The 133,990-nt window shown below is 50.4% G+C and overlaps 3 protein-coding genes across 9 annotated transcripts; 1 reads left to right on the top strand and 2 right to left on the bottom strand.

Annotated features, from left to right (window-relative positions):
* The first annotated feature begins 53,519 nt into the window (after window positions 1-53,519).
* Window positions 53,520-100,993, top strand: ACAN (aggrecan). Of its 3 annotated transcripts, none has more exons than XM_038147505.1 (18): window positions 53,520-53,994; window positions 74,880-74,956; window positions 75,484-75,855; window positions 76,502-76,676; window positions 77,219-77,346; window positions 77,921-78,214; window positions 80,306-80,845; window positions 81,353-81,527; window positions 81,944-82,071; window positions 82,192-82,485; window positions 82,647-82,838; window positions 82,959-86,144; window positions 94,138-94,251; window positions 96,959-97,117; window positions 97,466-97,548; window positions 97,860-98,004; window positions 98,560-98,742; window positions 100,159-100,993. In XM_038147505.1, the coding sequence occupies exons 2-18, from the start codon at window positions 74,887-74,889 to the stop codon at window positions 100,245-100,247; spliced, it is 6,327 nt and encodes a 2,108-aa protein (XP_038003433.1). In that variant the 5' UTR covers window positions 53,520-53,994; window positions 74,880-74,886; the 3' UTR covers window positions 100,248-100,993. The 3 variants fall into 3 exon arrangements, with proteins under 3 accessions (XP_038003433.1, XP_038003432.1, XP_038003431.1); XM_038147504.1 differs by lacking the exon at window positions 94,138-94,251 and having other exon boundaries at window positions 53,543-53,627; window positions 53,729-53,994; window positions 100,159-100,991; XM_038147503.1 differs by lacking the exon at window positions 94,138-94,251 and having other exon boundaries at window positions 53,550-53,994; window positions 100,159-100,991.
* A 487-nt stretch (window positions 100,994-101,480) lies between these two features.
* HAPLN3 (hyaluronan and proteoglycan link protein 3) lies at window positions 101,481-109,880 on the bottom strand. 3 transcript variants are annotated; one of them, XM_038147278.1, is made up of 5 exons: window positions 107,181-109,880; window positions 104,611-104,757; window positions 103,997-104,377; window positions 102,568-102,870; window positions 101,481-102,407 (listed from the first exon to the last, which is right to left on the bottom strand). In XM_038147278.1, the coding sequence occupies exons 2-5, from the start codon at window positions 104,735-104,737 to the stop codon at window positions 102,127-102,129; spliced, it is 1,092 nt and encodes a 363-aa protein (XP_038003206.1). In that variant the 5' UTR covers window positions 104,738-104,757; window positions 107,181-109,880; the 3' UTR covers window positions 101,481-102,126. The 3 variants fall into 3 exon arrangements, with proteins under 3 accessions (XP_038003206.1, XP_038003205.1, XP_038003207.1); XM_038147277.1 differs by lacking the exon at window positions 107,181-109,880 and adding an exon at window positions 106,293-107,168; XM_038147279.1 differs by lacking the exon at window positions 107,181-109,880 and adding an exon at window positions 105,723-106,286.
* Window positions 109,881-110,002: 122 nt separating this feature from the next.
* On the bottom strand, window positions 110,003-121,104 carry MFGE8 (milk fat globule EGF and factor V/VIII domain containing). Of its 3 annotated transcripts, none has more exons than XM_038147273.1 (10): window positions 120,881-121,093; window positions 117,267-117,392; window positions 116,912-117,037; window positions 116,291-116,404; window positions 115,693-115,874; window positions 115,116-115,271; window positions 114,094-114,238; window positions 113,054-113,256; window positions 111,660-111,815; window positions 110,003-111,382 (listed from the first exon to the last, which is right to left on the bottom strand). In XM_038147273.1, the coding sequence occupies exons 1-10, from the start codon at window positions 120,951-120,953 to the stop codon at window positions 111,239-111,241; spliced, it is 1,425 nt and encodes a 474-aa protein (XP_038003201.1). In that variant the 5' UTR covers window positions 120,954-121,093; the 3' UTR covers window positions 110,003-111,238. The 3 variants fall into 3 exon arrangements, with proteins under 3 accessions (XP_038003201.1, XP_038003202.1, XP_038003203.1); XM_038147274.1 differs by having other exon boundaries at window positions 113,054-113,238; window positions 120,881-121,086; XM_038147275.1 differs by lacking the exon at window positions 117,267-117,392 and having other exon boundaries at window positions 120,881-121,104.
* Window positions 121,105-133,990: the final 12,886 nt, after the last annotated feature.

The raw sequence follows: 133,990 nt of genomic DNA, 5'->3' as shown, positions 1-133,990 counted from the left end.
GGCTCATCTCACGAGCAGAGCAGCCTGCTGGAGCTCGTGTTGGGAGGCTGAGCATCTTTAGGCGGGAGAAGGAGAGCTGGGCTGGCTCACCATTTACGCTCAAATTTGAGATAATTGAAGAATCTGCAGAAAACTCAGCCGTTATCTCAACAACTCCTGAACAATGATTAACCCAAACCCATGAATCCAGCACTGGGCTTTTTTATCAGAGGGAAAACATTGTCAAATGAGTTTTTTTCCAGCCAGCTGCGAGTGCAGGTAACCGATAAGGCCGTCATTGGAGTGGGGCTGAGCCAATGGGAGCCGATGGCGACAGCTTTTACTTCTGTCTAGCAACAGCTTCTCCTTGAGCAGCGGGCACAATTCAATGCTTTCTCTGGCTTTTATTGAGCTTTCCTCCTGCTACATGTGGGTTTTCCTGGGGGGCATTCAAAAACTGAGGCTTGAGTGGATTGTCCACTTTTTCCTGCATGTTTTGGTGTCTCTTCCTTCCCTGCCACGGTGAGAGATTTGCAGCTGTGAAAGGCTCCACCCTGCTCACATCCCGGGCTCGGCTGGCTCCCTCCCTTGTCCATGCACCCTGGATTCTGCTGGGTGGGCGTTGGACACCCATAGGATGCTCGGAGCTGCCCCACGGCACAGCAGCAGCTGTACAGGAGCCCTGTGGCAGGGATGTGTCTGACCTCCTGCCCTGCATCCGCAGTGCCTGACCACGGTCCAGCTCCTCTCCCAGCTGCCAGGGGCTGTTCGCATGGGGAGCACGGCTGGGAGCAGCATCCCCTGATCAATCACCCGGCTCGCTTTGCTGCTGGCTCTGCTTGTCACGGTACACGCGGTTGAAAAAGCCCAAATCACAGGGTTAGAAGGAGCTCACCAACACCTGGTGTTGGACAGGACATCCCTGAAAATCACAACGGGAATGTGTTGGGGTGGAGCAATGCTGGTACCTGATAACACCCCGGAGCAAGCCCCTGAGCTGAGGCAGCCTGTCCCCTCGCTGTGGAGACACAGAGGGACGATTCACCCTGTTTGCAGAGAGCAGAGGCTTCACTCGGGCATTGCCCCAGAAACCAAAGGAGAGAGAGGACCCATGTTCCCTGCACCCCCACCCACCCCTCTCCTCCACTCCCCGAGGGTAAATTAGAGGGCAGAAAAGTCGCAGCCAACTCTAAATTAAAATCTCAGGAGCCTTAATAAGCGGCTTGGCCGGAAGAAGCGGATAGGTGTGATGTGGAAATGAATAGGCACATCTGGCAGCCGCTTAGCACCTGGGCTGCAGGAGGGCTGTGCGTGATGTGTGCGTGTGCAAACCCCAGCACAGCCTCCCGGATTGGCTGCAAAACCCCTTCCCGACCAACGCCGGGGAGCAGGGTGGCCTAGCAACAGCCTTTTCCTAATGAAAAACAAGCCACTTAACTAACCATCGTGACTGTGTGCATATGAGAGGGAAAGGCACGATTCCCAGCAGCTCCATCCTCCCCAGGGAGCTGGCCCCAGGTGGGGTGGCCTGACCTGAGTACCCCTGTACCCCTCAGCTGCTGCTCCACAAATCCTTTGGGTGCTTGGCAAGGATTGCTGCAGCAAAGCACAAAGAAGCCCCCAAGGATAACCCCCTCCATTCTCTGTGCAGGCAGCCCCCCAGAATGGCTCGCCCCACCACAGGCACCCCACAGCCCTGCCCTCGCGGGGTCACCTGGGGGCTGGATGCCAACAGCTCATGGAGCCATGAGCCGCTCAAGGTGCCACCTTTGGATCAGGAGGGATTTGTGGGGCGCAGCACTAGGGGAATGGGGGATGTTCCCCAGCACTGAAAGGAAAAGGAGGAGCTGAGGGTTTGGTCGCTGCTGTGGTCTTGCTTGGGGATGTCACCTTTCCTTGTTCCTGCCCTGGGATTCCCTCCTCCAGCAGCTCCAAGGACAGTGAAGCTGAATGCACGAGCATAAACCCACAGCCTCTCTGAAAGCCAGATCACAAAATGACCTCTGATCTTATGGATGGGGGGACTGGGGCTGGCCTGGAATCAGTGGGAGCAGGGACACGAGCAGGAGTCCGGCTGGCAGCAATGGCAATAGATATCAAAGAAGAGGATTGCTTTTGGGCTGCAGAAACCCATCTTCCTTGGGGAAGAGCAGGTTACAGGACAGCTTTCTCCTGGCAAGGTGTGCAATTCCCAGTAAGGCAATGTGGGGAGAGGACCAGCTCAGCCTCCTGGCACTGGGGACAGCAGGAGAATGGTGTGGTGTTTCCTTCATCCCTGTTTGCTGCATCGTTTCAGAGGCCTTGAAGGTGTGCACCAAATCTGTGGTCTTTCAACATCTCCTTTTGCTCTCTCAGCTCACGCTGGGGATGATGGAGGGGATGTTGGAGCTCTGTTAAATTTTCCTCCTAGAGGGTGGCTTCACCTCAGCAGAAAGAACAGCCCGTGCCTCCAGCTCAGACCTGCCCCACAACAGAGCTGCCTCCCTCTCTCCACTCCTGCACACCTGCATCCCCTCACAAACCATTAGAAATAACCCTTTTTTTTTTTTCCCCTACCAAACAAAAAAACATAATGCCATCATCTTTCCAGCACCACTGGCCGGGGCAGAGCAGCAGGTGTGGTGTGCTCCGGGCCAATATCCCTGCCAAAAAGTAGTGAAGGCTCTTCTCTGGGGGAGCCTGATGGAAAAAAAAATAAAAATAACAGGAGTAGAGGGAAAGCACAAAGCGTGACTCCCCAGTCCCCTGAACTGACCCCCAGGGAGCCCCCAGCTCCAATTTTCACTCAATTTCTGCCCATTTCAGGTTTTTGCAGTCCCGGCTGTTCACTAGATGGTGCCCTCGGGCTGCTGGTTCCTGAATTATCCCCTCACAGGCTGGGATGGGATGGTGTGGGATAGGATGGGAGGGGGCTCTGCCCTGGGTTCCCGGGATGTATTTAAACAGCTCACAAGCAGCATCAAGGCCACTTATGTCACTCAGTTAAATCCCTGTGTGTTTTGGGGTCTTTGAGGTCTGATAGCACTCTGCAAGCTCTATCCTCTCTCCCTTACCCCAGGTCTTCCTGAATCCATTAGTATTTTAAAATTCTGCTGCTATTATGGTGACAGCCCCAAAACAGGAGGAGAAAATGGACAAAGAGGCAATTCCATTGTGAATGCATTTGAGTAAAACAGCGACTAACCATCCATTAACTGTCACCAAAAAACATGTACAGCTGCAGTTCCTGAGCACCAGACAGGAGGAAGACAAGCTAACACCCATTAGTGTTACTCAGAGAGTAGGAATTCATTTAGGAATGTAAAAGCAGGGGCATAAAATAACATTGGCTGTGTCTGTCAGGAAAAAGCCCTGCCATGGGCAGGAGGATGTGGTGGGACAGGGATGCAGGGCATCCTGGGGGTACAGAACCACCCATGGACCAGGGCAGGGACAGCCAGAGGTGCTCCAGGGCAGCGCTGGGGTCTGGTTGCATTTGGCCTTCACCTGGCCAGGATGGAGACCCCTTTTTTTCCCTTTTATTGAAAACCACCCATGCCTTTATAAGATGGGGATCCCAGCTGTGAGCGGCAACTTGCAGGGGCCAAGTCACACAAGGCCACTCTGTGGTGGCACTGTGGGGCATGCTGGAGTCCCCGTTAATCTTCTGGTCTCTTAAAACAGCAGAGTGATGGAAACCATCAAAGCCAAAGCTACACAGAGCAGCAGTTGTCATTTTAGGATGGCATTAAGCTGCAGTTTAGGGTGAAAGATTTTCTCCAGAAATGGTTTCTCGTCTCTGCTCATCTCTGCCCTGCCCCAGGCAAACCCTGAGTGCTGTCCATTCCTAGGGACTCACACTGCTCCATGTCCTGCAGAGCCATCCAGACATCAGGGTTGGAGCAACAAAGGCCAGGAGCTGTGCCAAGTTTTTATCGTTTTTTTTATATTGTTGTTTTTTAGGGTTAGGGTTTTTTTTGGTAGTGGGCAGATCAAGCTGGAAATAATGGAGAAGAAATTATGTTTGCCTTCAGCATCAACAGCCTAAATGTCCTGGAGGGAGACACCTTGCCAATGAGTCTTGAAGGGCTAATGTCAGCAGGAGGCAGGAATGGTCCTCTTGGCCTCTGGCATCACTGACTGCTATAAAAACAGGGCAAAACAGAGACCTTCTTAGCATCTCTCAGTTTGGGGATGAATGTAGAGAACGAGCACATGAACAAAACAACTCCCTTCAGAGCCTCCTTTTCATCTTTTAGGGTCCCTTCAGTGGAGGAAATCTTGTCTGAACCAACCCATTAAATTGGGAATTCAGTCCCAGGCACCTCCACGGGGGCTGCCCCTATCAAATGATGCTCCTGCCTTGGACAGATGAAGGTTCATGTCACATCTGGGAATGGCATCTTCCTCCCTGGCAAATCCCACCCTCAGAAACCTCCACTCTTTCTGCCTGGGGACCTGACAACCCACTGCCTCCAACCCAGCAAATAAAACCCCACATTTTGCACTTATGTCCAGTGTCAGGAAAAACACCTCAGTCTAGCTTCACAGCCCTGTCACATCCATAATTTACCTTTGTGTAAGCTCAGGATCCCCCCTGGTGAGGGAAGGGCTTTGAATCCCATGCCACATTGAACATAGATGCATTTTCCACATTTACTCCTCGCTCATGAGAGAAAATTTCCTGCAGAGAACCAAGCCTCAGGCGGGCTCTGTCTCCTCTCAAACCTCCTTTGTTGGCACCAGGCAAACACTGAGCTTTGAGGGGACCACCAGGAGGGGACAGGGCCGGTGGGGAGAGAGAAGGATGGAGCAGCTGATGGGAATTTAAATTTAAGGGGAGGGAGTTTTCCCCTCGGACTTGCCTCTCAGACCACTGTTACCTCCCCCAGAGGGTTCATTTCACTTCCCAGAAGCTCTGTGCATGGGAATTGCTGCACTGGGAGCCTGTGGGGCTCAGCCAGCCTCCAGCAAGGATTCTGGGCACTTCCAGTTCCCTCACCAGGAGCAGGCACAAGGCGTGAGGGCAGAGAGAGCTGGGGGCACCTCCAGCCCCCCAACAGGATCAACCCTGGCTGCCTGGAGCCCCGAAAGCAGGAGAGCAGCCCTGCCAAAGCTGAGGCACTGTGCGCCTTGGGCTGTGCCCGTGTCCCCAGAGCGGGGCTCGGCAGGTCCCCATAAGGGGACATTTGAGAGGAGCCTTATGAAACTGCCTTTCACGGGCAGCACAGAGCGCAGTTGTTCCCAGGGCCAAACCTCCTTCTCCCCTGCCCCTGCCGCGGGATGCTCGGCTGCCCAAAACCCGCAGAGCCCGTGGCAGAGGAGGAGAGGTGGGAAAGGGGATTTACGGCTTGCTGCGAGGCAAGAGGGGCAGCGGGAGGAGCCGGGCAAAGCTCTGGGGAGAGGAGGCATCAAGGCAGGGCTGAGCCGGCTGACGCCAGCCCTGCTCTGCGGCTGAGACCCTTCCAAGGCGCCAGCCGAGGTACAGATGTTCCCATTGTGCATCTTGGGAGCCTTCTCGGAAAACTCCAGCAGCTCCGTTCCTCAAGCTGCCTTTTTAGCTCCAGCTTTTGGGGTTTTTTCCTCCTTTCTATTTTTTTTTTTTAATATATATAAGTTTGGAAGGGAGCCTTCTCCCTGCTGTATTCCTTTGCCTCGTGCCAAGCCCTGCAGCGTTTTAAAAGCTCCCTCTCCACTTCATGGCCCCCCTCAACCTGAACCATCGTCACCATCCCAGGGTCGGCACTGTTGGACTCCAGCACAAAGGAACCACTGCCAGCCACTGTCAGCCTGTTTTATACTGCAGGGGTGTCATTATGACATTTTATGAAAATCCTTTGTTAGGACTTTTATTCTCCTGAGAAGCTGAGAAGCCTCAGGAAAGAAATGTAAACAATAACTATTTGTTGCTGTGGAATGCAACAGGTGCATCTTTGATTGGTCCACGTTTGGTGTTTCTTCTTAATAACCAATCAAAGATCCAGCTGCATCAGACTCTCTGAGAGTCACGAGCTTTTGTTATCATTCTTTTTTATTTTTGTCAAGCCTTTTGATGATTTTTTTCTTTCTGTTCTTTTAGTATAGTTCTAACATAACATTTTTAATAGAATATGTATCGTAATATAATAAATCAGCCTTCTAAAAAATAAAGTCCAGATTCTCATCTCTTCCCCCATCCTAGGACCCCTCGAACACAGTCACACAGAGGCTGAGCAGAGCAGTGGCAAGAGTGGGCTGTGCACCGGGGATCCTACAAACTGCTTCTGCTCTGGTGCTCCCTGAAATACACATGACCCCATCCCTGGCTCAGTTTTCCCACACCTGGACAAGCAGCATTGCAGTAGGGACAGGAGAGCTTCGCAAACCACTCTGAGGTTCTCAATTACAGGGTTTTTCTCCCCTACCCCTGCTTCCCATGGGCAGAAGCAGCTAAGCTGGGACAAGAAGTGACACGTGCAAGGAGGATGTTAGATGAGCCTTCATGAGCAGTGGGAGAGGCAGTTTTGAAAACTCAAGCTGAGAATGGAGCTGGAAGTTTGTGGAAGCATTTGGAGAAGAATCAGCCTTTTAGGGCAGGATGAGGGGAAGGAATCGGAGCTGCAAGATGCCTGCCCCTGCCTCAAGCTCCATCTTTGTGGTGTGCTTGGCTCTTGCAGGGAGACGGACTGACCAGCTCCTCGGATTCAGTCTAGATGTGAGGAGGGAGAGTTATAAAACCCTGCTTTGCTCCTCCCTCTCACCCTGCCCTTGCTTAGAAATCATTTGGGCCAAGCCACAGACCACTGTGGATTCCCCACAGCTGAAATTCCTGATAGCCTCCAGGTACAAACACAACAAGAGGGCAAGGAGAAAGCCCTGCAGCTCTCTCAAACCCTCATCCTGGCCTGAATCCTCTCTCAAGTACAGCATCCTTAACGTTAGTGGTAGATCCAGGTGTAATTTAGTTAGGAAGGGGAGCTTAGAAGAGGGGAAATTACCCCATCTCTGCTTGCCCGCCTTAGCAGCTTATGGATGAGAGGGTAATAAATGAGAATCAGCTTACAGAGAGAAAAACAGCACTGCTCAGAGACAGAGAGCAACTGAAAGGGCAGTTTGTAGCAGGAAAGATGTTTACAGCCCTCTAGAAGCAAGAAAAGCCATGCCTTTTAACAGGAGCGGGAGCAGAGGGCATCTGTCTTTCAAAACAATCAGGAAAGGGAATCTGAAAAGCAAACACAGTTCTCTGAGACATTAAAGAAAAAGGCAGCAGCTGGTGGAAGTCACCCTCAGATCAGAAGGACACCCATGGCAGGGATCACGCCAGGAGGCACAGCAGTGGCAGGGTGACAGTCAGGGCTGGCGACAGGAGGGGAGGCAGGGCTCCCTGGAGCCCCTTGCTGGAGTCAGTCTGCCTTGGGAAACTCCATGCTGAGGGTTTAACTTCCTGCTCCTGCAGATAGGCTGTCCCATATCAGCTTCCTCCTCCAGGCACGAGGCCCCTGGGGCTTGCGAGCCAGCCGGGCCCCTCACTCTGTTGGTGGCAGGGGCAGCTGGGGGTGGCACCAGCATGGTGCTGATCTCACAGTGATTTGTCTCCTAAGCTCCTAAAAACAGAGCAAAACCGTGGGTAACTCCCAGCCAGGCCCTGCAGCCAAGCCTGACCCCAAAGCCACGAGCACAACCCAGACCAGTGTCTGCTACCCCCAACACAAAAGCTTGGGTTTTACAGAGACTCTTCCATGGCCTCCAAATTGCATTTAAATCACCCCAAGTGTGACCTCCACCTTCCACTTCCATCCTCGAGGTGCCTGTGCCTGCCAGGAGCTCATCCCCACTGTCTGTGCACCCCAGACAGAGCACAGGCACCGTGAGGTGCCAGCAGCTTCAAAAGCTGCCTTGCTGAACAGGGAGTGGCTTAAGCAAGGCAGGGAGAGCCCCACACCTTTGAGTTATCAGATCTAAGCAACTGAGAAGCACCTGTAGGATTAAGGAGCAGAGCAGAAGCTTTGAGAACACCTCCAGCCCTGAAAAGATGAATAGGAGCCATCTCCCTTCCTCTGACACCTACACCCCTTTTGAAATCCTGGCTCATATGCTAAAAAGCTAATAGTTACAAAGAAAAACAGAGAGAGAGAGAGAGAGGAAAGGATCTTCCAGCAAAGAGAGTGTACACGCACATCCTACTGCTGTTCATTAAAAGTAGCTAATAATCTCATTTTTTTCCCGCCCAGATAAAGCACTGTGTGTAAGTAGATAAGAGGCTTACATACCCAGGAGGCTCAATTAATGTTCTTAGTTCACACGGCCTCAGGTAGGCAGCATTGCTGACCCCCAGCTGCAGCTACTAAGTGTTTAAAAAATATCTTTCTTTTAAGTTCTTAGAATCCAAAGGTTTTTATTTTTAGTTATTCCTATTACCCTGCTCATCTCCTTCAGGACAATGTCCCCCGTTCTACAGGTACTGCTGGCTGTACACCAGCAGCTTGACAAAAATTCTCTTCCCTCCCCTGCCACCTAAACCCTCACACAAAAGGAAGGGGCACCTGATGAGCCTGTTCCTACAGAACCCTGGTGCTGGGATGGGCAGGCTCAGGTGAGGGCTGCTCTGCCCACCTGTCTCCTCTGTCCTGTAGGAAGCTGGAGCTGCCTCTAGTGCTGTTGTAAGTGATCATGGAACAGAACATCTCCCTGTTTTTCCCAGTTGTACCCTGACCCGCTTTCCAGACGTTGGCTCCCTTCTGGCACCATTGGTGACCACGTGTGAGGGTGACTTTCAGGTGCTTTCAATTCACAGCTTCATGCTCTCCCCAGCACCCCACCTTGTAGCTAATGTCTCCCACAGGAAGGTGAAGCTGAAATAAACTCTGTGTTTCATCCCAAGGTGAGGTACATGCTGTCCCAGTGCTCCTGGTTTCATCCTGCATGGATGAACTGGTGCCTGTTTCTCCAGCCAGCACACACCCTTCCCCTCCTGCCCTGCTCCTCTCTGCCAGCTCAGCCCTCCCCTGGCACTGTCAAAAGACAATATGGGTGAGCTCTGCTGGCTATCATGGCTGGGAGGCTTCAACAGCATCTGCACTCAATGGGCTAGAGAAGATTTAAGTGCTCTCTTTGCTCTGAAAGGCCCATTTAATTCACTTTCACCCTCTCTTCCCCCTCCCCCAGACCTCCCTGGCATCCAGGACACAGGGACTTTTATTACACCACTGAAAATCCCAAAGAGGACTGATCTAAATTCTTTTTGCCTGTTCCACCCCTTAGAGAAATATCTCCCGTGATGGGCCACCAAGCTTTCGTGCCTGCTTTCACACACAGGTGGCTCCAGCCCCAGGACAGTCTGCCAGGGGGTCTCAGCCAGCAGCTGCCTTGGGCTCAGAGGGCCCCAAGTGCAACATTTAAAGCTTGGCTATGGGGAGGTTTCTGGGAAATGCTGTGGTATCAGCCAGGGACAAAGATTGTCTCTTCCTACCTGGTCCCCTCCAGTGTTTCAGAGGGACCTGGCAGAAGCCCTGGGTGCTGGCAGGGTGGCAGTAAGATGGGCAGGAGGCTGCAGCTGGCACTGGGATGGGACCAGCCTGCCCTTGGCCTCTGTTCTCCCTGTGCTATCAGCCTCCTTCCTGCCAGCCCTCAGCACTGAGCACCTGTGGCAGGGCACAGCTGCTTGATGAAGCAGCTGGAATTCCAGAAACGTCTGAAATTCATTCCATTTCCTCAGCTTGTGCTGGGGCTGCTGAAACCCACTCCACTCCAGATTTGCCCTGCTGGATATGGGCTTTCCTCAGCGTTGCACAGGCAGGAAGCTGGGCTGGGTTTATGCTTCGTGGGGGACAGCAGGCTTCAGGAACGAGAGCAATCACAGGCCTGTGCTTACCTGTGGCTCAGCTCAGCAAGCTTGCTGTGTCCTTGGGGCCAAGCCCTGCCTGGTGTAACAGCAGGAACACGGGTGGGAGGGTGGGAAGGCTTTTGCTGACAAAGCAGCAGCTGTAGCTCAGCATCCCTTGAGCTGCCAGGTGTGGGTGTCTGAGTTTACCTGGCAGGAGGCTGGATCCCCACTGGGGCAGACAGCTGCAAAATGTGCTGGCTGTTAGGTGCATAATGCGGGCCTCTCTGGACCCACGTCGTTAAAACAAACTGGGAATCCAAAGATTTCTGTCAGGAGACACATGAGCAGGGAAAGGCACATCTGCCTGTGTGGTGAGCTCCCCATCCCAAAGTGGCTTCTCTCTCTCCACTGCCCCTTACCAGGAGGGTTTTTGGGTTAATCCTGCATCTGTGCCTGCCTTTAAAGGCCTCTCATGACAGATGCCAATGCCTGATGTGAGTGTGACAGTGACTCTGCCCTGCTCTAATCACAGCTGCTGCAGTGGAGGAGATCACCTGCAGAGAGAGATGCTGCTGCCCCCAGCCCTGTTCTCAGCCCTCTAGGTTACACCAAGATTGAGTCCTTGTAGAAGACCATGGCAAAACTACAGCTGAGCTTGCATGTCTCCAGTTTCTGCTTAGGAAAACTTGCTGGAAGAATAGTAGTAAAAACAGTGTTTCTGAAAGAAAATCAAATGCCAAGCAAGAAGAGTATTTTCTCCTAAAGATGAGCCAATAATGAGAAAATCCAGAGTCAATAAACTGCAAGAGAAAGGCTAAGCTGCTAGAAATCAGGTGGGGTTGTCTCCAGTTAACCTGTAACCATGCAAATGCAGCACATCTGGATTTTCTTTTGTTGCTCTGACATTTTTTTTTCCAAAAGCCATAAATGCCCAACATGGCTTTTATTTTTTTTCCCTCCAAGACAGTCCAGCCTTTCCCAGTGCTCAGTCCTCTGGCAGTTGTGCTTTCCTACTGTAAGCAGGTGTGGTGCCAGCTTGCGCCACTGCTGGGCTCTGGAGAGATTGTCGTTTGTCCCACGGATGGTGTGGCAGGTGAATCTGAGCTGTATTAGAAAATCTGAACCTGGCACAGCAGTGCCAACATGCCCTGAGGCAAGTCTTGCAGCTCTGATGGGGAGGGGGGTCAATATGGCACATCTTCTGACCTCTGCTGTGTGGGAAAGGCAAAGATGTGAGTAATGCAGGGTGGAATGAGGCTTTCTGTCTCGAACTGCAGGCTTTGAAGGTCAAGGATTCTTCCATGAAGTCCCTGCCAGGGCTTGCCCAAAGGCTCCCGTCCCTCAGCTCTGCCGTGGAGGCTGCAGACAGGGCACTTTCCACCCAACAGGCTCTTGCAGGATGAGTCAGGCTATGAATGTGGGCAGAACTTCAGAATATCCTGGCACAGCCACAGTTTCTATAGTGCTGGCCAATATCTTCCTTTCACTCAGTTGAAATGGGCAGAAACCTGTCAGCCTGTGGGTTGCTGAAGTCTTTTGCCTTTTTGCTTGCCCATTGCTTGAGAAGAAAGCACAGATTTCTGCACAGTGTGTGTTTATTCAAAATGAGTCCCTGAACTCCTTCCCTCCCCAGGTTTGGGACTGCAGGACCTGTGTGGTGACAAAGCTGCATTGCTTGCTCTGATGGGACACAGGTCAAATTTCTTTCTCAATCCCTCATTCCGAACACCCTCTCCAATATCTGCTTTAGAAAAATCACCCTTTCCATGTCCATTCTGCCAGTAATTGCTCTTACTGGAATCTCTCATAGTTCAAGAGCTGTCAAAAGAAGAAAAATTGCCCAAATAATCTTATTCCCTTAGTGTTACCACAGTCTGACTGCTCCATCCAGAATGTGTCTGCAGTAAGGTAGAGATGGAGTCACCAGAATAATTTCTATAATGGCACAGCTGAAGGTCTTTAAGGGCACGGTGGTTATGGGCAGGAAAACATGCAGCTAGCAACCAGGTCCAGTTTATGCAAACACAACCTGACTCACAAAAGCTGTAGTCAGAGGAAGAGCTGAGAACTCCTTCTGTCATCCCAGGGCTCTTTCCAGCTTTCACTGGGCTGGCCAGGCTTTGGGATGAGCCATAGCCTGGGCTGTAGTCTGTCCCAAGGCATGCTGTGTGTGTCCCAGCAATGCAAGCCCCTCTGTCCCTTCCCCAGGCCAGCCTGAGCTTGTCTGCACAGCACAGACTCCTCTCTCCACCCAGCAACCTGCAAGGCAACCCACAGGGCTGAAAGCTGGGCACTGAAAGCTGTCACTACTGCTAAGAGAACAGCAAGAGAGCCCTGAAGGGTTGCTCTTCAAGTAGCATAAGCTTTTTCCAAGCCTCAGTACAAATGGAGAGGGTGTTTCTGTTTCCAGGCCTGTCCCATCATGTCAGGCTGGGGAAAGCTGGGGTACTCTTGACCTTCCCTGGGCACAGTTCCTCAAGCCCATACCTCACCTGTTCACACTGTCTGCAGCAGCAACTATCTCAGTGCCATTCAGAAACAGCTGTCTGATCAGCTTTTTTAAGACATAAACTCCAGAAGGTGCTGGAAAGAGGACCCTGAGCTGCCTTTACAGTGCTGATGTTCTCTGAGCAGCCCCCCTGCCTTGAGACACCGGGCACCACTCCCAGCACTCGTTAGGTGATGGGTGATTAGTGCAGGATACCTGCTTGTCTCCTGGCCAGCCTGTTCTTCTTGCCCAAGATCAACTACAATCTCCTCCTGGTCCTCTCTTTTGTTAGGTTTTTTGGGTTGTTCTGTTGGGTTTTTTGGGGGGAGGATGGTCCCAGGGAGAAGCAGAGGAAAAGCCAGTCATGGCAGACATGTGACTACCACGTGCCTGCAGCTGTAGCCTCGTGTCTGCAGAAGGGGTGATCCTGCTAGGCTCCCTTCCTCCAGAGATCCCTGTTGCTTTGATTATCATCCTTGCAGCCAGGCATATTGACCTGACAGGACCTTGTTCCTGCCTCTTATGCACATCTCTCTTCCCTTCCTCTGGGGACAGAGCTCTTGGCTGGAGGGTTGGGCTAGGTTCTGCCCCATGGAAATCTGAGGCTGGGATATTTAGATGAGAATTTAATGTACATTGTCTAAGAGGAGAGGAGGAGGGGTTTGATATCAAAATCACCTACTGCTTTTGTCCTGCTGCTGCACTGCCCAGGCCAGGCAGCCAGGAGAGGAATGAGGCGCTGCCCTGTGCGTGTGTGCAGCTGTCAGAAGCTGCTGGCTGGTCACAGGGGTGTTTCTGCTGGTGAACTCTGTGAGCAGGGGTAAAAGGTGATGCTGAAGGCAGCGTTGCACCCAGGGCTGAACCACCCATGACTCGGGGGCAGACAGTCTTGGCAGGGTCTCTGGTGTTTCCCTGTGTGCTGCATCATTCCAGAGACTCCCTGTTCACGAGCGAGGGGACAGCTACCAGGACTCTAAAACCCATCACTGCCATCTTTCTCCCTAGACATCCTGGCTCCAACCTCCTCAGGTTACCATGGAAGCCACAAAGCACTGCCAAAGTTCGCACCTTATAAGAACTTCAGAGTGGAAACTCCAAATCTGTGCAATTTCCACACTTCCAGTGGCAACCTCTCCATCCTTCTCCACACCCCCACCCTCCCTCCCAGTACTTTGTTATCCTGCAGATCCACAGGCTGGGCAAGGCCTCTCATTTCAGCATCCATGCCCTGCAGCTGTGTGCTCTGCCTGCCCCAGCCCTCGATGGAGTCATTGATAGCAAACCCTGGTTTGCTTTGGCCTCTGGTTCAGCTCCTCAGGAACCCTGAAGCAGAGACACCAGCATTTCCCAGATGAATATTTAGGAATTAAGCATTTCAGGAGGGACACACAGCCCCAGGCTTAGAAGTGCAGCAGGACCCAGAGGATTTCACTTCATCTCCTCCTTGTTCCTCCTCAGAGCTCCTCAGGGATGAAGAGCCATTGCTTGCCCAAAGCAGGCATCATTTTCTCAATACTGGGAGTGCAGAGACCTCACAGCTACTGGTCTCCAGCCCAGGCTCTCCACCACTTGTTGGCCAGCTCAGGAGCTGGTCGAATTTAGGGACTATCTGCATGTGTTGTGGGACACCCCCACATCCCCTCCTTCTTGCCCCTGAAGTGCCCTGGTGTAAAGGCCAGTCCAGCTGCTTCTCTGGCTGGTGCTTTTGGCTTTATGCTAATGGAAAGTTTTCCTTCCCAAGGAATTTTTTTTTTCCTCCAAGTCACAACTGAAGTCCAGTCCTCAACTTAGCAAGGACAGAGCAAAGGTCTCTGTATATGACTTGTGGGTTCTGGCTGGCAAATATTAACATCATATATGGTTGTTGACTTTCCAGCTTTACAAATGTACAAGTCACACACTTTGTAGACCAGCTGGTGGGATATATTTTCTTTAAGCTCTTTGAGAGCACCAGTGAAGAACAGTGAACATTTCTTATCCCCAGGCTATGTACTTATTTTATCCTTAAAAGATCTTAGTAACTATACACAAATTAACTCTTTAAGAGGAGGAAAGGCCAATGGATTATTGATAGCAAGGGCTATCAGCAGAGATCAGGCAGCACAGGTGAGAGCCTTTTTTATTGCTACAAGGTGATGCAGAGAATTTAACAAACTGCATGTTGCAAGGTGAAAATTACACAGACCAACATTTTGATGAGTTAGGTAAAGATTTATATATCCATATTATATATGTATAAAAGCGCACGCACATGCAGAAAATTAGTTTAGCTAATGGTGAGCCTGGCATTTACACTGCCTTTGTCATACAAGGAGCCAAGTGTGTTTTATCATGCTGCACGAGAGCAGTTTTCCCTCACCACTGAAAAATGGGGGGAGTTGTTGCAGATTTTCATGGCAATTCAAAAGGGAAAGCACAGTGTCCAAGCAGAGCTGCTGCCTGGGTTGGTGAAGCAGCTTTATTGGAGGCTGCTAGTGCAGAGTTAGTGCCCTTCTTCCATCAGGTACCAGGGGAAACTTGAAAGGAGTTCATCCCATGAATCAACAGTGTGTTAGAGTCCAGCCATCCCAATCCTGGCAATGCCCCACTGTGCTTTGTTCTTACACAATCAGCAAAAAGCCCCTGGATTTTACTCCACATTGAGCCATTCCTGATGAAGGATGTTGATTGATGGAGTTTTGGTGCTGGATGTTCAGCATCAGCTGTTGTTACCTTGGCACACCATCGTGCACCAGCACACATGGACCAGGGTTCTCCTCACCCTGGGGGTTACTACTCCGTCCCAGGGAGCAACTTTCCATCAGCTGGAGAACCTGTGGTGCCACAGAATGAGAACATACCATTGGTTCTGCCTTCACCCTTACTGCAGCCCTCTTCTCAGCTCTAGCAGTTGCTCTTTTTCTCTCCCCTTGGTTCTCCTTTCCCTTCCCTCCCTGTCTCTTCTCCCCATGCCTGCTCCAATCCATCTCTTCTTACTTGCCTGCCTGTATTTTTTAAAATGAAAGGCCTATACAAACAGAGCCAGGCTAAATTCCTAAAACAAGCTTTCTCTTCCGGGAGGAGACCCAAACACATTCACTCATTGATTGGGCCGCTAGCTGATACTCAGCCTACCCCCCTCCTCCTGTAGTTTAGATAGGTTTTCTTTTTTTATTAGATGTCTCTAAAAAGACCAACAGATTGCCCGTGAATGACCACACAGTAGAATCCTACAAAGCTCCCATTCATGGCCAAGAGACTTGTACAATCCCAGTGGTGCAACAGAAAGACAGCTCTTTATAAACCTACCTGAGTTAAAAGGTCAATGGCCATAAACTCCCCCTCCCTGCTTTCCTGCAGGGTTTGGGTTTTTAATAGTAATCAGTGCTTTTTTACTATCACAAGGAATAGGTCTTTTGAAAGGTGGGGGAAAGGTTGGAGCTGTATCATGCTGAGAGATGTGCCCCAGGACCCCTCCACTGCTGTCCCCTTTATCCAGGAAGGGATGGATGGATTAAACCTGGCTTGACTTGATTTTTGCTGCTGGGTTTGGAAAGCAGGAAAGTGCTTTAGCTTGAAAATTATCTGAAGTAGAAAGAACATCCTGTAGATGATGACCATGGACACGGTCTCTGAGAGAAGAGAGGAAATGCAGTTATGTGATCAAGAGCCCTAAAATCAGGCCAAATATTTGACCAAGAACAGGCAACTTTTGCCAGTGTCAAAAGTACTTCCAGCAGCATCCTTTCCTCTCAATCATCCGACTATGGAAAAGCTGTTCTGGGTGCCTGAGATCCCTTTTAGCCTTCTGTTGCTTTGTTGTAATGTACAGACAACACATAGGTCTCTGCACTTCCATGTGCACTAACAAGAGGCCATAAAAGAATGCCTGCAAAAGAAAAAAAACAGGAAAAAAACAGGTCATCATGGACAGAACATCCAGGTGTGTGGCCAGATAACACTGATATGTCTCTCCACAATGGCAAAGTTGTGACAGAATTAGGTGCTTCCAAAAGATATTCATGGAGAGGCAGACAGAGCAGGTTATCTTTGCTACGTCTCTGTGAAGGCAAACTCTGCCTTCTCTGAGCAGATTCCTCAGTCAGCAGGTTAAGAAGAGCCTGTGAACACTGCTCATTAAAACCTGGGGTGCATTGCCAAGGAAGAAAGCCTGTGAGTCCTCTCTGCTCTGCTAAGTCAGAACCAGTGAGACCCATTAGCAAACCACACTCGAAGGTTTGTCCAAGAAGGAACATTTGCCACCCTCTTGGACTTACAGGAACTGACCTGGTTACTTTTATATCTCTGATAGTGTAAAAAAATTTAAGTGATTCTGAAAATGTTACGTAATTTTTATAGAAATTATAAAATCCCTTTCCTAAACATCTCTGAGGAGAAAGAGTCCTCCCCTGCAATAAACAACTCATGGGACCATAAATAAGAGGACTTGCAGGTGAAGTGTTTATGATTGTAGCATGTATTTCCTGTCTGAGAAACACATTTTTATTCAGGAATTATTGGGAAAGGACTACAGTTCCCTCTGGCAGTAGGGATAAAAGAATGGGTGGGTGTGGATGAAGGCAGGTGCATGTTTGTTCAAGGCAACTTCAAAGGCATCAGCACACAAACATACACACTCGTTGAGGTGGGAATAAAAGCTTATTTAAGTTCTTCCATTCAAAAATATCATTCTTCAATTGTTTTAGCATGTTTAAGATGTTTAAGCCCTTATTAATATCCTTTAAATCTCCCTTTCACACACACTGTAAAGCCTTTCAACGAAGGACTCATTTTAATGGACTTAAAGGTAATCTTGTTGTTTAGCAAATAAAATAAAGGTTTCACTAATTAAAAATGTTACAACATTTAGGCTGGTCTTTTCTTTCTGCTGCTTTAATTAAAAGGCATCTTGGGGGAAGTTTTCAAGAGCTGTATCCAAGTTTGATTTATTAATTCTAATACCAAGGCCAAAAAGGAACCAGCTGTTCTCAAAAGAATTTCATCCAGGAGATGTAGAGGGTGGAAAATAGGAAATGTAGAGGATGGAAAATAGGAAATGTAGAGGGTGGGAAAGGCTTGGCTCAGCTATGAGCCACTGGTTCAGGTGATCAGCTCTGAGCAAACCCTTCACAAGAACAGCAAGGGGGTACATGAGGCAGAGATGGCATTGCTTAGTCTGTGTTGCCATGGAGAGCAGGGTTAAAATAGACACACTTTGGAGTTCAAGGACAAGGATTGTGCTCTTTGGGTCCTTGAAGAGCAGCCATAGCGACAGCAGCCCCAGCCCAATGTCACTGGCTACACATCCCACCAGCTATCCATGGGCTCTGCAAGGCATCATTGGGCACGAGAGCTGCATCCCTCCAGCTGGCAGTGGAAGGACACCAGCACTCGCTTTGCAGGCTCCTTTGACCACTCACCCCACCCTGGCAGGCAGTTCAGGCACGGGGTACGGGAGCAGGGCTGAGATTTGGTGAGCCCTGTGTGTTTGCTGAGAAAAGGTGGGTCACCTGTTAGTGGGATTAGCTTCCTGCTAATCCTAGGCAGCATGAAGTCTCCCTCCAGAGCCCCTGCTGACTGGGTTTGAATCCATATTTTGGTGGAAAACTAGCCAAGAGAGGTCTTACTCCCTCTGCTTTTTCCTTCCCTCACTCAAACTCCTGTTGGTAAGCACCTGCTCTGTGCTCACGAGCAGTGAAATTTCCAACGTTCATAAGAAAGCTTGTGTTTGTTCTCAAAAGCTATTTTTAGACACAGATCCCTGACCCAGTTAGACACGAGCTGGCCCAATGGAGCAGGGTGGCCAGCTGCCTCACTTCAGAGAGGAAGGAGTAGCTGGAGGATGTGAACTTCCACTGGCTTTGCCTCTAAGAAAATTGCAGTGGTACCACACCCTGCACCTCCTCTCCCTTCCCCTCCTCCTAGCAGTGCTTGAAAAAAGACCAAATTCCAGCCTGGTTTGCCATGGACACCCCATTGCACAGTGCCACTCCATGCTTGGCTCCAAATCCCACTACCTTGGCCTTGAGATGATGTGAGGTGTTGGGTCAGTGTTAAAGGGCAGGGAGGCAGAGAGGTCCTGGAGTCCCTGTAGTGCACAAGCTTATGAGCTATGATATCCTAAGGGCTGCAGCTGTGGTTCCTTTCAGAGAATGGCAAAGGGATAGGGGCTTGCTTTTCCCTATGGAAGGAATTTAGGCTAGATGATCATTTTAGGTCCTTTTCAACTGAAGTATTCTATTCTATTCTATTCTATTCTATTCTATTCTATTCTATTCCATTCCATTCCATTCCATTCCAATCACCTAAACCTGTTTCCTTTGATAAGTGCAGAGACAGTTGCAGTCGTGGCTCCTGCCTTATTCTGAGGAGCAGGAATGGGTGAAGCCAGGTGATGAAGGTGAAGCTTCTCCAGCACTGTCCTAAGCAGACACCGACAGCTCTGCCCATGGCAAAGGGATGGCTCTTCCACCTCTCATCACTGAATGTCTCTTCCATCCCTGGGTGGGGAAGCCCTGAAGAACTCCTTCAATCTTCTTCTTCTACAACCTTCACCTCGCTCAGCACCTGAGCTGTGAAAACAGGCAGGATGAGATGGTGGGAGCCTGAGCCTCAGATTCAGCATGGCACCTTGCCACTAACTAACACAGAACATCTCTAGGTTCACTCCCTCAGCCTTCCTAGACTATAAAAGCTGTTTTCAAAGCTTGGCCTCATGTGTCTTTACTGCTGTTGAGCAATGTCACCGCTTTCCAGCTCAGTCACTTGCATCTCTCCCACACATCTGTTAAAGGACCAGCAACAACTGTTAAAGGGAGCATGAGACATCATCCACTTCTGGAAAATGTTAATGTTTTCCTGCCTGATATGCTCAGCTAGGCTGGAATTATTAAAAAAAAAAAAAAAAAAAAAAAAAAAAAGACTTTTCCACAAGATTTCTGGGAGGGGTCTGCAAAGAGGAACTTGTTGTCAGCCACAGTTCATGACTAATTTAATATAAAAAGCAACTGTTTGGCAGGACTATTGGCAAGGGACTGTTTCAGAAATGAAGGTATTATTTTATGCTCAAGGTTATATTTAGAATTTGTAGACTGCAGAGTTGCAAGAAAGTAATTGCATCAAGGAAATCTGGTGGAATCACAAACCATGAGAATGCAAAGCCTGAATCACCCTAGCCCTCAGGAGCCTGGGATTGATTCCACCAGTGCTCACAGCAGCTCATCCAGTTGTTGGAATTTCCTTGACTTTAAAGCAGTTTGTGCTTCCCCGTTGATATATTTACTAAGGCAATAACTGCAGCATGTGAGAATGACGGAAGCTGTAAAATGGTTTCTAGACCCTTAGAGAACAGACTTCAAACTGTCTTGTTTTGAATTATACTTCTTCCTCCTGGAACGAGTGCATGTGAGAGGTCTGAAGATAGGAATCCTCAGGAATTTGATTATTGTTCAGATGTGGCTTTCCACACGATGATTCACACGCTCCTCGTTTGGGCATCCTGATGTCACTTCTTCCTAAGAATGTGTCTAGAATACAAAATACCCCAAGATGAGAATGCAGAGCATTGGGCTGTGACACCGTCGCCCTCTGCACCCCACAAGATCCTCTCATGGCAGCTAAACCCCCCCCATGCAGCTGTGTGCAGTATGGATAGTAGAGGCCCCAGGGAAAGCTGAGAGATATTTCCTTCCAAATTCTTATGCTGGATGACAAAAGTGGTCTGATCTGATGTGCAGTCTTTAAGACACCTCAACAGCTTGCAGCTGGCTAAATGGATGCCTGATTTTGATTTTAAATGAAATAGATATTTTGTTGAGGTTTCGCTCTGGTTGTACAGTGATGGGTCAGGTATGATCCTGACAGTCACCGATCTCTCCTTTTCTACTAAAAGCATGTGTTTATCTCAGAGAAGGGACACGTGAGTAGTGCCAAGGGTTGGCTCAGGTTAACTGGCCTTGCAAAAAACCCATAATGCCTCCTCTTCACTCCTGAATCTGAAGGGCATAATGGCTTTCAGTTATTTTTATTTGGTCAGGGAAGACAAGACCCTTGTCACAGCATCCCAAGGGGCAGATGAATACAAACTGTCCATGGCTCCCCACCTCCCTCCTGCTGAAGGGCACTATGGGACCTAAAGAAGAGTCTCTTTCTTCACAAGTCAATACACAGCCATAGTGTCCTCAGTGAGCAGGAAGGAGGGATGGGGCAAAAGAGCGCTTCAGAGAAAGATATGAGAGTGGTGGTGACATTTATTTCAAGACCTTCATGATGAAAGTTTCCCCATGCTGTGAGGACTCATTCATGCTGTTTCAGAGCTGGCATTCAACCAGGGCTTAATCCAGTGCAGAGTGAAATCAGGCATTATGAAGAGATGGATGGTTCTAATTGAAATAATAACATAAATATAATTGAAATATAAATATATATATATATGGACAGACACATGCACACTGTGTGAAACCCCTGTGGAAACAACAATAACCTTTTAGCTCAGCAGGCCGACCAACCTATTCCTGTAACCACCTCTAATCTGTATGTTTGCACCTGGGGTTCTTTAAGGAAATGCAGAGTTGTAATTAGCTGGGGGTGTGGAGAAGTCAGATGAGTGGGATATTCACACTCTGAGACCAGAGTGTGAATGTGCACTAGGTCACAGGCAGAAAGAGCCAGCGTGCCAGCCTCGTCCCAAGAGGACATTTTACGTGCTCTCCATCATCAAACAGCCACACACTGCAACTCACAAATTTCCTCCAGTGACCATAAAGCTTTTCAAAAAACTTTCCTTCTGAGCTAGTCATTCAAAAAGTTGCTCTGTGACATTAAAAAAAAAGACCCTTGGATTTTGCCGGGCTGCTGCACAGCTTTAGCAGCCGTGAAGCTGGTACCAAGCTGCCATGAGGCCTCACAGTGCCTACATTGTTGGTGGGAACCTTAGGGAAAGAGGTTTCTGGACATGCCCTAGCGTCCACTTTCAGGTGATAACTTCTTGGCTAATAAACACATTTAAAACACAAAATATGAATTTCCCCTATTTCTCATGACGGAGTGGCTGCCAGGCGTTGGCAATTAGGATTATGTCTGCAGAGGGAAGGGGCTTAGCCAGCACCTTTGGATGTTCAGCACAGGAGACTTGGCTCACAGCTGAGACTGCTCCCACATCTGGCTGAAAGGGCTGGCTGGCTGTGACACTTAGGTGAAGTTTCAAACTGGGCCTAGGTCTGGCAAGATAAGGCACAGCTTGCCCCAGGCTCCTACAGGCCAGTTCCTGGGCAAGCAGTTCCTTCTTTTCCCTGTTCACTGTTTCTTTGGTGGTTTTATCTTGGGGATTAAAATTGCCTGCAGAGTCTCCAGATCCACACCAGCAGTGTCAAAAGGGATCAGGATGTTCCATGAACAAAAGTGAGTTTAGAAATCCAAATCTCCAATCGGTATAGCACAGCCCACAAATGGGCTCTTGTCTGTTCCTCTCCTGGACACTGCAGGCCACAAAGAGACTTTTAGGAGGAGAAGATGTTTGTATTGTTTGTGAGAAGGATGCTCTGTAAACAACTGAGACCTGAGGGTACCCCAAGGTAACATTGTGGTGTGACTAGTGGGGCAAACAGAGAATTTGACAGAGTGAATGGTGGAGCTGAGAGTAATGTGGAGACTTCATTTTGTCGAGGCAGATGTTGCCATTGGGTGGAGTGTCTGGTGTGTGTTCTTGTCAGTGAAAAGTCTGAAAAATGCCAAAAAATTGTCATCAGTGATTAAGCTCCTTCACGCAGGGCGGCTTTGGGAATAGCAGTCAATGGCTTTATAATTAGCAAAAATTACTGAGAAAAGTGTCATTTGGATGCTTCTTTTCTCTCATCAAAGACTTTCTGTCTCTAAGTCCCCTTCTGAGCTGGTCTGTTTCCCAGCCCATCTTTCCTGTGATGACAAGGGACAGCAGACTGCCTCAGATCACACAAGGCAGGACGGATTCTCAGTTGCCAACGTGTGAATCATGCAATGACTAAAGAATCTCTGCTGGAGCCTGCTCCTCTGAGTGCCAGTCAGCATTTGCATTGCACCTGATCCTGGCTGGGTGGTCAGTCCCAGGCACGGTGCTCCCTGCTGGGGCTCACGCCTGCCGGCTAAAGCAGTGGATCACTCACTAGACTTGGAGCTGACTAACACAGCCAGAAGCCTGTGCTCTTGAAACTCTTTTTGATCCTTCCTGCCTGCAGCCCAAAGATCCAGACCAGAACTAGGACCACATCAGGGCCTCCATCTCTGAGCTGGTCCAGCTGGATGGATCACTGCATCTGCTCTCAGTACCATTAAAACCTCTTCTCTAGCTGGATCACATATGTGTGGCTGGAGGAACAGGACTCTGGCAATGTTTAGAAGCTAGCTCGCTGACTTTTTAGGCACTAAATACACTCGGGAAATATATCTGGTGAGGTTTGCATGCTTAGCTCCCCACCATACGTGTATGAAGCTTGGCCAGCACAGCCCAGCTGATGCGCAAAGCATGCAGAAGGCTGAACTTTTCCTTCTGGAGATGATGAGCTCAGATGAGCCCCAAGGAACTGGGACAGATTCACATCCATGCTGGATGAGGCCCCAAGAGGATGCACAACACCCCTTCCACAGGCAGATTGCATACATTAGTGTAGGAATTTCCCAGGAAAACCCATTCTTAGAGAGAGCTGGCTTCTATTTAGCAAATGCCACATGAAATGAGCTGTCATGAGACTGCTGTCTTTTATAGTATGATGAAGCCCTTTATTTCGTGACCTCTTTTTTTCTTGCAGGAGTCCTCTTGAATATACAGATTTTATCTCCTCAGAAAGAAATTCACCATCTTTGTATCTGAGGCCATATTCTCCTTCCCAGAGGGCTGGACAAGCCTGCCTGTGAACCTGCTCCTACTCGTATGAACCCAGGGAGTGTCAACAAAAAATGTGATTAAAGTTCAAGGGAGCTGGTGGCGCTGTGCTTGTGGGCTGGCCCCAGGTGATACAGTGGCAGCCAGAAGTGACACGCTGAAGTCACATGTCAGTGTGTAAAGCATGTATTCAAACACCCACAGGTGCGTTGGCTCCTTAGATGTGACTCCATTGATTGCAGGGGAACTGCACTGGATGAGGGGGACAAGACCACGTGGAAGTGGCAGATACTGCTTCTGCTGCATTCAACAGCTGATCCTGCAGAACACACCACTGTAAACACCAAATATCTGGACAACAGAAATCCCTGCTCACTTCTCAGAGAGACAATTGGGGGAGGTCTCCAGAGGCATCAGTGGAGTCTGGGGCTCCCACTGGAGCCAGCGCTCAGCCTCCCCAGGTCCCACGGCCTCCGGCACGCCCTGAGCAGCATCCTGCCAACAGACTGGAGCTTCTTAAGGCTGGAAGACTGGAAGTGTTGTTCCAGGCACAAGGCAGCAGTGTTTAAGCTGCCAGTCCCCGGGGCTTTCTCTCTGGAGCTCTGTGATTGCGTCATGTCTCCAGTGAGGTCAGCGCTCAGGTATCACAGGAGTTTCTGCCACTCCTGGCTCACAAGCACGCTCTCCCTGAGCAGGATGTGGCCAAGCCATCACCAGGAGGGTGCAATGGGATTGTCCCTCCTCAGTAGTCCTTTCTTTGGGGGCTGGCTTCCCCCAGCACACCCATGTGAGTCCTGTGGTGGGAAGAATGGGGCACTTGTTTCTTGCCTACCGTTAATAGAAAGGGCTGGAAGTGTAACCAGAAATGACAACCTGAGTGAAATGTGATGCCTCTGGAGGGGCCCAGAAGGCAGCAAAGTGGTGCCTTCCAGCCACACCAGAGACCCTTTTCTGCCCTTCTCCAAAGAAGCAGTCAGCTTGGGAAATCTTGTGCTCACAAACGTATATTTTTCCCTCTAGAAACAATAAATGGTGTTATAGATGCGCAAAGCTGAGGTCCAATGTGGCCACACACTGTGAGGCTTGGCAAGCTTCCTGTGCTGTCAGTAGGCTCTTCGTTTCCCAAGAAGACTTTAGATACTTCCCTCTGCTGCAAGGGCCACACATAGAGATGGAACAATCTCTTGGAGGATGCTTTAAACCCCGTCCCATCCAGGATCTGGGCAGAGGATAAGACACCAGAGCCTGACTGGAATTTGTGCCTCCAACTCCATCTGCCACTGCTGACCTGCAAAAGCAGAGCCTGCCTCATGTGTAAAGGTCCAGTCCAAGCTGCCCAACCCATTTCTCAATGCTAAATTTCAGTGAACAAGGCTGAAAATTCATGCCTACACAGAAATGACCATCATGTGGAGAAGCAGCTCTAAGCTTTAGCTGCTCTTTCAGTCTCACAGACTGCATGGGCTGGACTGACTTGGAGTCATCCTTATCTCTCAGGGACAAGTTTTTTAGGAGCTTTTTTAGGTTCAGGTGTTCAGGCAAAGGTCCAATTTAATCTGAATAAGGTGTAAGCAAGAAGGAAACATTGTTCAGTGTCTTTCTTGGACAATGTGTAATTCTCAAGAACTGTCTTCACAATTTTCCCCCAACACTGTCTTTGACCAGTAGTTGCCAAAATTTAAAAAAAAAAAAAAAGGTCAGACCATAGACAGATGTTAGAAAAGTTAGAGCAAATATTTTGGCTCCATATCAGGAATCCAAACTATGAACAAAACTCAACGTCCGGTTGCCATTTAAGCAAACATAGGACAAGAAAGCAGAAACTGACCAAGACCTTGATCACTTCCTCGTGTCTCCACCACAAACCTGCTTCCCTGATTCACATCCCCTCCTAACCCACCCAGCTCCAGGCACCCAATCCCCTGGTTAATTCAAAAGAAGCAATCACAGACACTAATGAGAAAAAAAATTTACTCTGCAGATCAGCGCAGGCTGACCTCAGAGCAAGCACCGGCGCACTCACACACATCAGACACACTCAGACACACTCTCACACACTCATACTCCTTTCCCCCTTGCCACCCGGCCCGCAGGCTCGTTCGGGGCAGTGCCCTGGCTGCGGTGGCAGGGATGCTGCTGATTCACGCGTCGTCACCGGCGCTCCGCGTCCCTTGGCTGGGCTGCGCGCACGTCGCTGGCCCGCGGCGGGGCCGGGAGCCTCCTGTGGTGTGAAGTAGGGTACTGGGGCAAATGCCCGCTGCATAGCAATGAGGAGAGAGCCGCCCGTGAGCAGACACGGAGCAAAGGTTCCCCATTCTCTTTTCTTGGCTGCCGGCACATGCGGGGCAGCGGGGATGTGGGAGAGCGGGGAAGGAGCCAGAGACAGCAGTGGGAGCTCTGTCGCTCTTCGGGATGAATGCTAAGCAGACCCCACCGGGCGGGAGCGCCCAGATGAATGGGATCCTTTCACATCAGCCTGACAGAGAAGGGATTTCATAGTTCTCCGAGCAGCACAGAGCTGCCTTAATCCAGCAGATACAATGCCCTGCTCATACGGCTCAGGAAACAAAATAAATATGTTCTTGCAAAGACATCACAATGAAGCTTTTGAGGACTCAACACAAGAAGGGTCTACCTGGTTCTCTGGTCTCCTCACATGTGTGGGAGCTAAGAGCTAGGCTTTTTATTTTCTCCCTCTCTTTGCCTTTCTCAACATTTTCCCCCGTCACTGAACTTGGCCCTGGGGTGGAGGAGGAAAAGAACATTTCCATATAGGCTGTCCTCTAAAAACAAACTGAAGCAGTCACCCCCAGGTTAATTCAAAATAAAGCAATCACAGATGCCACTGAGAAAAAATTTACTCAGCAGATCAAGTGAAAATAAGCAAAAAAGACAGGAGCTGAAGGGAGTACAAAGAAGGTGTTTGCTCCCCGTGTCTACCATCTTTGCCATCCCTAACAAACAGCCGTCACGGCACCAGCAGGATGCAGTAGTTGTGACTACAGGTTAACCATGGAGTGAAGCTCGCTGTCAAGGACCTGTGGCTGTTCCTTCCACTTTCCCATTAATCCCACATGCAGGGATTCTGCCAGACAGTCCAACAGGGCGCAGTGTAGCGATAGCAAAGCCAGTTTATTTCAAAAACAGCTGTGGAGATGAATCCTTTCCACCATGGCTCAGTCCTTCAGCACGTACCCTGGCCTGCAGGACTGCAGGCTGCTGCTGCTCAGCAGAGTCTGGTACCCAGCAAGCTCCAAATGGCTTTGAAACTCCTTCTGCATTTGCATCCAGCCATGGGTAGAGAGAAGTCTTTAGACTGGTGGCCAGCTCAGCTGTCCTATTCTGGCCACACACTTGGCTTTTGATATTCTGGCTTTTAGTTGTGTGATGCTGCTGCAGCAAAGAACATTTACTCCACTTTATGAGTGATACTGTACAGGGGATCTGTGGCACCCTCGCTGTGCTCATGGGGCTGTTCATGGTGCTGCCATCAGTGATGCTTGGGTCCACCCTTCTCTTCTAAGACTTTTCTTCTCCAGCCTTGAGAAGGGGCTGGGTGACTTCAGCACACTTAAGGTATATGTGGTTAATTTCTTATTTCTGTGCTGGTTTGGGTTCCCAGTTCAAGGTGACTCTTGTTGTTCTGGGAGAGGATATATTAATATCTCTGCTAAGAGGTCATGAAGGCTCTTTGAAACACTGCAGCTGAAACCTCTCTGAGGAGATGGGCTTGTAATACCCAGAGGTTGCAACAGAATTATAACATGTAGAGGGACACGTGACTGCCTTCACTGGCCACCTGTGCTGTCCCTGGTGCAGAGGACCAGGTACACTGGGTTATTGGAGCAGCCTTTGGCACCTATCCAGAACAAATTTCAGCCTGCAGGACTCTGCTGTCACACATCAGCTCAGGAAGCTTCCTGACTGTTCTGCACATGGCAGGTACCCCACAGCAGCCTAAAACTGCCAAATCCACTCCTGACATAAAGAGCTTGTGTCAAACTAATTGAAGCATAAAGACACTAAAAAGCAAAGAGGCGAAGGTTTTATGACCAGAACTGGTGGTTTCCCCACCAGACCTCCCTGAATAGACCCAACCCATAAAATGTCAAGTGACAAGGGCAGAAATTGTTCTATCAATGAGCAGAGGCGTACCTTTTGGAGACAAAGCTCTGCTTTCCACAACCCTAGCAGCCTGTTAGCCCACTGCAAGGCTTCTGGCCACATTTTGCTTTACCAAAGCGTTAAGCCCTGTTGAGAACCAGTACTGATGCCCATTGCTGAAACGGAAACATGCTCTTTCCAAAATCAGCCTAACTGTGGCTCTTGCTGTTGGAAGTGTGTCTGCTCCCATGCTCTGCAGCCTGTCTGGATGCAGAATAAAATGCCCATTTTTCTGCCAGCTTCCCGTGCCCCTCGGTGTGCGAGCGCCGCCGTTCCCGTGCCAGAGCTGCCGAGATGAGGCGGTGGGCTTGGCTGGGATAGCAGCAGCTCCACAATTCCCCAGGCCCACGAGGTACCAGCAGTGCCAGACTCTGTCAAGCGACGTGTGAGTCACCAATCAGCTTCTGCTCAGCAGCGGGGCAGAAATCCACAATTCTGGCAAAATTTAGGCCCTTTTATTATTCTCTCTAGCAGCCTTACCAAGCTGGCTTTTTTAGCGTCCCAAACCAGAGTTGAATAGAGCTGCCAAGGGCTGTCATCCCAGGTTTCTGTTTCTAATTTCCTTGCAGTGGAGATGCTGAGATGGCTGAGAATATTTCATTTTACCACCTGGCCGCCAAAAGGCTGGGTCTGCATTTTGGGTGATGTCACATTTCCTGAGCTTTGGAGAATGGTTGTCTCTCCTTTCTCTTTTGGCGCAAAATGAGCTCAATCATTCAAAAAAAGAAATCCCTCATGAGCTGCCAAGGAAATACCAATGAGAGAGACAGGAACAAAAGCACAACTGTAAAATCAGAGGAGACAAAAGGATTTAATAAATCTGATTTTTTTTTCCCACACAGATTGTAGCATCCATGTCAACTGATGACAAGAATTATTTGGTGACATCGGAAGGAGCTGGAACAAATCTGTTGTTCCTTAACAGCCTTGTGTCTAAATCACCCATCCCAGTGGGTTTGTGGTTAATCTGGCTAAGGTCTATGCCCTCTTGGACACAAGCTGTAGCTCCCATACAGCCCTTCCTAGCAGGATTCATCTCAGAGATGTCAGGGAGATGACTAATAACCAAATGTGCTCTCAAGCCCGGGGACTGAATTCATTCGTGTGGCCAAAAGCCCCATTAATAGTCTGTACACACAATATATATAGTTACCTTTTAAATATAGAGGCTTTGTCCAGAGGTATTTCCATTAGCCCTGTTTACTCCCAAACCACTTGGGCTCAGACATCTCGACGTCCTGAACCTAAATGTGGATAAAGTGTGAGGCAGCTGTCCAAAGGGTGAGACAGAAGGGAAATCACTGTGCCAAGCGGTTTTAATGGAAAAAAACATTTGGAGCTGCCACAGTTCAGTATTTCTTTCTTCTTTTTTTTTTTTTTAAAACCTTGGTAGCCCGAAAAGTGCAATGACTGGGTTACATCAGAGGTAGGGATTACCACATCAGGTGTTCATGGAAAAAGAGGGTATATCAGTCACAAAGGGAAAGCTAGATTTGGTTGTTTGAATATCTCACAACTGGAAAAGTTTGGAGTCTGATTTGCTGGGAATTCCCACAGCAGCAACAATCTCCTCTTTATGCTGTCATTTGCTGGAGCACGGCGTTTTTATCAATTTGCTAGTGAAGTGACCCAAACTTCTTTAAGAACACTTGCAACTCCAAATCACCTATAATAGCACCTCACTTCAATGATTTTGGGTTAAGAAGTATCCAATGGCTCCTTCCTGTTTGCTCTTTATGCTGTGCCACTCAAGAGCTGAATAGCAGCACCAAGTTTTGATTTTGGTTTGGGTTTGGTTTTGTTCTTGAGGGTGTTGACTTTGGTTTTTTTCCCCTTTCTGAATTAAGAACAGGAAATCAGTTTAAAAGAGCAACAGGAAAAAAATAGCACCTCTCTGGTGAGGACATGTGATCAGAGGACGGGTAATGCTTAATGAATACAGGGGTTTGCAAATATTTTCACCCAGAAACAACGTTCCACCACCTGTAAATAGCAGCAATTCAAACAGAGAGCTCAAGCTCAGAAATAAATACATGAATCACTGTTTTTATTCCTTAGTCACATTAGTTACTGAATCCTCAGGAACTCCAGTTCTTCCACTCCTGGTTGGGCTGGGAAAAGCAGAGGTGTAAGGCCAAATGCTGACTCAGAGTGGCAAAGTAAAGCATGCATGTGACAGAAGGGCTTTCAAGAGCCATTCTCCATGCAGTCTGCTTTGTTCCTGCTAGAGCTCTTCTGAGGCTCTTGTTGAGGACTCACAGCTTTAGAAATGAGGTTTGGTTTGATCAAAATCAAAGTGAAGCTTTCCAGCTAAAGGAAAGCCTGAGAGTCAATGGCTCTGGGGTGGTTCTGCTGGCTGGTGTGGAAAAGGATGCAGTAGGGGTCTGATCCCAGCCATGGATGGCTGTGGGCTGCACTCTTCTGTGTTGCCATCACTGCCTTGGACAGTCCTTTTGTCTGGCTGCAGGAGACCAGTGCAGGTCCCAGCTCACCAGGGAGGCTTCTGGAGCATCTCCCAACATGCCAGGAATGGCAACCACAGCACAAGCTTTTATTCCCACATTTAGCCCCACAGAGAAGCACTGTTGGTGTTTTTGGCAACAATGAAAACTCATGAAAGAAAAAGGGTTCTTGGGAAAGGAAATGGGGAGAAATGAAAAGGAAGATCCTGAGACTTTGTCACCTCAGGGACAAAGAGAAATAGGCATTGCTAATTAATGGGTGTTTTTCAACATTTTGTAAAATGTTCTATAAAGTCTCCTTTGAGCACGAGCTGCCCCAATGTGCTGGGGAATGTTTGAGCCTTTTCAGGTCTCAGCTGGCTCACCCACAGAAGTGGGGCATTCATGCTGTGGAGTGTTAATGATTTCACCCGCTGTAAACCCGGCCACTCGGCCGCGCTCCGTGGACACACACCAAGATGAAATGCTCCCTTTGGAGGCCATGAGGATAGGACATAGGACTGGAGTTCCTTCCTGGGAGAGTTTCATCTCCATCCCCAGGGTGGTGCCCATGGGAAGCATTGTTTCATTCCTACCAGCCAGGGAAAAATCTATCCCACTTAGCCTCACTGGTATTGGTATATTTTAACATGCTTTGACAGCCCTGGGCTCAGGAGGCTGTTAATGCCTGACCTAGAGCATTTTCTTGGCTGCTGCACTGAGAAAGGGGCATGGGGACTCTGTACAGCAGCAATGCCAGCACTGAGGGGCAGAAGACCTTCTCATTGCTTCTCCCAGACACACACAGTTAATTTCTTCCTCATGCACTCTGTTGGCAAATTTTACAGGAGGCTGGGAAAGTAATGAAAATAGTCTGCACTGCATGTTTATTTGAAAAATGCTATAAAACCCCCTGAATAATTTTTACACTGAGGTGATCTGACCAGCCAGACGTGGAATTCTTAAGTGGGTAACAGCCCCAGGCCTGCCTGCATCACCCATCTGGGCACGATGCTCTTTGCTGCTGGTGCTGCTCCAGCCATGCCTGGGGGCGAGACAGAGCCTGCTGCTGGCTCTGGGCTGCTCCCGTTTGCACCCAGCTGTGGGATTTACCATGTCACTGTCAGGACGACTGGTGCACTGCAGTGCTCCATGATCCACTGCCCTCACCCAGAGCACGGGATACGGAGAATGAACCTGTACCAGGAATGCTCCTGCACTGGGAGATTCCCATGTGGTGACTGGGGGTAGCAAAGCATCATCCCAAGGTGAGGCGAGTCAAGGGAAAAGGAGGCAGCAAGGAAAAAAACAGGATTTTCTTTCTGTTTTCAAGGAAAGAAAATTATGCAAACATTCAGATGTGGTGAATTAAATGTGGTCCTTTCTTGGGAGCCATCCCTTCAGATGGAACTTCACAGGTTCCTCTCCCTGAAGACTGGGCATTTGCAGCTCAAAGGAACTACAGATTCCAGTGTGCAATGATCCCTGTCCTTGTGGAAGGTCTGAAGGAATTGTGGATACTGCTGGATTGAAGTGTTTTCACTACTAAGGCTCCATGCCAGTACAGATGTTTCTATAGATGTTCTACAGATGTTTCTAGATGTTTTTATCCTCACTCCATCCACTGACCTCAGAAGCATTTCCCTCTGTGACACACCAATGCTTTTCCCACAGGTGTTCACAGCAGGAAGATCCAAACCCACCATCGCCCTTGGGTGAAGCAGCTTTACAGGATGGTCCCCTTCCAGCTGATCCTTCATGGATATGCTGGAGCAGTGGGAGGAGGGGGACTGAGAACTGGTGAAAAGAAAGGGTCTTCTCAAAGAAGGGCATGGGCCACAGCAAGGCTACTTCTGGAAGATTCATGAGCAACACCTCCATAAAACCACAGGGTTCTTTTGGAGGGAGGGATTTCTTTCATGGGGTAGCTGAGGTCAGAGTGTGGACCAGTGTGTAAGACAGCAAATCAAGTTGTTCTGGGCTTCAAGAGGACCCAGCAATGCTTCTTCCAGTGAACAAAGCTCTTTCTACCTCCTCTATAGCAAGAAATGCCAGTGCTCTGTCCTCCCACGTCAGCACCTCTGTCCCCAGTGAGGCAAGGAGCAGCCTCAGGAGGATGGGGGAAATCCCTTAGCTGCTGGCATCATGAACAGGACATGTCACTTCAGTGCAGGAAGGGGACACACACTGCACACTTCCTGAGGAACAGGGAACTCCATCCTGTGCCTGACACAGCCCCTCCAGCCTCCTTTGCCTGAGCCCCCCGCTCCCCTCCATGAGACTGACCATCTGCCAACCTTCCTGCCCCTCCTGTCCCCTCCTTCCTGCCTGCCCAGATAGGCTCTCCCACTGAGGGAAAGCAGACAGATTCTGTTTATTCCCTTTCCTCCATCTGCTAGTGCATAATATGAGCCCACTCCACCATTTTCCCCTCCTTTTCCCCTTTTTGCCTTGCTGAAGGAGCCATTCTCCACTGAGCCAAGTGCAGCCACCTGCACTGCTCCTGTGCCCATGTCCACACTGAGACAAAGAAGATTGTCATTGGTCCAAAGAAAGAGATTTAAAAGCAAACAAAATCTTTCATTTGGCTTCATCACTTTCAGATATTTGTCACAGGAGCATAGACCCAAAATATTGACATGACATGAAAAATCTCTTCTGTTATTAACTTTCCAAGTTTTTTTAAAAAATTATACCTGTCACCTAAATGGATTAAGAATGAACCTTTCAACATGAGGAAAATTTTTAAAAACCCTAATACTAATATCACTCTCTACTGAGCTGGACAGCCCCACACTGGACACTGCAAAGCTCTGTGGGATTTTGAGTCTGGGATGCAGTGGGAAAACATCCTAACTCCCTTGCACAGCTCCTCCAGCAGACAACACCACTCTTATGGACTCATGAAATGACACTCATGCTGTTTGCTCTGCTGCACAATTCCCTGAGACTTTCTGTGGAGCTTAACCATGTAAATCCTGCATAAATACATACACTGGTTATTTCATAACGAAGCACCCTGCTCATAATTTTTCTAGGAAGAAATGACTCAAGAACAGCTGGGGGTAGGGAGGGTTGAAGGTTGATTCTTTTTTCTTTGTATTTACCCAAGTCATGTTCTCTGTATGCAAGATCAGATTAAGGTGTCCCTTGAAAGACTAGAGCAGGTCCCCAGCAGGGACTTGCAGCAGAGCCACATTCAGCACAACAGTATTTCTGTGACAGCGTGACAGATCCCTGGCTGGATGTTCTTGCTACGCTGTACGTGAGTCCCACCTCATACATTTCATTAATACTCCCTGCAAGCCTCACCCATGGGAATTTGGGAGTGTGTTCCTCACCTCTAGAGGTGGCAAAACCCACCCCAGTGTCTGGGAGCAAAAGGAGCCGCTGGAAGCATTTCTGCACTGCACAGGCAGTTCCCAAAAGCCTCCTAAAACCAATTTTTTTTTGGTAGTGGGTGGAGGTGGGAGGAGTTCTCCAACCCCCACTGCGAGTTATCCAAGGTGAGTCTCAACTATATTGCTCTGCTTCCAAATAAAAAATATCATTGCTTACACATAGTATTTATATGTTCCTCCACCCTGGTTTTGGCTCCTTCCCACTTTTCTTCAGAAACTGCAGGCTGAAAAGGGCCATTCAGGGAGGCTCAGCAACATGAACACGGCTCCAGCCCCTCTGCCAGCTCCCTGCTCCAGAGTGAGCACAACAGATTTTCAGCAGGAGAAAAAGCTTTCTTGGCCTGTGTTAACATTTTCACTTCTCAGACTATGTTCCCTTGGGCTTTTTTTTTCTCTCTCTCCTCTACTCTTTTGACACTAACCATTGTAATAGAGACCATAGCAGCAAACAGGCAGCAGAGCTACAGCCCATGTACAGTCTGGCTGAATTCTGTATGTCCACATAAGCCTGAGGAAGCAGCACCTTCTTCCCACAACCCCTCTTCTGAGATTACACTAAACTGATATGGGTGGCCCTTGGTTTCTGCTCCTGAAACATATTTGTAGCTGGTTTGCTACCAATAAGTACAAAATGGAAAATAAACATGAATATGCATTTCCCTGTTGTGGATTTGGGCATATGATTCCATTGTGGGTTTTTTTTTAACTTGTTGGAAACTGAATTTCTTGCCCTCTGTAGTATATTGACACTGTGTCTTAGTGATCAGATCTTCAGTCAGGACAAAACAGTGTGGCTCCACTTACTCACTGGAGCATGGCTGATTCGCATTTCACAGCCAATTCACCTCTCAATCCCAGTGCCCTACAGGCTTGTATGAGCACAATTCCAGTGTCCCCATAATTGCTATGAAACTCATTTTCGGGGAAATTTGAAATCTCTTCACCGTATGGCAACTCTCTGGAGACATCCTTAGACTCTTGGATTGATACCTCTAGTTACCAGCACAGGTAGTCTGGGCAGAACTGGGACAGAAGATTTTCCTTGGTCAGTAAGGTCAAAGTAGTCAGGATTGGTCAAAGATAAGCTGAACCTTGTGGGAGAAGCACATGGAGAACTCTGGAGCACACAGAGTGACCTTGATCCTTTTGCCAAATCACCAAGCCAGGCAACACCAAACTCCACAGCTGCTGGTTTCTAAGCACGTTGTCACTGGGATCAAAACTGGGATTTCTCAACTCCTGCAACCAAAAATACTGCAACAAAATTGTCATGGCTTTTGGACACAGCCAGTGTCAGAGGCTATGTCAGGTGGTTTGGTTTGCTTGTTCTTCTCCAGGAAATGTGGCTCCCTTGTGGCAGCCTGGTCCTGTCCCTCTCTTCTGCCTCATCATGTAAACGCAGAGGTTGTGATGGTGTCTGGGCTAAAAGCCACTAGAGAGCTGCATGGAAGGGATGGACCCAAGACCATACGGACTGCGGTGAAGGTGGGCACAGGATCCAGCTCTTTGCCTCAACACAGCCTTTGTCCTCACACAGGGACAAGAAACTCTGCCATGCAAGCCACTGAGGGAACTTTGAAGGGGTAAAGCCCTGAAGCGATGGCCATCATTACTCCATGCTCTGCACCACACCCTGCACCTGCACTGGGACAAACCTCGTGACCCAGTGGCAATTAACAGGTGCACTGAATTTGGCTGAAGAATTAGATAACATCCTTTCTCCTCCTTGAAGTGCTTATTGCTTGTGAAATGTCTAGGATGGGACACTGCCAACTTGGTCAAGCAGGGTTCCACAAGGATCTTCACAAACATCAGTGCTCCCATCTATAACATTACCAGTGTCCTTAGGACTAGGTTAAAAATCTCCAGGTCTTAAGGCTAACATGGTTTCTGAAGACCTCTTTTCAATTTTGCTTTGACAGGTGACTTTTTATTGATTTTACAGCATGGAAGGGTCCCATCATGAAATAAAACACCTCTGACCAAAGAGACATATTGCTTCTGAAATGCTGCCCAAACACAGGCCAAAAGCTGTCTCAACCACTCAGAAAGGCTCGGAAATGAGCCACAGAGCTTGTCCCTGCCCCTGGGGAACTTCCCAACCTCCTACTTTATCACCATCATTCTAAACCTTGTGTCACAAGCAGAGGAAAGGAGATGCCTTTTGAGAGGGAAAAGACCATAGTCACCCCTGTGCCTGTGGTAGCCTGGCACTGGAGGAGTTAAACCAGCAGCACCTCTGAGGGGCTGGAATCCACAAAGGTGTGCAAATGGCAGCCAGCCTGTCAGAAGTGCTGAGTTTGCCCAGGGACTGCTAAATTCCTGCCTCTCCCCATGCAGTTGACATCTCCATCCCCACCAGCTTGCTGGCTGCCTTCCCTTCCCTGCAGAGCTGGGAGAGAGAAATGAAAACACAGATGACTATGAGGAGAAAACACTCCCAAAAGGTGGCTTCTGGCACAGGAGGGTTTGCCACGTCACACGGGCACTTCTTGGCTTCAGCCCTACAAGCAGCTCCCACCGAGGTGGCCAGCAGCCTGCGAGGAGGAGGATGGAAAAGTACCAGGGAGTGCTCGCTCCCAGCCCTCCTCCTTCTCCTGCAGGGGCTCTGCAGACACCCTGCACACACACACAGCCCTGCTGTGGTATTTAACACAGGGCTGTGGGGACCCTGGTGCTCTCAGGGGGCACGGGCCTCGAGGGGTCACTGACCCCTGCTGTGGGAGCAGGGAGAGCACAGGGAATACATGACCTGGTCCTTGCAAAGCTGCATTGGAAAAGCGTCTCCAGCTGGCCCTATTCCCACAGCTGATCCAGTACATTACAAGGACAATGGAAGGGTCACTTGGACAGCCTCAGGGTTTCCAAGCCTGTCTGCAGGCTTGTTAAATCTTTAGACAACCCTTACCAAACTCCAAGCCCAAGAAGCAGTAGATGCCCCAGAGAGGACAGACAGCCTGATTTGAGAGCTGGATGAATATTTTGCAGTCACTATTTAAAAATGGGACATGAGCAATTTATAATGAAGCAGTGTCACCAGCTGGCATCTGAAAAGCATTTCCTCTCCGTCAGAAAGCAGGAGAGAAACTGGAGGGAATTGTGTGAAACCAAATTTCATTTGCCTTTATTTATGAAATTATTCCCCAGCTCAGCAGCCGAGCAGACTCAGAATTGGTTTGGGGATCAGGGTTCAGGTCATGGTGTCCCCTGATCCACCAGCAGCAAGTGCCTTAAGCCCTGTTTGTGGTGTGATATTGCAAAAGCTTGCCAAGACAGGTCTTGTGTTTGAATATTGGCAGTGGAGTCATGCCCATATTTTCTTAAGCTGATGCTATGTAGGAGATAAGAAAATTCAAATCTCATGTTTGTGGGCTTCATGCAGCCATGCAGAGAAAGAAAAACAGCTTTTTTTCTACCTCTGAATCTGATTTGCCCATTATCTCCCAGCTCCTGTCCTCCAGCCTGGGGAATAATTGGGAATACAGATCTCTTTATAATTCTTCTCCATAAGCACATGAGTCAGAGCTGCTGCCTTCATTTGCAGGTAATCACACTAGTGAATGCAACCACACTAGTTCCTTGCTTTTTAGCATCCTTAGAGGGGGTCTTTGAAGTTTTAATGCTTCGGATCTGAATTAGCTCTTTCAGCTCATTATTTATGGCCCTTTCTCCCAACCTGAAATGGGTCCCACGAACTCTCTGGTAAGCTGGATGAGAGATCATCCAACTCTGAGAGAGTTACTGGAAGTGTCACTGCCCTCTACTCAAAACAGCATCATCAAGAACACTTAGCTTCATGATTTTCCTGTCATTTAATGTCACAACTACCCCTTCCTCTGCAGCTGTCGAGGAGCCCAGGGGCCTGTGAAGTCACCCTTCTCTGTCACAGAAACACACTGCAAGGTGTGTCCCCTCTGTCTGGGCAAGAGCAGGGGAAAGGTACCGCGCTGCATTGCTGCTCAAGTGATAAATCGTTAACCTGGTTCCCTCTTCAGCTTCACTGGGCAGTAGGTAGTCAGTTCTGAATTCATCCCTCAGTTTTCATTACTCCTGTGGCTCTGCTCTTCAAAGGCATTGCCATCACACCCCTGTGCTAGGGCAGTGCTGCCACTCCTCTTCTGTAAGAGGAAATCCAGTTCCTGAGAGGACAAAGGCCACAATGTCCACTCAGAGGCAATGCAGGGAGCTGAACAGGTCAACACTGCATGACACAGACATCCTTCCTCCTGCCAGGGTGGAGGTAACCCATGGAGGGAGCAGCACTGCAATTTATAACTGCCCCTAAGTACAAAGCACTTAATGCAACTTGCACTCTGACTCATGCCTCTTCTTGGAGTCATTTATTGCTGTGTGATGTCATTTATTGACAGAGATTTGCTGTCAGTCATGTTCCTGGTGTTGGATAGCAGGAAAAATTTCTTCACCAAAAGGACTTCCAAGTGTTGGAACAGGTTGCCCAGGGAGGTGGTTAGGTCACCATCCCTGGGGGTATTTAAAAGCTGTGTAGGTGGGGCACTAAGGGACATGGCTTAGTGGTGGGCTTGGAATTGCTGGGTTAATGGATGGATTTGATCATCTTAGAGGTGTTTCCAACCTTAGTGATTCTGTGATTCTATGATCTCCCAATGCCATCAGTGATCCTGCTCTGAAGATCCTGCTGTGGTATCATGGGAGGGGAGGGAATTGGAGAGCAGCACTCCTCACACCTCCAACCACCTCACCAAGCTTTCAGCTCTGCTAAAGCAGGAGAAGCAGTGGTGTCTCCATTAGATGCCATGGGTGGCTGTAGCCTGACTTCTGCACTGCCCAAGCTCAAGGCTGCTCTCAGACTTCACAAATAACCATTTAACCCCAGATAACAGTTTAACTCCCACTGAATTCCATTAAGGGATTGAACAGCATGTGTCTGTTGAGTTCTACGGGGAAAAATACAAAAGCAGCAAGCAAAGGAGCCTGTTGATTTAGGAAGGGTGACAGGTAGAAAACAGCTGTCCAACTAAGCTGAGGAGCATGCAGCAAAGTGCAGGGCCCACTCTGAGCCTTGCTAGACAAGAGTGCTCTGTGCACAGAGAGCTGCAGGACTTCCAGTTCTTCCACATGTCCAGGTCTTCAGTCGCTGTTCCCTGCCAGATGCCTGTGGTCACCAGCTCCAGGGCACTGGCAGCCAGGACAAGATGACCAGAGTTGCCTCTTCTCTCCTCAAATCACAGAGTTATGCAAATTACTTATTGGCTTAACATATTCCTTTAAATTAAACAGATTTTTTTTTTTTACCTGAAGGTTGCAGTGCTATCTGCGCTACCACTAGACCAAGAGGGTATATTAAATTCTTGCCCAGGGCCTGAAATAAAATCATGGCCAACAGGCAGAGCTAATCCAGTTTGTACTCTAAGCCTACACAGACCTCAGTGTTTTTGTTTTATCACCCAGAAACCCATCTCCATGTACTTTCATGCTGTTTTTCTGATGAATCTTAACCTTCTCCCAAAGAACTTCATGCTGCCATCACTGGCAGGAGCCCTGGGTTTATGTCCTCCTTGGTAGTACCTTCAAACCCTAAGCATGAGTGCTGTGTTAGGGCCACTTCTTGCATTCCCATCATATTTCTGCTGCTTTCCCCACATAGGCACACTGTTTAGGGAGACTGCCCTAAAACCTCTGTAGATTTCTGGTTAAGAGCTTCAGAAACTTTGGCCATTTTCACACGAGCAACCTACTCCTTTAACTTCTGCTCGTGACTTTTCTGAAGTTGGGGAGTTTACCTCCTCTCCAGCCAGGACACCTCATGATACCTGTTATAACAGACTTTGAGATGTTTTTAGGAAGATTCACTGGTGAGTTGCTGGAACAAATGCCTGGCAGCTGGAGCAGAGCCTGGAGAAAAGACATCCTCAATAAAATCCTTCTCTACAGCTGATTAGAGCACAGCAGGCTTTTCTGCGGAGACACTAATGCTATCCTTGGTCTCAAAGAGGGACTTTTCAATAGTCTGAAGTGGATTGTTTAGTGAACTAAGCACTGGACTGGGAAGAAGACTCCTACTTTTCAGCCCCAGGGCTATCTGCAGCTTTGGTCCCATCCTTTAAAGCCATTGAGTCAGTTTTTCATGAGTCTGTGAAGAGGCTGCTCTCAGGCCATGTGTGCACTGCCAGCAGCTCAGTTATCCCAGGTAGCTTTAAATGAGTTACCACAAGTGCTGGAAGGAGCCCAGCCCCAGTGTCCAGCTTCCAGTGCTGTGGACTCAGCCCTGTCTCCCCAGTAAGGAGCCAGGATGCAGGTTCACCCCGGGGAGCTGGGAGGCTCCCAGTGTCACCAGTGTCACCAGGAGAGACATCCCAGCACACCACTCAGCCCACAGTTACATCACTGCAGTCTGGGCCTTTGACAGTCAGGGCCACCTAAATTAAGGGCCACCTGGATTTAATGTGTGAGTGCAGCAAATACAGACCTGCCCAAACTCTGCTGCCTGCTGCACCTCCAGCCCTTCATCCCAGCCATACACCTGGCCAGGCAGGTGCTTCTCCAGCGAGGGGAAATGCATCTCTGCTCAAACCTTAAAGTCTCTTTTACTCTTGCTTTCTCTCTGCTGGTATTTTCTGGTCCCACTGGGTGCAGAGGTGTCTGATGTGTGAAATGAAATATGAAGGCAGGCACAGGCCCTGCAGTCAGAATCTGTGAGTCTCCAACAGCAGCAGGTTGGCAACTTCTCAGAAGACAGCGCTAGCAGTCACCCCAGGACAGAAGATTCTGCTGGAGTGTGTTTGAGGTCAGCCTGCTCTGAGCTCTGTCAAGCCTCTCCTTGAGGCTTCAGCTCTTATTAACCAGTTCCTTCAATCCCTGCAGCTCATGCTCACGCCTAGATTGGAAACCTCTTTTTTCACCTTTACACCCTGAATTCCCTCAGCAGGAGCTCCCTGCAGTGCAGACTGAGGCCCCATGGAGAGGCTGGACCCAGCGTGGGGGAGGCAAACATATTGCTGTCCAGAAAGCCTGAAGCTGTTATACCAGACCAATCTCTCCTTCCTCCAGCCTCATAAACCTCATGTTATTTATTTTGCTGTACTGAAAAGTGACCATTTATATCCCAATCTGGATTCTGATCCTGGATCTCTGATATTGATCTTGAGGCAGAAGTTTCCCATCAACTCTCTCCAGGCTTGCTGCTTTGAGGGACCTTCAAATAATTGAATTGTTGTTCCATATTATATGCTTGTATTCATTTGCCAAGTGTTTTTCAAATGAGATTCCTGCCAAAGTTGGGTTTCAGAAGGGGCCCTTGAGTCACTCCTTGTCACAGAGAAAGGAGGCAGTTTTCCTCCTGTGCTCAAGCTGCCTTTAAGGTTAAAGTGATGCAGGCAAGATAAAATCAAGGTGTCTTTGTTACAAAAACGTCAGAGAGGACAAAAGTGAGGGAGTTTGGCAGGGCCAGCAGCAGGGAGGGGATGCTCTGAGCATCCACTTGAACAAATGGCAGGGAGTGTGCTGGACTCTGAGTGGTTAGGGACTACCAGCCTTGAGCTGGGGCAGGGATCATGCACCTGGCCCAGGTGTTCACGGAGGCAGGGAATTCCTGAGGGCAGTGCTGTGGTTTGTGGGCTCTGTGGGCAGGACCCCTGGGGTGTGGAGCAGCAGTTCCCAGGCAGTGGGAAGGGAGGATGCTTTGGGGCACTCGGTTTCCAGCTCCCCCTTTCCCACCACTCGTGGTGCCCTGTTCTGCTCTGGTGCCTGCTCTCTTCTGCCAGTGATGTGCCTCACTCTGCATGGCTGTGGCAGAAGTGCTGGACCACTGGCTTTCCTAAATCAGAGACACACCAGCAGCTTATTTGCCCGTGTCAGCAGAAAAAGAATTAATGTCACAAACCAACCTCAGCACTAACGGACATGGAAAATTGGCAAGGAAGGGAGGGCCATAATTGCAGAGGCTGCAGCAGCATGGAACAGTGCTGCCAGAGACACACATCAAAGGAAAATCCCGGCCGACCTGGCTGCCTCTGCCATCAGCCCTGCTTCCCTCTTCCATCTTTTGTCTCCTGCCCCGAGGCCACCATGAGCCAGCCCTTCACCTCTGCAGCCAGACTGGGCTGTAAACAGAGTGGCTTTAAATGAGGGAAGAGTGGCAGTGAAGAGACAGACGGAGCCTGAGTGTCTCCAGGGCTCCTAGAGGTGGGTGCTGTCCTTCCTCACACCCCAACCACCTCCCCACAACCTGAGCAGTGTTAAATAGAGAAGCCTCTTTGGGGACAGCTGGAGCCGGGGCTTTTCCAGGGCTGGCATGAGTCAGGGGACAAAGACGAGAGCCACACACAGGGCAAATGGAAAAATCCAACCAGCACACCTTGCTGGTGGCTAACAGAGGATTATTCTTGGCCACCTTCACCCTGTGCCAAGGAGGAGTGCTGTAAACACTGTCCCAGGGCCTGCCCTGCCTCCTGGTACTGCTTCCCAGTTAATCAGCAACCTGAGTTACAGGCAGCAGCTTAGTAATGGGAATAAACACTCATTTGCTTAACCATTTTCCCAGTGCCCAGCTCTCCTTGGCCAGCAGGGGTTTGATGTATGCCATGCTCCTCAGGCCCATTCTCAGCCCCAGCAGCACCAGTGCAGCACCTTCACCTGTGGCAGGAGGGTTCCCTGGGCAGATCCTGCCTCAGCCCAGGTACCTTTCCAGTCACCAGTGCCTGCTCCACCAGGCACTGCTCCTCCCCAATGGCTTATAGCAGCCACCACAAACAAGCTTCACTCCTCTCCTAAGCAGAGCAGGAAATAAACAGCCTCAGTGTATTTTTGCCTTCTGCTGTAAAGCTGGCACATGGAAAAGCAGAGGGAGCATGAGCTGGGAGTCAGGGATGTGCACCAAAAAAATGACCTTTCAGATTGGAGAGAGGTCAGAAGCTTCAGGAGAGCATAAAAGATTCCAGCGGGGAATATTGTGCAGGGGAAGGTCTAAAGTCTGAAAGGAGAAGAGGACAGATGAGCTCCCAAGAAAAAGGAATAGGCAGAACTTGAATGTAGTGTAGAGTGGCTTTCTGCACTGCTTTACTTCCACAGCTCTCCCTGCTCAGCACCCCTCAGCGTGTGTGCTATGCCAAGCACCACCATACAGCCAGGGAACACTCGGTGGCAGCTGAGGTGACACACAAACAATTGAGCTGCTGTTGAATTACTGAACTATCCAGGTGCTGCCAACTTGCCTGTGGAATAGTTAAATATACTGATGTCCCTGTCGAGGATGAGGAGCCCAGGTTGTGTCATTTTGCCCCTCAAAGTCAGCGGCATTGCTGTGAAATAACCCAGGAGCCCCTGCCCATCCCTCTGCCAACCACCAGGCACTGCTCCTCCCTGATGTCTAATAGCAGCCACCACAAATATGCCTCACTCCTCTCCTAAGCACAGCAGGAAATAAATGGCCACAGTATATTCGTGCCTTCTGTAGAGCTGCTGTTCAGTCTGGCATTGGCCTCAGGTAACCTGGGAAAGAGTGGCTCTTGTATGACACCCAAGACATTGCTGGCCACTGAATGATGTAAGCTTTAAAAACCAAACAAGCAGAAACAATAAGGAAGACAAACCAGCCAGCAGCAAGCACATTATTTTCATAGGAAGCAGCAGGATTTGTGAGCAGGAGAGTCTAAATGCTGCTTTCCCTGCCTGGGAACAATTGTACCAGGGCAGTGTAGGTTGATTTGTGGGCAGCTAAATACGTGTGAAGCAGAGATTTTTAACATGGCCTGGGGCAGGGCTGTGCACTTCAAATCTCTGCTTTTAAATAATGGTACTTCTGTGTGTCTGAAGTTGAAATGGCACCTCAGTGTGGGTGGAGAGCTCAGACAGTTCAACAGAAGGTGCTGTGCAGTAAGGTACCAGTGTGGGTCTCATGGACACATCAGTCCTCTGCTCCTGTATCAGTGTCCCTCAAACTAGAGTAAGAGAGAAACGAAAGTTCTTCATTTTCAGGCATCTCACTGAGCTCCAGGCATCAAAAACTACCACCTGAATAAGGTCATACCTCACTCACATAACTCTCTTTTTGGACATAAGCAAGGTCCACCAGGAAACTGAGAACTCCAGGGAATGCAGAGCCCCCAGTGACTGGTTTCATGGAAACACCCAGGGAGAGAGGCCTGTGGTGGGCTTTTCACCAGAGTATGGACAAACCTGAGCAACTTGGATTTGTCTTGGAGGTTTTTGCATTAAAAGAACTCCTGTTCTCTTAGGAGTGGCTTCAGCAGATGGAGGAAGCAGGCGAGAGCTCTTCTGTTATACTGAAGAGGTCTTCAAGATAGAAAGACTGGCTGGTTTTTTCACACTGGCACGGGGGTAAAACTGAAATTTTTACTTGAAATTTTTGGCTTTAGCTGAAGGAGACACCAAGGATTTTGATACTGAGCAGTAAGTTGGGCTCTTCCATCCATGGCAGTGGAGTCTCCCCCAGAGCTGACCACCCAGGCTGGCAGCCTGCAGCCCTGGCGGGGCTGGGGAAGGGAATCAGGAGCATCGTGGCCTGCAGTAGCCTAGTTTAATCCCAGCCCCTGATGCACATGCTGCCCTCCTGAACAGTTTCTTTCTTGCAGCTTGAACACTCCACATTGTCCTTCGCCACGGTTTTGCAGGCAAGGTCCTTCTCCTGGCTGCTAGTGTTAACACAGGTTTCCCTTGTTCTGCCCCTTGAAATTTCCAGTAAAGCTCCCTTAATACAATCTCTCTGTGGCTGTGCTAATTATGTGTGAAATATTTTTTTCCCCCATAAACCAAAGAAAACAAATCAACACAGTAAGATCCTTTCTCTCGGGCTGTTTGGCAGGTCTCACAGTCGTCAAAAAAGTTACCAAAGGTCCACACAGTCTCTGCTGTCTTTTCAAAACAGCTACTTCTGGGTTCCTGTAAAAGGACCCAACAAAGGAAAGGGTAAAACAAATCAAAAGCCCTGAAAGACTATTTCCCACCTGAGTAGTCCCAAGCCAAAGGACAGGCTGTCTGCTGAATGTTTGTGCTTCGTGTGGGGGCTGAAGAAAGCAGAGGAAAGGGGTAGGGTAGCACATCCCCACAGCCCTTGCTCCCTAGGGTGGGGATTTCCTTGGTCTAACTCTGCTTCCACCTTTGCAGCCTCAGCTGCTGCTCAGTTCCACTTTCCCATGCAATGGATCTGGCTTTTCCTTGCCCCCAAGGACATGTCTCCAGCCTTTTCTGACAGTGCTTGGGAAAAGAGGGGACAGAGGGTGGAGGACAAGGCAAAGCATGGATGGATGCCGTTCCTTCCATGCAAGAAAATATTCTTGCATCTTTTTTTTTTCTAATGCCAATATCAAGCAATTACCACTTAAGGGAACGCTATCCCCATATGGATGGAAGGAAGGAAGGAAGGAAGGAAGGAAGGAAGGAAGGAAGGAAGGAAGGAAGGAAGGAAGGAAGGAAGGAAGGAAGGAAGGAAGGAAGGAAGGAAGGAAGGAAGGAAGGAAGGAAGGAAGGAAGGAAGGAAGGAAGGAAGGAAGGAAGGAAGGAAGGAAGGAAGGAAGGAAGGAAGGAAGGAAGGAAGGAAGGAAGGAAGGAAGGAAGGAAGGAAGGAAGGAAGGAAGGAAGGAAGGAAGGAAGGAAGGAAGGAAGGAAGGAAGGAAGGAGGGAGGGAGGGAGGGAGGGAGGGAGGGAGGGAGGGAGGGAGGGAGGGAGGGAGGGAGGGAGGGAAGGGAGGGAGGGAGGAGGGAGGGAGGGAGGGAGGGAGGGAGGGAGGAGGGAGGGAGGGAGGGAGGGAGGAAGGAAGGAAGGAAGGAAGGAAGGAAGGAAGGAAGGAAGGAAGGAAGGAAGGAAGGAAGGAAGGAAGGAAGGAAGGAAGGAAGGAAGGAAGGAAGGAAGGAAGGAAGGAAGGAAGGAAGGAAGGAAGGAAGGAAGGAAGGAGTGCTCTGGAAGCAGCTGGTCTTGGTGTGCCAGGTCTCAAGGCTCACCTGAAGAGTCCTGGCATTCCATCATGTTTGGGCTCCCAGCCCATCCTCTCTGAGGTGGCAGGTCCCCTCCTGGGGACAGTGACGTTACCCTTGCAGCCTCACATCAGCGTCATTACATCAAGTCTCACCTCTTTGCCCACTCCCAACTGTCCCAGGGCTTTGGGAGTCAATCACCAATAACTTGTCCCTCAGAGGGAGCAGTTTTGACACAGTTTTGGTGCGGGAACTGTGCTGGAGCAGCATCATTCCTGAGCAGGTCTCAAGGCTCTTGCCCCCAGGCCCTCAGACAACTCTGCTGCAGCATCAAAGTCAACTCACTCGTGCATTTTACTGAAACTCTACGGCATCAGGACAATGCTTGCTGTCTGCTTCTCTGAAGAACTGGCTAAATCTCACCCAAACCTCCAAGGGGCAGATTATGGCTGTGAGTAGAGCCATCCCTCTGCCTCCCCCAGTCCTCAAGGCAGGACTGGCCAGGGGCTTCTGCAGCAGTGTGGAGTGTCCCAGGCTGAGCCCCAGCAGCTGCCCCAGCCCTGTGCACAGAGGCTTGTTTTTGGGAATGCTGCATCTGGCAGGGCCCTTCCCACTTCACAAATATTGACACTGGGATCTCAACATCCCAGCTGAGGAATAACGTTTCCAGAGAGCCCTTGATCTTCAGAGCTGCTCTGATAAAGATGGGGGAATTTGGATTTTAGTCCTTTGCTTTCCTCTCCACTGTAGCAACTCCTCAGGTGGACCTGTCCAACCCTGACCCAGATTCAGACCCCAGGAACTTCTGGAGAGAGGCACAGAAATGCCTCCTTGGAGCTGCAGCCACCTCTTTGCGGGCCAGTGGGGGATGTTTCCCAAAAATGTACAGATGCCAGGAGGCAGCAGTCGTCAAAGGGAGACCTGTTTAGAGCTCCAAGCACGGTCCCAGCTGGGTTTTTAAGAAAGCAGCAGCAGCCAGTGGAGTAGAAGTGTACAGATTGCTGGGAAGGTGTTCTGAGGACTTCTCCCCTGGCTGGGTCCAGCTCTGGCAGGGAGTGCAGATCTGATCCCAGCACGGACGCAAAAGCCTGGGGCAGTTCAAAATGTTCTCTCCCAACGCAAGCACAAGCCAAGGCAGGTTTTTCTTACCAGCCACACCACATGTGCCTCAACACAGGCTCAAACCTCTGTTGTTCATCTTTTCCACCTAGAAACTCAGCAGAGGGCAGGAAGAGACATCAGTCTGAGGGAAGAGCCCAGCAGCGCAGAGCTAAGGAAAAGGAGGAGGCTGTCTGGAGGTGTGTTTAATAATGGAGACCCATATGAGCACCTCCCTGACTCTGGATGCTTCCCTGAGAACCCCAGTCCTGTGCTGGGGAAAGGATGAGAGGGGTCACAACCTCCTCTCTAACCATGGTTAAACTAATGGAAGGTTTATCTGCCCCCCTGAGTACTCAGAGCTAAAAGGTGAGGCAGGTTATATATTCCACTGGCAGAAAAAGTAGAGGTGTGCTATTAGGAGTAACCCTGAGGATATTTCTGGGCCTTTTGACCTAAAACTCCAGCTCCACCTACCCAAACTGCAATCCAGAAAGAGAAATGTCCTCTCTTGTGCAGCAAACAAAAAGACACATCTGCTGAAGACTGGAAAACAAAGAGTGAAATGGTGGAACCAGAGGATGAAATTTCATAGTTAAACTGAAAAAGAAAGAGAAAGGCTAATAATAAATGCAAGAGAAGTGGAAGGAACAAGCTACCTACTCACTGCCAACCCTGAGGTTGGATAATTTATCGAGGTTTCCATGTGTCATGCCTCAAGAAGCCCCCTGCACACTTTTCCATTTGTACAGGTTTGCAGCTGAGTTCTGGCAGCTCCAGCAGCTGCAGATAGCAACATCCAGCCCTGATCTTACATCCACATCTGTTATATGATGGGTCTGTGTAATTACTGCCCAGCTGAGTGAAGCTTTTAGTGGGGTTATGGTTTTGAGACTGACTTTTTTACAACATTTTCTTGTTTACCAGAATGAAACCTCTTTCACTTGCAAATTAAGAAGTGAGATATAAATGGGAAAGTGAAAATGAATATTCTGGGCAGGACTGAGAGGGTTAAGAGGCTCAAGGGGATTCTTGTGTTAATGAGATGACAGAAGAGGCCAAGAGATGAGTATACACTTCTTGCTGAGGGCTGAAAACCAGTTTGTAAGAAAAGCCCACTGCCTGCTGTGAATGTTCTTGGACAGTCTGCTTAAAAAATGACCTCTGGGCTGTTGCATGCCAGCAGAGCCAAGTCTCCTTGCAATCCCTTTATTCCTCAGCTGAAGCTGCTCAGCCTGGAGGATTCCTGGAAAGCTCTTTGCCACCAAGTGCCTTGGCCTGGTCCTCTGCAGAGGCTTTAAATTACCAGCACAGTGGCCACGACCTTCAGGGTGGGAAATACAGAAGGTGTTTCTTCCAGCTTTCAGGAGAAATCCTTTACCCCTCTGGAAATAAGTGACTCTGGGTGGGGAGCACCTCAGTCACCCCTCAGCACTGAGAGGCACAGGTTCATCCCTCCTGTTTTTCAGCAAAGCCTGTCCACAGGACAAGCCATACCCAGAGCTTGGAGCAGCCCTTTCCATGGGTCAGGTTGCTGCTGGTGTTTCTGTTGAGCTTTCTTTTCACCATCAACAAATCAGCTCAATATTTCCTTGTGAAGAGGCATTGGTGTGCTCAGGTCAAAAGCCTCTCCAGGGACCTCTCCCACCTCCAGAGCACCTGGCACATCCCACCAAGCCCAGAGAAGCTTTTTGAAGGAGGCAGATGAAGCTACACCTGCTACCAGAGCCTATTTGCTTCCTGCTCTTTGCACTCCCACATCCACTCCCTGCCTCTTCCTTGCTGACCTCAGACAAGCAAACACTTTCCACTGGAACAACACAAATGCCACAAAAAACCTTGTTCCACAAAGAGAGCAAACAAAAGCTACAGGAGAAACTCTCTGAAGAACTTCCCCTGAACAGCAAATTTCACTGGGGGGTCAGGGAGACCTCCAGGCTTCCTTGCTGCCACAGGCAGAGGTGGCCAGCCCCCCTGGGAGTGCTCAGTGTACGTCACCCCTGCCAGAGCAAGGGGTGCGAGACCGTGTTCCCAGGGCAGCAAACCTGCCGGGCTTGACGTAACCCCTGCCCAGCTTCCAAGGTCAACAGCGACCTGTTTGTACTGTGCAGGGTGAGAAGAGGCATTCTGGGAGAAAGGCAAACAGAGGAGATGTCCCATGCCCGTACAAAAGGGGCTGTATTCCCGTGTTGCTCCGTCCCAAGTTGGGAGGAACATAAAATTAGCACTGTTTTCATTTATTCATTGTACAAACATTCTGCGTCGTGCCCACCCCCACGTTTCCTTGCTGAGCCTGCAAGTCTCCATCAGGGAGGCTGGGAGGGGGGCGAAGTTAGGTTCAGTCCAAGCAGCTGATTAACAAGGTGAGGTGAGGGCATGAATGTGGCAAGTGGGGAAAAAAGGAGGAAGGGACAGCCGTGAGTTGTGTGTGAGGGCAGGGAGCTGTGCACAGCCTCGCCCTGGCCAAGGGAGCAATCCACACTGTGCCTCCTGTACAAAAGCTGTTTCACTGTCACCCAGGGACGGCCAGGAAGGCTGGACATGTGTCACACACTGTGAGCATGGAGCTGGGCAGCAGGAGGGACAGCAAGTCCCTTGTGCACCATGGACTGTGAAGCCATGTCTCATCCCATTAGCAGCCCTGTGCCACCCCAGGCTGCCACCTCACCACTGCCCTCTCCCCTCACCTAGGAGATGTCAGCCCTTCCCTGCACCTCAAAACACAAGAGCAAGTATCCCCGGGGAGCCCTCCAGAAGAACAGAGGCATGAGTGGCCCCAGGACACCAGCCATCCCCGCTGTGTGCTGAGCCCAGCCCAAATGCTGCTGTGAGCCCTGACACCACGTATTTTAATCTGGTGATGCCCATCAACTCCAGACCTTCCCTTTGGCCATCCAAGGATGAAGATGAGATGCTGGGCAGCCAGGATAAGCATAAGAGGCCTCATCTTGGTGATCCAGTGTTGCCCAAATCTTTAACCAAACGCGTCCATCCCCACTCCCTTCATACAGCCCCGTTGCGCAATCGGAAAGACACCAAGGGGACAAGAGAAGCAAAAAGAAGAAAATATTTTTTAAAAAACCCACTGCCAAACAAACCTCGGTCTGTGTGCACCATCCCACCCACCAGCCCGGGATTCTATTTCTGTCAGGGGATGAACAAGCCACAATATCGGGGTGGGGGCGAGCCCCGCTGTTTACGTCTGCCAGCGCAGGGACGGGCTGGGAGCAGAAGGCAGCTCATTCAGCAGGAGCCTCCTGGCCACTGCAGGTTCAATAGGTGCTTTGTCCAGCTCAGGAGGTTCAGGAAGGGCACCGTTTCCAATCCGGGATGCAAACAGGCCCGAGAGAAGATGTGTGTGTATGTATGGGGTTGGCTCTTTAAATATGGGGTGAGTTTTCCACCTGCACCCACAAGGCTGATATTCACACTGGAATAAAGGGGCACAGGTGCTGTGTTCGGTGGGGAGGTTCCTCTGTGTCCTTTTTACCCCCAAATGTTCACTCATTTCTTTTCAGTCCATTTCCGTGCTTTCAGGATAAGATTTAAGTAGACAAAGCCTCTCCTGAGAGGTTTTAGGCCCCTCCTAATTTTTTAGCTAGAGATGTGTCAGCACTGTCCCTTTTCATCCCTCTGGTGAGACTCCAAATTAAAACTATACAATGACCCTCCTCATGGACCCAGTGACAAAAGCAATGACATGGACATTTCTGTACTACACCATTCCCCATCATGGGATTTTGGCTTGGAAGAATGCAGAACCCAAATGTGAGGGTCAAAGCTGGCATTTTGAGGTGGCAGCTTCACCCTTACAGAGCATCACTGCCCTGAAAACAGCTTAGCAGAGCAGCAAACACACGCCTGAGCTGCTGCAGCAGATAAGGGCTTTGCTGGCTTTGAAAGAGGGAAGAGGGCTGGGAATGGAGGTGTTCTGGCTGTAAGACTGCCTTCACCCATAGCCTGGAGCAAGGCACTTTGGTCCTGTGTGCCTCAGTTCAGCGTGGTGTCAGAGCTTCGGCAGCACCGCGGGGCAGGGGGAGCTCAAATATCGATCGCTGAAGGAAGCTGTGGCAGCTGATCAAGAAGTGTCTGTTGCAATGTCAGACAACTGACTGTAAAAGCATCAACAATACTTTTTGCACGTGACTCCAAAGGTCATGGATTGACCCTAAATCTGCAGAACCTGAAGGGTGTTCACAGACTGAAATGGTGCACAGACTGAAATCGTGCAGCCCACTCTACCTGTGCACAGAGCAGCTGGGATCCCACAGCCCATTCTCACGTCCCCAGTGTTTTTTAAAAAAATTTATTTTAATAGAACACAATAATTCCAGAAATTGTAACTGTTTTAGGGACACAATACCTTACTTTTCATTCCGAGAGTAAGACAAGCTGAGAGCTGTGGGATGACTGCTCTGGTAGTTGTAGGAAAGGAGCTGAGGTTCACAACCATGAGTGGTTTGATTAGCACAATTTTTAAAAGCAGTTTGAAAGGTTTATGCTTTATTCTACTAATATTCTATTTATTTTTTTTCTTTCCCTCTCTCTCTTGTCTGAAAACTCACCCAAACCCACTTTAGATTGTTTTTGAAAAACTATGACTATCACCTTAATTGACACAACCTTCTTCTGTCTGCTGTTTTTCCCTTTTCTGGCCATTTTCATTCAGGGACTGCTTCCACTATATAAATTCTGGATATTCAATAGTTTTCACAGAAAAGCTATTATCTACTTTTACTTGGCTACAGGGTTTGTTCTCTGTTCAAATATTCATGCTCCCTGAAGGCTAAACTTGACTGAGAATAGACATAAGCCTCCTTTTAACTTTATAATGACATGTAAAAATCTTACCTAACTGCAAGCACTTTTGCAATGTGTTACCTGTATTTCAAAGAGCCATGAACTGTTGCTTTCCTTCTTTAAACAAAAAACAAAAGTCATCTATGTGACTTTTTTTTGACCTGGCCACTCCTCAGCTTAAAGAACAAACAAACACAAGAGCAATTTATGAATCACAATTTCTCTGAACATATTTAGCTGTTTTTCCAATCCTTCCTGATGCAGACAAAAAGCTGGGACAGCCAGCAGGTACTGAGCAGTTTCTATCCTTTTCCTGAAGCTGCTAAGAAACCACTATGTGTGGAGCATCACATTTTCCTAACTGGTCAGCTCCGAAGTGGAATTTTCTCTGTTCCCTGGCTTAAGCTCACCAAAGGTTCAAATGAGGTTTTCTTTGCCAAACCACGGCAGCAGCAGAGGGTACAGAGGGCTCAGTTATTCCACAGCAAAACAACTAAACATGTACATTTCCCAAAAGATCTTTATGTTACAGGGAGAAAGGGCTGTGGTCAGGCATGAGCTGTTTCAGAGTGTCTCACGTACGTGAGTCTGAGCAAAATCAGCCAGGTCACATTTTATAGATCCTGTCTATGTGTCTTTTATACCCAGCTGGAAATACCAAGTCCTGCCTGGAGCATGAGCTGTCATGCCCCATCTGCAGTGTGTTTTGCCTGTCTCCCTTCATTGCCATGGCTACACTGTGCTGTCCATGAGGAAACACCCCAGCTAGTGCTGGGGGGAGGCAGGTGATGATCCAGCACAGCCCTGGCTGTCCCAGCACACCCAGCACCTGCAGGTGGTGGCAGCCCTTGGATGGATCCAATGCCCTTTGAGTAGGGCCCTGGTTTATCTCAGCAGATGAAGAATTAAATTTCATGTGAACAGACAGCACTCTTATAGACTGACAGGCTTGTGAGGTGAGGGAAGCAAGCACAAATACAGGCTGGGCAGAGAACAGTTCAGAGTTTACTCTCACTGAGGAGCAGGACTTGGTGTTGGTGGATAAGAAGCTCAGAATGACCTGACAATGTGCATTGCAGCCCAGAAAGCCAGACACGTCCTGAGCTGCACCAAAAGCAGTGTTTCAGGTGGCAAAGACACTGTCCAATGTCCTTTCCAAAGCTTTCCCTCACTGCCCTTTGGACTTTTAAGAGATGGGCACTTGGAAAGTTCTGAAATTGGTATAAGCACTGCACTACTGGGGGAAAAAAGGTGTGGGGGGATAATTCAAAGGGAAATTCACAACCAAAATTTGGTATTGAATCTCTGAGATGGAATAAGGTACTTGCAGGAAGAAGTGAGGCTCCATGCTCTGTGGTCTGGGAGCATTACCTGTCAGGATGATGGATGCAGGGCTGGTGGTTATGAGTCTCAGGTTAAAAAGTGAGGCAGTCAAAGAAGCAAGTTTTGAAGCAAGGCATGGGACCAAAATAATTTATGGAGAAAGGAGAAACTATTATATCACAAATCAGACAGAAAAGCAGGATCTTGGGAAAAGAGTGGGAAGTGCAGATATTAAAGATCATATTAAAAGAGAAATGGAAGGAGAGATACTGAGGGCAGCCATGTGGTTCTGGTGCACAGGGGGACCTGCCTGCACTCAGTTTAGACTTTGTCTTTACTTTAGGCTGGTGGTGTCTCTTCCACATTAGAAACAACAGATTTTTCAAACAAAAGTGCATTTCTTGACTGTGAACACCTCAGCAGTTTCTCACCTGCTCCCAGCTGTCATCTGGCCCCTGCAGAAGCCAAGGTGTAGGTCTGCAGTCACAGACCCATTTCCTCCTTCCCAGTCACAGCTTTTTATCTGTCTCAAAGGTACCAGCAACCCCACAGAATAAAAAAAAAAAAAAGAAAAAGAAAAAGCAATTACAGTTCTCTCAGCGCTTTCTCACAACCTCACTGCTGCCAAGGATTCAGTTATGGAATCCTCCTCAGTTTTGGGGTAGTCTCTTCAGGCTCCACCGTTACTAGGTGTGTGTACAGGCTCTCCATTTATCCCCAGTTCACCCCAAATAACCTTTAAGCAAACTTGTTCCCAAATGCCTCCTTTCTCTGCCTTTATTTCACTTATCAGTCACTGATGCTCCAGGTGCTTCCTTTTCCAGAAGCATCCCTTCCTTCCCTCCATCACCTGCCTCCCTACCTCAGTAGCAAGTGGGGCCATGCAGAAGTTCCCTGAACTGTCCTGTTTGCTGCTGGTTTTGGGCTTCTCAGTGGATCAGCTCCTTTCTGCTCAGGCTGCAGTGATACTGACTGCACTGCAGACACACATACTTTGCTCAGGTTCCTTAATTAGCTTCATCTTATTTTAGTTTGCATAAACCACGTTCTCTTTTTATTACACAAACTATTTCTTCTCTGTCAACCACTTGTGGTGCCCCAGCCAGTTTGCTTCCAAACCAGAGGGCTAAATTTAATCCCCCACTCCCCATTTGGCTTTCTACATTTACAGGATTTTTTTTCAGTAATGCTTTTTTTCCCCTTTCTTTTCTTTTCTGGGTTGGGTGTTTGGTTTGGGTTTTGTTTTTTTTTTTGTTTTGTTTTTTTTTCCCTCCTTCTTTCCAAGAGGCTGGGCTTCCTTTTTGGTCCATAAGCCCTCCTATTTCCCCCTGCCCCCTGGATGCCTGCCTACCTTTACTCTAAAATCCAGAGGAGGATCCAATACACTTAGAGTGCCAGCTCTTCAAGAGGTATCTAAGGAGGCTGACAGGAGTTTGATGGTCTCTTTTGCAGCCAGTGGCAGCTAATGTGGTCTGAAACCCTCTCTCTCTTTTTTGCCATTCACACACAGTACTTACTCTTCAAGCTTGCTGCTGCTGCCACTGCCTGAAAGGACCTGAAATACCACATAGGGAATTTTGATTTCTTCTGGGGAGCCGGGGAAGGAAAAAAAAAAAACAAAAAACGCAGGAAAACTCATCTGGAGATTGTGAAGAAGACATACAGTGACAGCAAGAGGTGGCAAGCTCTTTACTTCTTGAACACCGAAAAAGACCTCATTTCTCTGCCAGGTGTATGGGACTTAGATTCTGGAAGCACTGCACTGAACTGTTAAAGGTAACGTATCGCACTTTCCTCCCTTCTCTCTCTTTGGTGTCTTTTCCTTAACTTTCCTAAGTGCTCCACAGAAGCACGCTCTCAGTGGATTGGTTGTTTCCCTGCTGAGCAACCAGCAGAGAAATGTGAGATAAGTTGTAAAATTGATTGAGCCGGAGCTTCTCCCTTCTGCAAGCAGGGCTGCTGCGAAGGGGAGCCCGTGCCTGGGCTGCACCAGCACCCCGCACCTTCTGGGGAGCAGACCCCCAAAAGGGGCAACAGCTGTGTGCCAGGTTTGTTGGTTGGCTCAGGGAAGGGAGGGAAAGCAAGGATGGGTTCAGAGATCCTACAGTCAGAACCGTGAGGTGGGAGAGCAGAGACAGGGTTATCCCCATTCTCCCTCTGAGCCATTGGTGTTTGTTTGTGGTGGATTGCAGCTGCTGCTGGAGCTCAGGTGATGTGTCTGCCCCTGTTCCTGAGCTCTGGGGACAGAGGCTGCTGTCCTGCTGATTTGTGGCGAGTGTCCCAACCAGTGCTGGGCTTTCCTGTGGTCATGGCTTTGCTCGGTGTCATTGCTCTGCCACAGGGCAGGCAAACGGTGAGCCCTGAGCTGGAGGGGTGCTGAGCTCCGGAGGGGCTGGCAAGTTCAGAAAGAGAATGAAAAGAGCCAGGGTGCCTGAGGGTTTGACAGCTCTCCCCTTACGTGAGGATGTCAGGGCTGGCGGCTGGCAGAGTCCCCTGGGTTGCTTCCAGTGAGCTGCTCCGGGTGTTCCTCAGTACCTGCCCGTTTTCCAAAGCCATTCACACATGAAATATATTTTTAGCAATAGTTTTCAGGGAGCTGAGCTCTTCTCCAGAAGTAGAGCAAGCAAAAAAAAAAAAGGTTTTATATGTCAGAATCTCTATCAGAAATTACTTCTTTCCATTCATTTGCTACTCTTTAAGACTTCTCATTTACATCTTGTGCTCAGTAGAGCTCTGCGCTCAGAATAAAGAGTGCATTTTAACCTTTCCCTTTTGAGTTGTTTAGCTAAAAAGACGTCAGTTTGTTAAGCTTTCCTTGGTTTCTAAAATAGCTTTGCCAGATGTGGAAAGGGAGAAACATCCCACAATGAAATAGTTGGGAGAGAGGAATTTCTTAGCATTCCTCACGACTTTGGTTTCCATCTATAAGCTCCCGGTAAAGGATGTTGGCTGGGCAGAGGGGCCAGTGGTTTGGGGACTGAGTTTTGTGGGATTTCAAATCCTGCAAAGGCACTATTGGAAGCTGAACTATTCCTTTCTTTGCTTTGATTGTTTGATGTTATATTTTCCTGCTGGCTTCAAGAGACTGTGTCTACCCTGACAGGTCAAAGGGGACATTGCCCCTCTCTGAGATGTTTCGAGTTGTTGTCAGAGTGGAGAAGGGGAGGCATCACCTCCCCCCGTCACTGGCTGGGACAGAGGCTGAGCTCTCTCTGCAGCCTGGGCAGTCTTTGGAGGGGCGCTCCATCTGTTCCACTTGAGCTGCTGTTTAATGTTTCATATAATCACCTCCGTGCACAGTAGCCAGCTTTGACAGCAGCACAAGGCATGGAGATGGATGGATGGATGGATGGATGGATGGATGGATGGATGGATGGATGGATGGATGGATGGCAAAGAGAGCAGACAGGATAGGAAATTGAGGATGTGAAAGAGGTGGAGGGAAAAACTTACTAAGGAAAAGATGACACTAAACAAAATTCGGCAGACTTAGATTCCATCAGAGCAAACTGCAGCTCATCACTCTAAAACACTCCCAATGAGTGAGGGATATTAAGGGGTTTAAAGGAAAAGAGAATGGATGGTATCACTTTAAAGACAGAAACAAATGAATGTACATGAAAAAAACGTTAGATCGTTGTTAAGTGCTCTGGTCTCACCCAGGAATACACATAATGATTAGGAGCTCCAGAACTCCAAAATCTACTCTGTTGTTAGTCTTTACTTTCCTCTTCCCTCTCCGGGGCAGATCCTCTGTAAGTTGCACGGACCCAGTGACTTCACTGCCTTCCCATGCTGACTGACACCCGGCGGCAACGTGGGCTGGTGGAGGGCCAGCTGGTCCCATTTTGAAAATCAACGGGACCTTTCTTAGCCGCCTGAGGCATCTTTTCCACCACCACCACCCTCCTCCATCTCCTTGCTTCCCCCTTTCCCTTGCCAGTAGTGGGACGGCCGCTCTACCACAAGACATCCTAACCCAAGTTGCTCTCCTCCGCCGCCTCCTCCTCCTCCTTTCCCCCCCTTCCCGAGCCCTCTGCAGCCTCCACGTGTGGAACAAGCCGGGCTGTGTGTGCCGCTCTCAGGCAGCTTCCCAGCATCACTAACAAAAGCCGTGTTCATAGCGGCTCTGGACCACATAGGGAGCCAGCGCACGACGGCTGCCGAGCAGCCCAGAGCAGCCGGGGCTGTTTAAAGAGTGGAGGAGAGAGAGGGACGGCAAAGAGAGGGAGCTGTTATATATTAAAAAAAAAAAAAAAAAAATTACTTGAGCCCAGTGCAACAACGGAAACCTTACAGTTTACTTTTAAGAACTCAGAGCTTCCTTGTGAGCGGGCAGAACAGCCCAGCCTGTGTGTGCGGGGCAGGTCTGCGGGCTCTGCTGTGTGCACAAGGGCAGTGTGTGAGCTGCCTCCCTCCCCTCCCTCTCAATGGGCTCACAGTATAAATCTAAAGAAGCTTTTTGTTGGCCTGATGAATAGGCAGGGGGTTTTGTCGCGTTACCCGCGCAGTCTTTTTTGAGACGCTTCACACCGAGATTTTCTTTTCCTCCGTGTGCTTTTCACTGGACTTTCCTTTTTATAAGAAAAATTTCCACGTCTCCCTTGCATAACATCCCCCCCTCCCCGATGATTGATTTGTACAGAGCAGAGAGCAGAGGGGTGGGGGAAGTATGGGAAACAGCAGAACCATTCTGCTTGGGCACCCCAAGCCCCTCCATGTGCTTTAGCTGTTGAAATGCCCTGAGGTGTTAAGTAGCAGCCCCATGGAGTGCCCTGCTCCCACTTCCTTCCCCTGCTTTACAAGCCCAACTGCTGTGCCATCAGCTGTAGTGATCCAGTGCTCCCGAAGGCTCCAGCACACGGATGGAGGCAGCTGGAGCCGTGTCATTGCTGCTGTGACCAAGCAAGGATAAGCGACATGCTGTGGCTGGAGCATGCTGGTCACACAGAGATGTCCAGAAGCCACCAGGACCTCATTCCTGCTGTTCATGCTGCGTGGAAGCCTGGGAGCTGGCTTTGCCCGTGGGTTTCCGTAGGTCTGGCAGTTCCTGAGGATGGCTGAGGGGGAAACCTTGCTGTGCTAGGGAGCTGGGCAGGAGGAGAGCCACAGAAAGAGCTCTGCTGAGAGAAGGGAGCAAGAGATGAAAGTAGGGTAATGAAAGACCTGTGACTAGCATAATCCTCTGGGTTTTCACCTTTGTAGTTGCTCTTTATGTTAACCAAGGCATAGCAACTCTTGGCTTTTCCATAGAACACATTTTATAGATCAAGCCAGTGGATACCCTGGGCAGCTGAAGCAGAGAAAATTTTGGACAAGACCCAAAATTAACTCAGGTGAATGAATAGCCCTACCTCACTGCTCAGTTCCTGCCAGATTGTCACTGTGTCCTGACTGCATGGGGGCTTATGATGGAGAGGAGCAATGATTGCTGTGAAGAGCTTGGGTGTGAAGAACTATGATATTAGTGAGGCACCACATGGCCCTTGAACACTGGGATGGTCCTGGCTGCCACCATGTTATCAGGGAGCCACCTGGGAGCCAGGGATCTCCTGAGACACACACCTTGGTGTGGGGGAGATGAACCCAGGCTGCCTCTGTGCCCAGCACTGGGTAGGGCAGGTCCTGGAGGAAAGGGACTCACTTCAACAGAGCCCACATCAAGTGACAAAAGACAAAAAGGCATCTGCAAGAGAAGCCACCTCATGTCATGGGGATGAAGTGATCAGGACAGGAAATCTCATCTGGCAGGGTAGTGCTCACGGGTTAGGCCTGAGAGGAGTAAAATTGTCTATTAAGCCGTGCCAAATAAACCTAGTGTACATTAGTGGGAGAATATGGAATGTAAATACTCATGCTTCAAGGCAGAAGGGAACCACTAAATGCCTCGTGTTAAAAGAAACTTCCTCCTCAGCAATTTACTCCCTATTTTTCGATGATGAGAACTCTGCTCTGAAGCTGGTAATATAGGTCTTGTCTAAGACAGGATGCTGGTCTGAACACACACCATTGGTTTCATCTGGTCTGGCAATTTCCATGTGCCTTTGGCTTCTCCAGTGCCTTTGGTTAGCAGTGGGCAGAAGTCTTGGACACTCTATTATTTGTTTATTTAGTAGTGTAGACAACCACTGAATGACAAAAGGAATCATTTGTCACTGCTGTAGGACATACAGATTTGACTTAATAGGAATAATTCGACAGGACACAAAAATCTGTAGGGGAAACTAAAAGGAAATAATCAAGGAACATCTCCTGCCTGAGGTTAGATCACAGACTGGATGAGAAAGGTGTGTGGAAAAAAACGCAAAGGCCAGCAGCTGATAAACAGATGAAAATGTTGCTGATCCCTTCCAGCTGGAGCTCCCATCCATCATTTGCACCTCTGCTGAGGGAGCAGTCGCTGTGCTGGTGATTGAATAATCTGTAATCCACAGCAAAACCTGCAGCTCCTGCTGGGATCCTGCACGGGGTCAGAGATAAACACCCCTGGAAATCCCCAGGCACCACAGGCTTTGCACAGGGCAGGGCAGATTCAGTAGTTTGGCTGGCCTAAATCTACTGTCTGCAGAAGATTATTCCAGCTTAGCAGTCCTGTGGTAGAGCAGCTGTAGATCTCAGTATAATTAACATTACATCATCTGTACCGCAGTTTCAAGGTTGAAATAATCATGTTGGTTACATATTGGAAATTACAGAATGGCTTTCATATAAATGATTAACTGTCACTGTTACTTACCCCCAAAAAATAGTTTCTCTGGTGTTTGGTGTATAAGTAATACTCTGTACCTCTATAGTGCTCAGCTTCAAAGTAATACTTCAGTGCTCTACCACAACAAACACCCTCCCAATCTGTAATAGCTGGTCTGCAAATTATGTCTTTTCCTCTGTTGTAAATTATACCATGCAGTTACTGCCACTGCTGCTATTGCATTTGGGCTGGTTAGTAAATAATACTCTTTCCCTACCATTGTATCTGGGGTTTAAATAATAACCTGTCCTCATACAGTAGTTGGCATGTAAGCATCACCCTCATCCTGCCTGGCACTTTGGAGTGCACAGAACATCCTGCTGGTGCAGAACAAATTGTAGCTTTCCTGTCCATAGTATTTGCCCTCTAAATATTGCTCTGCTGTTTTGTATAGCACTTATTGTATAAATAATACCCTGCTGCCTCATAGTAATTGATATGTAAGTGATCCCATCAGGCTGCAGGGTTCTTACTCTGCTAATACTGCCTACTACACCAGCACTGTGCAGAGAGGGACTCTGGGCTGCCAGCTAAGCCCTTCACCACTGATACTTGGGCCTTCTCTCAAGAAACAGGGTGGTCAGTGGCCACAGAGCTCAGGCTACCCTGCAACCATCACTGTGTGCCAGCAGGAAAAGGGATTACCTCTTTGCTTAGCCAGCCAGCCTGTGGGATTGTGACCCTTCCTCGGTCCTTCAAGACCAGGAGCCACTTTTCCAGAGTCAGGACAAAATCCTTGTGCCTTCATAAGTCCCAGATTCCCTGCAGTTTGTCTCCTGGACAAAACCCTTGATGCTGCTTGCAGCAGAGGTCGCCTGCTGGTCCTGTTGTATGGCTTCCTGCCTGTGACAGGAGACATGAAAGGATTCTGCACCACCAGTAATGTTGAGTTGTGTTTAGCAGAGGACAGAAGGGTCTTCATTGCTCAGCTCTGAATCTGTCCAGCATTTTGAAATGCTCCAGACCAACCCCAGCATGCCCTTGATCCCCTCCGCAGTGCTGTACCCATTTCATCTGCAAAATCATTCCCATATCAGCACAGAGATAGGCACATGCACCTTCCATGTACCCATCAGCAGATGAATGTGTTTTAGACCATTTTGGCCATTCTTTTGCCATATCCAGGTAGGAATGTGGGTTACAGACATGAAGAACTCAGAAACAACCAAGATGTCCTGTTCAGCTCACCTTCAATGCTGTGCTTCCAGCTCTCACTGGCACATAAACCATACCTGAATTATCTTGCCCAGGCACCATCACCCCTCTGAGAAATGTGGCTTCAAGTTCAGTGTGGTCTGTGAAGCCTTCCTGAGAAATAAGTCCTCAAGTGATCTGGCCTCTGCTGAATATCACACTGCCCTTTTTCATGTTTTAAATCCACACAGGATACCTCACTTCTGCTCATGTTTTGGTTATTTGCACACAATTGGTATTTGGTTATTTGCCATACAATCGCCATTGTGCTTGGATAAGCACATTGAACTGACATAAACACATGTACTTTGCGAATGTTATGCTCAGCCCTTTCTTTCCTAGATGCTAAGGTTCTCCACTCCTCCTGCATGTTCAATGACATCTCATCTGTTCAGGTATTGATGGAGAAAGGGTGTTCTAGCAACTTCAGAATCACAGTCTAGCAGAAAAGACAAAAAGGCTGGAGGTTTTTGTGCTTGGAATGGAAACTTTCTCACACTGCAGTCTCAGATTAACACTCAAGCTTTACTCATTTCTCCATTGTGTGTATTGGCAAAAGTGAAGATAAATACATTGGTTGGCACCTTCTCTTCAACCCTGGCACAGTTCATTTCCAGTTTCTTCTATTCTCCAACTGGATTGCTCTCTGTTCTCTAACATCAAGTGCAGCTGACTGGTTTTCTGTAAATCCGCATGCAGTACCTCACCCATCAGAGATGTCTCTCTCTTCTGTGCTGTTGGGTATAATTAAACAATAATATTACTAAACTGGTTGGGTGTGAGGGTCATTAGAGGCTCTGATAGCCGATTGGATTTATCTCCCTTATAAAATCACTCCTTTCCCAGAAGTTGCTTTAGGGATTCAAAGCCAGTTTTACAGCAGAGTACCCAAAGACAGAGAGAAGCAATTCTGCAAATTCCATTATGTGCCTTGCTAATCCATTTGCATCTCTAAATTCTGAAATACCATGCACAATTGGGCAGACCATCAGAGTTCTACTACACAGTTTTGACATCCCCAGAAATCTCAAGGCATCTCATGAGAGAGCACTATACCCTTTGCTAAAGTGTCAAAACTTGTACTCAAGATCCTTGAAAGCACCATATAGAAGCCATCTGTTAAATTTGTTAATGGCCAGTGGGTCTGTGTCTCTTGCTTTCCAAAATACTTGCTTTTAGTTTTCATTCCCTTTTGCAACCTCCTTGTGGTGGGAATGAGATTCACTGAGTCGTGCAGAGAGCAAGCACAGGGCTCACAGCCTGAGGGGAGAGGGTGTCCAGCACAGATTTTGTACATTCCCAATGCCCACAGGAGGTTCGAGGGACCCCAGATATTGGCTGGACAAGGCTGGAGTCTGTATGGACCAAACTTAAGGGGCCAAAATGAATCTCACTATAGGCCCTCACCTTCCCATTATGCTTTCATTAAAAACCATTAACTGAAAGCATGACTCATTCAACCATGTTTGCCAGAATGCTCATCCTAAATGTTAGAGAGAATATTTTTGGTTTGAACATTTAGCTGTCAGCGATTTTCCTGAACATCTTTCCTGTTGTGTGGTTTATTTCAGTGGTGCACCAATGTCCACTAATGACAGTGCCCAAACGTTATGTATGATTTCATCCAATTCTCACACTGTGTGTAAAAGCCATAGAGCATCTTCCTTGCTGTATTGTCTTAAGGAATCAATTCTTCTGTCTGCAAGCAGTGTTCTCTGTGCCAACTTGTGGGGATTTAAACATCCTTTTGAGGGCTCTCCCTGCTGTCTTTTCAGGACTTGCAAGCAGTTACCTGTCTAGACTAGGTTTTAATAGAAGAATTTGGGATGAATGTTCCCAGCCTCAGAGGTAAATGGCATCTTTACTACTGATTCCAGTGGTAACTGGATGTAGCCACAAGAAAATTTACCTGCCTGTCTTATTGGAAGAATGACAAGACAGGTTAAAATAAATCATAATTATTGCTTGCCTTTGAATTGGTCTTTCATGCCAATAGTACAAAACAAATTTACTTTCATAGAGTTTCCCTTAGTATTGTTCCATATTTGAGTTTAAATACCAGCATAACGTGCTCCAGGGTCCATTTTAAAGCCCACATCTCCTCCATCAACGCTGGACCATATGTGCATATTTTAAACACTTTGCTAGGCAGTTATTCCCCCTACAAGGGGATCTGTGTTGGTGCCTTTCTGTTCCTCAAAATGTGGGCACTGTTGGTTTTAAGGAGCTCCACATATCTCTGGAAAAACATTTTCTGTCGCCCTTACAGAACACTTCAGCAAACACTGGACAACATTTTGGAGCTCTTCCTCAGCCACATCTCATACATAGGAATTGATTTATTCACCTCTCAGAAAACTTGTTTTTCCCATCTAATTGCTGTTTGGGTTTTCTCCACACCTCACTTTCTCTTTTTGAAGGTATGACATGCAGACTTTTCTTAGCAAACTGCAAATTTGGGCAGAGCAGCAGCAGCTCTCCAAATGCCTGTGGCTTGTGTTAAGGTTACATTTCTTTCCCTTCACAGTCTACACCTTACTGAATAATTTTATATTTCGTGTTAGAGCCTTGCTTTCATTCAGGATTCCCGTGGTCTCCCCAAATTCACATTTGGGCTCACCATTCTTGGCCAGCATCACCTTTCTAGGTTCCAAGATCTCTAAGGCAGAGACTGTCATCTGCCTGTGCTGGGGTTATTCAGTGGAGCCCAGAGATGTGAGCTGGAATGAAAAGATTATTGATACTCATTCACTGACCCTAGACTGAAACCTATTTTGGAGACAGTAATTGTCTTCCTCATGCTCTCTCTTTCAATGTCACATCCACACAGTTTTCTCCTGTTATACCATACCTAAAACCATTTATAAGATTTATAGAATTAAAGGATCTCTATATACAAAATGTGCATTCAGATCACAGAGTTTGGCTGTATTTCCAGTGCAGTCTCTGTTCTTTAGGGTAGTTTCACCCTGTGTTTGAGGGGAACAGACCTTTCAGTGTGGGCAGAGTTTCAGGAAGCCACTAGGATCTCCTTTGGAAAAAAAAAGGAAAAGGCTGTGATTGAGTTTTGGACTGAGCAATGGGTCCCATATGATTAAAATCTTATCTTTTTATCGTTGTTGCTTTTTTCAGGAAGTGTTTGTTTGAAGGGTTTTCTTGGTGAAGTTTTGGCCTGAGCCAAGATGAGAATCCTAAGGCAAGGAACTGAAACTCTTCTGCTACTTATTCTCTCTCCTATGATGCAGAGTCCCACTACCTTTCCTCCTGGGTGGGTGAATACATCACCCAGAGAACAACATCTACTGCAGGGAGGACAATTTCTTTAGCATCTTTTCCATCACGTTGCTCTTTTCTTTCTAGCTCCCTTGCCAGTCTCATAAAATAGGACTTAAAGCTGTTGAGGTCTCTGATGGATGGTCCCTCTCTGTGGCAGCCCCAAAACAAGCTAGTTTGGCTGTGAACCATTTTGTCCTTATCTTCTTTCTTGTAGTGGTCTCTTCTCTGCTGTATAATTTGGCTTCGCTCTAAAGCATCACCATAGTAGAAAAACACAAGAGAGAGATTTATTTTCTGCCTGGAGTCCCCCTTGGTTTCTTCCCAAGAAGAAAAGGACAGTCTGAACCAAAGGCAGGAATTACTGTTTGGACAAAGAGACCTCACAAGTGAATAGGAGCAGTGGATGAGTGTCCGTGCCCAGTGGAATGCCCCTAGCACGGGGAGCCGAGCATCCCTCGGTGATCCCTGCACTGTGAAATCCCCTTGGAATGACTGGTGCAGGACAGGACAGTTGACTGCACTCTGTTCCCCAAAAGGAACAGAGCAGCACTAAATTAAACACAGAACTTATTCACTGAGCCAGTTAAATTCAGTTAAACACAGCAGAATGGTCTCCTGGTACAGGAAGAGTTTGAGCACACAAAAAAAGGAAGGAACTGTGCAGGCATGCAGTGCTATGAAGATGCTCAGAGAGCTGGAGCACTTCTTTAGAGACTGGCTGGGAGAGCTGGGAGTGTTCAGTCTGGAGAAGGGAAGGCTCCAGGGAGACCTGAGAGGACTTCCAGTGCCTAAAGGGGCTACAAGAGAGCTGGAGAGGGACTCGGGACAGGAATATGTAGTGACAGGACAAGAGGGAATGGACTCAAACTGACAGAGAGGAGTTTACATTAGGTATTAAGAAGAAATCCTTTCCTGTGAGGGTGGTGAGACACCAGAGAAGCTGTGGATGCCCCATGGCTGGAAGTGCTCAAGGCCACATTGGACAGGGCCTTGAGCAAAGTGGTCTAGTGAAAGGTGTCCCTGTCCACAGCAGAAGGTTTGGCACTGGATGATCTTTAACATCCCACCAAACCCAAAACCATTCTATCATTCTATGGCTACCAGGTGCCATGAGATGGCAATGGCTGGGAGAGTGACTGGGGATGAATAGCAAGAGAAAACATGAAAGAAGAGATTATCTGGTGAGACTTCAACAGGGCCTTAAGCCATCCACACTTCCAGGAAAGCCCTTGGTCTGCACAGGCAGCCAGCAGCCTCGGGCACTGCCCCTGCTCAGCATCCGCTGGTGCTTGGCTCCATCCCTGGACGGGACCAAGAGGCAGCGCTTTGTCCATGGTCCACAAAATCTTTCACCACTGCTGAAGCTGTCAAGAGGGGGACAAAGTGGTCTGGGAGAGCTGGTTGAGGAGGAAATGAGAGGAGACAGCGAACCATTCTCCTGCTGTCATGCATGAGGCAGTTTCAGGGGCTGCAATGCCCAGCCATTGATTAAGTTTTCCTAGAACCAGAGATGGGAGTGAAAAGCTGCTTCTCAGTCCTTAATCCTTCCTGTACCATTCAACCTCCTGGAGAAATACAAGCTGGCATGGATGTTTTGTGCTCAATTTAGTTGTCAGAGGTTTGCTGGCAGAGGAAATGGAGAAGTAGGAGAGTCTTGTTCAACACAGCCAAGGCAGCAAAACCCTCATTTATAGTCTGAATGTGAAACTTGTGGTCTCTTTGTGCTGTGTGCCCTCTCCATAAGCTGGAAGGCAGAGTGAGCCCAGTACCTTCAGAACTGACAGTGATCATATAATTCCCAGACAACAGACCACTTTGGTGAAAACCCACCCCTATGCTCTGGCAAAGACCCTTCTTTTGACACCAGAGTGTGTGAGATCCTTCAGCAGCAGTAGCAAAAACTCTCAGTTTCATTGTGGCTGGGGGTTCACACTGCTGCCAGAGAAATTACCTGAAGTCCCAGTGAGTAGAGGCTGAGAGGAAAAGTTCTTTTACTCCTAGGACTCCCTCTTCTTGCCTTGCACAAAGAGTGTGTGGGAACATTTCATATGCAGGTGCCTTTCTAAGGGGTCACAAGTACTTTGAGGATCTGGGTACAGGAGAAAATAGCCATCCCTTGCTTCTCCAGTGAAAATGCCAGTGATCTGCTCAGTAAGAAAAGACTGTTCTCCATCTTCTGGAGTTATGAAGGGAAAAAAATATGCCAAGAAATTGGTAGATTTCAAAAGTTGCAGATTATTTATGGCAAAGAGTAACAGTGCCTTGGAGCTCTGGCACTGTATCCTGAACAGCACATGGCAGGATGGCTCCCCTCTTTCAGCCAGTAACCAGAAAACCCCAGGCCCTCTCCCATGCCATTTGCCCTTTTGTCTTCCAGGTCATCCCAAAGGGAGGATCAGTTTGAGATTCCACCTTCCTAGCAGAACTGAACTGTTCATGTCTTGAATTTATGAGGCAGGAAATCCACTTGGGAGGAAAACTGGGGCTGAAACAGCCTCATTTAAGTAAATCTAAGCACAGTGTTTACACAATGTCTGGAATTAATGCAGAGAAAACTTTCAGGTGCCAACTTTGGAAAGAGAAAATGGGGAGCAAAAAGAGGCAGATACTGAGACTGTGATGAAGCTGGAAGCTCTTCTTCCAAGCTGGATGAAAGGTCGCTTTTACTGCTGTCAAGCACCAGCAGCATGCTGTACTCTCCAAGTCAAGGCCCAGATAGGATATGACTGCTCACCTGTGTTTTTTGTGTCCAAGGTGTGACACTGTGAGGAGGTTTAATATCACCAGCTGTGTGCATTCCCAGCATGGACAGCCTCCCCCAAGATCACGGTGGAGTCTGATGTGTGTAGCGCAGCAGAAAGTGTCCTTAGCCAGAGGTTGCTGCAGTTTTGTATCTTGTGAGAGGTGCCCATTCCCATGAAGGGACATTAATGCAATGGGGCCATGGGGTCACAACATGTCATCAGGGTGACACAGTGTGTAGAGAGACCATACAGCCACACACATGGTCCTGTGCTCTCACCTTGAGCCTCCTGAGGTGGTTGTTATTCCAAGCTAGCGTTTTCTGCCCACCTGGAAAAATCATTGTGAATTTGGCAGGAACCAGCTTTGCAGTGTCTCTTCCAGTGCCACCCAGTGCCCTGTTAGGTGAACTTCCACGTGGTATTTCTCAGGAGCATCCAAGGTGATTTTGGGTAGTAGAGTATTAACAGCTACCAGATCTGGGCAGTAACGAGCAGAGCCTGTGAAGATTTAGGTCTCCACTCCTACAGATTCTGTAACAAAACATGGTTTCAAACACTTCATTACTTTCTGGAAAGCCAACCTTCTGAAGGGCGGAGCTGGGTGAGAGCAGAAGGGCCGTCCATGAACCCTTTAAGGTCTCTTCCAACCCAACCATTCCATGGTTCTTTGGAATCTTCTGCCAGCATAGAAGCACTGCAGAGATTTGCTGTTCTGTAGCCACATTCACATCTTGTTCTGCAGACAAAGAGGGATGATTTCTCATTGTTAAGGCTACATCTTTGTACAGATGAGGTTGCAGGCCTCTCCTGAAACAAGTGAGAAGTCAAATTGTGCACTGGGGAAAATCTCCAGTGCAGCCTGTGCATCATCCACACGCTCCAGCAGAGCAATAGGACATCCTGTGGTGGGGGCAAGTGGATGCTGCCGCTCAGATGAGTTTTATCCATCCTACACAAGCTCCCTCTGAGGATTTTCCAGGTCCCTCAATCTTTTCTTCCTCCTCCTCTGTACTGGGCTTTGGCAGCTCAGATCCTGGTGCACAGAAACCACAGCTTTTGTGGTTCGCATGGGGTTTATAGTGAGCCAGTGCATTTGGATGAGAAAGCTATCAGCTGAAGGACTCTTACTGACTTCTTGGATCATGGCCCAAGCTGCCATCTTCACTCCTCACATCTGGGAGAATCTGGTTTCTCTTCTTTTGTGTTTGTGCTGGTTTTGCTTCCCATGTCTGAGGGAGTTACATTTAGGGCTGACAGCAGCTCCAGAAAAAAAGTGTTCAGGATACAAGGAGAATTTATGGAATGCATAATCACCCACCAATTTCTAAACATTAGATGTCTAACAGTGCTCCAGGCTCCCTTGCTAGCTGACAGAAAAGGCTGAACTCCTCTTTAAAGGTTCTCAGCTGAGACACCTATTTTATAAGGAGATTAACTGCTCTTTAAGAACTTTCAGTTCCTCCTCTTGGACTGGAGAGGATTTTGAGTGTGAGCTTCAACCAGTCTCAAAGGCTCATTGTTCCCCTGAATTCTGAGGCTCCAGTGCCTGTTTGAGTGTAGCTCTGGCTTTCCATATCAAGCAGACACTTGGAGCCATGGCAGCCCAGGGCTTGGTGCTGATCCCACACCTTGCCTGAAAGGCTCCAGCTTTCATCTGCTTGCCATAGTGAGTGTTTTACAACTTCTCTGTCCTTGAAGGATAGAAAAATTACCATGATGGGTGTTGCTAGTGGCAGACAGTTCTGGTTTTCCTGCAAGAGGGATGGTTTTGGAATGACTGATGGTATGGGCTTCTGCTGTCCTGGAGCCTGTGTGTTTAACTTGTTGCTGAAATCAGTGGAGATATAATGTAAAACCAATGTACATCAGGGGAAGATGAGAGCTGTTCTGTGGCAGATATCAGATAAATGCTTGGGAAGCCTTTTGTGTTGAGTAGGAGTTTTGTTCCAGCCCACCTGTCTGAGCTTGGATCACTAACTGAACCTAGCACGGGACTGTTTGGGTTTTGTCAAGATTTCCTCTGGCATCTTGCTCGTTGAAAGCATGAGCCTACAACCTTGAGCACTTTGGCTTTTTCTGCACTGTGTGAGCAGTATAATCAGACAAACAGATTATAACAGACTGCAACTGTTTTGTTGGGAGAGAAGTCATAAAGACAATGGAAAGGGTAGAGCAAGCACCAGCTTTGGCTGTCTGTGAGGGAGGACAGAGGGGAGCTCTGGAGCTCATGCCATGGCTAAAGGCACCCTGGCACCACCCCCAGGGTGCCTCAGCTGTGTCTGACCATGTCCACACCTGCAGTGGAAAGGGGTGCTTGAGGACAGGAGCCAGCTGAGGCTTGAGGTGAAACCTCACATTACCCCTGATCTTCAATAAATGTTCTCTGTTTTGTGCACTTAAAGTGCCTCAGTGCCACTAGTTTGCCATCCCCTGGTGCAATCCAGGCAGCTGCAGGGCTGTCAGGACCACATGCCTCGATGACAAAATGTCTCAGCAGCTGCTGCCGTGTGTCTTTCTGATTGGGAAAAAAAAAAAAAAAAAAAAAAAAAAAAGCCTGTATTGATGCAGGGATAGTTTCAGAAACTGAGCAGGCAAGAGCAGCATCCAAGCTGCTCTGCACATAAAGACCTTGCAGAATGGCTAGGAAGCCAGACAGAATGGAATATTTCTCTTTTTTCCTTTACAGCTGAAAAAACATGAAAAATCACAGGAGTGCATTTATTGCCATATTTCTGTTCCAAAATTTTGCCTTATTTAAAAAGAAAAGAAGAAGAAATAAAACTGATTTTGCCCACCTCACTCACTTTGCCCATTTCCCCTTCCTTCCCTGCCATTTCCTGGACCTGGCTGAGGTTTTTAACTGAAAAGCCCTGATTCCAGCACAGGGCCTGAGAGCACACAGAGGGACAATAAAGTGTTTGTTTGTAGAGATCACAGAGGAGCAGTCTGTGGGTTCACAGAGGAGAGGAGAAACCACTGTTTGATTCCAAAACCTACAAGGGCATAGGATGTGCTCTCCTGATGCCCCTGCTGGGTGATGGGGTCTCCTCAGACCCCTGGTCTCAAGTGCTGATGCCTGAAAATAATAATGCTGAGATAAGGCTGGATGGAGGTGACCACATGTCCTAGAGAAATTGAGGTCCATTCCCTGAGGGGAATAAACTGGGGATGGAAAACCAGTTGAAGAGAGAGAATCTAGGGCTAAATAAACAGAGCTGAACTTAACTCTTGCTCAGGAGCCTCTTTATATCCAGAATTTTAGAGGAAATATTGTCTTTGGACATGCCTTTATGTCCAGGCATATCTTCTAGGTAATGAGTGACATTTTATTAGCTGCCAGAAGCAAAATGTAAGTGTACTAAAGCAAAATGTAAGTGTACTAATGGCTTTCCAAAACTGAGAAAGAAGGAAGCTACCAAAAAAAAAAAAAAAAAGTGATTAACATGGTCTGGAGCAAGCAAAGGCCACAGGAAAAAATGATGGGACTCAATTAAAATAGACTAGAACAGAAAATGCTTTCCAGCAAGCAAACATCTTCGGCTGTGCTGCAAATGGGCCATCTGGCTATTTTCCACTGTATAGTCTGACTGTGTAGGTACTTTGTTGAACTTCCACTGTAGGGACTTTTCCTTTTCTTGCTCCCTCTACATTCTTCAGCCCTTTGAAAAGGTGGGGATGTGGTTGGAGGAGCAAGGGATTAAACCTTTCTGCACATAGGTGCACACTTCCGTCCACACACAGTTGGATTCTGAAATAAACATATTTATATGCAGCCAATTTAGGACACTGCACACAACCTGACACAGAAGCACAGTCTTAGAAGGAAAATAGAGTGGCAATAAACTTCAGTGAAAGGGACAGTTGTACTCTGGGATGGGGAGCTCCTGAGCATACCAGCAATTCCCAACCCTGTCCCTCTCAGAAAGGCAAGAGTTCTTTCCTGAATTCTTCCAGGCCCAGGGTGAATTGGAGAGGGCCTTGTTTCTGTCTTGGGCACTGGTTAGAGATGGTAGAATGGCTGGAATTTTTGTGGCAGTTTGGTTGGATTCTCGTTGCTCCAGACTGCTCAGTACCCCACACAGGGACAGAGGCACAGCCGTGACCTCGTGTAACTCCTCCTGCCTCCTCCTCTCATCTCACCACAAAACCTGCCTGCTCCAGCTGCTCTCTCACAAAGTGCAAATGGAGTTTTGCAGGAGAGCAGTCTGCGGGGATGGGAGGTGTTTTTGTAGCACGGACCTGGCAGAAAGCATGGTGTGATCAGTGCTGCCTGTCTGGAAGGCTCTGTTCTGCAGGAATTACCCCTCACAGTGCCCTCCACTAGAGCCTGGACAAACTTCTCTTTTCAGCTCCACCAAAGTGTGTGCAGAACAACTTCTCTTCAGGGTGACTTCTGCCAGAAGAGAAGGACCCTGCCACTGAATTGGAGTTTGGCAGCAGTGACCTGGCAGTTCCCGTGGGTGTCGGAGCTCACCTCATTCTAGTAGCCAGAGTACCTCAATGATTTTCAAAGTAATCAAAGGAGGATATGTCCAGAGGCCTGTGTTGTTCGTGACAGATATGGTAGGGGCATTGGCTGTATTCCCAGCATGTTTCCAAGGCTTCTCTCCTTAGCCATTCAGCTGCAGCTGAGGCCAACCAGTAAGATCCTGAGCAGAGGATGTTGCTGCCACTGCTTAGCCTGCTCCAAACTGAGCCTTGAGCACTGTTCCTTGTGCCAGATCCCATCTGAGTGAGCACACACTGACACTCCCACACACTGAACAGCACCTTCCTGTGCCCTGGGCACAGCCCACTCAGCCTGAACCTACACCTCAGTAAGAGACAGCTTCCACACTGGAGCTGCTCACCCTGCTCTGCCCCGGCAGTCAGTCTGTTTAGACATTGCTTTAGGATTACAGGAACAACCTCCCCATTTCCCTTGTCAAGGCAGAGCAGGTCTCCATCACCCATGCTATCCACATCTGTTCACACAGACCTCCCTCTTTACTCACTTGCTTCCAGAGCTGCTTCTTCAAGAAGCTGTTTACCCATTAGGATGTGCCTGGACATCCCCCTGGAGACAGCACGGAGCAGAGGCGTTGCAGCACGGAACCACTGCTGTAACAACGGGACATTGATCAAAGGCAGTCCCAGAGCAGTGAGTCCCAGCCAGAGCTGCCTGCAGTCTCAGGGTTGGATCTCCTTGGCATGCTTCAGGGGAGTGAAAAATGAAGCTCAACATTGCAAACAGCACCCTGAGGAGTAGGTTGGGCTTTTTGCTGGCAGGGACTCAACACTTTCGCAGAATACACCCAAAACATTGTTATTCTGATTTGTTAACCACTGCTCACAAGGAAAATTCGTTTCCTCTGGGCTTCTGTGGGATAGGAGGAGGTTGGGTTTTTCCTCCATGATGCAAAGATACTACTGGTGTCAGCTGTTGTCATATGAGGCTGCTTTCCCTTGTAGAAGATCAGCATAAAGCTTGAATAAGACTAAGAGTACATGAGCTTGTCTTAGCTTTTGGGACAAAGGAAATTTCTTCTGGTTAGGGCATTCTGTTGTGTGATGTCTGCCTGATGGGCAGATGAACCTGCTCTCCTCCTATCCATTGCCAATGTACACAGAAATGTCAACTCAGAACAATACTATTTCCTGTGGCCACAGACCTAGAAGACTTTTCAGCAGCCAACTCCTCTTATATTTAAACAACTCTGTCTCTTTGCTCTAGGATGTTTCTATTCTTTAGTAGGTAACCCAGGCCTAAAGCTGCCTGCCTCTCTTGGCTGAGTTTATCTCACGACACTCAGGGCTATTCAACTTACTTTGATTCTGGCAAAATGCAAGTAGGTGAAAGGTACCTTATCTAAGCAGTCTGGAGAAATGAGGTTTTATTTAATACTCAAACAGGTATTTTACTAGTGGTTAGGAGAGTATCCTCTACCCAAATCCCCTCTGCCCTGCAGGATCCACCCTGACAGAAACTCCATCACTTCCTTTGGTACCAGTTTCAGTGATCCATCACCCACTGTGCAGAGCGTGGGCTTTGTTTCCCATTTGATTTTACTCAGCATATGTCTCCCAGCTATTAGTTCTGGTCATGAATTTCTGCTAGATTAAAGAGCCCTTTAGCACCAGCAGTCTCTGCTTGAAACTATTTGTGCACAGTTGTCAACTTCTCAGTTTTTCTTTTTTTATTTGTTACAGTGATTAGGTTCAAACTTCCTATTTTTTAGTCCTCCCCCTTATAGCACTCTGCCCAGCCCTCAGATCCTTGCTTGTGGATATTTCTTCACCACCTTTTTCTGGCATCTTAATGACAGCCCAGAAGGTGTGCAAAGTATTCCCATTGTTCACCTCTAATGCACAGAGAGGAATTCCTGTTTGGTTTACTGTTGGATAATAGCAGTAGCTCTCCTGAGTCACTTCTTTCTGGGACTCAACATCCCACTGTCAGGCATGCATTTCTTGTACAATTTTATATTTGATTCTATTAAAACACAGTTTATGTGGAAACCCATTGGATGTAATACCAGCCCCTGTAGATGCCCATTAGAAATATTTCCCTCAAGACCCCTCAGATGGATCCCATTAGGGACCCACCAGCCTGGCATCTGCTAAGCCATTTTAATGGATGTACTACTGATGTTACACATCTTCATATCACAGAACTCTGAAAACCCAAACCTTATCAAAATCTAATTACATTGTGTTGCAGCCATGCAGGCAGCTTTATCAAACAAGCTTAGAATCATGCCAAATAATAAAAAGCTGGAAGCACCTGTTTTATACACAAGTGCCTTAACTAAGATTACTATTACATCTATTCTTCAGTGCTTAATGAACTGAACTCTGTATCAGATTTTCCATTATTTTGCCTGGAATTTATGTCAATCAAACTAGCACATATTTATGAGGCTCATCATTGTGTATCTTGGCTGGCTGTGGACTCAGAGCTTTAGTACTTGGGACCTGCCCCAGCAGAGATTATGAACCAGCACCAGTGGGCCAGCAGCTCACTCAGCCAGCTCTTTAAGGATTCCTGAGACTGCTTGGCCAAGCTGATTCCAGGCTGTTTGTCAGCAGCAGATGGTGTTTCCAATTCCCCTTGCTTTGCTGAGGAGCAGAAGGCCCTTCATTGCCCCCACAGCCCATCCTGTGGGCACAGCCCACTGCCCCAGCGCTGGCTGCCAGACTCTTTGACCTCCTCTGCACAGGGCAGTGGCTCTGCACTGCCCATCCCTGCAGGGAAATGGTGAAGTCAGCTGTCATCTGCAGCAGAGGTTTGTAATACATTGTTTGTGCAGACATCACCGCTCACCAGAGAGACACCCAAACACACATACAGCTCCCAGAGTTCTCCACGAGGTCAGGTCTTACCTGGCATTTTGTTCCCACGCACAGCAGAAAATGGGATATCTCCATTTGATCTTGTTCAGCCCTACAGCTGCAAACTGGAGTCTCCACACTCCTCTGCCAATGTGTTCCATCCCTGTTCTCTCCTATTTTCTGCCAGTAGAGCTGTCTGTGTTCTCTAAAGATAAGGGTTTGTGGTGTGTCACATTCAAATGAATGAGTGCATGGAGGTCAGTTTTTTCATAGGTGAAAGGTTAGTGCTGAACTGTACAGGATGGGGTTTATTTTTGACCTTTTCTTGTGCCAGTGAGGATATGTAGTGGAGTTTTCTACAAGTCCAATAGGAACATACCTGGAATGCTACCTGTCAGCTGAAGTCATCTGGAATCTTTCTAGATCACAGGAGTGAAACAGCCAATATTCAGACCTCAAAGGAAACACCAGTGATTCAGTAGGTGTGGTCCTTCCTTCTGAGTCAGGGCTGAAAAGTGATGCCAAACGGCGCTGGGTTGCCAGAGGACCTGTTTTTTATTTGAAATATTGAAACCAACTTGAGTCTTTGTGGTGATTTAACACAGCATGATATTATACTGCATGGTAATCCAGTTAGGATTAAATTAGCTGGCCTCCCTATATTGCTTCTGTCACTCAATGTCAGCAGGACGATCCTTTCTTTTCCTGAAGCCTTCAGAAGAAGAAGGTTGCTCTGACTAATTGAGGGATCCCTAGAAGATATTTTTAGGGCAGATTTAAGAACTGTATCCTGTGGATTTCTTGTATTAGTTCTGGATCAATTTGCACTTGAGGATACACTGGCTCTCTGTGCAAAAAGAGTTGTAATATTTTACTTTTCCCCCATGCAGAGGGCAATCTTCCCTTCAGAGCATTTTAAGGAATAGAAAATTCTTCCAACCATCTGGCCTGAAAGCCAGTGCTGGCTTGATTCAGGATGCCCAGTGAGGAACAGCTCCTGTTCTGAGACAAAGGCTTAGTGGAGGTGATGGTCCCTCTTGAGTAAATATGTAACAGGTGTGTGCAGACCCGTTGTAAAATTGTCTTTCTGCTCCATAGGTAAGACTGAATCACAAGAGAGGGAGTGGGAAAGCAATATATTAAGTGGTGTATATTAACACTTCAGACTGTTGTACATAGCAGAGCATCTTATTTATTTATCCCATGGACTGGCGTCCCAAAGAAAGCAGAATCCTTCCCCAAGGACAGGCTTTCCCTGCTGGTGTGAAGAGCATAGGAGGCTTTAGGGGCAGCTGAAAGCATTGCACTGCCTTGCAGCAGCAGCATCCACAGCACTCAGCTCCCTGTGAACATACACAAATCCTTTCTCCCTGTGTTGTTTCTTGCAGGTAAATTATGACCACTCTGCTATTAGTGTTTGTGTGTTTGCAAGTCATCACCGCAGCCGACTCTGTGGAGCTCTCAGGTATGTGTCCAGGGCGTGGCAAAGCAGGACTGAGCCGTGTGCTGCACTCTTGTCCCATCCCCAAGGACAGGCAGCCCCCAGAAATAAATGAATAAATGTGCTCAAGATCTGTGCTGTGCTCAAACAAGGCTCCTCTGCTTGGATGGCTCCTGTGCACAGCCTCACTGTCTGGTGCTTGGGAAGCCAGGGAGATAGCTGCAGATTTGTGGGGAAATGAAGAGAATTTCAGCATTTCCCTTTTAAAACATTACCAGGTATGAACTCGTAGTGTGGGCAGCAGCTAGGCTGCAGCAGAGCCCTTTGTTCCCTTCATTCCCAAATCCAGCACTGGTCCAAATCTCAAAAGCAGCCATGGTGCAGCAGTCATTGCCACAACTTCCCTTTCTAGACTAGACAAAAAGATCATGTCTGAATATGCGGGTACAGGTTTGCACAGCAGACATAGGCGCTGGATCAGATGGAAACATGGGATATTTTGCATTACAAGTGTCATTGATGTAACCATTGCTCTGTTTGGGAACTGGCAGACAGTAGTGATGGCCTGGAAGTCAAGATACCTGAGCAGTCTCCCCTGCGTGTTATCCTGGGAAGCTCCCTGAACATCCCGTGTTACTTCAACATCCCAGAGGAGCAGGACACCAGCGTCATGCTGACCCCACGGATCAAGTGGAGCAAGCTCTCCAACGGCACCGAGGTTGTCTTGCTGGTGGCCACGGGTGGGAAGATCCGGCTCAACAGCGAGTACAGGGAGGTGATCTCGCTGCCCAACTACCCCGCCATCCCCACCGACGCCACGCTGGAGATCAAGGCGCTGAGATCCAACCACACCGGGATCTATCGCTGCGAAGTGATGTACGGCATCGAGGACAGACAAGACACAATAGAGGTCCTAGTGAAAGGTGGGATGCTGGCCTTGCTCTTTTCTCTCAGTGCCTTGCTGCTTGGCCTGGGCAGAAGGGAGGAAGAGGCACACAGGCAGAGAATGCAGTGTTGTCCTGGTAGGAAGAAGCCCTTTCTCTCAGGTCACAGATAAGGTGATGAGTGGAGAAACCACGGGCCAAACATTTATTTCAGCAGGCTAGGACCAGACTAAACAAACCAGTAAAATGACTCATGGCAGAATATGGCGAGAACATGTCTCTTCTGGCAGAAGGTGAATTACAGAGGCAACAAGACGACATCCTTGGCAGGAGGTAGTACTGGATACACTGGGCTATTACTCAAGCGGGTAAAATTGGAACAGGGCCCTTATCAGACCTTTAATTTTTTCCAAACATTTTAGGAAATGGGATGCCCTCATCTGGAGAATTAGGCTGTTCTGGAAAAACTTCCACTGCCATATTGTAAAGCCTGTCCTAGTGGATAAAATAATGAAAGTTTTGTACAATCCTTCTCCTTTTTGTGGTTTTTGCTTTCTATTTAAGACAGAGAGACAGCTTCCACTTCAGGACTCTACAAGATGAGGTTTAGTTTTGCCTTTTTCTTGTGCCTCCTCTGGAAGGCAAGGGGCTGGTGATTGCGAGTGATGTCCATTGTCTTTTTCAGGCATCGTGTTCCACTACAGAGCAATCTCCACAAGGTACACCCTGAACTTTGAGAAGGCAAAGCAGGCCTGTATCCAGAACAGTGCTGTCATTGCTACCCCCGAGCAGCTGCAGGCTGCCTACGAGGATGGGTACGAGCAGTGTGATGCTGGCTGGCTGGCTGATCAGACTGTCAGGTGAGAAGCCACGCAGGGGAAGGGAAAGCATCTTTAGGGAAGGAAAGCAGCATCTTTAGGGAAGGACTCCTGTAATGAAGCCACCAACTGAAAACAATTGCTAAATCTCAGCTGTTGTAACTGCTGGTGTACAGAGGGATGTGGTGGATTGCAAGCCATTCTCTGCTAGAGGGGAATCTCTAGTAGGAAAGCAGAGTGACCACTGTCCTCCTGGGCTGGTGGTGACAACTGAGCGGGCAATGGCATCCTCCTGATGCTCCATCTTCCCTGAACAAAACCAATGCTGTGCCAGCATGCACAAATTCGGCTCAACCAGACTGAGCTGTTCATCCCTCGCTGGGGAGGTGCCTTGTCCTGATGTCTTTGGGTGGGCTTCCAAGGACCATCAGAGTGAGGGCAGGACAGCAGATCATCCTTTCCCTTACCCATAACCTGGGAAAAGCCATAAATCACCACACTGGGCAGTGCTCTGCAGCTCCCTCCTAGCCTTCTGTGACTGCCAGAGTCCTGCCTCCCCTCCTTATCCGCAGTCTCTCCCTCAGGTACCCCATCCACTGGCCCCGGGAGCGCTGCTATGGCGACAAGGATGAATTTCCAGGAGTGAGGACCTACGGTGTCCGTGAGCCAGATGAAACCTATGATGTTTACTGCTATGCAGAGCAAATGCAAGGTGATTTGGGGCTTTTACTGTTACTAGACACAGAAGCAGCCAAAGCCCTGCTCATGCCTAGACTGGACAACAGCAAATAGAGAAAAGACAGGTTAAAGCTGGAAAAGCACATTCTCTGGCCAGCCCAGATGTTCTCTACAGTCTTTTTATTAGACCTTGGACAATTTTAATGTCAAATGACTAATGCAGCACAGAGGGTGGAGTCCGTCTAACCTCCACCAGAGTCCACGCCATCCTGCCTGGTCAGCCATTTGAGTGTGTGACATCCAGATGCACCAATCATTCATGCTTATGACATTGAAATATTCAGCACAATAGAACTGCAGTTGTCCTTTATCTCCCCCTTGCCCTGTGGCTCCAGCTGGTGTGGTGTGTTTTGCTCAAATCTGCATTTGGTCTGTAAGGCTCACTTTCTTCTGGTCTTTACAAAGTCACCCACATGGGCTTGCATTTCAGCTCTAATACACAGGAGTCTTCATCTTATCCAAACTCTTATGAGTGGGAGGGAGACAGAAAGGGAATTGGGATTAGAATCTACAGGTAATTCCCGTGCTAATGGATGATGTGATTACAGGCAAAGTCTTCCATGCCACTGCCCCAGAGAAGTTCACCTTCCAAGAAGCCTTTGACAAGTGCCGCAGTTTGGGCGCGCGCTTGGCCACCACGGGGGAGCTGTACCTGGCCTGGAAGGACGGCATGGACGTGTGCAGCGCGGGCTGGCTGGCCGACCGCAGCGTGCGCTACCCCATCTCCCGAGCACGCCCCAACTGCGGGGGCAACCTGGTGGGCGTGAGGACCGTGTACCTGTACGTCAACCAGACGGGCTACCCGCACCCCGACTCCCGCTACGACGCCTTCTGCTACAGCGGTGAGTGCCTCGGCACCGAGCAACGCCTCCGCAAGGCGCACCGAGGTGTGGGATCCACATTCTCTGAACCTGAGAGGAGCAGAGAAAAGAATGGTCAAAACAGTTCCTATCTCGTTCGCTGCTCCTGTGTTGTGCCGAAGGAGAATGCAATGTGGAGATTGTTTATCCAGAGCAATGGTGTTTTGTTTCCTTGGGCTATCAGGGCCAAGCGCGTGTGCAGAATGTCAGTCAGCAGAGAGTCACGAGATTCTGGGCAGCTGAGTGCAGTTGGGTGCTTGTGCAGATTCAATTTAGATCCAATGTAATATAGTATAGAGTAATATAGTATAATAAAGTGATTAATTAGCCTTCTGATATCAATGGAGTCAGATGCAGTCACTCTCTCCCCTTCATCAGGGGCACCCTGTTTTTATGGTACAGAGGAGCTCCCTGGACAGAGACAACCTCTTGCTTCTTTGATGTTGGGTTTTTTAAAAAAAGAGAGGGGAGAAAGCAGGTTTGGCAAAGGACTAAGTCCTCTGCTCATGTTGAGGTAGAAAGCAGATCTAGAAAAGCTGCTTGACCTGTACATAGGGGGCTCTGCGGAGGTGAGGGCAACACAGTTCACGTCTCTCCAGTCCTCCCACATCCTCCTGCTTTTAAAGCTCTCCTGGAAGCATGGAGCAGAGCTCAAGTGCTTCATATAGAACACTTTGAATGCTGGAGAAGGAAGTGAATGAGAAAGAGAACAGGCCTGACCCTGAAGATGGGTGTAGTGATGAGATGTGGTGTGGTACAGATGCGTGACTGAGTTTCCATGCTGGGATAAATCTGAGACTGATGTAGTCTCTGGGAATTGTGGATTAAAATTGTACCCAGGAAGTGAAGAGCATCCTAGCTGCTCCCCCTTTCTTCTAACTGCACACTTCTTCCTGCAGCAAGAAGAGGGGAAAACACAGTGATATTTTGTCTATTCAGGACAATCAGGAGCCAACGTTCAAATAGGATTGCCATAGTTAAAAAAATAACAATTTTTAAAGTATGTGTTGAGACCCTTATGATCAGATCTGTTGTACCCAGATACATTTCCCAGATCCATGGAGGTACCCAGTTATGTGGCCAAACTAAAGACTGGTCCACCAAGCCACAGCCTTCTGATTATCTCAGGGTTTGCCTCTGAAACTGCTGCATGTGGTCAGTCCTTTTCTGAGCATCTTTATAGAAATCTCTGAATCCCTTGAGATTTAGGTACTGCCTAAAATGAACCAGCAGTAAAATGGAACTGGAAATAGAGCAGAGAAAACATTATTAGAGGAAAAACCCAGGCATTGTCTCATACTTTTTCCCTCCCCAGCCAAGACCAGCCTTGCTGTACATTCAGGATGTGATCCATCCCTCCCTTACCTGCCCTCACAGTTCTGTTTCATGCTGCTCTACAAACCAGTGTCCTTGTCAGCTGAGCTGCTCAGTGCCATGTCAAGCACGTTGTCCTAGACTCAAGGGATGTGATTTGAGCAGGAAAGTGATTTGGAAGGGGAAAGGTGGGAGCTGTTTCAGTGTGTTTAGTACAGCAAGTGGCCTTGGCTGTCCTGGCAGTGGGTTAGGTGTTTATATGGGATGAGCTCTCGAGTCACCGCCTGGGCAGAGCAGAAGGAGATCGTGATCCTGCTGAGGTTTCACACGCCGGGTGTGAGGACCCAGTTGCCTTTCTCCCACGGCTCAGACAGGTCTGCCGTGGAGGTTATCCAAGCTCCCCAACTTCCCTCCGTCCAACCTAATTTCCTTGCAGCAGGCACTAGGGGTCAGTGCAGACTTGGATATGGGCAAGGTGTTCCCGGGAAGAGGAACTGGCAGGAGCGCGGGCAATGTCCCCGCTGATGGACCAGATTTGGAGCATGAGGTGGCACAGTGCCTCGTCACATGCCCTCCGTGCTGAGGCGTTGTACAGAGCCACAGTGGAGGAAGGAAAACCACTGCTTTTATCAAACTGTCGTGGTTTCCCTAATCCTCTCAGACCAGAGATACCCAGCTGCTCCTTGGAGGCAGCACCAGCACAGTTCACCTCCTCAGACTGACATTATCCTCTGATTGCTGCTTTGTGTCCTGATGCAGGGGACGACATTGAGAGCCTGGTCCCAGGACAGTTCATCGACGAGATAGGGAGCGAGCTGGGCAGCGCTTTCACTGTCCAGACTGTCACCCAGACCGAGGTGGAGCTGCCCCTGTCACGCAATGCCACGGAGGAGGAGGCCCGTGGCAGCATCGCCACCCTGGAGCCCATCGAGATCACTCCCACCGCCACCAGCTTGGACGAGGGCTTCACTGCCCTGCCCGATCTCTTCACCACCGCTCTCACAGCAGAGACAGCTGCCACAGAGGAGGAAAATGTGACCAGGGAAGATGTCACCGCGGTGTGGACTGTACCTGAAGAGGCCACCACCATAGATTTAGGCACTGCTGTCACCACCATAGCCTTTGGCACTGCTAGTGCCACCGAAACAGCAGAGGTGAGCTCGGTGGAAGAGGTCATGGGGGTGACGGCCACCCCAGGACTGGAGCCTGCCTCAGCGTTCACAGTGGAAGATCAGCTTGTGCAAGTGACAGCTGCCCCCGGTGCTGGTCACCTTCCCGAGCAGCCCATCTCCCCCACAGGTAAGGCACCAGGATCCCAGAAGCCTGAAGGCCTGTTCATTCTAGAGGTAACCATTCAGCTGAAAACAGCCTGAGTTTCTGCCATCACACAGGGCATCCAGGACCCTGGAGGTGCACAGGCCTGTTAGGGGTCAGAACAGGCTGAGTGCCTCCATCACAGTGGGGCAGGAGGGGAGAGGAGAAGGCTGTGGGCCACCCTAGATGGGCTGACCAGGGCTCAGCTGGCTGATGCTTGGGCTGCAGTGGTCACACTCTGCTCTCCCAAATCCACCTGACTCCAGGAAAGAGGAAAGTCAAGGCAAGAAGACCCTAGAGGAGGGCTAAAGAGATCCCCAGAACATCATCCTCAATAGCAGCAGGGCTCCATGAATGAGGCATCATTTCCATCAAAAGGGGTTTGAGAGGGCCTGGTCCTTGCACTGGTTTTTGGAAGACCATTTCTGTTCACGCATCTCAGTGCAGGGGAGTCCTGTACCTGCTGTCTCACCACAGCTTCTCTTCCCCCAGGCGTGGTGTTTCACTACCGTGCAGCCACCAGCAGATACGCCTTCTCCTTTGTCCAAGCCCAGAAGGCCTGCCTGGAGAACAGCGCTGTGATCGCCACCCCGCAGCAGCTGCAGGCTGCCTACGAGGCTGGCTTCGACCAGTGTGATGCTGGCTGGCTGCGGGACCAGACAGTCAGGTAACGTTACACTGACCTGGGGAAGACACCCTTCAAAATGGCCAGTTCAGCCATTGAGGCTTTACTCTGGTTTGTCCTGCTGCTCTCCTCATCAACATCAAAAGCTTTGCTGACCCAAAATTTTCTCCAGGCTGTGATATACAGTGGCCAACAGATGTGGTTTTGCCCACTTCTTTTCCTCATTTCCTAACCTGTGTATACATCTTATGAGCCCTCCTGGTGCGTAGGAAGAGTGGCAGGAAATTTGTATTTATTGCCTCGAGCTGTAAGTGCACTTGTCTCCAAGTCACACTGGGGGCTCTGAGCACCTCAAACAGTGAGGAGTTCACGTCCTGCTCCCAAGCACACTGAGGTTCTTCAGTCCTGGCTACATAAGGTTGACTTCAGATTACCTCTTCTCTTCCTTTTTTTGGTAGGTATCCCATTGTGAATCCCCGAAATAACTGCATAGGAGACAAAGAGAACACTCCAGGCGTGCGGTCATACGGCATGCGCCCGGCCTCGGAGACCTACGACGTGTACTGCTACATCGACAGGCTCAAGGGTACATCCTCCCCTGCCCCTGGGCACTGCTGTGGAGCAAAAATCTGCCCCACACCTCCACCTCTGTCCGTAGATGTCTGGCATGCAGGGATTCACCCGTGTTTTCCCTCCCATCCCTCAGGCGATGTGTTCTTCGCCACCCAGCCGGAGCAGTTCACCTTCCCAGAAGCCCAGCGGTACTGCGAGAGCCAGAACGCCACGCTGGCCTCTGTTGGCCAGCTGCACGCCGCCTGGAAGCAGGGCCTGGACAGGTGCTATGCGGGCTGGCTGGCCGACGGCAGCCTGCGCTACCCCATCGTGAGCCCCCGGCCCGCCTGCGGCGGGGATGCGCCGGGCGTCAGGACCGTGTACCAGCACCACAACCAGACGGGCTTCCCCGACCCTCTGTCGCGGCACCACGCCTTCTGCTTCAGAGGTACCCTCCTGCCCCTGCAGGGCGCAGAAACCTGTCTCCTGAGGGAAAGGGATTTCAAAAGGGAGGCTGGGCACGTTGGGCTGCCGATTTGAGCACGGCACTTCACCGGCATCTTGGATTGTGAATTTTTGAAAACTCCTTCCAATGCCTTTTTGTTCCAGCTCTGCCTCCTGTGGAGGAGGAGGGGGTCACACCATTCTTTGAAGATGTGCTGGCAACACAAGTGATCCCTGGAGTGGAGGGGGTGCCCTCGGGAGAGGAAGTGACCATGGAGACAGAGTCTGCCACTCAGCCTGAGAATCAGACAGCCTGGGGAACAGAGGTCTTTCCAACCGATGTGTCACTACTCTCAGGTGCGTTCAAAGCTTCCTTGTAGCCTGTGTCATGCTGGGCTGGTGGTGTAGGGTTGGGATCCTCACAAAGTATAAATAATTTTCCCGACTCCTTCTTTTTATCTGTCCTTTCTTTTCCAGTGAGTCCATCTGCTTTTCCTCCAGCTACCATAGAACCAGAGGAAACCAGTACCAATGCTTCTGTCAGCGAAGTGTCAGGGGAGGTGACTGAATCTGGAGAGCATCAAGTCAGTGGTGAATCTTCAGCATCCGGTTGGGTTCCTGGAATTCCAGATACAAGCGGAGAACCAACTTCTGGAGGTTTTGAACTTAGTGGAGACCACTCAGGCATTGGAGAGAGCGGATTACCGTCAGTAGACTTGCATGCCAGTGGCTTCCCACCTGCAGAAAGTGGGCTGCCCTCAGGAGACCTGATTGGTGTGTCTTCTGGTGTTGTTGATATCAGTGGCCTGCCTTCTGCAGAGGAGGAAACGTCGGTGTCTCTTTCAAGGATACCAGAAATTAGTGGGATGCCATCTGAAGTGGAAAGCAGCGGGCTGCCTTTTGGAGCGAGCAGAGAAATCTCTGGCACTGAGCTAGTCAGTGGCGTGTCATCTGGAGAGGGAAGTGGAGTCACCTCTGGTTTTCCTACCGTCTCTCTCGTGGACACCACATTAGTGGAAGTTGTAACAGCAGCGACAGACCGGCAAGAGGAGGGAAAAGGGTCCATTGGAGTCAGCGGTGAAGGAGATCTGTCAGGGTTCCCATCCTCTGAGTGGGACAGCAGTGGTGGAACCCAAGGCTTGCCCTCAGGAGCTGAGCCCAGCGGGGAGCCCTCTGGGGTACCTGAGCTCAGCGGGCTGTCCTCAGGGGGGTCCGAACTTAGTGGATTTCCCTCAGAACTGGATGGCAGTGGAGAAACATCTGGAACACATGAGATCAGTGGCCTGGCGGACCTAAGTGGCCTTACCTCTGGTATTGAGGGAAGCAGTGAGGCCTCTGGCGTTACTTTCGTAGGTGCCACTTTGGAGGAAGTGACAACAACTTCGCCAGTTACAGGAGCAGAAGCAAAAGAGACTTTGGAAACCAGTGGATTGCCTTCAGGTGATGAAGATGGATCAGGCATGGTATCTGGGAGTTTAGACATCAGTGGTGAGCCTTCTGGGCAGGTAGACTTTGGTGAGAGTGTTTCTGGAGTGCTGGAGATAAGCGGATACCCGAGTGGAGCGACGGACAGCAGCGGAGACATCTCTGGAGTTGATGTCACCAGTGGTCTGTTGTCTGGAGAGGAAAGTGGACTCCCCTCTGGCTTTCCCACAGTGTCTCTTGTGGATACCACTTTGGTGGAAGTTGTAACACAGACATCAGTGGCACAAGAAGTGGGAGAAGGACCATCCGGGATCATAGAAATCAGTGGATTTACTTCTGGAGACAGAGGACTATCTGGAGAAGGGTCTGGGGCTGTGCAGACCAGTGGTTTTCCTTCAGGAGACTGGACTGAAGAGCCATCTGGAATCCCATACATCAGCGGAGACTTTTCTGGAGCCACAGATCTAAGTGGACAGTCTTCAACGGTGGCTGATATCAGTGGGGAGGCCTCAGGGCTTCCAGGAATCACTTTAGTCACTTCTGATTTAGTAGAAGTGGTGACAAGACCAACGGTGTCACAGGAACTGGGTGGGGAAACTGTCACGTTTCCCTACAGTGTGGGGCCAAGCGGTGAAGCCTCTGGATCTGGTGAACTAAGTGGGGAAACATCTGCACTGCCAGAAAGTGCTCTAGAAACATCAACAGCTTATGAAATCAGTGGTGAAACATCTGCATTTCCTGAAACTGGTACAGAAACATCCGCGATTCATGAAATCAGTGGGGAGGCATCTGCATTTCCCGAATTTAACACAGAAACATCAACAATTCAAGATATCAGTGGGGAAACCTCTGCATTTCCTGAAATTTTCACAGAAACATCCACAAGTCAGGAAGCCAGGGGTGAAACATCTGGGTATCCTGAAATTATCATAGAAGCATCCGCTGGTCAAGAAGCAAGTGGGGAAACCTCTGTGTTTCCTGAAAGTAGCACAGAAACATCCACAATACAAGAAATCAGTGGAGAATCATCTGCATTTCCTGAAATTAGAATAGAAACATCCACAAGTCAAGACATCAGTGGGGAAACGTCTGCGTTTCCTGAAATTAGAATAGAAACATTCACAAGCCAAGAGGCCAGGGGTGAAATATCTGGCTATCCTGAAATTAGCATAGAAACTTCGACGGTCCACGAAACCAGTGGAGAAACATCTGCCTTTCCTGAAATCAGCATAGAAACTTCAACAGTGCATGAAATTAGTGGAGAAAGTTCTGCATTTCCTGAAATTAGAATAGAAACATACACAAATCAAGAAGCCAGGGGTGAAACATCTGCCTACCCAGAAATTAGCATAGAAACTTCAACGGTCCATGAAACCAGTGGGGAAACTTCTGCATTTCCTGAAATCAGCATAGAAACTTCGACGGTCCATGAAATCAGTGGGGATATGTCCTCCTTTCCTGAAATTAGCATAGAAACTTCGACAATCCATGAAACCAGTGGTGAAATACCTGCATTTCCTGAGATTAGAATAGAAACATCCACAGGTGAAGAAGCTCGAGGTGAAACATCTGCATTTCCTGAGATTAGCATAGAAACCTCTACAGTCCATGATATCAGTGGGGAGACATCTGCATTCCCTGAGTTCAGCTTAGAAACACCAACAAGTCAAGAAGCCAGGAGTGAAACATCTGCCTATCCTGAAATTTTCATAGAAACATCCACAGTTCAAGAAGTCAGTGGGGAAACTTCTGCGTTTCCTGAAATTAGAATAGGAGCACCCACAAGTCAAGAAGCCCGTGGAGAGACATTTCCTGCAATCAGCATAGAAGCATCCACAGTCCATGAAACCAGTGGGGAAGCATCTGCATTGCCTGCTGCTAACATCAAAACAGCTGCCACATCTTTGGCCAGCGGGGAGCCCTTTGGTACTCCTGAGGAGAAGGAGATTCCTGACACAACATCTGGAGCTGTGACACACTCTGTCGCAGGCATTTCAGGGGAAACCTCTGTCCCAGACATTGTAATTAGTACCAGGACTCCAGATGTTGAACCAACACAGGGACTCAGGAACCCTGAAGAGGCTCAGCTTGAAATGGAGCCTTCCCCTCCTGTGGTGTCAGAACAAGAGACAGAGACAGCTGTTGCTCCAGACAATCCCCATCTGCTGGCCACCACCACTGCTGCCCTGCCCCAAGTCTCACAAGAAGCAATTGACGCATTAGGACCCACTACAGAAGGTAATGTGTCTCATATGGAAGGGAAAGCTTTGTGGAAAGGAAGTGGGGGGGCATAGCTGTCACTTTTTTTGGTTTTTATACAACAGAGAACATTAACATGGAAGCAGACTTGAGCAGAACATTGTTCTGATGGAAAGCCATAAACATGGGGCTTTCCACAGGTCATGATCACAGAATCATAGAATTGTTCAAGTTGAAAAAGACATTTATGATCATAGAGTCCAACCATCAAGGCAGCACTGCCGAGTCCACCACTAACCCATGTCCCTCAGTGCCACCTCTACATGTCCAGAGTTTTCCACCCTGCATGCAGCTGAGAAGTTGAAGATGGGCTGCTAGTCTCAGTCCTGTCCTGTTTCTCTTTCCATGGTGGGCTGACTTGCTGCCTACAGCCCCAGGTATTGCTCAGCATGTGGCCACCCTCTGGCTGGTGTCTTGTGCTGCTCTCTGCAGCTACAACGGGATAAACGTGCAAGATAATGCTCAGAGCATCACTAGCTTTTGTCAGCTCTGTTGATAAATGCCCTTCCCTCCACCCTGCCTTTTTAGTGCTCTGTCTTTGGTTGGGCCCCCTTGTTGCCAGGTACAAACAGACAGAATATTTAAGCCTGATTAACCATTTATGGTTAAAACAGTCTCATGGCATTCTGGCAAGTATTTCCTGAGAAAAGTTCTCATGTTGTGAAAGCATCAGTGCACTGCAGTGAGAAAAAAAACAAAAAAAAAACCAAAAAAAACACAACAAAATGCCAAGCAGTGTGCCTTTTGGCCAAGATGCCCAGTCCTGATAACACAGGATGTCCTGCAGCATCCCTGGACACAGCTTGTTTTCCCTTTGCTGCCATCAGGAGCTGGCACCTGGGGACAAGCCTCGTTGGAAAGCCATCAGTGCTTGTGCCGTTGTATGAATTTCCTGCATGTCCTCATTTCTCAAAGGGCCACATGTTCTTGTAGGGCCACGCATTGCTTAAGTATGGTACAGAATGGATGTGCAAAGAGATTTCCTCACTTCCTTCTGGCAAAAGTGTCATCAATTCTACCCCTTCCCACGTTACCTCCTAAACTCCTTCTTTTGGGTCAATTTACAGCGTTCAGTGTGGCTAGTAAGGGACTAGGTAAGGGTCTGTAAGTGCAGGGCTTTGTGAAGCTCAGCCTGGTTTCTAACGTCACTTCCATCCCCTAAGTGTTCCCAATGAGTCACTGCATTTCCCTCTGCTCTGTCCTCTGTGAGCACAGGTAATCACAAACCTTTGTTCAGTCCTGCTCACAGCACACCTGCATTCCCCCCTGCCTGTGCTGAGCAGCTGCCCTGGGCAAGCTGCAGGACTGGGTGAGGGCACTCACTGCCCAGCAGGGTCATTCCCGCAGCACTGTACCAGCCTGGCACAGCACAGGGTGGTACGGGACTTATGGACCCAAAAAGCCTTCTTGCAAAAGCAGGCTCTGCTCTTGGGCCATGCCCACTGCCACGTCCAAACCCAGAGATAAAAATAAGCCAGCAAAGGCAGCACTGAGGGGAAGGAAGGAAGACAGTGAGGCTTAGTAAAAATAAAAATTAAAAAAAGTTTTAAAAATATTGGCCCCAAAATATAGATTTTATTCCACTGCTTTTTCTCTTTAAAAATTAACCACAAGGCGATTGCCAGATTCCTCAGGTCGTTTGTTAGCCAACATATTTGTGCAGTATTTTGAAAGAAAACCATGTGTTCAGCAGCTCATGTGTGAAGAATCTTGAAAAATGTTCTGAAATTGGAATATGTGTATTTGCAAGTCACAGAGAGGGCAATGTAGCAGCTGGGGTTTCTTAGCAAGAGACAGCAAGAGGTAAGCAACCACTGCATGAAGTTTAATTGTACACTTTATAAATTAGAAATGGGCTTGAACACATGAGTATGGCTGGTAGTCCCACCAGAGAAGATATTCTAGGGTAAAACTTCTCTTTTTATTGGTAAACTTTACTAAAATGTCCCTACAGAGTTAAATACAGTCCTGGTCAGGGTATGAAGCCAGCTCATCCAGGTGGCAAAAAAGTTTGTTGACCATGAACTCAGAACACCCCTAAAACAAGGCAAACCTCTCCTAGAGAATTACAGCAAAGAGATGACAAAAGAAGAAAAAAAATACAAAAAAAGACTGAAAAAGGAATCCTAGGTTTCCTTTTTTGGGTTTTTTACTTTTTACAGAGCTCTGGGGATTGTGAACATGGGAAGTCTACAAGGAAGAACTGTAGGCTGGATCCCAAAATTCCATTTCCCATGTTGTTGTTGCCTGTTCCCTTGAAGCTTCCCAGTCTTGAAATGTAGGTCTTGCAAAAACTATCAGCTCCCATGTGCATGCCTTGTGCTGTGCTCGGGGTTTGTAGGGTGCAGTGGGTGCCCATGAGGGCAGTGGATTTTCACTGGCATTAAAGCACGGGTGAAGCTGGCTCAGCTTTACAGGAGCTTAGAGTGAGGAACAGGAAGAAATGTGGATTTTGCCCTCTGGCTCTGCTGTTGGAGGGTTCCAGCTAGATCCAGCAGTCTATTTAGTGGGATGATTTAAGAAGAATGATATTAATCTGCTCTGCTGGAGCCTAAAAGTATCTCTAAAAGCCAGAGCCAGAAGACCGAAGATTAACACTTGGAGTGCCAGTATGTTTTAGTGTTTAACCAAATTGAAGGCTGTGCATGTACATGTCTTTAGTCAGCATTTGATTCCTCCATGAGGACAGGAACCCCACAAGCTGAAAGAATTGTCCATAGGCTTGGCTTCCTCGCACAGGGTTTTGCCAACTCAGCGGGTCTTTTTGCTTCTGGTAGCATTTGAAGACAAATAATTATTAGCTGAAAAAACATGCTGGCACTTCAGTGAAAGGCAGCGGTTTGGAGCTCTCAGACCAGTCAATGACTTAAAGACTTTGCTCCAATTGTGGGGGGAAAAGAGAAATGTGCTGAAATGGCATCTTTTTATGTGAAGTTTTGCTTGTCTCTGATGAAACAAGTCCATGAAGTCTGTTGCCTATGGCCCCACACAGCAGAAGGTTAGAATACAAATGAGGAAGGGTCTTAATGGGCTTTCCTCATTCTTCACAACCTGGAAGTCCAAGGGAATGAGTCTTGTTGGTCCAGAGAAAATCATCCAGAAAAAAAGTCAAGAAAATACACCCCTGATTCAGAATGTTTCACCCGATGTGGAATGCAAATGATGGTCTCAAGAAGGAGATGGAGGTCCCAGTCCTGGCTGAGAGGCACAGACCCTTTGTGGCTGAGCAGGTGATTTGATGTCTGCTGGACACACTGCTTTTCATCAGGAGTTAATTTGCTTAAACAAAACCTAGCCTACAGTCTTGGACGAGTGTTATTTCCACGTCCATTTACTTTTACACATAATAGTTTGGAGACAGAGATATCCAAATTTCCTGACCTCTTCTTCCACGAGAGTGTTGGACAAATTGAAGGTTCCAGCAGATCAACAAGTCCTCCTGATCTCTAGTAAAATAGTTTTTTTAAGGCTACAGCAGTGCCTGCCCCTTCTGCTGCATGGAGGCTTTGGTTCAATTATTGTAGTTAATTATTTTAATTACTTAATTGCTCATTGTAAGTCAGTGGCTGGCTATGTGATGTTCAATACTAGCATTTAACTTAAAATGTGAGAGAACTGGTTTCCCAACTCTCCCTGTTCTTTTCTTCTAGGACTCACCCTACAATTGCTCCAATGTTTTTCTTTGATGTTTGAGCTAACAGATCAGTAGTTCAAGCTTCCCAGCAGACTCTGAAAAGCAAATTTAATTTGTACCTGGATTTTTTTTCACCCAATCTCTAGGAGATAATTATCTAGTTGGTCTCTGATTCCCTGTTTGGATAATTGCACTTACAAGGAGGCCTATAAAGAAAGGGTGAGGGGCACAACAGGCACTGTTTGGCATCCTGAAAATGCCTTGCCCTTCTCTCTGACCTTTTCTGCTCTGTAGAACAAAAACAGGAGGATACAGAAATATCATAGAATATAGTACTAAACCTGTTACTCCCAGCTTCAGGGAAACTACAGTTTCTTCAGGATTTGGGTGACAGGATCCTCTCTGTTCACCAGCTTCTTCTCCTTAGTAGATGTTTCAAGCACAAAGATGACCTTGTTTAATGGATATTCTTGCTCATCTTCCATACAGGCAGCCATGGAGAGAAGTGCACAGGCTGCACTATTTTAGGAAATGGTAGCACTGTTTCTGGTATTGTTGTCTCAGCTTGAGATGAAGAATTTCAAAAGCATTTCCTTCTCACCACTGACACTGCATGATCACTTTTACATTGCCTTCTGAGCTAAATCAGGGCCAAACTATTTTGCTTTCATTTCTTCCATGTTTCTCTTCCCAATTTTCATGATCTAGTATAAAAATGTTTTCAAAGGCACTGGGAGAATCATAGAATCATAAAATGGTCAGGGTTGGAAAGGACCTTAAAGATGATCTAGCTCAAACCTCCCCCTACCATCAGCAGCAATGACAAGAATACTCTTGCTTTTAGTTGCACAAAAAGAAAATTATTCTGACTAAATATAGTGTATATCTGGCAATGGAGAAGAAGTCTTAGGAAGAAAATGGTGGAACAAACTCAAACTTTGCGTTGCAGCTGTGTAACTCCCCTTGCTTTCTCCAGCCAACAGTTTACATCTTCCAGATGCAAGACCTGGTTTACATTGTCCATTTTGTTTAATTGGTTTATTAAAAAAGAAAAGAAAAGGCATCTAAAAGCTAGATCTTGGGTCCTGTTAGTAGCAATAGAAATAGAAATAGAATAGAAACTGTTGTGACAGTAGAATTGGGGAATTTTTGCAACTTCTGGGCAATATTAAGTGCGGTACGAATCCTCTTTAGAAGAATTGCTAATTCTGCATTATGCTCAAGAAGTGAGTTAATGACACGTTCTAACTGGGTTTCCTATTCTTGGCACCGCGAGGCATTTTCTCCCCGTCTTTGTTTTACAGCTGCAGCTCTTGAAAGCGAGGGCTGCCTCCCTTCTGCATTCCTCGACTATCGACTATCGCTGTCCTTTGTTAGCTCGGGGTAATAATAGCAGCGCTCTTGTCTCCTTGTCAGCTGATAAGCGCTTGAGCTGCATCGCAAAGCAGAGCTGACTTTTTGGATGACTGCTCAGCCAAGCAAATAAATAGCTCGTGTCTAAATCCTTGAGTGTCGAGGTACCTGGCAGCCAGCGCTGTGGAGGTGGGGGCTCCGTGCTGTCCTAGCGTGCTGCTGGCTCTGCAGCCGGCTGAAGAGGTGAGCAGTGATTTGCTAACCTCATCTAGCTCTAAGCAATGTGGAAGTAGACACATTTATAGCATATAAAAGGCTATGAAAAAAAGAAACCCAAACACTAAGTGTTGTGTGATAGATGGATTTTTTTTTTTTAATGGAGTTCTCACCTCCTGTAAATCGTGTTTATGGCTTACAAGCCTTATCTTAGAAACACCCACAAACCAATTTTCCAGGACTTCCAGAGGCAACATCACTGCCAAATTTACCATTTAGACCTTTCTTGAATACCTCTGAGATCCAGATTTTCTGGGAGGATCGGAATCAGCAACACTTTCTCCAACCTGACAGATACATTTGAGTTTTTCAATATCAGCTTCCTGAGGTGCTTCTACATCTAGATGGAGAGAGGGTCACTGCCTCAGCAGCCCAACAGGCTGAAGGGGAGTTTGGTGTTTACGATCATCACATGTTTAAAACATCTTCTCTCCAGCCATTTGAAGCACAATTTTGGGGAAAAGAAACCTGTCTATGTCTCACTTGTATTTGATGTTTGTTTCTCCAACATTACCTACAACTACACACCCTTTCTCTATATGTTATATACAAAAATGTGCATGTATATGTATGGAGAGATATGTAACATATATATTATAATCAGAGATTTGTTTTTACTGCATATATAATATGTGCAACCATATTACATGCAATATCTGTAAAAGGAAACTCTGTTCCCGACTTATTTCCCAGCTGGAAATTTGTGGCAATGACTTTGCACATGTGTGCCTGCTCCCTCCTCCTCCAAGACCGGGTCAGGCAGCACACAGCAGGTCTCCTGCATCTCAGAAGAGATCTTGGACACGCCAAGTTTTATTCCACATGGCCGAAGACAGCTGAAGGCTCATTATCCACTGCTAAACATTCAGCTTTAGCTCTTGTGAGTGCTTCCCTCCCTCCTCTGCAGTGTTCTTTCCACTTCATGGAGCCTGACGAATGAAGGAAAGCCTTTTCTTACGTGTTCAGCTGGAGCCCACTGGAATCAACATGAACTTCTGCTGCCACTGCTGTTGAAGAAGCCCAAAGGGCCTCTTGAGTTGCAATCACCCCTCAGGATACCTCGTTTTTCTTTATGCTCTCTATCTTCTAGGAACTCCAAGTGTGACTAATAAGCAATACTCAGCCAAGTTCAGCTCCTCTCTCCTTCCTCTAGGCTTGTGACTTCCATTTTGTTCTGGAAAGTCTCAAGGTATTTACTAGTATCATGGAAACAGGGATTATCTTCATTTTGCAGTGAACAAAGAAATAAAAAAAATTTTAAAAAAATCCATGAGATTTAGAAGGGCAATCCAGAGCGAAAAATTTGTTCTCTCAGAGAAGAACTGCAAAACTGGAGTAAGAGGCTCATCAGCCATCTGAGGAATGATTTCACTGCTCACAGTGATACAGCCTAGAGTAAAGATGACAATCTCCTTGCTCCAAAGCACACACAGATTTACCATCCAAGGTCAGGAAGGATTTTTTCCATCACTTAGGCACATTACAGAACATGTCAGCTTTTAGATGACGTATCAGACCTTGGCCACTGAGTCACTAGACAGCCACAGGGAGTGTAACGCCCATCTGTTCTCTTGTGCCTGGGGACACTGAGCAGCTGGGCCTCAGCTCCAAGAAAACAATATCCAACCAAATACACCCCAGTCAGAAGCTGAACACAGATCTTGGGGAGTCGCTGCTCTGCTCTGCTCTTTCCACAGCCAGTATCTTTGTCATCCTTGACTCTTTCCTCGCTAACCCTGTCATCCACAAGAAGAGCATGGAGTCATCACTTTTAAAGCTTTACATTTCTCCTGGGTGTGAAAGAAATGCTGTCTTACATGAGGATCTGACCAGCCATCATTTCATCCAACCTGCGTGGATGTGTTCCCATTTCCTTCCTTAGTCTTCCTCCTTGTTTCTGAGTTGAATGTATCTGAAATATTTCTGTTCTGAATGACCCTTCTTCTGATTCCAAAGCTCTCTCCACCAAGATGGAATCCACAGCTGAAAAATATGTACCAGCTTCTTCCATCCTCATCACAACGAGAAGAGCACATAGTGGGGACAGGTCTGGAGAAAATGTCACTGCACTCCTGTATCCCTCACAAGGAATAAGCGCCCATAGCCAGGTCTGAGACCCTCAAAGAGAAAAAGCTGAGGGGTTTTGAACCACCTTTGAACCCACTTTTTTTTCTTCTCTGCACTTTCTTCATCTTCACTGAGAGAGATTTCTTGACACAGAACTTCATCTAAATTGTGCTTAGGAAGAAACTATTAGTGAGGACGGACAACTGGGAACGCTGCTTAGGAGATAGAGATCCATTTGAGGATGTTTCTCACTTAGGGAAGAATTCCACATTCCTCCTCATAGACCTTCAGCTGGTGGAGACACAGACACAAGTTTACATGTTTGATGCATCAGGCAGAGGCAGCAGACAAGGAAGAATTACCACAGCCAGTGCTGTGTGTTGGATACATCCTGCTGAGCTTTGTTCTGATATCTTCAGAGTGGTGTTCAACCATCCGAAAACCAATGTCCTCCTTCTAGGGTGGGTTGGGTCTCTTGCCTTCATTCTTCCAGCAGCAGCACTGGCAGTATGTTATGAAACACAACCCTCCCAAGCCCCCCCAAAACAACTGATATCCCCTCCTACACAAGCAAGGAAACAAGTTCTCCTGTTGGTGGAGTTGCCTCCCAGAGCCCTAATGGACGCCCTTGATTTCTTGCAGACACTGATGTGTGCCACTCAAGCCCCTGTCTGAATGGAGCCACCTGCGCTGATGGCATCGACTCTTTCAAATGCTTTTGCCTTCCCAGCTACGGAGGGGACCTGTGTGAGATCGGTACGGCCTCCCTGGCTTCAGCTAATCCTACTAACTGCTGCACCTCCTTGTTCCCACGCTGCCCCCCCAAAAAAGCTGATCCCCAGTGCTCCCATCAGTGCTGCCCTCATCTCAGTGAGCTAACCTCTAACAGCAGCTTAAAACACACAAGGGAAAAGCTTTGAGGCTTTTGAGCATCTGATTTGGTAAGTTTGTTCCTCACAGCATCATGTCCTCTGAGATTCCTGACCAGGAGCTTCTGGTGTCTTCTTCAGCTTTCTCTTTTTCAAGTGTCTCTGGTGGAGCTCCACACAGATCATAACAATGTTGGTCATGGAAGCTGCTGTCTCTTTGGGTCAAGGGTCATTCTGTTCCTCTGTAACAGTAGGGAACTTTCTGAGTACATCTTCACCCCAGGCAAACTTTCTCTGCTAGACTGGAACTTCGTGGAAGGATGCTTCAACTGAGCCATGAAAAATGATTGTGTTTCTCTCGGGGAAGATGCAGCTGAGAGAAGCATCATTCACTCCAGGAATCTCCACTGATTTGATAGAGCATGACATTTTTGTCATCTCCACAACGTAGCTTCCTGTGGCAAAATCAGCAGGGAATGTATCTTTGAGAAAACAGGAAGCAACCTATATTTCCATCAAAATTAATGCACTAATACTTCTTTTTGTTTCTACAAGGAAAGAAAAAGAGTTTTTCCTTAAAGCTGATGAAAGTCCAAACTTTTACCAGCTTAGCTGAGGGGAAGCTCTCCTGCCCTGCTCAAACAAAGAGAAATAAGGTTGCAGTATCTTCTTCACCTTGGCCTGAGTAATGATAATAGATGTTGGATTTTCTCCTTCCCTTTCTCCGCATCTCTTTCTGCTTCCAATAGGAACATATGGAGTAGACTGTAAGGAGAAGGCTCAGGATCATTGAACCTTCTCAGCAGGAATTGTGCTGTCTTAACATCAATTTTCCAATGCAACCTCACCAGCTCTCGATTTACCCACCCATGGTACCTGTTGTTGAAGATCCTTGTAATCCAGCCAGAGACTCTCCACCCTGTAACTGCTTATGATCTTGTTTCATCCAAGCCAGACTTAATCTCCACTTTTCTCTGAATTATGGGCTCTGATGCCTGGGACGCGCAAGAGGAAGCCAGTGCCCCAAAACTCATTGGAAATGTAAATCTTCATATTCCCTTGAGACAGACCATCCTTGCTGTTGGTCTGCAGGAACAATGGGACGCTGTAGGTGAACAATGTACAGAGACCATGAAAGTGTCCTTACCAGGGAACAAGATTTTCATCATTCTTTTCCAAAAAATTTGCTGTCATATTTACCTGTAAGAAAAAATTATGTAAGAAAGCATGGCCTTTCTCCTAGAAAACAGCTTGCTGAGATTCTTAATCATGTGCTGTCCCATCCCCAGTCCGTGACGACAGGGGATGCCATTAAAGATAACAGGAAAAAGTCTTAATCTCAAAAGACAGAGCAAGTTCTCTGTTAACTTTCTGCAAGAGATCTGCCTGCAAAACCCAATAATCCCTGAGCTTCACCTACTTCCAGATAACCCATTTGATCAGTTGAAGAAGGCAGGAAATTATTAATTATTAAAATTTTAATGTCTCAACTACCAACCACTCCAACATCTATGGAGTGCCTGCAATCTCCAGCTGGAGGAACACTAGGAAGGTGGATTAGGAGGAATTAGTGTTACCGAAAGTGACAAGAGTTTTGACCTACCAAGTTTAACAAAGAAGAAACTGAGTACAGGAAACCTTACTGAAAAGGGAGGGAGGCATGAGAGCTCCTGGAAGCCCGCCACTCTCAGAGCAGTGAGGGCCTGAGAAGGGATGATAGATCAGGCATCTGAAAGGCTGAGATTAAACACATTTCATTTTCTGTTTCCTTCAGTCACATGGAGCAGACAGATGTGTGGTGTTGCATTGCATGGAAACTGCTGAAGGTCTTTTCTGGTGGTTTGTCCATTTGTCTCTACTTTCCCCCATCTGTGGTTTTATTTTTCTTAGTAAGTCTGTGGTTTTATTTTTCTTAATAAGTGTGTTCAGTTCCTCAATATTTCTCAGATGGTAAAAGATCTTCTGAAAAGCTGAGAAATGTTTGTTCTTCTTTAGCAGCTTCCAAGCTTTTTCATTGAGACATAGTTCTCTCTCTCCACTCTGGTAAGTTTCTGTCCCCATTTCTTTTCACCCATCTTGGTCGGTTTGTTTTTCCTCCAGTGCTGCAGAATCACACCAAGTGATGGAACCACCTCTGGTGGTCCCCTCTTTCATTTTCAACACATATGCATTGATTCTGGACATCTGGGTATGGGATTTGGAGTGTTTTTTTCCAAAGCAAGAAAACTCTGCAGGCCAGCACAAGTGGGAAGAGAGGTGTTCTTGCTTGGTCAGTTCCTCAAAAGCAGACTTCAGGAACATTACACAGGGATTTAATTTCTCAGGAATAAATCTGTATCATTCAAGCTTTCTAGTAGCACTGGTTGTGTCACTGCAGACACAGGGCCTTCCACACAGGCCCTCTCTGTGTGTTTTGGATGGCTTCTGACACCTTTCCCAGGGAATTCCTACAAGCAGCAGTGCCAGGGTGTGCTTTTTAGTGAAAGTGACCTTGTGTTGTCTCATGCCATGGGAGCACGAGCTGCCAAGAGGTGAGTTGAAAGCTTTGAGACATATGCACCAATTCATTTTCATCCCTCCTCTGTGTGTTTCAGATTTGCAAAACTGTGAGGAAGGCTGGACCAAGTTCCAGGGCCACTGCTACAGGCACTTTGAAGAGAGGGAGACTTGGATGGATGCAGAGACCAGGTGCCGACAACATCAAGCCCACCTGAGCAGCATCATCACCCCAGAGGAACAAGAATTTGTGAACAGTGAGTGCTGAGGGCAGCTAAGACTGGGCACAGCCCCAACCACTGGACTCGGACTCTACAGGCAGATTTATCCAAAGTGGTGTAAAAATCACCATTTGCCCCACTGGTGCTCATGGGAATTCTAACAAAGCCTCATCCTTGTATGGGTGCACCCATGCTCATGGCAGTTGAGTGGGGAGGGAGCTGGACAAACATGATGTGAGGGAAAAGGGCATCAGGGAATATTGACTGGGAGGTAGCTGAGTGACACAGAGGCTCCAGGGCCAGAGACAGCCGAAATGGCAAAGAAATGCTTCCAGCAATGTGTAGGACAAGCATGACTCTTTTCTCCCCCTCCTGCTCTTCCAGGTCATGCACAGGACTACCAGTGGATTGGCCTCAGTGACAGAGCTGTGGAGAACGACTTCCGCTGGTCTGACGGGCACTCCCTGGTGAGCCTGGAGCCCACAGCACGAGCAGGCACCAGCTTTTCGGGGTGGTGGGAAGGGCCCCATGGCTTACACGTTGAGTGCTTGGGTTGGGCATTGAGTAGAGGCAACCCTAACCTTTGTAGGGATCATGGTTTTTCCAAGCCTCTAGAAAAGCTGGTCGGGTCCCGGGCAGCGTCACAACGGCAATAACTGGTGTAGGGGCAGTGCTGGCAACCCACGGGCTCTGCTGGAGAGAGGTGGGGTGAGGATGAGGGAGGGAGTAGGAGAGACCAGGGCCCAACCTTAGCTGAAGGACTGTCCTCTCTCGGCAGCAATACGAGAACTGGCGGCCCAACCAACCCGATAACTTCTTCTCGGCGGGCGAGGACTGCGTGGTGATGATCTGGCACGAGAAAGGCGAATGGAATGACGTTCCCTGCAACTACCACCTCCCTTTCACCTGCAAGAAAGGAACAGGTCAGCGCCCTGTGCCATACTGGCAAGGATGGGGGACTCAGTAGGTGGCTGTGGGTCCGGAGCAGAGAGCCCAGTGCCCAGGAATGTGGGTTTTGTTACTGCAAAGGGTGATCAAAGAGATAGAAGAAATTAGAAACAGAAGTTGGCCAAGGCTCTAGGAGAAAGTTTCACAAGGACTTGAAACTAAATAGGACAAGCCATTAAGATTCAACATCCCCAGGCCAAGTCATACCCTGGCTGCAGCATCACTCCCACACACCAGCTCTGTGCCCTCCCACAGACACAGGCAGCTGTTGTGATGCTCAGCTCTCACAGCCTCTCCAGGAGGCAGGAGTGGAGCACTGAGGCAGACCTCTACTTAATTTCAAATCACAGAATTTCCATATCCCCCTGCCCCTAGGCCTTGTGGACAGAGGCAATCTCGAAGGGAGTTAAGGTTTTACTCGTGGAAGAGTGACGAGGCTTTGCACACCCAGCCTGCCCCGGGTGTGAGCTCCTGCTCAGCCAGGCTGCTGCTCTCTCACTCACTCTCCAGTCTCTGCCCGTCTCCCACAGTGGCCTGCGGGGACCCCCCTGCGGTGGAGAACGCCAGGACCTTCGGTCGGAAGAAGGAGCGCTACGAAATCAACTCCATGGTGCGGTACCAGTGCGAGCAGGGCTACATCCAACGGCACGTGCCCACCATCCGCTGCCAGCCCAGCGGGCACTGGGAGGAGCCACGGATATCCTGCCTAAACCGTACGTCTGGGTCCCCCTGCCTTCGGGTTAGGGCTGCTCCTGCAGCTGGAAGGAGCTGGGAATGCGGGACATCATCTCAGTGCAGAAAAGCTCTGAGCCAGGCAGAAGGGGACACCATGGTTCCCTTGATTTCTTGGAAGTTTTCCCTGGGATGGGGCCATGGGAGCTGGTGTCTTCTGGGGGCCACAGCCTGGCTTGCAGGGCTGCCCTGGAGACCCACCAAGGCAGAGTAGAGGCAGCTCCAGTGTCGGGAAAGGGCAGCAAGGAGCTTACCAATGGCCCAGGCTACTCAGAGAAGGAAAAATAAATGGCTTCTGAAAGGGTGAGTTTTGGCACAACCTGTGTCAACAGACAGAACAGGATGGGAGAGCTATGGGGCCCCCAAGCCCTTCCCTGGTATCCCCCTGCCCTGGGAGCAGACAGGAGTCCTGCAGCACATACAAGCCAAGGCACAGGGCTGGGTTCCTGACTCTCCTTCTGTCAGGCCTCCAGCTGATGGCAGTCAGCCTTCTTCCACTGCTGTCCCAGCCCACTCCCAGGCCTGCCTACACCCCTGTCCCATTTCTGATTGCCTGCAGCTTCCCAAGAATTTCGTTGGCCTCAGACAAATCACATCTGTCCAGTGGCCTCCTTGCCAGGTCCTGCTGGGCAATTCCAGATAAGGCAGATTAAGCAATGGTCCCACAGCCAGGGAAAGCTGATATGGGCTTAAGGGACAAACCTCTGCCCAGGGAGGAGATGAAAGGAGCAGGGATGGAGGAGGTGTCCAAGGGCGGCTGCCTGGTGCAGACCAAGATGCTGATTCCTTTGGCTCTGCTGTGGCTCTGGAGAGCTGCAGGCTGTTCCCAACATGGACTGCCAGCGATCAGGAGACCTGGTCTGCTCCCAGCCAGCTTTTGCCGCTTTCACCAAAACCCTCCTGCAATTATCACACCAGAGCACGCCGGCTTCCAGGGAGACTGGCAGCAAAGATCAGGCAGAAACCTCGTCCCTGCCGGCCAGGCCGGGCTGTTTCCCCTCCTGTGCCCTGAGCACATCCCACTACTAACGCATATTGGGGTTGGGGATTTACGATTGATAGGGCAGTGGGTGAGACGGGGACGAGCTGCCCTCCTGGCCGGGCACAGGGAAGGGATGGGACCAGCAGCCGTGGAGATGATGCTCCTGCCCTGGCTCTCTCCGAGCCGCAGGCACCTTCTCCCCTGGGTGAGGCAGAGCCGGGGCAGGGCGAGAGAAGGGCCGATTGTGCGTGTGCGGGCGGGCTGGCGCCGGGGCACACGCAGCCGCCCCCGGGCAGCGCTGCCTGCGGCCGCCCGTGTTTTTCCAGGCAGCCAGGGGCCGGGGCGGCCAGCGTGGGACAAGCAGCTTCTCTGTCCCGGCTCCTGCCAACAAGGTGCCTTTTCTTCTCCTGCACAGCCTCCAGCTACCAGCGCAGGCTATACAAGAGGAGCCCCAGGAGCCGGTCGAAAGCCAGCGGCAGCGCCGTGCACAGACGCATCCATTAGAGCGGGGCGAGAGACCGAGGGGGAAAGCGAGAAAGAGAGATTTTTAACGGAACAGTTATATTAACAGAGTCGATTTCTTCTTCTTCTTGTTGCTTTTTTGTCATATAAGGAAAAAAAATTATATTAAAGACAAACCCACCTTTGTGTATATATATAAAAAAAAAATTGTTTTTCCAAGCACCAAAGCAAAACGAATTAGATCTCAGCATTTTTACTAACCGTCCGGTTCCAATTATCTTCGTGCCTTTGGGGACAGGGAGGGGGGTGGGTTTGCAAAGGGCAGGGGGTTAAGTTAAATAATAAAGATGATTATTTTTTCCTGATTTTATCCACGAACAATGTAATTATTTCTGTTATTTAATCTCCAGGGTGAACAGCACCTTTTGGGGTTTTATTTTATTTTTTTTTTCCCAGAATCCTTCTACTGCTGCGGCACGTCAGGACGGGTGGGGAGGTCTGGGGGGCTGTGGTGGAAGGAGCTGTGGGAGGAGGGAGGCAAGGGGATGCTGAGACCCAGGACCCAGGTGCTGGGGGCTGTGGCCCCTCTCTGCTTCCCCACTGCCCCCTCTGCAGCACAGCACCCGTCCTGGGACAACGTGCTCTTTCCAGGGGACCGTGCGGGGCACCAGCGTTCCCTGCACCTATTTATATTTTTGAACATATCCTATTTTGAAAGAATGATAAATAATAAAGAAAGCGAAATCAGAATGGGCACTTCGTCAGTGTTGGTTTTTTTTGCAGGGAAGAGGGATGTCTGGTGGGATGGGAAGAGAGGGGTCTCCCATGGCAAGGCAAAAAGAAAGGAAGGGGAACCCAAAGAGGGTGCTCCAAGCTACACAGGAATGGCTCAGCCCCAGGCAGCACCTAAGAGACCACAGAGGTAGGAGGGGTGTCCCAAGCCCTCAGTGAAGAAGCACCCTGGAGCAGGATACTGCCCTCCCTGCTCAGCTCTCAGTTTGGGAGGGGGTTAACCCACATGCCTCAAACCCATCTAAAACCCATGACCAGTAGGAACTGCTTCACCTTGCAGCTTTCAGTCCTGACACCCAGGGGGTTAATTAACACTCACTAATGAGGAAACACGAGGCCCTTGCAGGAGCTGAGCTGAGCCAGCACTAATGAGACGATGCTCAGCCAAGAATGAGACAGCCAGGGATCCCCAAATCCTTTCTCCACAGCAGACCTTTCTCTTGTGTTGGGACAGAGATGGGGACACAGCCATGTCGCTCCAGGGCTTTCTCCACCATTTTATTAGAAGATGTCCAGTAAAACACATCTTTTCATAGCCAATGCTCAGAGAAGAAGGCACCAGAGTTCAAATGGAGTTCAGGCAAGGGGCACATAGAGATAAGGCACTTGTACTCCAGCAGGGACAGGCACAATGGCATCCTTCAGCAGAACATGGATGGGGCTGGAAGAGGGACCAGGATGCAATGGAGATACCTGCTCTCTGCTCTGGCCAAATCCAGCCTTGCCTCGCTCCCTCATGGCCTTGCCTCATGAACTGAGAGGCAGAGCAGCCTGGAAGGGCAGGTGGGTGTCAGTGACAACCTGCCACCGCAGGAAGGGGCCACCACCCATGGGGTGGCACGGCCAAGTGTGGTGGCAGCAGTAGCCCATGGGGATCATCCTTGCACACATCCCACGACAGGGACTGTCCCACGATGCCCAGCTGGCAGCCACCCCAAGCAGCTGCAAAGTGCCAGCTGCTGAGCAAGATGTGGAAAATACAAAGGAAGGAAACAAAACAAAACAAAAAGAAACCTCCCCCCATCCCACCTCCCCCCAGTCACCCCCAGAACAGCCCTTGGAAATGCCCAACACTGGGCACTGGCAGGGTGGAAACATCCTTCATCCAAGAAGGATCTCTCCCGGCTCCTTATCTCTCTCTGTAGCAGAAGACTCCAAACCTGCCCTTTCTGGGGAAGCCGAAGCTGCGGACACCGGGCTCCGCGGGGCCGCAGTTGGCCCGGGGTGTGACAATAGGGTAGCGGACACTGCCATCTGCCAGCCAGCCGGCATTGCAGCGGTCCAGCCCCACGAACTTCCAGGCGGAGTAGAGCTGCCCCACCCGGGCGATCTCGGCCCCTGCATCCTGGCAGCTCTGCTTGGCCTCCTCCAGCGTCATCCCAGCCAGGCGGTCCAGGTAGAAAACCTCTCCTAGGAGGGAGAGCAGAGCGTGAGAGGGGAGCATCATCCCGAGCATCCCCATCTGGAATGCCTGGAACCACCCCACCCAGGCCAAGTCCTGTGCCCTAAGAGGGAGGGACGCACAGCACCTTCCCCAGCACCCCAGCCCCATCCCTGGCCCAGAACCCACCTTTGAGCGCGGAGGAGAAGCAGAAGGCATCAAAGCGGTGGAGGTGCCGGTGCCGCGGGCCGTAGCTGCGGATGCCCGGGGCGAGGTGCACGCCCCCGCAGGGCTTGCGGGGCAGGCGGATGGGGTACTGCACCGTGCCATCGGCCAGCCAGCCCGCGTTGCACCAGTCCAGCCCCTCGCTCCACGCCTGGAAGAGCTGGTTAAAGTTGGCGAGGATGGCACCTTGGTCCTGGCACACTTGCTCGGCTTCGTGGAAATTGAGCCTGTACTGCCCGCGGGGAGGCTGGTAGGGGAACACGATGCCTGGAGGCAGATGGGACACTCAGGTGGCTCCGTGGGCAGCACACCCAACCCCAGCCCAGCCCCAGCGGGAGCCATAGGGGTCCCTGACCCGTGTCAAATTCAGGCTCTGGGACAGGGACCACCTCCGTGTGGCGGAGACAAGGCTCAGGCATGCAGGGATGGGGCCGCTCTGGACATGCAGGCGCCAGCAGCGAGTTGCCAGCGACATCTGGTGGCACAGGGACACACGGGCTCGGTCCTGGGAACACAAGGACCCCCTCACGGGGACAGCACCTGCATATACAGGGATGCACAGACTATAACGGGGATGCAGGGACCACCACCACGGGGTTGTACAGACCACGTCCTGGGAACACACAGACAGTGGTCCCAGGAAGGCACGGACCACCCTTGCGGGGATGGAGAGATCGTTGTCATGAAGATGCACAGGCTTCAGGAACAGGGATACAAGGGTCATGTTCCCAGGGGACACATGGACCACCAGCATGGGGATGAATGAACCTCTGTCGTGGGGATGGACGGACAACAGAACCAGGAGCATCACCACTTTGGACACAGTCACAAGGACTGGTAGGGACGAGTTGCTGTGGGAGACAGGGCCAGGGACCAAGGGGGTGGGGCAGGGACAAGCAATGGGGACATTCCCACAGCTCTGAGCGCCAAAGCAATGTGAGGGTTGAGTCAGGTCCCTCATGACAAGTGAGCAAGAGAGGCTGGACCAGTCACCAACGATCATCACAAGATACATTGGGATACCCAGAGCTGGGAGGGGAGGGGACAGCTCCACGTAATGCAGCACAGTGGGGAAGATGGGTGGGTAAAGGCAGGAAATGCTGCGGCCGTGGGGTCACTCCCAACTCTGACTCCAACAGCACCCTTGGTGTCCCAGCTGGGCAGACAGCTCTGGGCTCAGAGAGCTCACTCGAGGCCAGAGCTCACTCCTGAGGCCAGAGCCATGCAGCCGCAAGCCACTGTCCCATCACACCAAGCATCCCAGGCCCTTTTTGCTGTGATCAAGCTCCCTAACCCCCCTGCCTTGCTGTGTCCCCAAAGGAGCAGGTACCACAGGAAGGCCAGGCTCACTGGCTTGGCACAGAGGTTCGTGTGGTCCCCAGCATGCCCCCACCTTGCAGCCGCAGGTCCACAACGTCACTCTCGTCCTCCAGCCCGTCGATGACCTCACAGCGGTATTTGCCATCGTCCTTCAAGCGCACGTCGCTGATGACCAGCGAGGCCTCATGCCAGCTGGCCTCACCGGCCCGACGGATGTGGGCACGGCCCTTGAAGTCCCCAAAGGCCACGTAGGTCTTGCCAATGGCCACCATCACATCCTGCTCCTTGGTGTAGTCATCCCGCAGCTTGGACCACTTGATGCGGATTTTGCGCTTAGGTCCCAGGTCGGGCTCGTAGCGGTAGTGGCAGGGCAGGGTGACGTTGGCACCATTGTAGCTGTAGACAGGGTCTTTGGAGGCTTCCACCACTAGCCTGGATCCACTGAAGTAATCCACTGGGGGGAAGAAGGAAGGTGTGACAGACAGGTCAGGATCCAGGGCTGGGCATCCCCAAACCTTCCCTCCAGCCACTTCTACCATGAGCATCCCTCAAGTATCCCTGAAGCATTCCCACCTGCTCCTCTGGGCCCCACATCCCACCAAATGATGGGTCTTCACCCCACCCAGAGGCAGGGGGGTACTTCAGCCTCCTGTGACAACCTGCCAGCCCCCATGGTCCCCAATATACCTTTGTCCTGATCGTCACTATTGTCATTCATGATGTGGTTGTAGTAGAAGCCGTTGTAGAAGGGGTGGTAGGAGCCACTGGCCAGATGCAGCAGGGTGGCCTTCAGGAGGAGTGGGAGCAGCAGCATGGCTAGGGAGTAAACCTGGGCTGCAGAGGGGGAAAGGACTGCTGTGACACCCCCAAAGAGCCAGGAGAAAGCCAGCACTGCCTGGCAGTGGTGCTAATCATACCAAGGGTGCAAGGAGAGGGTGGGGAGAGTCAGCAGAGCAGCTCCAGCTCGCCTGCCTGCAGAGGGGAGTGCAGGCAACCTGAGCCCTGCCCCCAGACCCGCCCGCCAGCCGGTGCTCCCAGTCCCCTCCATCCTCATCCTCCCGCCTGGCTCACAGCGCACACCTCCACATTCCCCACTGCTGCCCAATGTGGGGGTGCCCATTGCGGGGAGCACCTGGCCCGAGAGCAAGTCAGGGATGGGGCAGCTGCAGGAATGGGATCCCAGGGTGTCCTTTGGACAGGGAGTACTGGGAAAAGGTCACGTAGGGGTGCAGGGGGGGAGAACTGGCTGAGCCCCACTGAAAAGCAGCAAGCTCGGTTTACAAGAGGCACCCGAGCGTGCATCCTGGTCGGGGAGAGTGAGGGAGAGAGCTCGGGCTGCCTCCGCTGCCCCGGCTCCGGACAAAGCCTGGCAGCACTCATCGTCCCGGCCAGGGACCCCCTAGCCCAACGCAGGGCTGCCGCTCTGCATCATAGACACGGCTGGCACCGACCCCACGCAGCACATTTGGCTGCCAAAGCACGTCCCATCGGTGGGGGTAGCCTGGCTACCCCACGACACCAGGAATGCGCACTGTCCCGAGCTCTGGGGGCCGGGACACTCAAGGGTGCCCAGCACCGGGCTCACCCACAGTGCTACCAGCAGAATTGGCTACTTGTGAGCATTCCCGGAGCCGGCAGAGGGGGCCCGGCACCCGGCAAGCCTCCGGCAGACCCCTTCCAACACCGGGGGGGCGTCTGACATCTGTGCCCTGCTTAGAAAAGGCTACCAGTGCCTGCAAGCGTGCCCCGGGCCAGGGGGCTGTGGGAGAGCAGATGCTCAGCCCGGAAGGGTCCGATACCGGGTACGGTGGTGCTCTCCAGGGTCCGGGCGTGAAACCGGCTGTTCCCGCCGCAGGTTGCTCAGTCCCAGCCTGTCCTCTGCAGTCAGTGCCTCTGCTCACCATGGGGCACAGCCACCCTTGCCACCCAGTGGGTCCAGCAGAGCCGGTGCCCGGGGGCGCAGGGTGTCCCCCTGGAGCGCTGGCACAGCCCGGGAGCTGGCGCGGCAGCGCAGCGCTGCTGGCACCGGAGCCACGGGGACACCGCCACGTGCTGCCCACGCGCCGCGGGGTGGGCTCGAGGCACGGCAGCTTCACACCTCGGTCTGAGGGCACCGGCCCCGACCCCCCTGCACCCCAACGCTTGGGGACCCCCCCAGAACCCAGCGCTGCAGTGACGCGCAGTGTGCCCGGTGTTCCCAGCTGCAGCACCCTGAGCACCCAGCACAGCGATGCCTGGCACCCATCGCAGTGATGTCCAGCTCCCTCCACAACAATGCCATCCCCCCCTGCCCTTGGCCAAGCAGGGTGCCCATGGCCCCGGGGTGCCAGCCCTCCCCAGTCCCGGCACTGGGGCCAAGCCCTACTCACGCTGGTTGCGGGCAGGCTGCAGGCAGGCGTGCGGGCAGGCTGCAGGCAGATGCACTGTGTTTAGGGCTCTTGCAAGGCTGAGAGGAAGCAGCTCCAGGGCCTGCCTCTTAAAGGGAAACACACGCCTTTCCCAACCCCCTGCTCGCAGCCCGGAGCTGGGGTGGGTGCCCCCGGCCCTCCGCCTGCCCACCATGCCTGGGTGATGGCCTCACCGTGGGTCCACACACTGCCCACATGCTGCCCACACGCTGTTCACACACCTCATCTGGGGTGTGCCAGCTGCCTGCACTGTCCCCGACTTGGAAGGGGCAGCAGTGGGGAGAAAAGTGTCCTGTTGGGGCTGGAGGGATCCTGTGTTGTCCCAGGCAAAGCCCCGGTGAAGCCATAGTGCCAGGGAAGAAGAGACACCCCTTGTGCCACATGCCACTGGAGGGGACTGGCCACAGTCTCCAGACAAAGGAGATGTCCAACACACAAGTGGCAGGAGCACTACAGGCACAAGCAGCTCAGGACAGGTGGGCTGTGGCACGGAGTGATCTGTGCCCAGTGCCTGCCTGCTCTGGGATTCAGGAGAGACAGCTGAGCCGCGGGGTTCAGCCTCTTCAGGGTCTGCTTGATGCTGCGGGGACAAAGCAGAGGTACAGGAACCAGGGCAAAAACTCTGGGGTGCCCAGTTGCACCCATCTGAGGGGGCATCATCCCTAAACTTGGGCGATGCCCTCCATGCCAGCTCCCACCGGCACACAGGCAGGCAGATACAGCTCCAGGAGGATCGGGTCCTCAGGAAGGGCAGCACGGCGGCGGCACCGCCAGGGGATGCCGGTCAGGGGATAGACAGAAGGGACAAACAGAGGAACCACGATGCGGCGTGTGCCCTGACCCACCGACCCGCTGTCCCAGTCCAGCGCGCCGCTTCACTCCCCACTTTGTTGTTTTACGGCGAGGAAATGAGGCGCGGGGGCCCCGGTCCAGCTCTTGCCGCCGTGCAGGATGGCTTCAAGCCGGAAAGAAAACAACTCGTGTAAAAATAAACGGCCCGAGGCTGGCTGCGGGGTGAAGGGGGCCAGGAGCCCTTCCCGACAGCGGCCAGCCCGGAGCGCTCGGGCTGCGATGCTGCCTGCCCGTCGCCGCCGCGCTGATAGCGAGCGGCCAGCAAGGAAACGGCGTTATCAGCCGCCAGCGCCGGCACCACCGTGGGAAGCCCCGAGCAGGGATGGCTGCGGGACCCAGGGTCTGGAGGCACTGCTCTTCCTCGTTCTCCTTTTGTCTGCACACCCCCCAGCCCTCCCCGAGGCGGGACGCGGACACGGCGGCGGAGCCGGGCTGCCCCGGGACGCGGGGGTGTGACGGCCGGGCGCGCCGCCTGCTCGCCTGCCCGGAGCAGCCTGCCCCGCAGCCCACAATGCAGGGACAATTACACCTTCCGGCATGGGGCCGCCGCGCTGCCTGCATCCTGGCCGAGGGTCGCTGCTACCCCCGGCCCTACCACTTGGCCGGAGGAGGTGGTGGGATGGTGTCCCAGCTGCATCCTGGCCGTCAGTGCCCCGCTGCAGCTGCTCGCCCAAGCTGTTCTAGTGATCCAGAAATTGGGATGGTTTCCTCCACGCCCGGGCTGTGCAGAAAACAGACAGCCCTGTTGGGGCACGGTGCTCCCTGACACGGCTATCCCATTGTTCCAGAACCGAGGAACAAGCCCCAGAGTGTCCTGCACTGCCTGCACCACTGCACCTGCCAGCAGCCATCCTCTGCCCGGCCTGAGCAGGGGAGCAGAAGCAGGGAAGGGGACACGGATGCTTCCTGGCACCTCTTCTCAGCAACAACTGCCTCACCTTAGGCCACTCTTGTCTGAACGTGGCCAGTGATTTCTCCATCTCCTCCTAGGGAGCAGAGACATGAGGAAGGATCTGGCCACCAGCAGACCCTGAGGAAGAAGGGACCGCCTTCATTCCTTCCCATCTCTCATCCTCTTTGTGTTTTCTATTCCCAGAGATGTACCTGGGTGTGACCACAGGTTTCAGGTTGAGCAAAGCTGTGCAGGGTCAGGGAAGCTCTGACCTGGGAGCACATGTTTAGAGCACGTGTCTAGGGCTGGCTGAGCATTTGGCTGAACGGGAGCCATAAAAGTGTCATCCCCATCTTCCCCATCTCAAAGCCAGCGCCTGACAGCTCTGCTGTGGCCTCACCAGAGATTTGTCCATGAAATGCTGCTTGCACAGGATGAGTCCTGCAGGAACACTCACATTCCTGGTGGCATGGAGGAGCTTGTGATCTGTGCTGGGCTTTCCGGGTGGTGGTGAGAGGATGCTCTCCCCGACGGCTGCTTCCTGAGGAACCAGCTGCCAGCAGCTGGCAGCAGACAGCAGGGTGCCGCAGCGTGCCGGCCATCCCGGCCTTCCTGCTGTTCCAGCAACCCGGCCACGTCCGGGAAGAGCATCCGAGGGATGGGGACAAGCCGTGAGGGGCTGTGCATGGCGGGGAGGGCACTCTGGCTCTCCCAGTCCCCCCATCCTGCCGCTCCGGGGGATGAAGGAAATGCCACAAGGCTGGGAAGGGGCTCAGAATCCGTCAGAGGGGCTTGCCTGGGGGCCAGCAATGGGCAGGGGGAGCAGCAGCCGGGGGCTGAGGATCCATCCCCTGCTCTGATGTGCAGCATCTGCTCCCATCACCCTCCTCATGGAGCCTCTGCCATATCCCTGGCTCACGGCTGTCTTGGCTGGACTCGAAGCAAACTGCTCTTATCTCTGCCTCAGCTTCCCAATGATAAGGGTGGCATGTCTGGAGGTGAACTCGGCAGACTGTCCCCCTTGTCCCTGTCTCTATCTGTGGCTGCTATTTTTCATCAAGCAGCTGCAGCCACAGGAACAATGAATTCAGCCCAGTCTTCGCAAGCAGATCCCCAGCTCCTCTGATGCCCACGGCTGGCACTCCCAGGGCAAGGCAAGAGCCCACCTCCCATAGGGAAGGCCAAGGAGGAGACGCCTCGCTGAGCAGGGCACTGCTGGCAGCAGGGAGGTGCAGAAGATTGTCCAGAGCTGCAGGAACAGAGGGCTGTGGTAAGACATAGATGACATTTGGCTATTCACGCCAATTTCAGGGGTCCCTGCGCAGCGTGGCAGATTCTGGACATAAGCAAAGCTCCTCTGTCCTGTTCACCACAATGCCCCCTCCCTACATGGGATCACACCCTCAGTGCAGGCAGATCCTGCTCCAGCAGCATCCATGCCCCAGTCTTCCCCAAGAGGGCCCTGCTGGGAACATCCCCACAGGCAGCTCTTGCAAAATTCACAGCTCCCTCCAGCCCCGGGAGCGTGCTTGAGTGTAAGAACCAATCTAGCTCCAAGCTGGGGGATTTGCTCCAGGATCAAAGCCAAAGGAGGAGACACAGGGTGTGGGTGCTGATAGAGGCTTCCCCTCCCCAAGTCCCATCCCGCCGCGCCTGGCCAGCTGCGAGCAGTCTCCAGCAGCTGCGACAGGGTGGAGACGTCGGGAAAGATGCACACCAAGCCCTGAGATACCCTGTTTTTCAGGCAGGGAAGGGAGCTAGGAGGGTTTGTGGAGGCAGGAGAGGTGCAGGGCCAGCACAGCAGCTGGCCACCCCCCAGAGTGGAGGAGTCGAGGGGCTAAGAGGGAATCCTGGAGGATCACCAGACCAGCCAGGCTTTGGGAGATGGCCTTTGGGGAGGCACAGATCAGACAAGCCAACACCCCCGAAAGTTTCAGCTGGTTTTAATACTGTCAGAGACACCCCAGAGTGGGGCCATCGCTGCCATCCCACTCGGGCTCCCTCAGCCCTTGCCAAAGCAAACCCACTGCCAGCCCAGCCCCACAGCTGCTTCACATGCCAGCCTAGGACAGCCTGCCCGTGCTCCCACCTGGGACTCACTCATCTCCTACTGCTAATCCCGAGGGCTCGAGCGTTGCAAGAGGCTCCCCTCCACCCCGTGTAAAGGGAAAAAAATCAGGTTACAAAAAGGGTCATGGCACGGCCCTCTGCCCACTGCATTTGGGTGGTTTAATTACCACCTTTCCCATCTTTTCTTCACAGCCTTCTGGCTACAAACCAACTCTCCCCTCTACCAGATCGTAGTCCCCCTGGTCACCACTGGGCTCTGAGGACAAGGGACGGCCAGGCACGCCAAACTGCAGTAAGCTGGGGATGGTGGCAATGCTGAAACGTGGGAAGCTGCTGGAGCTGGCATCCCAGAAAGGGGAATGGGCAGTGCCTACCAAAATGCTCACTGTGGCACCTGCCAGAGTGCCCAGCAGGTAGAGCCACCATCAGTGGGGATCTGGTGCCTCTTGACAGGAGCTCTCTCACCACTCCATTCGCACTATGTGGTGCTGACATCGCAGACAAGGAGACTCAGGGCCTGGCAAAACGGGCAGGGGACAACAGCTGAGATTTTTCAGAGGATTTTCACAGCCCCTGCTTGCAGACAAGCAGGGAGCAGGAGGGACAGTGGAGGCTGCAAGCCAGGGGAGCCTGCCCTAAGACCCTGAAAACTGCTGAGCCCCAAGACACAGCTCAGGCAAGGGACTGCCACTGGCTGCAGCTTCTCTGCTGGAAGCAGAAGCAAGGAGCAGAAAATTTGTCCCCAGGTTTAGCTGAGAAGATTAAGCCAAGCCCTAGTTGTGGGACAGGGTCCCCCAGCAAGGTCTCATTTGCAGGATGGTGTCCCCAGGAAAGCCCCAGTTGCAGGAGGGGGTCTCAGCCCTGGCTGGAGCAGCAAGAGGGCAGGAGCCATCCCCACATCCCACCTGCAAGGGCCCCGTAAAGTGCAGTGCTGCAGCCCCAGCACCAACGCGGGGCAGGGGAGCCCTCCTGGCCGCCTCCTGAGTGTGGGGACGTGGAGAGGGGGGTGTGAGGTCAGAGCAGGAGTGGGCAGGGGCAGGCAGGGTGCAGGCTGGGCAGCGGGGAAGAGCAGCCCCGTCCTTCTTCGCCGCGCCTACTCATCGCAGCCCAGCAGCTCCACGCGCAGGGTGATGCGGTTGTTCCAGGCCACGGGCAGGATGCGGACGTAGCGGGCGTAGAAGGGCACATCAAACACGTTCTTCTTGTGAGAGTAGTTGTCACTGTTGCCATGGAAGATCTAGAGGAGAAAGGTGAGTATCGGTGCTGCCAGGACCCCGGGGCAGCGGTCACAGCACCGACTGACAGAGTTCAAGAAGGTTTTGAACAACACTCTCAGGCACACGGTGTGACTCTTGGGGTGCCCTGTGCAGGGCCAGGAGTTGGACTCAATGATCCTTGTGGGTACCTTCCAACTCAGCATATTTTTGTGACTCTGTGACCTCAGCCCCACCACTCATCCCTCCCCACCACGGCATGCCTGAGCCCTGGGAAATCGCCTTGCCCTGCCCACCCACCTTGGTGCTGTTTGTCTGGGCATCCCGGTACAGGGTCCAGGACGTGCCGTTGTCACTGTAGGCCACCTTGTAAGCTGCCACATACTGGATGTGCCCGAAGTCACGGGCTCCTTGTGTGATGATGCCTGTCACCTTCTTCTGGTCCCGGAGGTCAATCTGGCAGAGACAAGGCTCGTCACAGCTCCTTGTGGGAGCAGTGCTCCCACCCTACAGCACCCTTCATGCTCCAGAGGCAGCCAGGAAGAGCTGGTCCTCAGGGGTCAAGAATGGAGAAAACACCTCTTGACCCCCATGCCAATGCCAGACAAATCATAAAGCATGACCGTGAAATATCTGATCCTTCAACACTCACAGCATCCCTCAAAGCAACCAAAAGTGGGCACAACCTATCTCAGTTCCCTTGCCCACCCCTGCCACCTCCACATTTTTTGCCGGAAACACCAGTGTGGGAAGGACAGCAAAAAATCTCAACACAAAAAAAAAAAAATACAGGATTCACAGAGGAAATGCATTTCCACTGGAAAGTAATTCTAGCTGAGAAAATATGTGGTTCAACACAATCTGACATTTGGGTTCTAAGCGAGACGCTTTCTATTCTCTTTACTCTGCCACACTGTGTTTACTGCTGCTGGCACGTTACAGGGTAAACCACCAAAGGAGCTGAAAGCCTCATCAATTTAGCTCTGTTCTCATGCTCATAGAGGGCAATTCCAGCGATACAATACACATAAATCCTTAGTGTACATGTAAATCTATACACATATATACAAACAGGCAGCCTGTGGTGCAATAGCCCAACTCAGCGTGTCATCCTGACCCCGTCATCAGCCAATGTCTCGATAAGCTGGTTTATTTAGAGTTGTGAGACAGCTGCTTTTAATCATTTCCCAAATAAAAAGTGGGACAAATATCTAAACTGCTTTGTCCTATTATGTCATGGAATCATGTGAAAAGTACAAAAACAGGGGAGCAAAGAAAACTGAGAAGGAAATTTCAAAACTATTTGTTTCTATTCCAGACTGAGAAGAGAAAAGCAAGCCTGATTTTTTCCTGCAAAACAGAAACACGGTGTTCTGAGCAGCTAGAGGGTGTTGGGACGGTCACTCCAGGCTGGGATGGCATTTCCTCAGGGGATGAGACAGAACTGGGGTGCTGCAGGCTTGATGAACCCCACAAGAAGGTGCAGATACGGCACCACTTTGTTCCTATGGGCTGATTCTGACCCAGAGTCCCAGGACTGCTGATAAAACCAGTGGCTGTGGTCCCATCCTGACCTGCCCAAGGCTCTGGTCACACCAAGCCAGCTGTTCCAGCTACCCTGAAACAGGAGGTGGCCCTAGGCACAGCTGAGGAGCTGGTGAGGAGACGTGAGATTACAGAGACCAGAAACCCACCTGCAGCCACTCAGACTGGTCGTTGTTCAGGGCTGTCCAGGCGTTGGTTTTGCCCGTCATGTCCAGGCGAGCGTAATGAGGGTGCCAGGTAAAGGCATCGATGCCCCAGGTCTTGAAGACACTGGAGGCTGTGATCTGCTGGTCAGAGATGAGGCGGGATTTCATGCCCAGAGGCTCCGAGCAACCTGCCGTGTTGAAATACACTGTAACACAACAGTTTACACAGGCAGTGAAAAGGAAAGAGACAACAGCACCGCTGCAAGCACAACCCCGCAGACCTGTCAGAAGCCATCCCCACGTTCTCATTCCACTGCCCAGAGCAGCACCAGGGCCAGGCAGGGAAATGCTCAGCAGATGAGCAGGGCGGTGTTTTCCCGGGATTTTTAGCTCCCAGCTATTCCCTGGCTCACAGTGCCTCCTGCTGCAGGGATGAGTGGATGCTCCCACAGCCCAGCCCAGCCCAGCCCTGGAATACAGAAAGCTCTGGCAGGAAGCAGAGAAGGATGTGGAAAGAGCAACGCAAAGATATCCCCAGCCAAAAGCACGGATGGCACCACACCCACGCAGCAGCAGGACAGGACCCAAGCACCCACAGCCTCCCACTCCCACACTGACACGCAAGTCCCACTCAGTTCCCAGGGATGTGCTGCAGGAGGAATGCAGGAGGCACGGGGAAAGGGCTCAGGCTGATGATCCCTTACATTTCCCAGAGGATTTTGATCCTCTGCTGCGTTTCACGCTCTCCAGCAGGAAAAGCAGCGGGTTCACAGCTCCGACGGGGAGGAGGCACAGTAAAAACCCCTGGCTTGGGAAGGTGCTAGCAGCGTGAGAACGCAGCTCGCGCTGGCTGAGCCCATGGGATTAACGGCTTCTGCTCCCCAAACGCACCCCCGAGCATTCCCAGGCACCAGCGTGAGGAAAAACAAGCACTGACAAATCCCCCGTCCCGAGGGATCAGAAGCAGGCCAAGGGGTGATGCCCTGCCCATGTCAGCCCTGCCCTGCAGCCCCCGGGAGGGGACAGCACCGTGGGGCATTTACCGTTCATCTCGCAGCCGATGAGCTCGAAGCGCAGCGTGCAGGCGCGGCGGCACATCACGGGGTAGATGCGGATGAACTGGGCCGTGATGGGAGGGTTGAACATGTTGGTCCGCATGGTGCCATAGTCCACGTTCCCCTCAAAAACCTGCAGCAGCGACCAGGGTTCAGTGTCCCAGCTCCCCCACAGTCTCTTGCAGCAAATCCCTTGCACAGCAGACAGAGAGATCTTGGCACTGCCAATGGCAAAGGAGCACAGAGGGGGGGGGAATCTGGGCTCTGGTTTTGTGCCCTGGAACAGTGCAGGACCTTGGAGGAGCTCCAACACTCCCAACAGAGCTTTGCAACATTCCCTGCTTCGTCCTCACCCCCACACATGCAGCAACACCCACTCCCACTACCACAATGCTCCTCAAATCATGACAAGCACAGAGGTGGCTCACTTCTTCCTTTTCAACATAATAAATAGAATGAAATTGCCTTTCACGCACTTTTTCCACTGCTGCAGAAACAAGAGGAATTTTTCTATTTTTTTTAAAGCAAAGCAAATACTCCCAACCAATTCCTGGATGCTCAGAAAGCCAGCAGGAGACACTTGCCATGAAGAAATGCAAGTGGAGAGTAGGCAATCCATAAGTATTCCCACTTTGAGAGACACTGTCAGCTGGTGCTTGCTGCAGACACAACACTGAGCTACCCAGGCTGCTCAGTAGCACTCCCAGACCAAGCCCAGTTCCCACAGGGTGTCAGTGATAAAGATGCTATCTGAATGACCTAAATAAGGCAGTGCTGCTTCTTTGGTCATGCTTATTATGGTCAATTAAACAGAGGCAGGGAGTATTGCTTGGCACTGGAACCGCCTGTGCCATCTCCCTGCCAGGAGAGTTCCCATCGGTTCCCAACGCAGCTTTGCCCCAGGTCAGAAGCACTTTCCCACACACAGGGATGCAGCTCACAGCCACTCCAGCACCCACAGCACCATGGGGGGAGCTGGGACATCCCCTACCCAGAGCGTCACGGCCCACCTTGTCTACATCCTTTTTCTCATCCTTGAAGAAGGTGAACTCCCTCCCATCGAGGCTGTAGGCGACTTTGTAGGCACGGACAAACTCCTGCTGCCCCACACGGCGCGCGCCCTGCGTGATGATCCCGCTCAGCCGCATCTTCCGCAGCAGGTTGGCCTGTGCAGGGGAGAAGAGGATGAGTGGGGTGCAGTGAGGATGGGGTGCACAGCCCTTGCACCCACCAGGATCACCAAGTCTGGTGGGAGGGTGGGCACTGGGACAAGGAAAGAGGCTGCCCAGGGTGCTGGAACTCCCTTGAGGAAGAAGCCCTCCATCCCTCCAGCCTTGCATCACGGATCGTGACAACATCCCAAGGTAGGCAGAGCAAGGGGGATCATCAACCCATGTCCCACCTTCCTCCAATGGACTTCCCTCCTCCAGGCATATCCCAAGATACCCCTGGGTGGCAGCTTGATGCAGCAATTTAGTCCCACACTTGCCACCAGGAGCAGTGAAACTGCATAACAGCAGCACTGCTAGACCAGCCATGGCTGCTGGGCTGCTCTCTGTGCTGGCATTCCAGCCCTGCCACAGGTACCTGGATCCAGGGGCTCTTGTCGTAGTTGCTGGAGGTCCAGGCGTTGACGATGCCGTGGTTGTTGAGGCGGGCGAGCTCTGGCCCCCAGCGCTGGAGGCCAAGGAAGCCATAATAGACAGAGGATGCTGAGAGCTGGGCGTCAGAGATGGCTCCTCCTTCCATGCCCAGGAGAACAGCACAGCCTGGGGGCAGAGAGGAGATCAGAATCAAAGAGAGACAGAAATCAGGGAGCAGAACTAGGGGTCATTTGTTTCTTGTCTGGGGGCAGAACAAAAGGGGGAGGCCAGCCCTAGGGTCTGGCTGTCCCCAAGGTGTCCTCTCCTCCTCATCCCTCAGCCAAAACCACACCATCCATCAGTCCCCCTCACAGCACAGAGGTCTGGAGGAGAAAGGACCTTCCTAGGGCACTCCAGAGAGGAGAAAGCACCTTCCTGAGGATGATCCCTCCATTAGGACCAGGCCTGCTGGCATCAAGGATAGCCACAGCTGCCCTCCAGATCCCCTAAACCAGCTGGTGAGATCCCTCCTGGCAATGAGGGACAGACAGTAGGGAACAGGAGGGAAAGGGAATTCAGTACAGTTGCTGCCAAAGACTTACGGCTGTGGCAGGTCTTCCCCAAGAATGGAGAAGGACACTTGCAGGTGTAGTCACCATCCAGGTCCAGGCAAGTGCCTCCATTTTTGCAAGGCTGGGAGGAGCACTCGTTCTTGTCTGGGAGAGAGAGGGGAGGAGCTCAGGAGGCAATCCCAAAACCAGCCCCAGAGAGGAGACCCCTCACTCAGTGCAACAAGAGCAGGGGGAGGCATCCCCTGAACAAGAGCCATGCCAGGGTCCCTGAAGAGAGGGTGGCACAGGTTGAAGCTCTAACCCAAGGATCCATCTATGCCGTGTCCCCACAGAGTGCAGCCATGCAGGTGCACCAGGACACACGGTCACATCAAGGCTGGGAGCCTCATGGAGCAGGCTGAGCCTTGAGGCACCCCATGTGTTATTAGTTGAGGCACCAAGTTCCTCCAGAGATGGAGAGCAAGGTTCAGACATAACCTGTGCCCACACCATAGTCCTTCCCTCCACCCTGCAAGCTCCAAAATAGCCCATGATCCCTGTAAGCCTGGTGCCCCCCACAGTCACAGCTGCCTCACAGCCTCTAGTTGTCACTTGAGGGGTCCCCAAGCTGTCAGTGGACAAGCTTCCCCAGCCTGCCCCCGCTGTACTCACTGTTCTGGCAGTGCACCCCATCGTACCCCTCAGGGCACTTGCAGATGTAGTCAGAGAAGACGTCACCCCGGTTTGGGACAAGCTGGCACTCACCATTGTTGTGGCAAGGATTGGGGTGGCAGGGCCCTGGGGAAAGGGAAAAACAACTGTAATATAGGCACAAGTGGAAAATAAGAGCATCCAGTGGGCTTCCACTCTCCACAGACATTGCATTACCCTCAAGTGCATCCCATCACCATATCCCTACTCAGATCTGTGCTCAATGTGTCCATCAGCCATCAGAAGGGCTGAACCCCAGGGACAGTGGTGCAGGGCCAGGACAAGGGGAGCACCTGGGAAAGGGTCAGCTCCTCACCTTTTTCCGTCTCATTGCAGTCAATCCCAACATAGCCCTCAGGGCAGATGCAGAAGAAGGGGGCCTCATTAATCCCAGTCAGGCAGGTGCCCCCATTCTGACAGTGGTTCACATCACAGAAGTCACCTGGAAGTAAAGCCAGGTGTCACTGCAAGCCATCCCTAAGGTGGCCATCCACCAGAGCCCCATGCACACAAAGGCATCCCAGCCCAACAGCAGGAACTGGCCTGCTGCAATCCCCACAGGGAAGGGAGCACCTGGCAAGGACAGGCTGCTGGACCTTGCACAAGGCTGCTGGCATTCCAAAGCAATGGTTGAGACTGGGAGCATAACCAGCAGCAAGGACCTGCCTCGCACTGGCACATCAAAAAAGAGGTTGAATAGACACTATATGACAAAATGAAGACAGGGAAAACCCAGGCTTTGGTGCTTTAAATGTTTTTGACACTTGGCTGGGAAATGTGAGTGGCCAGGCTGGGGCCCACTCAGGCACGAGAAGGACAGAATGATTCAAGGGAATGGGGCTGGTGCTGTTGCTGGGTTTTGCTAATATAAGTTTGTACTTGTTAGGACACCAAAAAAAAATCATTGTAGGGGGAGCTCGCATTCCTCAGTTCCCAGACGCTGGAGTCAGGCAAGGAGGAAGCACAAGGTCCATCTCTGCAGGACGCCTGCCAGACCTCCATCATTCTCCGAGCAGCTCCCACAAGGCAGCCCTGGCTCACAGGCAGGTTCCCCCAGGGAGCTGGTGGGGCTGCACCATCTTCCCTGCCTGTTCATCCATCTCCAGCATCTGCCACGGTGTAGGGTTTATGGGGCGAGGTGGTGGTGGCAGGAGACTGCAAAGGTGGCTCAGCAAGAAGACAACAGGAGCTGCTCCCATGCTGGAGACAGCCAGTCCCAGCCAATGCCAAAACAGTCCCTCTGCTGCTCAAAGCTGGAGTCCATCACCAGCACAGCTTCTGTGATAATGCATGCAAGATAAAGTAAAAACACTGGGCAGCAGCTGTAGAAGAGGAGTGAGAAAACAGCCCTGCAACACACCCCCAGCAGAGAATAAGGAGGGAAAGGAAGTGATCCAGGTGCAGGAGCAGGGATTCTACTGCAGCCCATGGAGAAGATCTGTCTCCCTGAAGCCTGTGGAGGACCATGGGGAAGCAGATATTGCAGCCCCCAGATGACTCCAGGCTGAAGCAGTCTCTTCTTCATGGACTGTATCTCATGGAAAGGACCCACACCAGAGCAGTTAATGAATAACTGCAGCCCATGGGAAGGACCCGCTCTGGATCTTTTCTTTCTTTTCCCCACCCTGTCTCTGGTTGAGGAGGGAAGTGAATGATGTCAACCCACTGCACCCTCCAGCCTTCTACACTCCATTGCAGGGCTGAATCAGATTGTAAAAGCTGGGCTGAAATTCCTCCCACCCTCAATTTATTCTGCCTAAAAGCTGCAAGGCAGCAACATTCTGTAAACCTAGACCAGATTTACACAGGACTGGTTGAAAACCTCAGTAACTCCTCGTCAAACAGGACAGCACATCCCTTGATACTAGGCATTTCTCTGCTACGCTGCAGAAGCCAGAACAAGGGCTGAACCCAGGTGAAGACCTAGGAATAACCCTTCCCTACCTGCATGACCTGGAGAAGGTGGAAGTTGATGAGCTGTGGGCTCACTGCCCAGACAACACAAAACAACGCAGTTCTCATTTGCCTAAGCTACTGCTCTGTGAGCTCCTACTCATTAGTCCTTTAATAGCAGGACTCCTTCGAGTTAATCCTACTCTTCCTGACACTCCACATGTGTAGGGTACACACTGGTGGCAGGCAGGCCAGCATCAGGTGGAGGTTTCCATAAGGATGCTGTGACTCCCTTAGCCCAGCCTCAGGAGGCAGAAAAACCTGGGCACCAGTTCAAATCACTGCCTGCGCTGCCCAGCCTGTTCTGCATGACCTCATGCTCCATCAATGCGCTGCCATGAGCTACAGCATGGGAGGAGAGGGCTCCTGCTGATAGTGGGGATGCCTTTGCTCCACGGCCCTCCACCCCTCCGCAGGTCTTGGGCACATCCCTCCACCCCATCCCATGGATCCCTCCCAGCAGCCAGTCAAGGCTGCACAGACTGAGCTACTCCTGTTCAGCGGTGGGAGATGGCTGCTTCCCCAGGCACAGAGTGTCAAGGAACACTGATGCTCCCCAGCATCAGTGCTGCCTCCAGCACAGGATCGTCTGGAGTGTGACATGGCAGCAAAGCAGCAAGGTCTCCTCCCAGGGCTGGGGCAGGAGGGGTCCAAGTTTTATACTTCAGTTATTGCAAGTAACTGGACTCCCTTTTATCCCCTCACAGGAATAATCCCTTCCATGGTGGGTGTTGGTAGCCAGCCCCCTGCCTAGCAGTGAGGCGCACAGGTCACTTTTTCCACTGTAGAAAGCAGTTTTGGATGCTCCTGTTTCTGGGCTGTTTCAGGCCTCCTTTCAGAGCTGTTCAGCATCTCCATCCTCCACACACGCATTTTTCTCCAGTCAAGGACAGAGCTGTCACAGGCTGAACACTCAGGAACCAAGGCAACAAAGATCAACCACCACTTTTGGAAATGTTTGCTTATATGAGCCCACAGGCTGGCTGGGAGGCAAAAATAATATCCTCCGAATACTGGGACAGCTCATCCCAGCGGGGTTGGGGGAAGTCAGGTCTCGGGAGGGCAAAAAGGGCACCTCAGCCATCCAGGGAGAGCAAACACAAACAGGGCCTTCCTCACCCCTTCCTGCTGCCCTTTGTCCCTGACCTGGAGCCTGCACTTAGGCTTTGCCCCCCTTTTCCCTGGTCTGGTCCATCCCTTTCGGAGCCAAGCGCCCCAGGCATGAGCCGCGGGGTTATGATGAAGCTGCTACTCCCCGGGGTTGCCCTGGCCAGGCCAGCTGGGCGCGTACCAGGCGGTCCCAGGGACGCTGTTTACATTGCGAGCACGGTTATCTGAGCCTGAAAGCACAGGACAGCCCGCCTGAGAGACTCCCGCCTCGGAAGAAGGGACGGGGCCATGGACCCGAGACCATCCGCTCCGGCAGCAGCAGCCCTGGGGCTGCACGCTTTCCCACCCTGCGACCCGCACCGCAGCCTGGACCCACCCACCCTGCACCCCCAGGTCCTCTCGCTACACGTCCCGGATCCCCGGCCCCGCGGATCCCTGGCATCTCGGGTTTCCCTACTGACCAGACAACCCCTACACACACCGCCTACACCCCTGCGCCCCGGGTCCCTCGCACTCCACACCCCCAGCATTCCGGGCTCCCCGGTATTCTGGATCCCCCGAAACTCACCCTCTCCTGCACCGCGGATCTCCTGCACACCAGGCAACCCTGCACTCCAGATTCTCTGCACTCTGGCTGCCCTGCACCCCGGAATCCCTGCACACCGGACAGCCCTGGACTCCAAATCCCCACCGCTCCGGATCCACAGCGTTCCAGCCTCCCTGGCACCCAGGTTTCCCTGCACCCCGGATCCCCCGAGCTCTGGTTCCCCGGCAGCCCAGATCCCCGGAATCCCGGCTCCCCGGCACTCCTGCTCCCCGGTTCCCCGGCAGCCCTGCTCCCCGGCACTCCGTCCCCCCGGCACTCACCGGACACGACCAGCAGCAGCGGGAACGCCACCGCCACGGCGAGCAGCCCCCGAAACACGCTGGCCGCACTCATGTCGCGTCCCGAGCCGCGCCGTGCGCTCCCCCCGAGCCGCTCCGCTGCGCTCGGCTCCGCTCGGCTCGGCTCCGCCGCGGGGCTCGGGGCGGGCAGTGACTCAGCCCGGCCCGGCGCGGCCCCACGTGCTCCGCCGCCCGCCCCCGGGGCGGGACCGGCCCCGCCGGCGGGGAGCAGCCCGGCCGAGGGTCCGCGCCCCCGGGAGGCCGGCAGCACGGCGGGTACGGCCGCAAGGCAGCCAAGGTGTCTCTGGAAGTGAGAGCCGCCACGGCCACGCTGATGATGCTGCAGTGAGGGGTACCGCTGGCTCACCCCGTGCCAGATCTTGGCCCTCGGGGGGCGGGTAGGGACTTCCCGAGCCTGGCAGTGCCCATGGCTCCTGGCCCTGGCTGGCAGGCAGAGGGTGCAGAGTTGGACCGGAATGTACTGGGGGCTGCCAGCACTTGGCAAAGGGAGAGCTGTTTTGCAGCACAAACCCCACTTTTCTCTCCCTGGGTGGTACGAAAGCTGGAGAGGGCTTCCCCTCCGATGGACAGTGAACACAAGTGCCCTGTGCTATCCTTGTCATCCAGCGTGCCAGTGCCATGGGGTTTTCCCAAATGCCTCCTAACTAGCATCAAGGAAATCAGCTTGTAGCCTGGTCCAGCAAATATGTGAAAGGGATTGGGAGTGACATAACAGCTTTCTGCCCAAAGCACTGCACCACAGCTCCACTGGTTTGGCCACAAACTAGCTCCTTTTTGAGTTGTGCCTGGCCACCAAGAGCTGGAAAAGCCTAGCCACGCTCTTGAGAGGAGCTGGTGCCCTGTGGGGAGCTCTGGCCTGGAAGGCAAAAACATATTTAGCCCTGGAAGGCTAAAGCATATTCAGGCTAAATCCATATTCAGCAGTAAATTCTTTGGAAAAGAGCATTGCAGCAGCACAGGAATGCTGGATCATTTGATCCTGTCATGGAAATCCACTCCAAACTCTCCTCCTCCTAAAGGTGAAGCTGATTTTATCTCTTCTTGCAAAACCCTCCATTTCAGCATTAACTAACCCACCTCAGACACTTGGGCTGCTCATATTTATGTGTTGACTCTGGCTGAGTGTTGCTACATTTCTGCCTTTGGCAATGCAGCCACCCAGCCATCCGTGAGCTGGGCAGTCCAGCTGCATGCCATGCACTTTGACCAGTCTTCCCACCTCCACTCCAGCGTCCAGCTAATGCTTTTGTCAGATGCAGTGCCCATGAGAGCACCCAGAGCACAAGCAGCATCCTAGGGAGAGACCCAGTAGCAGGTCCAGCTGCCCCACTGCACGAGTGACTTCTTAGGGCACCAGAGAATGAGAAACACATGGAACTGGACACGTATTCCCACCCACACGCACCACCCTCGCTGCTGGTGTTTCCCTAAATTAGTAACAACACAAAGAAAACTCCAGGTAGAGTTTAACTCCAGTGTAGGGAGAAACAACAGCTGGAAAGGAAGAAGCACACAAGACACAGCACTTGCTTTCGAATAACCCTTCAACCTCAGGGTAATTACTGCTGTGGTGCTCTGAGGAAAACAAGGTCAGGAGGAGGAGAGCTCAGGGCAAGATTCCCAGGGCTGTGCACAAGCAACTAGGACAAGGGTGTTTGTTCTGCCTTTTGAGGGGCTACTGCCTGGATTAGTGTCAGAGAGAATGCAAGACCCAGAGGGAGCTGGAGAAAAAGCATCAGCCTCTCTAAAAACAGAAAGCAAAATGTTTTGTTTCTGTCCCCAGAGGCATGAATGCCAATGTCCTAGGAGCGTGCATGGGAAAGGATATTAAAAAGCGAGTTGTGGAGGCCAGATGGAGCAATGTTCTCCACAGGGACAGTGCTGCTTGCAAGTTCCGGTGGCCCTTTGAATGATGCGATGGAGAGGGGCATCCCACGAGAAATTACACTTGGGAAGTGTCTCTGCTGTTCCAGCGGGCAGAGGGAAGCTCTGGGCATGGGCGGCAGAGAAGAGAGAGGAACAACCTGTCAAGGACAGGGAACAAACGAGGAACAGAGACAGCTCCCACAGGCAAACACCACGCCCGGGCTCCTACAGCCGCCAAGTTTCTGCAAGGGATGGCTCTACTTGAAAGAGTTGGGTAGGTCAAAGGTCAGGCATAATTTCACTCCCTTCTGCAGGGACTACTTAGGCCTTGCTATTGCAGTATTTACCACTGGGTTTGGTTTCTTCTGCGCAGAGATCTGCCAGATTCTGCTGTGCGTAACCCTTTCCAAGCTGTGCTGATAGCAGATAGCCTGGCTCCCGTAGCTGGGGTGATAAAGAGGAAAATAGGTGAAGATGGGGGGCATGCATTTCTCTGATGCAATCCTATTTATTTTCCAACTTATACAAAGGTATTTTCCTGTGAACAATGCAGAGGTGATCCCTTGCCCAAGCATAAAGCCTCCCCATCTGCCATAAAACTGACCAGGGCACGTCTCATGGCTGATGATTGTGCAGTGACAGCTTTGGTATCAGCACAGTTTCATGTTCCTTCCCTCCACTCCCTCTCAGAAACTCACAGGACCTCTCCCCACCACAATCAGGTAGCAAAGATGCCCCTCCACCCCCTGCTCAGCCCTTGAATGGATCTTGTTTTGGGTAGCAGCTCCTATTGTTTCAACTATCTGATTTGTAAAGGAGTTCACTGGCTTAGGTCTATCTCAAAAGTCAGCTGTTACACCCCAGAGGGATTCCCCACCCAAAACGCTCCCACAACACTCCTTGCAACGTGGTTTTTCCACTCCCACCCCAGTTTTGAGAGCCCCAAAAAAATCCCTGGCAGAGGTAGCCCTCATCCTTCGCAGGCACGACTCTTAAAGAGTTCAAAGTTGTGGTTCAGGCCACAACACAGGTCCTGGGAAAGTTTCCTGCCACGTGGGATCAAGCCTCCCATCCTGCCACACGTGTTAGCCACTCTGAGTGGGAAGGAGAAATGATCTGTGGCACCACAGCAGTGGATTAAACCCCAGTCTGCTCTTAATCCCTCTAACAGGATAACCAAGGGCTTATGCCAGCAACTCTAACCTCCTGCAGCCCCAGCCAGCGTCACTGCCCACTGGCCTACCAGCACGAGGTTTCCAACAGCTGCCCAAGACATCCACTGGCTGGGACAATCCTTGCATGTAGCCAGACTTCTCTGTTTAGTTTCTTGAGGAACAAAAGGCTTCCAGACTCTCTGCCCTTTCCACCAAAAGGGTGACAGCTTCTTTAAACACAGGCTGTACACTTTAGGGATGCTACTGTTTAGGAATTAAGAACCTCAGGACTAATCAAAAAACCTAGATACTGAATAGTGCTGGGGCATGGAAAGCTCCTAAAGGCTACTGAGAGCCCTTCAGGATATCTAAAACTTTCTGATTTGAAAGAAAGAAGGCAAAGGGCAGCACCATCTCCTGGTTTTGCTCTGCTGCCCGCTGCTGATCTTGCCGGAGCTCAGATGAGATTCCAGCCAGTTTAACTTCAAGTCCTTTGCTCTAACCTAAATAAACAAGATTATACCCAGCTTAGAGCTGGTGTGTCTGTGTAAGGTACTTAATATAAGCACCTTTATATAACCCTCCTCTCTGAATCCTTTGCAGTCTTTAAGGATTTATCCATGCTTATCTCCAGCAGAAAAGGTGTTGCCTTCATCTTCATTTGGCAGATTGGAAACCAAGGGCTGGAAGGGCTGGAGGGAAGGACATATCTCCGTTTATTTTGTCCATCCAAAAGCTAGACATGCAGGCTTGGCCTCTTAACACACATGGCCTCATCAACCAGTGGTAACAGCACCGCTTCCTAAGGTCGTTTGTAAATGCTACAGCAGGAATTACCCTGGGAAATACCTGTCTCCTCACTGATGATGGATTAGCATCGACCTCAGGCCAGGATTAAAGCCCTTTGTGGTGGTGGCTCCCTGTGGTGCTCATCTCAGAGCACTGCCCAGGACAGACAGGGCACAGTCCACGTCCCTCTGTAGCCTGTTGCTTGGGAGCACCAACCTGTAACACCAGCCCACACTCCGGTACACCAGGGTGCTTAATCCCTGATGGATTAGAAGCTTCAAGCAGCCTGAGCACTGAGCAGATACCACAGGAAGATAAACCATGGTTCTTTTGTTCTTTTTCAGGAAGCTCTTTGCAAGCTCCTGCCTTGACACAAAGCACTAAATTGTGTACTTGATAGCTTTATTATCTAGGTCCCTCTGATAACCCGGGTTTCTGTGGCAGGTTTCTGATCCTCACCCTGTTAGCACGCTCACAAGACCTCTCCTTACTCAAGCCACCAATTTGGTGCATGTGCTTCTGGCACATGCTTCATGGAAGGTCCTGAACGCCTGCAGGGCTTAAGGCAAGCTCACAGTCTGATTAAACACGGGCCTGATGGCACTAATGCTGTATGAATATGGAACAACACTAATGAACTCTAACGAGCTAGACCACAGGGTTTGTTTGCAAGAGCCCAGAACCTGTCCTACCGGCTGGTGGAGCAGAGGCAGTTTGCTCATTACCGCACGCTCCCCTCCCGCCCATCCATGCGAGAGAGGCTCTGCCCAGGTGGAGGCCTTATTAATTTGTGAAGTTGTCTTTTGATCTCCGTATCTCGAAGCATAATAAGAAGGTTTGAACTCTGCCCGTCCCACCCTCTCCATACCTCCCACTTGCTCTGATCCCCCAGAATCTGACAGGCAAGGGCAGAGCTGCCACAGCTCTAGGATTCTCTTCTTCCTGGAGAGAAGCATATTTGTGGCCTTCTAAAACACACTTCAGTAACCACAACCATGGCTGATGTAGCAGGAAAGCATCGGTCCCTGCACACCTTCCTCCCTCTCTCACACACACACCTGACCCTGTGAGGGAATCCAGGGTGATCACATCTCAAAAGCAGCTCCTTATTCCCTTGGTTCCCCCAGGCCAAAGCAGCTCTCAGAGGCCACCTGGAGCCACTTGTGCCCCTAAGTGGAGGGACTGGTGACCACTGATGCAGGATGTTGGCTCCTGTAAGACCTCTGCTCTGGAAGGAAGTTCCTGGTGACCGGCGCCTTCGGCTGGAGCTGCTGCAGGAGCTCCTGTGCTGGCAAAGACCCAAACATCCCACTCATCCTGTGACCATCAGAGCCTTCCCCTTATGATTCTGTCTCTCTCCCACCCAGGATCGATCCTGCACTGCTGGCACACCAGTTGAAGCTCCTTCTCAACCACTTCCTGCCCCTTGGGCTGCAGCCTCCAGAGCCACAGCGGAAACCGCAGCAAGAGCTCGTTTGGCACCGCGCTCTGTGTCCAGGAGAGCCGGCTCAGCTACTCCTCTGCCATGGCTCCTCCTTCCCTCAAAAGGAAATAAAAACAAACTCCAAGCCAGCCATGTGTCCTCAATGAAAGCCATCTGTCAGAGCCATCGCCACGGTCTCACCGGGCTCTTGCCCGGTCAGGGTGTCCAGCCCCATCATGGAGAAGCGCACGTAGCCAGTCCCAGGGGCAGCACGCACCCAAGGGGACACGAGGCTGGAGCAGGGCATGCCACGGGATGGCCAGGCAGCTGTGTCCTCTCCAAGCACTCTGCCTAGAGCTGTGCTACCTCCTTTCTCAGCAGCGACAACAACTTCCAGGCAAGGAGCCAGCTGATAGCTCTGCACATCCACAGATGTCTCCACAGAGTTCCCATACACACTGTTTGGAGCAGTGAAGAGCTCCCTAGAAGAAACAAGAGTGGGCTGATGGGCAGGGGTACCCACCCATCTCCCCTACCTGCTTCACACATTTCCTCCAAGGGATCTTTCCTAGCGCTTAGTTGTGTGACCCCTGTAAAGACTCCCAAGTATTTCTCCCTCCCTGCCAGGAGGTTTATACCAACATGTTTTTACAGCAGGCACTGTTAGTCATACTCCATATGTCCTCTGCAATCACCCCTCCTTCTCAGTGGGATCTCCCATCACACCAACTACTTTGTCCAGCCTCCAGCAGAGCCTTTATTAGAGCGTGAACCCATTTGCCTTCTGCCATCAACTCCCCCTCCAGGCATTTTCACATTTCACTTTCCCTCTCACCTCCTTGTTCTGCCCCGCAGATGAGTTAATAATAGTAGATCCCACCTATTCTGCATTCATCCAGTGTTCTTGGAGAGTGAAGCAGCTGCAGCTCCAGTGCTGAGTCCCTCTACATGTCCCCAGCTGGCAACAGGTTGCTGCCCTGACAGCCCCAGCAGGAAAAGCAGTGAATCTTGCTGTAGACATCCAGAGTAGACACAGAGTGAAAACATGTGGGTTCAACAGCCCCTCAAGCTCCTAATGGGGCTTTGCAGCTTACCACAGCATTCCCTTTGGTCCATGCTTTGGGCCAGGTTGGTTGTACCTCTTTTAGATGTCCCCCAGGGACCTATGGATGCAGCCCCAGCACCTCCTTTGGCACGTGTGGTGGGGCCAGAGCAGTTATTAGGGGCTTGTGTGGTAATCTGCGTCCAATTTAGGAAGCTCTCTTCCACTCCTTGCTAATCCACTTCAGGAATGAGGTAGAAAACAGAATGGAGGCCACCTGCATCAAGATCTGATGTGGCTCATTTCTGTGAGCAGGGCTGGCTTCTTGACACTGTGCTGTACACACCACTCACCTGAAAGAACCCCAGAACCTCCCCACAGCCCAGAGGGAGGTGCAGTCCCTTTAGCTGTGAATGGGGCTTATTTGCAGTCTTCCTCCTCTGTTCTCTGCCTCCATCTTCTCCCTCTTGGTAGGTTGTTTTCTACAAGACCTGAGAACATAAGAACATATCTACCTGTGCTTCCTCCTGCTCCAGCTATGCCGGCACATCTGCCCCGCCTGCTGCAGGCAGGGAGAGGAGAGCAGCTCTGCCAGCTGTGAGGACAGTGACCCCCAGCCGCAGGCCGGGCGGCAGGGCTGTGTTTTGCAGAGCACGTGCAGCCCCACGCAGGAGGCACGTTTGCTCCTGCTGCCTGTGGTTCCTGGCAGGCTTTCCAGAGAGCAGCCCTCAGCTCACAGAGCCGCTTGTTCAGGAGCATGTCCTGTTTTTGCCTGGGCTTGCAGCTGCCTGTCAGCTGCTGTACAAACACAGCCCTGTCTCCTGTCTCCCCCCGGCCTCTTCTCACTCCTCAGCTCGGCTCTTTGTGGTGCTCAGGATTAGCCACACCTCAGCTGGGTAAACAGGAGCTGATCCTGCCCCATCAGCCAGGGGCTTTGCAGCCTCAGCTGCCGCAAGCAAGAAGTGCTCCTTTATTTTTCTCCCAAGTAAATCTCCCTTTCATCATTCAGCAGATCTGAAGCCCTTAATTAGACACAGCAGTGGATGTGATTCTTTGCATTAGTTTCATCTTCTATTTTCTTTCTTTAGCCTTTTATTTTCTTTCTTCATCCTCCTATTCTCTGCTTTGATTCCCCTCAGCTTCCTTATCTTCTGAGCTGTTCTTCATTTTCTCACTCCTTTTACCCACTTTTTGTTTTTACACCCATCTGAGAAAAGCCACCCTTCCTTTCTGTATGTCACCTTCTGGGTGCTAAATAATGAACTAATGAACTATTCTGGTATGAAAAAAAGCCCTGGAGGTTGTTCGTAACTCCAGCCAGCACCTTAGTTTTCATCCCAGCTCAGAGGCAGCATTTCCTGCAAATTTCTACCTGGCTCTGAAGGGATGCTGAACAGGGAAGGAGGAGGACACCCATTCCCTGCAGCACAGCACCCTCTAGCCTCCGCCGGGGCGGTAGCTCTTTCCTGAGCTGGAAGGAAGGAAGGAAGGACCTTCACCATCATCACTCAGCCACGCATCCTCCCATCCTGCCACACTCCCCACACATCCAGCCCTGCTCCCTGCATGTCCAGCCCTGCATAACTCCGACAAAATCCTCCTGCAGCATTACTGCCAAATCCCAGGATGGAGTTTATGGGAACTCCGGAGGTCAGGATCTTAAAGCTGGTCCGCTCTGAGGAGACGTGTGGCAAATCAGACGTCATTTCCCAAAAGTTGAGACATCAGTTTTGCAAGGTGGAGCCCGTAATGAGCCAAGGTGGAGTCAGCCTGGAGATGGGGTCATTACACAGCATCAGCAGCACTGTTTATTTCCTCCAGCCCATGCAATATGTTAACTCAGAGATGGTAGAAAGGGAAGCGCTGCTCCTCCAAAGCCAGTTAAGGTCAGCCAGAGGAATGGAGTGCAGTAGCTCTGCAGCTGGTTTGTTTTCTTGGCACACTGATCTGCAGCCTTCCAGGTGCCTGTGCATGGAAAAGAGTGGTCACCTCCAGCATACCCCTGGCCATGGTGCCAGACCTTAAATGCTTGGCTGTGACTGCCAGTGCATCTCCAGGAAGCCATCAGGCAGATGGAGATGCTCTGGATTAGCCTTTCATCCCAGCCATCCCACTGCTCTTTGCAGCTTCCTGCTCACATACCCACCTCACCAAACCATGGCTCCCGTGGACCCCGCCAGCCTCACCCACAACCCTTCTCCCTGCACCAGCATCAAGCCTCTTTCCTCTCACCCCTGCTTTCCTTCTACACCTCCAGGAAACAGAGCTCTGGCTCTCTGCTCCCAAACACCATCACTCATTCTCCCAAATCACAACTGTAACCATTTCTTTTGTACTCACCATCATCCAAACACTGATGTGTTCTCTCTACCTCCCTCCCTTCCTCCCAGATCTATCCCAATTCCCACTATTTTGGCATAAAACCAATCTTCCACCTCCACTCAATTTATTTCCATTAATATTGCTCTCTAGGAATAGGCCCTTCCCCATTCCTCAGGCAATACTAAAATTTGGATTTTTACAAGGGGCTGCTAATTCCATTGTTCAGTTCACTGAACATTTCAGTTTGCAGGATTGCAACCCTGCATTCTCCTCAGGCACCACTACTTCTATGGAAACTTTTCCACAGAAAGCATTTTGCAAGCAACCACTGAAAAAAAACCCCATAAAACTGTGGCCTTAGGAGACTCCTTTGCCAGCTTTCTGAGGTGGGACAATCACAGCCTTTCCAGACTCCAACCTCAGCAACACACTGAGGCAATAGTGGCAAATGTCAGACAGACCACTTGGGATTAAATAGAAGACCAGCGGTTTCCTTTATTCAGCAAGACATCTTGGAAACTCTCCAGGAGAAGCTCACACATCCTTCTGGCTCTAGTACATCCATTTATCTGAATCCACGCTGCTTTCCTTCAGAGACGCCTCCTCTCCCTGCCCTCACTGCCTGCTAAACACCTGCTGCTCTGATGCCACCTTCCCTGCACAAAACCCCCCTGCTTCTGCAGGTGGCTTTAGGGACGGGTGCCACACCAAAGCCTGGCTCCTGCAGCTGTATCTTAAGTCACCAAAATGTGTGAAAGGGGCAGAAACAGCTCTAACTGAACAAGAGGTGACATTAGAGATGGCTGCAGGGAACAGGTCTGCTCAGCCTGGCAGCTTTTGGTGGAGAAGTTATCCTGAAGGTAGGAATTTCACCTAACCAGACTCCCTGGAAAATTCAGTAGTGTTGTGGCACAGGTTTCTCTCAGGGAGATACAGATGGATCCTTCTCCCAGACGACTAAGTTTGTTTGTGGAGCCAGGCAGGGTTCAAGTGCCATGGAGCAACCAAAAGCAGGACCAGCAGCACTGCTGATGCCAGGGAGTGGTTTCCAAAACCTCTTCCTCTGGGCAGCAGCTGTGGCTGGATGTGGGATAAAAGCAGTGAGCTGGCTGCTGGGAAATTGTGGACAGAAGCAGCAGAATACAGCCTGGTAAAGCACTCAGCTCAGTGGCATTTCTCTTTTGGCCCAAAGAATTTGGGAATGCAATAGCCCATCTGCTCTGAAATGATCAGTGATGCTCTCTGTGCAAGCAGTCTGAGCCCTCTGGGGTTTGGGAGGAAAACAAAAAGAAATGAGTCATAAAGTCACTAGCAATGGCTTTCAGCCATTAGAGGAGACCAGAGTTTATGGTCTAGAGGGGACAAAAAGGTGGACAGCAGTACCCAGAAGGGCTGAGGTCAGTCACTTCAGTTCTATAATTAGGAAATAAATAGCATGCTAAATAAACTCAGAGTAGAAGCTTTTGAGGAGTGTGACAGAGCTGGAAGTTGGCAAGGAGCAGCTGTATGAGAATGTGATGGAAAAATACTGATCAGGTGGGCCACGTGCCACCTCCCCAGCTGGTTTGTACGATGCAGCCGTTCTCCCATCCCTGGCACTTGCCTCCGTTCATTGCCAGCTCCTCAGGACAGAGGCTGGTCTATTTAGAGCTCTGCAAAGTGCCCATTACTCTTTTAGACACCATTTTCAGAAAATATATGAGTCCAAAGAGCTCTGTGCCTCCAGATCCAACAGGCTCAGGAACAGCATGGCTCTGCAGCCCACAAGCCAAAGCCTCACTGGCACTGCAGGGAAGGCAGAGCAGGAGAAGAGGAAAAAGCATTGCCTTTATTTCCATCTGCAAAGCTTTTTTTGTGCTCACATGTCACTGACAGGCACTTTGCTTATTTTCAGCTGGCAATCAAACCCTGCCTAAGAGGTGTTTTCCTTTTTGCTCCTGCTACACACTGCCATAGATGAACACCCTGATGTTTCCTCTGGCAAAAAGGTTTCCTCAGGGGTGCAAAGTCCGCAGGAGTCCTTCAGCACACAGCATGTTTGCTGAGCAGGAGAAAAGCTGGGCCAGGGGAAATGAAGCAGAAAAACAGTTCAGAGTTGTGGCAGCAACAGCCAAAAGAGAGAGGGATGTGAAGAACAAAAGGTGATTGTCACCACGGTGTTGCACGGGGGTGTCTCGGGCTGGTTCAGCAGCACGTGGAGCTCTCTCTGCCTGGTACCTTTCCAATTGCTGTATTTAAAAAGGTGGGATTTTCATTAGTCTTTTTTTGGCCTCTCTGTACAGAGGTAATTGCCTGCCTGAAGCGCAAGGCAAAACTGTGTTCTTCCTGTGCTTGCAGTTTCCAGCATGTACAATTGTCCACTTTTGCAGCAGCCACACTGCTCAGAGAGGGATCCTCCTGCCCCCAAAGCATTAGGGTGTTCCTGGACACTCCCACCCCACCTCTCAGCAATACCAACAGGCAGAAATATCTGCTGGGCTGAAGCAGCTAAATCCCTCCCTAGAAGGCTGGAAATGAAGCTCAGCTCTTTCCAGCACTCTGCCTTTGGGGATGGCTCAGGCTCAGGTGGCATTTTCTGGCTATGACCTGTCCACCGTGAGTGGCCCAGCCTTGTCCCTGGCTCTGGGCCAGAGTGCTCCACCCACAGCCCAGGCACACAGGGCTGCTGCAGCACCAACCCCGCAGAGCCCACCAGCACATGGGCCACAGCGACCCCCCACACGCTGAGAGAGGGCAGCTTCCTTCACGAGCCACAGATCACCGGCTGTTTTAACAGCCCAAAGTCAGATTTGCATTCCCAAAATGCGCTTGCTTCCTCCCAGACATCCCTGCTCCCACGCTACACGGTGCAGCTGGAACCCTCAACACTGCCCAGAGTAAAACACCAATGACCTGCACTGGTTTTTCCCTCCCTTTCTGGAGACCAAGCACCTTTTCCACCACTTCCCTCCTTGGGAACACAGCTCAGGATTCCGGCTCCCACTGCCACAGCCACCTGTAAATTTATCCTGCCACCTCTTCAGTGTTCACCTCTCCTCAGCAAGAAGTGAGCAGCAAGTTTGGTTTGCTTTGTTTAGAGACAGGTCCGTAACAATGCTCTCTTCTAATAGCTGAGCTTCTCTCAGGTCACAGAAATCTCCAACAGTCTCAAGGACTTAAAATAAAAACCTTGCCTGGAGGCTCAGCTCCGGTTTGAGGCATATTTTCCTGCCCAGATCTGTTTTTTCCTGCCTGGATCAGATGGTGAAAGAGCTAAGGTACACCTGGAATCAATTGGACTGCAATTTTCTGCAATCAAACTCAAACACATTCCTCAAATACTTAAAGTTGAGTCTGATACCGGATGTTTATCTGCTGAGCCTATCTGTTAACTTGATCACAAGCATAGCTGCCTTGAGACACACCAAACCTCAGCCCAGCTGAGCCACTGACAAATTTAGCAACCATAAACCCCGGGTATTTAGACATGGTTAATTAAAAGATAAGGAATACAACTCTGTTTGACTGAGTGGTGTGGGATCGCACCTGTAGCAGGTGTGGAGAGAGGAGGGTGCTGTTTGTTCTGCCACCTTCATTCCAGAATTTCCCCCTCTGCCCTTACCCAGAACTCCCTCCTTCCCTGTGACTCAGGCTACAGCAGTTACTCATCTCTCCACGTACACAGCGCCCTGGAAAATGTGACTTGCTCCTTGAGAGCTTTCTACACGTAGGAAGCTCCAACACCCAGTAAACAGAGGAAACATTTAAAATATCTGAAATGAGAGGAAGGATTTTTCCATCCAGTTATATAAAGCAACCATTAACACAGCTCAGAACAGTTGATGTTACCAACAACGTAACACAGGGCTCTTTTGGAAGAATACCCAAAAAAGTATGTTTATAAACATCGCATCAGGGAGTTTTTTATCTTATAATTTATTTTCCTCTCGGTGCCTTTCAGATGGGGCAGGGTCCATCTACCTCCGAGTGGATTTCACTGTCCCAGTCACACACCCCGCTTGGTGGGGCAGTGCTGAGCACTCTGAGGGACCAGGGCAGCCCCTTCACCACAGCCTGCACAGCCCAGGGCTGGTCCCAGCGTTTGCCACCCAGAGCTGGCCTGCGGGCCCACGCTAAACAAACCCAGCCTGTTGAGGGCCCAGCCACCATCTCTAAGGCTCAAAGGTACTGTTTCTAAAAGACGCAGTATTATGTAACCAGCACCGGGCACACCACACGGCTTATCGGCAGCCTGGAGGCATCTTTGGTCTTTAACACCACCGAGCTCCGTGTCACTGAGGAGCAACCGTGTCCTGCAGCTGGAGCCGCCCCCCAGGTTGCGTCCTCCACGCCACGGGCGGTGACTGGCAGCAGGAAGCGGCGTGAAACGGACTGAAAATGCGGCGGAGGCGGAGGCTCCCCCACCCGCTGCCGCCCGCCGTGCCCTCAGGCCCCGCGCTGTCATGGCCGCGGCCCCGCCGTCCCCGCCGCCGGCG

This window comes from Motacilla alba, chromosome 10 (assembly GCF_015832195.1).
Source record: "Motacilla alba alba isolate MOTALB_02 chromosome 10, Motacilla_alba_V1.0_pri, whole genome shotgun sequence".
Classification (NCBI taxonomy): domain Eukaryota; kingdom Metazoa; phylum Chordata; class Aves; order Passeriformes; family Motacillidae; genus Motacilla; species Motacilla alba.
The sequence above is the reverse complement of the archived record's forward strand: the minus strand, read 5'-3'. Positions and strand labels throughout refer to the sequence as shown.

Coding starts and splice junctions, on each gene's coding strand:
- ACAN (XM_038147505.1), top strand. CDS start 74,887: ATGACCACTCTGCTATTAGTGTTTGTGTGTTTGCAAGTCATCACCGCA. Junction 97,118..97,465: donor GGAACAAGAATTTGTGAACA/GTGAGTGCTGAG, acceptor CTGCTCTTCCAG/GTCATGCACAGGACTACCAG. Junction 98,005..98,559: donor CACCTGCAAGAAAGGAACAG/GTCAGCGCCCTG, acceptor CGTCTCCCACAG/TGGCCTGCGGGGACCCCCCT.
- HAPLN3 (XM_038147277.1), bottom strand. CDS start 106,485: ATGGTGGGCAGGCGGAGGGCCGGGGGCACCCACCCCAGCTCCGGGCTG. Junction 102,871..103,996: donor TGTGGACCTGCGGCTGCAAG/GTGGGGGCATGC, acceptor ATCTGCCTCCAG/GCATCGTGTTCCCCTACCAG. Junction 102,408..102,567: donor CTTCTCCTCCGCGCTCAAAG/GTGGGTTCTGGG, acceptor TCTCCCTCCTAG/GAGAGGTTTTCTACCTGGAC.
- MFGE8 (XM_038147273.1), bottom strand. CDS start 120,953: ATGAGTGCGGCCAGCGTGTTTCGGGGGCTGCTCGCCGTGGCGGTGGCG. Junction 117,393..120,880: donor GCTGCTGCTGGTCGTGTCCG/GTGAGTGCCGGG, acceptor CTTTACTTCCAG/GTGACTTCTGTGATGTGAAC. Junction 116,405..116,911: donor TGGGGTGCACTGCCAGAACA/GTGAGTACAGCG, acceptor TCTCTCTCCCAG/ACAAGAACGAGTGCTCCTCC.